Source organism: Hippocampus bargibanti, linkage group LG09, assembly GCF_051943395.1.
Source record: "Hippocampus bargibanti isolate YZ-2025 linkage group LG09, ASM5194339v1, whole genome shotgun sequence".
Taxonomy (NCBI): domain Eukaryota; kingdom Metazoa; phylum Chordata; class Actinopteri; order Syngnathiformes; family Syngnathidae; genus Hippocampus; species Hippocampus bargibanti.
The window spans coordinates 13,364,282-13,500,000 of NC_142742.1; the positions used below are offsets into that span (position 1 = coordinate 13,364,282).

Consider the following 135,719-nt stretch of genomic DNA (forward strand, 5'->3'; position numbering starts at 1 on the left):
CTTTGAGGATTGCAAAGTCCCAGGTGTGCGTCTGACAAGCACATGCAGTAAAAGATAGAGAACAGCGATTACGTTTCTTTCATGATGTTGTTTTTTAGAGAAGAACATTCTGGGTCCATTAAACAAAGGAGTTTATGTGATGATGAGCGGTCTGGATCTGGAGAGACTGGTACTTGCAGCTGGACCTGTCGGGTTGGTACTTGATTGGTTCAGCCTGAATGGTTTTAATGTTGTGCATTGAAATATGGGTGAAATCCAGATGCATTTAACAAAATTACTTCTGTTCAGCATCATGCAGTCCGTTTTGGACTCTGCATTTCCCTACCTACATGTCAGAGAAGCTTTTGGAGAGAAGATAGGACATTTCCAGGTCGATACATTTTTGTCTTTATACACATACAAAGAACACTTCAGTTGATCACATAATTTGTTTGGATATGTCTGAGCAAAATAAACTGTAAATTCTCTCAAACAGCTGATGCAAGGCAAGATGGCTGACATGTACACCAAGTTGAGCTCCTCTCGGCAATATTTGTATAACGTCGCCCGGGCCTGTGACAGAGGACACTTCAGTGCCATGGTCAGCCACTCCTACTTCTTTTGGAACATTTATACACTTATCCATAATATTCGTTACCCCTGGCAACAAGTAATAGAATCGAGAGTTTTACACCACTTCAAACTACAAATATTTAATAAATAATAACATTGACATATTGTAAAATTATTTGGCAACATAACATGAAACAACCTCCTGAATCATTTTTCTCTAATTATGCTCATCTGGGAAACAAATTGTCAAACATGATGTTAATGTGAGTAATCAGCAGATAGGAGAAACGTCTGTGACCCCCCTAACCCCCCAAAAAATAAAAAATAGTTCCACATATTTATGTACCGAGTTATTCGCAATGGAGTGAATTTCTGTAGCATCATCATTGATTCTTTCCTTTACTGAGCTATGGTCTCACAATTTTTTGAGCTCCCCATCTTTTGTCCAGCGAGGGTTGAAATCTTATTGTATCACATTTCAGGCCTTTGAGGTGTTTCCATCAACAAAAACAAATATTTGAGTCGTCTAATTTCTTTAGATGCTGTCTAGATATTTCAAAAATGTTTTGCACAACTAGTTCAGATAGAATGTTTTCATACCATCTTCTTCCAACAAAAACAATCACTTTTGTTGTTTTTATAAAATTCTGTCACAATACTGTTTGTTCACATATGTACACACTAGTCTAATGACAGTAATGCATATTATGTTGCATATAATTTTTAAATTACTCTTACTTAAATATTATTGAAAGTATATATTTTTATTACTCATTGGGCAACAACAGAAGTGACACTGATTGTTGCTTTGCATTGTCGCTGTAGGACTGTGCTGGAGTCATTCTTTACTGTGCTGAGAATGCCACCACTGTCGCACTAGATGGCATTCAGTGTTTAGGTGAGTAAGACCTTTGCTTTTAAGGTGTGAATTGTGACCAACTACTCAAGGATGACTTGGATCAAATGTTGGACAAATATTTCTCGTATGAACTTGAACTGAAGGACATAGGTGTTTTTCTTCACACAAAACGAGTGAAGAATGAACATGACATTTCACCGCTGACATTTTTAGGCTTCATCACAATTTAAAGGATAGTCCTGCACTTTGTATGTTAGTCGTACGTTGTGACATTTAAGGAACGTGCAGAGCGCTGACAACACTCCACATAATGCCACGTAAGTCCACAGCCAGCGGAGGGTGGAATCAATTCAAGACCCATCTATTGTTTCACTCTTTCATGAGTTAGTTTGTAGGCACAACTCAAAAACTGCTTTTCATCAAACTTTTTCCACTGAAGTTTTCCTGAAGTAACTGAAGTAACTTTTTCCACTGATTATGGTGTAGTTTGGAAAATCGCGTGTGTTCATAATACAGTGATTCCTCAGCTTACGAACTTAATTGGTACCAAGAAAGTGTGTGTAAGGCGAAAAGTTCGGCTTCCAAACATTTATTTCCCATAAGAAACCATTATAATGAGAATAATCCGTTCCCAGATCCCCATAAAATTCTCTACCAAATAAGCCTTAAAACTACACGAAATATACCTTATTTTCTGTACAATAAATGTGCTATTGCATTGTAATTAAAGAAATAAACTGTACTATATAATAAAGTCGTTTTATTTACCGTTGTGATGGTAGTTGTCAATGGTTGACGAATTTCCAGGTTACCTCTTGATGATATCCGAGTGCTGTGCTTTCTCAGTGATAATACCCTCACTCACACTGTCCCCTGCTAGCTGCTTTTCATTAATCCAAATCAACAGAAGTTTTTCAACCTTCTGTTGCCTGAGACCGTTGCTTAGACAACACAGAAACACCCTTAGCCACACACGCATCCTTAATACCTTTCTTGTTCTTATGGATGGTTCCAATGGTCGATTTAGCGTAATGGTACTGGGATGCTAAGTCACACAAACGCACACCTCGTTTGTGTTTTTCGATGATCTCCTTCTTCTGCTCGACCGTAATTTTCTTTTGTGTCCTCTTTGGCTTAACACTAGCCTGTGGAGGGGTCTTTTTCGGTCCCATAATAAGCAAACGTATCCGCGATAACAAACCACAACCGCACTCAGAAAGGGGGTGACGAAAACTAGTCCGCCAGCCACCGTGGTGCTGTTCGACCGTGTGGTTTGGTGTTCGTCCGCTGAAAACTAGTTTGTCAGCCAAAACTATATGCTCACGAATTTAATGTTCGTGAGGCGAAAAGTTCGTGAGCTGAAGCGTTCGTATGCGTAGGTATCACTGTATATTAAATCATCCAGGAAACAGCCATCACACTTTTCCACTACACAATGCGGTATGTCCTTAGCTCATCGTGGCTGTATCCTTGTACGTATTGAAGTTTTTCCATTGGAAAAAATTACATTCGTACAGCTTGGTCAGTTGTGTTTCCAAGCATCAAATATCATACGGATGACAAGACACCACTGGTGACTCGTTGATTGAGAAGATTCATTTTATTTGTGGGGAGACAGCTGGATAGATCAGCGGCATGACATCAGACTCTGACATTTTCCAAATCTGGATTATGTCACGGCCATTGACCGATACCTCCACTGTAAATAGAGGAACTCTTCCCAGTTTTCCCAAGAGATACATTAGATAGATAGGTCTGTGTAAGCTCTCAGTCGTACAGGAGTGGTCCATCGATGAGAAGGTTTCTTCAGCCGTCATCTGTACATCTGTATCTTTTGTACAGATGACGGCTGAAGAAACCTTCTCATCGATGGACCACTCCTGTACGACTGAGAGCTTACACAGACGTATTGCTGCCAACTTTGGGAGAGACATCCTTCTGCTGGTACGTACCTTAGAAAAGGCCACCTTTAAATTAGCTGATTTAAAGAACCACCTATATATAAATGGGGCCGATACGACCAGTCAGACTTTAGTTCGCTGACGAAGCCTCTTGGATAGGAGGCGAAACGTCCGAAACCTTCACTTTTGTACAGATGACGGCTGAAGAAACCTTCTCATCGATTAGATAGATAGGAAACTCGATATTTTATTCAATAGGATTATTCATATAGGAAGGGAAATTAACGTGTATCCCTCGGAATGTATTAATGTAGCTTAATTTTCGCTGACTGTATTTTGAAGTTGACCATCATGCTACCATATTTTCTGATGTATTAGGCATACCAAAAGCTTTCATTTTCTTCAAAAGATGACCTTGAGCCTTATACCCTTTATCATATATGCTTCTTTATACTTGCACTATGTACAGTTGTTTTTTGAAACATTTTTGCACAGCTATACATTTCAGTCTTCTGACATTTCTATTATACTTAAAATAATTTGTTTTTATCTTTTCACACAATCTCCCACCTCCGTCACCCCTTCCATTTTGCTGCGGTAGATTGCAAATTTCCCCATTGTGTGACTACTAAAGTCTTTCTGATTCTGATATGCAGGTGCACCTTATATGTGAAGTAATATGGAACCACAACAAATCTCGCGGCCACCGACTCCATTTCCCCCTGTAGTACTGTGTAACCCCAGCCTCACCTTATTATGTGGTGTGCCTTATATTTGGAAAACTTTTATAGATTTAAATATTATATTTGGAAAACCTTTTTCATTCATTGAAGGTGTGCCGTATCATTCGGTGCACGTTATACAGTGATACCTCAGCTTACGAACGTTAAATTCACGAGAATTTAATCTTGGCATACAAATTATTTTACACACGGAGTGCCACAACGAGTGATGTGTCGTTCGCGAACGAGCCCATTTTCCTAATAAGGAAATGGCAGCCGACTATTTTTTTGTCCTCTATTCCCCGCCCCCAGTCTTCGGTTAAAACCGCACGTGATTGGTCAAGAACGCAGCAGTGAGGGGGCGAGGGTTACAGAAGCACAGAGCTGCAAATAAAAATAGATTAAGGCCGCACGTGATTGGTCAAGAACGCAGCAGTGAGGGGGCGGGGGTTACAGAAACACAGTGCTGCAAATTAAAATAGATTGAAGCCGCACATGATTGGTCAATTATGCAGCAGAGAGGGTGGGGGGGTTACAGAAACACAGTGCTGCAAATAAAAATAGAGTAAAGCCGCACGTGATTGGGAAGAACACAGCAGTGAGGGGGGCGGGGGGTACAGAAACACAGAGCTGCAAATAAATAGATAGGCAGATGACAGAGAGAGAGTGAGAAAATGGATAGAAAACACCGTTAAATTTGGACTTGTTTCAACTTTGATCGTTCAAAGGCAAAGTGTAGACTGCGAGGTTAAAATATCCCATCAATGAGGCTCCACAAATAACCCGCACAAGCCATCTGTACACTTAATGCAAAAAGCTATCAACCCAGATAAACAGAGCACAAGTGATGAGGAACTAGGCAACATTATCGCAGAGAAAGCAACCTAGAAGTTCGTCATCCATTGATGATTTCAAGGTTAGCCACAGATGGTTCGAGAACTTTAAGCGTCGTACAGGGATTCATAGTGTCATTCGTCATGGTGAGGCAGCCAGTCCTGACGATAAAGCTGCCAAAGCTTACAAGGAATCATTCAGCAAGATGGCCACTCTATTCCTTCAAGCCATCAACGACCATCACAAAGGTAAATAAAATGACTTTCTTATACAGTACAGTTTATTTATTTAATTACAATACCATAGAACATTTATTATACATACAGTGAGGTATATTTTGTGTAGTTTTAAGGATTAGAAAATTACAAAGTAGAGAATTATGTTTTATGGGGACCTGGGAACGGATTATTCTTGTTTTGATGGTTTCCTATGGGAAACTAATGTTTGGGATACGCACTTTTCGCCATACACACTGTCTGGGAACCAGTTAAATTTGTAAACCAAGGTATCACTGTATATGTAAAACCTTTGAAAATCCACCATTCATTGGGGGTGCGCCTTATACTCCGTGTGCCTTGTACACCGGGAAATACGGTGCTTGGAGAACATTGTATCTTGGCAGCTATGGTAGTTCATGCAATGAAACAGGCCAATTTCAGCATTTTCCTGTTTGCGGTTGCTGTAACCCATCCTCTATTTTGGATTTAGAAACACATCTATTTGTTGTTTTCTGGATTAAGTCAAAGCAAATTCCAGCAAATAAAAATAGTTGTTTGGTGACAAGCAACTGTGTGGAATCGAGAGAAATTTAATAAATCCATTCATTTGCCTCACAGATAATTTACTTTGCTGCTACCTTGTAGCATCTATTTGTGATGATAATACTTTTTTGTTGGATGTTTTGTTTCCATGCGGATTTTTGACATTTATTTATAACAGTGCTTGACCCCTTTCCACCTAAGTAGTGGGGGGCGGGGGGAGTCAGGGATTGAAAAAAAAAAAAAGCATTTTAAAGTGGAAAACAGACTGCTCCATCCAGAGGCGATCTTAGTTACGCGAAGAAATGTGCAGTAGTATGTATGTAACTAACAAACAAGCTAATGCAGTCAATGCAAGGATTAAATTAACTTTGTTTCCAATGTGAAATGTGAGAAACACTCCATCCGAGGCTCTACTATTACACCCAATGTTTTTGAATTGCTGGTCTGCCTTGCAACATGGCCACATTTTTCAGCTGCATCAGCATCACTGTTTTGTCGGCAGGTGGTAACGGCTACATCAACGACTACCCCATGGGACGTTACCTGCGGGATGCAAAGCTGTATGAAATTGGCGCTGGCACGAGTGAAATCCGCCGCCTTATTATCGGACGATCCTTCAATGCCATGTTCAAGTAAAGGAGAGAAAAGGAAGGAAGCATTGGACTAAGTGAGCAAAAGTGCAATTTTGTCCGTGAGAAAGACTTCTTCACACCCCAAGGCCTTAGCTTGTTTGACTCATCACAGCCGACGACCCATATTACGTTTGGAGTCTCTGTTGTTGTTCTTTTTCCGTATGAAGCAATAACTTTCTTGACACAAATACCAATCAACAAATTACAACAAATCATTTGTGCAATTAAATTGAATTAGCATTTGAAAATCTTTTTCACTTCAGTGATTGTCTGGCTTCATTTCACTTTCAGAACTTCACGGCTAAACGAAACAGACATATTTGTAGTGTGTTCACTACTGCTTGGTGCATGGCAATAATGTATCAAATTAATCATGTTGTTCTTTTATGGTTACATTACTGTGTGGGTGTGTACAGGTGACTATCAAGTATGCGTATGTATCTGATTGAGCATTTGCCTAGTCCTGCCGGGGAAATCAAACCGAAATGATCAATATTGACTTTAGTCCAGTTTTCCATGTTTCTGTTGCAATTATAACCACTCCTGATTGTGCACTGTTGATCAAACAATTCAGTGCACACTCAAACTGCTAGTTGTTTTTCTTTTGTTAGTTAACATTATTGAAGTCATGTTTTCAAACAGGTAAAATTATTTTAAAGGACAAGTTGTGTCCATAATTTGTAAAATTGCTTCAAATGACTTCTACTGAGCGTATTTTACAAAGATTCCACCGCATATAGCTCTATTTTACCTTTTAAGACTCGCGCTGAATATTCCGGAAGTCTTGTTTTTGAGGTGGTGACGAGTCCTCATCCTACGTCACTGAAGGAACGCCTCTGAGCTAGAAAGGACACACCTTGCATCACCTCAATGCATTTTGCGATACTTTGTTTGGTCTGAAAACTTCGTGTTGATCCGTGTTGATTGCGAAATTAGAAAGAAAACACATAAATAACGCAATGGTGAATCGTTGTATGTTACACCGAGACAACTATTAGATATTTGCTGACAAAAATTCCAAGGTGAAGAATCAACCAATTTCCAACGGAGCTCTGGCGCCATCTTCTGCATTTTCTGTGACGCTGAACATCAGTCTTGATCACTCCAAATGACCCGAAAGACCTTCTTTAATCGATTGCAAACAATTATACTTTCCTCTTCAGAACTATTTGAATCATATTCATAACTGAATGTGTAACAAGAAAGCATATTCTCTGAATCTGAAGCCATTGTTTTGATTCTCGAGCAATGCAAGATGTCTTGGCGTGACGTCACGAACTGGGGGCGGGACTTTCTGAAAATGCCCAATTTGCAGCTCAATTTTTTGCAGATTTTGGACACTTTAAGTCATTTTTATTGGTGTTTTGAATTTGACTCAAAATATCAGGCTGCGGCGTTTTGGGTATTTTAGATGCTATAAAACGTTTTTCTGATGTCAGGAAACAAAAAAGTGACGTCGGTTGTCCTTTAATCTGGCATTTTCGCCATCAAGCTGCGTCAAATGTTTTGTCTTCTCTGCAATACTCTTGGATTTGAATGTATCGATTTACATAATGTGTGAGCAATTTTGTGTACAGTAAAGACATTTTTCATGTGTGTTAGTTATTTTGTACTGCTGACCCATGACAAACAGTTGTATGATGAATTTAACATGCAACAACATATTTCATGGTGTAAAAAGTTACTGCATGAGTATAATTATAGTACAATAAAAGCGTAATAAAAAGCAGTGGAATGTCGTTGAGGTGGTTCAACAAAAAAACTAAAGGATAAAAATTCTGAGGGACACCATGCATGACATTGCATGAGATGTTAGTTCAAACATGTTTTTCTTTATTTATTTTATTCCTTTTGGCTCTTTTTTTAGGATTTAATGTGATGGTAAAGAGGAAACGTGAAGCCAACGTGCAGTATGACCAACACAATTCAATTAAATACCAAATACACACATTTTCTTCCCAAATATTTATTATGTATATAATACCTCTGAAATGCAAACATGTTCCTGTTCCCCCGCCATAATGTGTCTGTCAGGATGAGTATTTTTACTTTATTTTAATTGAACTTGACTGAAATTCGCTCCTATATGCATTTATGACACTTAAGAATGTTTAAATGTAAATCTAAATATTGCAATACTAAAACATATTGCTCAGTTATAAAAGGATTTCTAATTTTGAAAATTCTAGCCTGGCAGATATTAATAAACTTGGAGGTCAACATAATCAAAGAACCTATGTTCCACACTAAAAACCTCTTCAAAATTACCCAATCGCTTCGGTACTTTTAATTATGCATTGTCTCAGATATGAAATGGAGACATTTGTTCAATTTTACACGAACTCATTCACTGCCAGGCCTGCAAAAATGTGCCCACTCCAGTGCCAGGGTCTGATGTAATATGAGGTGCGAGTGGGGGCAGCTGTACAGAGGGCAAATGCTGCCCACTCGTGGAAGGCAAATTTTATACACATTTAATCTGAATAAATTGTGTTGTCTTTTCATGTTCGTAAATTGTGTCCAGCAAGTACTTGTGTCCAGCACGTACGTTGTCCGATATGATTTGAATGTGATTCTTAAAAAACAACTTTAGAGAGGGTGTGGTCATATATCTATGTTCCGCAGCATGAAACCCCTTCCAATTCGATACTTTTTCCCCCACCAGTGAATTCCATTAAGTGCTGGTGAAAGCCAAGAAACTAAAGTAGCTTGCACACAAAATGGAATATGATGTGGCCATGAATAATGTAACTACACTTGTGCTTTATGCTGCTTTGCCTGACAGGTTGCAAATATGACAGGAGGCGAAACTGACATGAATGTCACATGACCACCACCTGTTAGGATGAGGTACTGTACCTTTCTCCAATCACCAAAAATATAACAAGATTGCAAATGGCCTTCCTCGACCCATTTTTCCACTCTGTGAACAGATGGACTGATGAAAGGAGCTTGAACTATGTTCACGGATCCATTTAAAAATGTTTTTTTCCTTCGTTAAAAAGAAGAACAGAGCTGTTAGTTCCTAATTGAAATGAGATTTTAGTGTTAAATAATGAAGCTCCTCAGAGAAAGTAATTATTTTTTCGCTTTGGCCAGTCATACAGGTATAGACCGATCATTGTCATTAATGAAATAAGTCTAAACAGTGAACATGAGTGACATTTGATGGATAGAGGTGGCTTATGTCAAAACATGATGTTTTTACAGTGAAATTAGTAAGTGCCATTTACCAGAACATCAACTTTTTTTCCTGCCTCTTTCTAGACCGAGCTGAACGAAAGAACAGATTAATCTGCTGAAGGCATTATGAAAATGACAATGTGACAAATGCATGAATTACTGTTTCAAAAGGCTTTTGAGAAAGGAGACGTTTTACTTCAGCAAGCAGCCGAAGATGAAAGAAGCTGGATTTAAGAATGCAACCAATTTGCTGGCCCAATTTCAAATCACTGTGCAGTTTAAGTTTGACACTTGTCCTAACCCTAAATGACTGGACAGGCACTTCTATTTGCTGACAAGTCCTGAAAAACATTTCAAACAATTCTAATCACACCCTCATTCGGTAGGTCATTGGGAAAAATTACCACTGTCATAGACAAAATAATATATCAAAATGTCCTCCTTGCTTGTTTTGACAGATACACAAGGAAAGCCTGACAACAAGCCTGACAAAGGTAATAGAAATGGCTGTCGTATCAACCACCCCAAACACCCGCTACACAATTGCATCTTGACAACAGTACAATACATATTGATTTATATCGCGCTTTAACAACAAAGTGCTTAAAATGGACAGGTATCATATACAGGAAATAAATCAGTCACCAAGTTTGTAGAAAGCATCAGGGAGTGAAACAAAGATAAATTCAGAGTAGTTTGAAGTGCTTTTGAATAATAATTGGCTTGATGGTGTTCCCAAATGTCATGTCTGTTTTTGCTACTAAGTTGATGTTGCTCATTCTCTGCAGATAGAAAACAAATACTGGGGGTTTGATCTGTTCATCTTGTATTTAAAAGAACACCTATTGTGAACAACTGTTCAATCCTGCTTTGTACAGTACAGTACACTTCACAATTTTTTGGGTCAAAATGGTCTGCCTTGCAAATGGTCACTCAGCACAGAGGAGTTTTAATTACTGAGCCTCTGGAACTGCTTCCCATCTAAAGTGTTAACTTTTACAGTACATTCTGTGAAATTAGGGTATGTGTCAATTTGTAAATATTTACAACATTAGTTTTAAAGTGAACCAAATGAGCTGTTTTCCGTGAGCACTTGTTGCCTCTGTCACTTCATTCCAAAGAAATCTTGCAAAGAATCTTTATTTATTAGTGCACACAACACATGGAAGCTTCCGGAACCCTTCCTGACAACGCAGCAGAAGCGAAGCAATGCTTCAAAAGCAGATGATGGCAATGAATTAGAAAACCATCATGTACAGACAGTTTCACAATTGAAGTTCCTCATCAAATTAAATTTCAAATGATCCATGCACGAAATGCAGAAAGATGCCACTGGCATTAGGTAGGAAGATCGTTTCTCCAAATGTAGTCAATTTCCTTTTTTTTTTTTTTTGCAAAAATTGACATTTTTACAAGTACATTATTAATGACCAATATAAAATGTTCAACATGACATGTTATTGGTTGGTCATCCATCCATTTTCTCTTCTGTGTAGCCTCACAAGGGTTGTGGGTGTGTTGGAGACTATCCCAGCTGTATTTGGGCAACAGGTTATGTACACGGCGAACTGATTACCAACCAATTGCAGGGCACTTACACACTAAACCATTCAGCGTCACATTCACACCTAGGGACAGTTCACAGTGTTCCATTTACCTTCCATGCATGTTTTTGGAATGTGGGAGGAAACCGAAGGACACAGAGAAAACGCACCCTGACATCGGGAGAACATAAACATTCTTCACAGCAACTCTCAACCCAGAATCAAACCCAAACTCTTATTTCTACTGTGAGGTGGATGTGTGATCCAGTCATTCACAGTGCTGCTAACACAATACAGTGAGACCTCGGTTTACGAAGCTCTTGGATTACGAACTTCTCGGCTTACGAACGTTACATTTATGAAAATTTTACCTTGGCAGACGAACTATTTTTGGGGATACACACGGAGCTGCCACAATGAGTGATGTGTCGTTTGAGAACGAGCCCGTTCTCCTAACAAGAAAATGGTGGGCACCGTGTTTGTCCTCTATTCCCCGCCCCTCGTCTTCGGTTAAAGCCATGTGATTGGCTGGTGTCAAGAACACAGCAGTGGGGGGGGGGGTTAAACATTAAAGACACAGGCAGACAGAGAGAGTGAGAAAACGCACACACACGAAAGGGAGATGACAGAGTTTGAAACAAAAAAACTAAAGTGTGAGAGTCTGAGAATAGTGAGAAAATGGATAGAAAACAGTTAAAATATATGGGATTGTCACATCTCGTCGCCGTCCTGGGCGCGCCCCGCCCCTCCTGTCATCTCCTCCGCTGCTCCCTGGAGACGGCCCCTCCCATCATCACGCACCTGGGTTCCCACAGCTGTTTGTCATTCCCGTGATTGTGCCTTCTGACTATATCTACCGATTGCGCTATCCAGTCTCCGTCGGAATATTTCGGAAGTCACCCCCATTACTACCTTGCTGTCGGGTTCGCTATTTCTTCCATTGCCTTTACGCACATTCCCCACTTTATGAGTTTGTTGTTTTTGCATGCGTGTTTCAGTAAAAGACTTTACCCTGATCTCTGTCTCGCCGTTGCATTTCGGATCCAAGCCTTCCCTCCTTCCCTCGCCACTCGAGCCCGGCGTCCTTGCCTCGAGTAGCGTAACATAATATTCCGACCACCCATGGATCCCGCCGGCGAAGACAGATTCCTCACCGCCCTCTCCATGCAAGCGGAGCGTTCGAGCCAGATGGCGCAAGTCATCACGGAACTCCGCCAGATCACCACCTCGCTGGCTCAACGATTCGAGACGGTCGAGGAACGTCTGGCAGCCCTCACAATTCGGTCCTCCCCGTCCGCGGGTGGGCACCCGCTCCCGCTACCCAACCCCTCTCGCTACGCAGGCGAAACCGGGCGTTGCGCGCAATTTCTCATGCAATGCGCGCTCGTGTTTGAACAACTGCCGCAAGCCTACGCTAGCGATGAGGCTAAGGTAGCTTTTATCACCAGCCTGCTCAGGGGAGACGCCGAGACGTGGGTGCTGGCCATCCGGGAGTCTCGACCGGAGCTGTGCACCTCCTACCCGGACTTCGTGGCAGAGATTCGCCGGGTATTCCACCATCCAGTCACGGAAGTTGAGGTAGAAGGAAGACTCCTCGACTGCGTCCAGGGGTCCCGCTCGGCTGCAGAGTACTCCGTCGCCTTCCGGATTCAGGCCGCTGGCAGCGGCTACGACGACCGAGCGTTGAGGGGGGTGTTTCGTCGCGGGCTTAACTCCGATCTCAAGGACGAACTGGCTACACGCGACGCTGGCACCACCTTCGACGACTTGGTCAACATAGTCATCGGCCTTGATCACCGCCTTCAGGAGCGACGGAGGGAGCAGAGCGGTCGGCGGCCCCACGAGCCACGAACCCGGTCGTTGAGAACCAACGCCGACAGCGAGCGCGTGCGACGTCGGGAGATTTCCCCCGAACCCATGCTGATTGGTGGGGGGAACGACCGCATCGAACCCGGGGCTCGCCGCACCCAAGGCCCCCAACCAAAGACCTCCGGCACATGCAAGTCCCTGTCGAAGAAACGACATAGGCGACCGCGGGAGGCAAAACCCCCTACCCCCGTAACGCGATTGGAGCTGGAAAGTGAATTGACTGGGCCTTCCAGCTCCCAAACAGTGCGGGCATTAGTGGACTCGGGGGCCGACGGGTGCATTATCGATCCCGAGTTGGCAGACTCATTGGGCTGCCAACTTATCGACCTCCTGCCCCCCAAGGAGTTCGTGGACCTAGACGGAGGACTATTAGCGCGAGTCACGCACATCACGGCCCCGCTCAAACTTCGGGTAGCGGGGAACCATGTGGAGCACCGCCAATTTTTAGTCATGCCCTCCCGGAATGCTCCATTGGTATTGGGTCTTCCCTGGCTCAATACCCACGACCCATCCATCTCCTGGGAGGGTCCCACCATTCAGGGCTGGAGCCCCTACTGCTACGCCAACTGCCTACGGTCGGCTACGGCAGGGCAAGATCCCTCCCGCGTTGGCCCGCCCGAGGCCATCTGCCTCAAGGGTGTGCCACAATGTTACCATGACCTGCGGGAGGTGTTCAGCAAGGACAGAGCCCAATCCCTGCCACCCCACCGACCGTATGACTGTGCCATTGACTTGCAGCCAGGGGCTCCATTACCGGACTCCAGACTTTACCACATTTCACAACCGGAACGGGAAGCCCTGAGCACTTACATAGACTCCTCTCTAGCGGCGGGACTCATTCGCCCGTCGCGTTCCCCGCTGGGCGCAAGGTTTTTCTTTATCGAGAAGAAGGACGGATCCCTGCGCCCATGCGTTGACTACCGGGGCCTGAACGACATCACCATCCGTAACAGATACCCTCTCCCCCTCATGGATTCGGCCTTCGCGCCCCTTCAGTCCGCCACCATGTTTTCTAAATTAGACCTTCGCAGCGCCTACCATTTGGTCCGTATCCGTGAGGGGGATGAATGGAAAACAGCATTCAAGACACCTTTAGGGCACTTCGAATACCTGGTGATGCCGTTCGGGCTCACGAACGCGCCCGCCGTTTTCCAAAATCTGATAAATGATGTGCTCAGGGACTTCCTCAATGTTTTCGTTTTTGTTTACCTAGATGACATTCTTATTTTTTCCCGCTCTGCAGAAGAACATCGGCAACACGTCCGACGGGTCCTGGCGCGGCTCCTGCAAAACCGGCTCTACGTGAAGGCAGAGAAGTGCGACTTCCATGTCCGCTCTCTGTCGTTCCTGGGGTTTGTCGTGGAGCAGGGGCAGCTCAGGGCCGACCCCGCCAAAACCAAAGCGGTGGTGGAATGGCCGACCCCTAAGACGCGCAAGCAGCTTCAGCGGTTTTTGGGGTTTGCCAACTTCTACCGCCGCTTCATTCGCGGGTATAGTCAGAAGGCACTTCCCCTCACTAACCTCACGTCCACCAAGCTCCCTTTCAGGTGGACTCCCGATGCTGAGGGGGCATTCAACCGCCTCCGTCGTGCCTTCACCAACCCCCCTGTCCTGCGTCATCCCGACCCCGAGCTTCCGTTCACGGTCGAGGTTGACGCATCCGAGTCCGGAGTAGGGGCCGTCCTTTCCCAGCGCTCTCCCACCGACCAGAAGCTACGCCCATGCGCCTTCTTCTCCCGCCGGCTCAGCCCCGCCGAGGCCAATTATGACGTCGGCAATCGGGAACTGCTGGCGGTCGTCCTGGCCCTGCAGGAATGGAGACACTGGCTTGAGGGAGCTAAACACCCCTTCACCGTCTACACGGATCACAAGAACCTGGCGGCCATCCGGTCTGCCAAGAGACTTAACTCGCGACAGGCCCGATGGTCACTCTTCCTCACCCGGTTTAACTTTTCTCTCACCTACTGCCCAGGGTCACAGAACACCAAGCCCGATGCCCTATCCCGCATCCATGAGCCGGCAGAAAGGGAGGAGACCACCACCAACATCCTGCCGGCCCAACGCATCCTGGGTGCCCTGAGGTGGGAGGTTGAGAGAAAAGTTCAGCAAGCCCTGGGGACGACCCCCATCCCCAGGGGCTGTCCTAAGGATCGCCTGTTCGTCCCCGCCCCCCTTCGCACGGAGGTGCTCGTCTGGGGGCACACCTCCAAGATTGCCTGTCACCCGGGGGTCAACAGGACGATCCAACTCATCGCCCAACGGTTCTGGTGGCCGGGGTTCCGAAGGGACATCACCAGCTTCGTGAAAGCCTGCCCGACCTGTGCTTGTGGGAAAGCTTCCCACCAGCCCCCGGCAGGACTCCTCCAACCGCTACCGGTGCCGTCCAGACCCTGGTCTCACATCTCCGTCGACTTCGTGACAGGCCTCCCCCCCTCCCGTGGCAAGACGGTCGTCCTCACCGTTGTGGACCGATTCTCCAAGTCGGCCCACTTCGTCCCGTTAACCAGGTTGCCGTCCGCCATCGAGACGGCTCAACTCCTGGTTAACCACGTCGTCCGTCTCCACGGGATTCCGACGGACATCGTGTCGGACCGGGGACCGCAGTTCGTGTCCAAGGTATGGAAGCGTTTCTGTCGGTCCCTAGGGGCGTCGGCGAGCCTGTCATCTGGATACCATCCCCAGACCAACGGACAGACGGAGAGGAAGAACCAGGACCTGGAGGCGGCCCTCCGGTGCGTGTGCCTCCACAACCCGGCGTCGTGGGCCCTGCACCTACCTTGGGTGGAGTACGCCCACAACTCCCTGGTCTCCGCAGCCACAGGTCGGTCCCCATTCATGTCCGCCTGTGGCTATCAGCCGCCCTTGTTCCCCACACAGGAGGGCCAGGTGGAGGTCCCGTCTATTGAACATCACCTCAGACGGGCCCACCGAGTCTGGAAGGAGACCAGGGACGCCCTGACACGCACCGCATCCCGGAACCAGCGGTTGGCGGACCGTCATCGGAGATCCTGACAACGCAGCAGAAGCGAAGCAATGCTTCAAAAGCAGATGATGGCAATGAATTAGAAAACCATCATGTACAGACAGTTTCACAATTGAAGTTCCTCATCAAATTAAATTTCAAATGATCCATGCACGAAATGCAGAAAGATGCCACTGGCATTAGGTAGGAAGATCGTTTCTCCAAATGTAGTCAATTTCCTTTTTTTTTTTTTTTGCAAAAATTGACATTTTTACAAGTACATTATTAATGACCAATATAAAATGTTCAACATGACATGTTATTGGTTGGTCATCCATCCATTTTCTCTTCTGTGTAGCCTCACAAGGGTTGTGGGTGTGTTGGAGACTATCCCAGCTGTATTTGGGCAACAGGTTATGTACACGGCGAACTGATTACCAACCAATTGCAGGGCACTTACACACTAAACCATTCAGCGTCACATTCACACCTAGGGACAGTTCACAGTGTTCCATTTACCTTCCATGCATGTTTTTGGAATGTGGGGGGGGGGGGGTTAAACATTAAAGACACAGGCAGACAGAGAGAGTGAGAAAACGCACACACACGAAAGGGAGATGACAGAGTTTGAAACAAAAAAACTAAAGTGTGAGAGTCTGAGAATAGTGAGAAAATGGATAGAAAACAGTTAAAAGCGTGTTTCAGTAAAAGACTTTACCCTGATCTCTGTCTCGCCGTTGCATTTCGGATCCAAGCCTTCCCTCCTTCCCTCGCCACTCGAGCCCGGCGTCCTTGCCTCGAGTAGCGTAACATAATATTCCGACCACCCATGGATCCCGCCGGCGAAGACAGATTCCTCACCGCCCTCTCCATGCAAGCGGAGCGTTCGAGCCAGATGGCGCAAGTCATCACGGAACTCCGCCAGATCACCACCTCGCTGGCTCAACGATTCGAGACGGTCGAGGAACGTCTGGCAGCCCTCACAATTCGGTCCTCCCCGTCCGCGGGTGGGCACCCGCTCCCGCTACCCAACCCCTCTCGCTACGCAGGCGAAACCGGGCGTTGCGCGCAATTTCTCATGCAATGCGCGCTCGTGTTTGAACAACTGCCGCAAGCCTACGCTAGCGATGAGGCTAAGGTAGCTTTTATCACCAGCCTGCTCAGGGGAGACGCCGAGACGTGGGTGCTGGCCATCCGGGAGTCTCGACCGGAGCTGTGCACCTCCTACCCGGACTTCGTGGCAGAGATTCGCCGGGTATTCCACCATCCAGTCACGGAAGTTGAGGTAGAAGGAAGACTCCTCGACTGCGTCCAGGGGTCCCGCTCGGCTGCAGAGTACTCCGTCGCCTTCCGGATTCAGGCCGCTGGCAGCGGCTACGACGACCGAGCGTTGAGGGGGGTGTTTCGTCGCGGGCTTAACTCCGATCTCAAGGACGAACTGGCTACACGCGACGCTGGCACCACCTTCGACGACTTGGTCAACATAGTCATCGGCCTTGATCACCGCCTTCAGGAGCGACGGAGGGAGCAGAGCGGTCGGCGGCCCCACGAGCCACGAACCCGGTCGTTGAGAACCAACGCCGACAGCGAGCGCGTGCGACGTCGGGAGATTTCCCCCGAACCCATGCTGATTGGTGGGGGGAACGACCGCATCGAACCCGGGGCTCGCCGCACCCAAGGCCCCCAACCAAAGACCTCCGGCACATGCAAGTCCCTGTCGAAGAAACGACATAGGCGACCGCGGGAGGCAAAACCCCCTACCCCCGTAACGCGATTGGAGCTGGAAAGTGAATTGACTGGGCCTTCCAGCTCCCAAACAGTGCGGGCATTAGTGGACTCGGGGGCCGACGGGTGCATTATCGATCCCGAGTTGGCAGACTCATTGGGCTGCCAACTTATCGACCTCCTGCCCCCCAAGGAGTTCGTGGACCTAGACGGAGGACTATTAGCGCGAGTCACGCACATCACGGCCCCGCTCAAACTTCGGGTAGCGGGGAACCATGTGGAGCACCGCCAATTTTTAGTCATGCCCTCCCGGAATGCTCCATTGGTATTGGGTCTTCCCTGGCTCAATACCCACGACCCATCCATCTCCTGGGAGGGTCCCACCATTCAGGGCTGGAGCCCCTACTGCTACGCCAACTGCCTACGGTCGGCTACGGCAGGGCAAGATCCCTCCCGCGTTGGCCCGCCCGAGGCCATCTGCCTCAAGGGTGTGCCACAATGTTACCATGACCTGCGGGAGGTGTTCAGCAAGGACAGAGCCCAATCCCTGCCACCCTACAATTATCACAGAGATAGCACCTACAAGGAATTATTCCTCAAGATGGTGAAAGAAGCCAATGTTCCTCATCAAGTGTTTAATGCTGAGGAAACCGGACACTCCATTCCATCAAGCCATTAACGACCATCACAAAGGTAAATAAAATGAAAGGTAAATAAAATAAAATAAAATGTACAGTTTATTTCTTTAATCATAATACTATAGCACATTCATTATACATAAAATAAGGTATATTTTGTGTAGTTTTAAGGCTTAGAAAATTATGTTTTATGGGGATCAGGGAACGGATTATTCCCATTTTAATGGTTTCCTATGGGAAATTCATTTTTCGGGATACACACTTTTCGCCTTACAATCGAGCCAAGCTATTTTTCAAGTACCATATTTTCCGGTGTATAAGGCCCCCTCAATCTTCTTTTCCTTTCGGCTTTTCCCCTCAGGGGTCGCCACAGCGAATCAATGCCCTCCATCTATCCCGGTTTTGTGCATCCTCTTCTCTCACACCAGCTACCTTCATGTCCTCTTTGACCACATCCATAAACCTCCTCTTCTTCAGTGGAGAAATTGAGTCCGCGGCTGCTGACAGTCGTTGCGAGACTTATTGTGGCTCAATATTACTTCACATATAAGGCGCACCTGCGTATAAGGCGCAGGGTCATCTTTTGAAGAAAATGAAGATTTTTGGGTGCGCCTCATGCATCTGAAAATATGCGGTACCTGTTTACCACAGTTCCCCAAGTCATATTTGAATACATATTTTAAGTCAAACGGACAAAGCACAACAAAATAAAAACAAAGAAATTATACAGTCGTCAAGATTCAACCTTTGCTCATCGCCAAGGCATGAATGGTTGAGAATTGACAGGGGAAAAAAGACAAACAGCCGGAACGTGGGTATTTTTGTGCATATCGTGAATGACTATGTTATTCATCTCACAAAACGTTGGAGCCTAAATTGTAATCCAATTGTGGAATGACGCATACAGTTATATTGTGCACCATTACTATTCACAGGTAAGTACGTACATGTGAATAAATGTATGATAGCCCGGGAAAGGTGTCCTCCGTCCGTGTGGCCCTTTAAGAAACTCCATGTTTTCTCTTCGTGATGCGTCAACATAAAAAGCGGATGATGCTGTTATGTAAAAACACGCACTAGTGAGCCGTACTTTTTCTCTTTTTCCCTTCACGCTGGAGACGACACATAGCGACGGCCCCACTCTAAGCCCCACGCCGCCACTGTGTGTGTGTGTGCGCCATCCATTCGGATTAGCTGTCGGAAGTGTAACGACCGGAGCTTTGGTAGTTCGGAGTTGTCTGAAAGGAGCTTTAAGTGAACATGAGCGGCCGCGCACGGGAAGCGTACACCTGACACATTCATCTCCTTGCCCCTATTGGAAGACTTTGCTTTCCACTAAGAGCTTTTGCTTCTGAGGTAAGACGCCGAGTCGTCAACGTCAAAGTGTCCGAATACGATGCGAGCAGCCCGGAGAGTGCAGCAAGCTACACGCCGATGTAGCGACCCGCATAGCTAGCAACTTGCTTTTTCTTACAAAACAGTTTGTTTCATTTTGTTGCATACCATGTGCTGTCTTGTTTGTTTATTTAATCAAAGCGCCCGGGTCAGTGTCCACGCTTTTCAAAATGTCACTCTTAGAAGTGTAAGTTTGACAGCTCTGTGTCAAGTTTGAGACTCCACTCAGGATGAGGGTTGATAGATTGTGCTGGTAAGGATGGTTTTAAATGGAGCCTCGATGCTGGTTTACTTTCTTTTTGAGTGCAAACACTTGCGGAACCTTTTAGTTAATTGTGCTTTGCGTTACTAATGTCACAATCCCCCATGGGAAGCCCTGAAACTTACATAAACTCCTCTCTAGCGGCGGCTCATGACCTCAAAGTAACCACTGGCACAAGGTTTATTCTTTATCGAAAGAAGGACGCATCCCTGCGCCCATGCGTTGTGTACCTGAGGACTGAACGACATCACCATCCGTAACCAGATACCCTACCCCCTTTGGATTCGGCCTTCGCGCCATTCAGCCCAATCATGTTTTCTAAACTTAGACATTCGCATGTTACCATTTGGTCCGTATCCGTGAGGGGGATGAATGGGAAAGGGCATTCAAGACACCTTTAGAGGCACTTCGAATACCGGCCATGCCGTTCGGGCTCACCAAAACCCACAGTTTTCCAAATCTGAGGAATGATGTGCTCAGGGAATTCTTCAATGTTTTCGTTTTTTGTTTACCTAGATACAGTTCTTAGTTTTACACTTCAGAAGAACATCTGTAACACGTCCGAGATCCTAGCATAGCTCCTTGAAAACTGGCTCTACGTGAAGGCTCAAAGTGCGACTTCCATATACCGCTCTCTGTCGGAAAAAAATATATCGGTCAGGGGAACTCAGGGCCGAGCACCCTAAAACAAAGGTGCAGGATGGCCGACCCCTAAGCGGCTATCAGCTTCAGCGGTTATTTGGGGTTTGCCAACTTCTACCGCCGCTTTCATTCCGTTAAAAACAGAAAAAATCCCCCTCCCCTTCCGTACCAAAGGGATTTTTCCCTTTCAGGTGGACCACCGACCTGAGGCGGTTAACCGCCTCTCGTTATTAAAAAAAACCCAAACTGTCAACCCGACCCCAGCTTCCGTTCACGGTGAGCTTGACACATCCGAGTCCGGAGTTTGAGGCCGCACTTCCAGCGCTAACCCACCAGAGCTACGCCCATGCCTCAAGTCACGCCGGCTCAGCCCCGCCGAGCCAATTATTGACGTCGGCAAACGGGAACTTGTGTATAGTGGCCCTGCAGGAATGGAGACACTGGCTTGAGGGAGCGAATGACCACCTTCACCGTGACATTGATCAAAGAACCTGGCGGACCATTGAGCCCGCCAAGAGACTTAAATTCGACAAGACGATGGTCACTCTTCCTCACACGGTCAGCTTTTCTCTCACCTACTTTCCAGGGTCACAGAACCTCAAGCCCGATGCCCTATTCACATCCATGGCCGGCCAATGTAGGTTCCACCACATGGGTTTTCTCCAGGCCCAACGCATCCTGGGTACCCTGAGGTGGGAGGTTTAAAAAAGTACAGCAAGCCCTGGGGACGAACCCCATCCCCAGGCGCTGTCCTAAGGATCGCCTGTTCGTCCCCGCCCCCCTTCCGGAGGTGCTCGTCCGGGTCACACCTCCAAGATTGCCTGCCCGGGGTCAAAGGGATAACGGTGCTCAGCCCAACAATTCTGGTCGGCCGGGGTTCCGAAAGGACATCACCAGCTTTTGAAAGCCTGCCCGAACTGCTTACGGAAAAATTCATCAGCCCGTAGGACTATCCAACCGCTTACCGGTGAGTAATACCCTTGTCTCATTAACTCGGTCACTTCTTCGTGTAAGTTGCAAAATAACACTACTTTAGTTGTCACCGCTATACCTATGATCGTTCCAGTCGGCCCACTTCGGCCCGTTAACCGGTGACCGTCCGCCATCGAGACGGCTAATCCTGGTTAAAAACGTCGTCCGTCTCCACGGGATTCCGACGCATGTCGTGTTAAATCGGGCCTCAGTTCGTTCTAGTATGGAAGGCGTTTCTGTCGGTCCCTAGGGGCGTTCGGAGAACCTAAATCTAAATCCATCCCCAGACCAAAGTACAGACCGAGGAGGAAGAACCAAGGACCTGCAGGCGGCCCTACGGTGCGTGCCGCACAACCCGGCGTCGTGGGCCATGCACCTAACCTTGGGTGGAAACGCCCACAACTCCCTGGTCTCAAAGCCAGGTGGTCCCCATTCATGTCCACAAAAGGCTATCAGCCCAGCTTTGTTCCCCACACAGGAGGGCCAGGCTGTGGCGGGCCGGGCTATTGAACATCGCCGCGGACGGTGCCTACCAAAGAAGGAGACCAGGGACGCCCTGACACGCACCGCATCCCGGAACCAGCGGTTGGCGGACCGTCATCGGAGACAGGCACCCAACTACCAGGTCGGGCAGGAGGTGTGGCTGTCCACGAGGGACCTTCGGCTGGCAGGGTCTTCAGCCAAGCTGGGCCCACGCTTTACGGGTCCCTTCCCCATCGAGGCCATCCTCAGCCCGGTCTCGGTGAGGCTCCGGCTGCCACCCACCATGAGGATCCACCCCGTCTTTCACGTTTCCCTCCTCAAGCCAGTGGAAACCAGCTCCTTAGCCCCCACGCCCACCCCCCCACCTCCCCCCCGGATGTTGGCCGACGGACCGGTCTACACCGTGCGGGAGATACTGGACTCCAGGCGCATGGGCAGAGGAGTGCAGTACCTGGTCGACTGGGAGGGCTATGGACCGGAGGAACGACAGTGGGTCCCACGGGCCTGGATCCTCGACCCATCTCTCATCCGGGCGTTCCATGCGGCTCACCCTTCCAAACCTGGTGGGCCGCCAATTTTTAACTGTTTTCTATCCATTTTCTCACTATTCTCAGACTCTCACACTTTTGTTCAGGCTCCACAAATAACCCGCACAAGTCATCTGTACACTTGATGCAAAAAACTATCAACCCAGCTAAGCAGATCACAATTGATGAAGAACTACATACAATTATCACAGAGATAGCACCTACAAGGAATTATTCCTCAAGATGGTGAAAGAAGCCAATGTTCCTCATCAAGTGTTTAATGCTGAGGAAACCGGACACTCCATTCCATCAAGCCATTAACGACCATTACAAAGGTAAATAAAATGAAAGGTAAATAAAATAAAATAAAATGTACAGTTTATTTCTTTAATCATAATACTATAGCACATTCATTATACATAAAATAAGGTATATTTTTTTGTAGTTTTAAGGCTTAGAAAATTATGTTTTATGGGGATCAGGGAACGGATTATTCCCATTTTAATGGTTTCCTATGGGAAATTCATTTTTCGGGATACACACTTTTCGCCTTACAATCGAGCCAAGCTATTTTTCAAGTACCATATTTTCCGGTGTATAAGGCCCCCTCAATCTTCTTTTCCTTTCGGCTTTTCCCCTCAGGGGTCGCCACAGCGAATCAATGTCCTCCATCTATCCCGGTTTTGTGCATCCTCTTCTCTCACACCAGCTACCTTCATGTCCTCTTTGACCACATCCATAAACCTCCTCTTCTACAGTGGAGAAATTGAGTCCGCGGCTGCTGACAGTCGTTGCGAGACTTAATGTGGCTCAATATTACTTCACATATAAGGCGCACCTGCGTATAAGGCGCAGGGTCATCTTTTGAAGAAAATGAAGATTTTTGTGTGCGCCTCATGCATCCGAAAATATGCGGTACCTGTTTACCACAGTTCCCCAAGTCATATTTGAACACGTATTTTAAGTCAAACGGACAAAGCACAACAAAATAAAAACAAAGAAATTATCCAGTCGTCAAGATTCAACCTTTGCTCATCGCCAAGGCATGAATGGTTGATAATTGACAGGGGAAAAAAGACAAACAGCCGGAACGTGGGTATTTTTGTTCATATCGTGAATGACTATGTTATTCATCTCACAAAACGTTGGAGCCTAAATTGTAATCCAATTGTGGAATGACGCATACAGTTATATTGTGCACCATTACTATTCACAGGTAAGTACGTACATGTGAATAAATGTATGATAGCCCGGGCAAGGTGTCCTCCGTCCGTGTGGCCCTTTAAGAAACTCCATGTTTTCTCTTCGTGATGCGTCAACATAAAAAGCGGATGATGCTGTTATGTAAAAACACGCACTAGTGAGCCGTACTTTTTCTCTTTTTCCCTTCACGCTGGAGACGACACATAGCGACGGCCCCACTCTAAACCCCACGCCGCCACTGTGTGTGTGTGTGCGCCATCCATTCGGATTAGCTGTCGGAAGTGTAACGACCGGAGCTTTGGTAGTTCGGAGTTGTCTGAAAGGAGCTTTAAGTGAACATGAGCGGCCGCGCACGGGAAGCGTACACCTGACACATTCATCTCCTTGCCCCTATTGGAAGACTTTGCTTTCTACTAAGAGCTTTTGCTTCTGAGGTAAGACGCCGAGTCGTCAACGTTAAAGTGTCCGAATACGATGCGAGCAGCCCGGGAGAGTGCAGCAAGCTACACGCCGATGTAGCGACCCGCATAGCTAGCAACTTGTTTTTCTTACAAAACAGTTTGTTTCATTTTGTTGCATACCATGTGCTGTCTTGTTTGTTTATTTAATCAAAGCGCCTCGGGTCAGTGTCCACGCTTTTCAAAATGTCACTCTTAGAAGTGTAAGTTTGACAGCTCTGTGTCAAGTTTGAGACTCCACTCAGGATGAGGGTTGATAGATTGTGCTGGTAAGGATGGTTTTAAATGGAGCCTCGATGCTGGTTTACTTTCTTTTTGAGTGCAAACACTTGCGGAACCTTTTAGTTAATTGTGCTTTGCGTTATAATGTACACATTGCCCCCTTTGACAGAATAGAAAATATTCTAAATGTCATATTTTTCATGCTATAGTGTGATGACTTGCAAAAGTAACACATCACAATGTAAATATTTAAATATATCCTTTGTGTGTGCAAGTGTGGCGTTGTTTGTGTACACTGAGACTGTTCCAAGTCAAATTTGACCGTGTCTACTAAAGTGGATTTTAGATTCACCAGTGTGTGGTAAATCAAGAGAAATAGAAGTCATCTTGAAACTATACATTCCATAAATGTTTGATTTTTTTTGATGCACAGTAGTAATAATGTTGGAAGGGGAGTTTGAAACAGCGACGAGAATTGTTTGTTCCGCCACATTTGCATAGATTCCACCAAAACATGCACAAGTTCATCTTAGCAGGATCATGGGTGAATAAAACTTAGAGATGCGTTGACTTTTCCTTGAACATTAAGGATGAATCACTACAGTCAGACAGGCTTTTAATACATTTTGAAAATATCTGTAATTCATAATTCAACATAGACATTATTTGGAAATGTTTGACCAAGCTCAAAATTCACCTGTAATATACGTCAGCATGGGAAATAAACATGATATCAGGCTTCAGGAAATGTCACTTTCTGATGCACATCTAAGTATTATTATCAGTTCATTATCAGCTGGAGTCTATTCCTTCCACGTGCGACACTAATTCATCATAAAACCTAAATTATTGGGTTTCACATTAAAAACACGTGAAAAAAAGTCCCCCTCCCATTCCGTATGAAAGGGATATTTTTTTCCTCTTACTTGGTCCAGCGCCCCCACTCGTTTTTATTCCCTACTTATTTTTAAGTGGAAAAAAAACAATCGAAAAATTAGGATGTAACTATGGCTAGCTTGTTGACTTTGCTACACTCTAGGCCATTGTTTGAGCACGCACAGTGTATCTATTAATGAGATGTCATCTGATTGGTTGACCGGTGTATCAGTCAAGTGAAGAGATGGCTGATAGGCTGACATCTAATTTTTATCCCAAACAACTCATATTTATTTGTATAGTGTCAGTTCATGACAATGTCACGTCACCTTTTCATGCGATTGACCAACAGTTCCTTGGAGATTGAATGGTCGATCGCGATCGACGTATTGAGCCCGCATGTTGTACATATTTGACAATAAAGCTGACTTGACTTGATGACTTGACACGGCAGCACAGTGACTGTCTCATTTCCACGTCAGCCTCACAGTGGAGAGGTGGCAGGTTTAAATCTGGCTCCGGCCTTCCTGCAGTTTGTATGTTCTCCTTGAGCCTACATGGGTTTTCTCCAGATACTCCGTTGTACACCTACATTCTAAAAATACATGCACGGCATGTTAATGGAACATTATAAATTGTCCCTTTGTGACTGCAGATGGTTGTTCGTCTTTGTGTGCCATGCGATTGGCTTGCAACCGGTTCAGGGTATCCCCCGCCGACTGCTCGAAGATAGCAGGGATAACGGTGCTCAGAGTGAAACAATAACTACTGTGTCGCCTGGACAAAAATTACTGTGACACCTGCTTTATTATATTAAGCTTGAACATAACCGGAAAAAAGTTAAATTGGTAAACGTTTTGTAATCTTGTTGAGAGAGTGTGGAGATAATTCAGATTTTCTGCAATTTGAACTGGTTAAATTATTTCGTGTAAAGTGTTGACAAATAATCAACATCTACTTTAGTTGTCACCGCTATATCACATGATCGATTCAGTTCTTGCTACAGGGCTGTGTTAACTGTGACTTCTGGATTTCATATTTATGGCGCTTAAAAAAATTGTGGTCACATTGGAGGCTCCATTGACAGCATGTCACTGTTAAATTTTAATGGCTCTTTCAGATATATTTTGATTTGGTGGGCCGCATTTTACAGGTTGTGCTTCAGAGAGAACAAAATTAAATTGTGGAGTAGAAATAAGTCTCAAGTTGCAAAGCAAATTGAAGAGCCTGCATTTGTTCCGTACAAGGATGTTCATCTGGACACAAACACAGTTTCATACATGACATATTAAACTTGCAAGCAGCCCGGCCAGTTCTGGTGTCTAAATGCTGTGTGTAAAGCCCATTGTGCACACAAAAGCCTGCCAATGGCACTTCAGCTTTGTGGTCCGTCCTTAACAGGCCTGTCATGGCGGGCCGGGCTGGCTCGCGGTGGCCACATGTGTGCTATAAAGATGGAGATCAATCCTTCTCGTAATCCCATTAATTCCCAATAGGCGTCCTGTTGTGGCCATTAGATGAGAGGGGGGGGAGGTGCTGCTGCTTCACGTGCCTCCTGTCACCAGAACGCGCTGTCCCGACGGAGCCGCACACACACTTCCTGCCCGCACACAAGCCACATGTGGTGGAAGACGAATAATAGAGAATGTAACTCAGATGATGCATGCACACAAGAGAGCCGTTTAAACATCAGTGGACCATTGTTGTCTCGCCTGAATGGCAAACAAACAGTTTAGAAAGTGAAAACAACATGCCAGCCTGCATGAATGAGCCATTGTTTATCAACTTGCCCGTAAAGTGCAGTGGCATAACCCCTTTGTTTGTCTTTAAATCTTCTCTGTATCAAATCACCCGTGTTGAAACTGAAAATTCTGTTTTACCCCCTGCAGCTGTTCCCCCTTTGAATTTGAATACTAGAAAACTATTTCAAGCTTCAAATCTTTAAATTAGCTGTTGACAAATACATTTGGATTACTGTACAGTCGGGGTTTATGCTGCCTATTTCGATACTGATGAAATTCATTAGCTGCACATTTTTTTATTATTAAAGCTGCTCAATAATAATTTGTTTAATCATTGATTAATCTGTTAGTTATTTTGATTAATTAATCATACTGATAAAAGGAAAATAACACAGTTTTCCATTTGGTTTTCAGACCTGAGCGGGACATTATTTTAAATTGACAGGGCAGAAATTAACTAACCATGTGTTATAATTAAGTTACTGGTTTGGTCGATAATGTGAGAAGATGTTGATGCATGCATGTTTTTTTGGTTTCCCACACGCCCGTGCGGTTCGAAGCAAAATACAAAGGGACGCTTCACGGCATACAGGCCTGTCTTGAGTTGGCCGTAGGCTGCAAAGAACAAGCTACAGGGGATTTTTTTTGAAAGCCATTGATCAACATATGCTAAAACACACAGTTAAAATTACATTCTGAAAATAAAATCACAGTGGACCAATGAAGCATACATTTGAATATTCATTAGCCATTTGCAGTAGTTTTGCACACAAGGGCTGCCTGAAATGTAAAATAAATATTCTCTGAGTTAATTATAATGGTTTTCAAATGAAGTTTGACGATTGTTGCTTGGAAAACATTCCAAATTCTATTGAGAGCAAGTTGATTTGGCTGACATGATAATAAACATGAATGTTTGATCAAAAATCTAGCTGTACCTCCTCAGTCATGCCCCGCGATCCAGACATTGCTCACATTGAGTATGTCAGCACTTGATTATGGTTGGTTAATTGGCGTCCAATCATTCACTGACACTGCTTACACCCCCCAAATTCTACATCTGTATTAGTTTTTTCAAATGCAAATGTCATGAGAGCCATCGGAGCGGGTGTCTCCCTGTAACACTGAAGCGACACAGTGTTACTTCTCATTTGTTGATTCTTGATATTGATCGTTTTTTATCAGCCGTACCTTGCATCACATCCCACTGTGCTTGGTGAATAAAATATTGTAAATTAGGTCCTTAACAAGTAGAGTGATCATACACTAAACACAGTAAATACATCCATCACTTCGTTTTAAAACATTAGTAATGTGATGAGGAATGAATATATCAGAGGGATAACTCGTATTAGAGGCCTTGGCGACAAAGTCAGAGAGGCCAGACTGAGATGGTTTGGACATGTCTAGGTGAGAGAGAGTGACTTTATCGGGAGAAGGAGGCTGAGCCTTGAACTGCCAGGCAGGAGACCAAGAGGAAGACTGTTACGCAGTGAGACATCAAGCAGGTGGAAAGATGATAAAAGTTCACTCAGCCAGATCCAGGAAGGATATTTTGAGTTTTCTTTATTTGAAGTTGCAATGGATGTCGGTTTTCGGCAGACCATTTCTTTTCGCATCATGACATCATTCACACCCTCTCCTCAGAGTTCAGACATCCTTGTCAAATAATCAGCAAAAACATTTTTCTTTTGTTTGTCAGGGCAGAGAATCTCATGTGACAGGTCCTATTCTCCTTGTTACAGTGTATTGGCCCTGCCACTTTTCCAGTAGCTTACTCGGTCCCGTAGGTAACAATATATATTAACACCTTCTGTCCAGGGTGCCAATCTCTCCCTGATAAATTCTTGCTGTTATTCTCGCTGGAGATCCTCTTCCAGCTTCTGACGTTCTGCATCTTCCGTTTCTTTCTGGAATTCTGGGTTCAGAAACCGTGGGAATTGCAGCTTGACTTGGACGAGGAAACTGGAGGTTGGGCATATGGTAGGTAACCCAACATGGGAGTTTCTTATGCCGGAGGAAGGTTTGTTGGCCTGGATGTTTGAGTGTTAGTGTTTTGGGGCTGTGGTTTTAGAGGAGGATAATGTTGACTCGATCGATTATAAAATGTCAATTCTTGCTTGTTGTGGTGCATCTGATCTCTTAATTGGTTGATCTGTTCAATCAACATCCCCTCTCTATGTTGAGAATATTGCATGAAATTTCTCTTTTCTTTCAGCAATTCCTCATCAAGTTGAGCTCTGCTTGTACTCACTGAGTCTTAGGCTTCACTACTGGTTCCTTCTCACTCTGCTCAGTTCCAGCCTTGGCTCGGCAACTGTCAGACACCTCATGGAAAAGAAGAACTGCATTTTCTTGGGGCACCTCAAGCTCCTGGTTTCCTTGATCCCCTTCAGAACACTTCAGTCCAGTTTGATTGGCCTGTTCTGCACGACTTCTTCCTCGTCCCACCTTCTTCATCTTGGCTTCCTCTTATCTTTTTCACTTTAGCAAGGCGTAACGATCCCACCTTCTTCATGCAGGGTGAAACTATCCCACCACTGCCACCAATTGTCATGCGGCGAGACAGCAAGCAGGTGGAAAGAATTATAAAAGTTCACTCAGCCAGATCCAGGAAGGATATCTTGAGGTTTCTTTATTTGAAGTTGCAATGGATGTCGGTTTTCGACAGACCACAGGTAACACTGCTCTCCAGGCTGTCCTTTCTCCCTCTTCTTCCTCTCGAAGTGACTTACTCAGTCTGGTTTTAAAGGTGGTTCACCTGAGCTTTTGGCCAATCATGTCCCAGCGGCAATTGGCCATTACCAGGTGGTTGCAATCACCTTCTCAGAGACAATTAGTGGTCGCCTCACTCTCCTGTTTTTGGATGGGGAGAAATGTGCACCTTTCTCTGAACCAAAATCCAGAAAATACGAAATTATTTAACATTTATTTACGCATCATGACAAAGACCAAAGAGGAGGTTTATGGATGTCGTCAAAGAGGACATGAAAGTAGCTGGTGAGAGAGAAGAGGATACACAAAACCGGGTTAGATGAAGGACACTGATTCGCTGTGGCGACCCCTGAAGGGGAAAGTCAAAAAGAAAAGAAGAAGTAACCTGATCACTTTAAATGAGTTGTATGTAATGGGACTGTGCCTGTGAAGGGTTGTAGCAATGGGGTGTATCCCTCCTCTTGCCAAAAGTTGGTCGGGATAGTATCTGCGACCCTCATTAAGTTAAAGTTCTGCTTCACTGAATAATGCAGCACATAAGTAGTTTCACCACTATTTCTGGAAAAAAAATGCTGTGTTTTATCTGTGTTTTACGGAGTCCACTTATTTCTGGCCCCCATGAACTGCTCTTCCAGCCAAGAAAAAAAATGAACTACATTTTGCACTTTCTCTGTTTGTATTGGTTTTACCGTAATAGCTTTTTTTGTCACTTCACAAATTTCCCATCGAATTAAGGTCTGGACATTGGGCAGGCCACACCATTCGTTTATCTTGGGCCTCAACCAAGAAGCTGCTCGCTTACTGCACTATAGTATTAGTTGCTTTCTCGTTTGCATGTACGCTTTTTATGAGACTGAGTTTGTGGTCCACCATCATTTGTGCACCATGGGCCACTGGGAAAATGTGTAGATGCAAGACACGCCCTCTAGGCTTTTTGAATAAGAGAGAGAAACAGGAAGTCAGTTTAAGGAAACGCTATGCTTGGTTGTAGACCACCACAATGCATCCCAGCGCTTCCTCCGTTTGTTTATGATGTACCGTAAAAGTCAGACTCCAATAATATGGGTGACACTGATAATTGAGTTATGTTGCATCAATCTAATTTAATATTACTACTTACCATAACTTGAGATCAAATTGAAGGAAGAGTTGTCTGGTGTCACCCGGGTTGACTCACTCAGTGTTACAATGCAAATAATAATAATAATAATAATAATAATAATAATAATAATAATAATGCAAAGGTGAAGTGTGTTCTTCATCCAAAAAACTTGCATGGACCTAAATTCATTTTTCAAAGGATATAATGAACAGCACATTAGGTTATAGGCCGATTTTTCCATCAGAATCGTTTACCACCTGTAGAAAAAAACGATGTCCCCTATTCTGGATTCCCTAAATAAAAAAAAAATATATTATCAATCCCTTATCACTGCAGCCCCCCAAAAAAACTACCACACACACAAAATGGTCCAAAATATTTTTTTGTTCATTTTATGATTCCTGAAGTTAGATTTCATAAAAGAACATCTTTTATAACCCACTTGCTCATTAATGAATGTCTTTTGCTGTAATAGCAATGCATCCCCCAATCTCAGCGTCTCCCGCCACTTGAATGAATTCAACACTCTGCATGACGTGACAATTTTAAGCCCTATAGGTTCCAACTAGCACAAAGATACACGATGAGCTAGTTTGTACTTGGTAAAGCGGGATTATTCTTTGTGGCTGTGCATATGCCAAGGCATTGTTCTTGTTTTAATGCCAGGTAGTTTTAGCACTTTTTCCACCATCAGATACATTCAGTTCTACCCCAGGAAAATAAGACGGTATACCTTTGTTGATGTAAAAGACAAAAACAACCAAAAAAAGTTTTGTAACTGATCCCTGCAGAACCAGTGTCTACAATAGTACATACAATCCCACCTTTTACTTGAGATATACGTTCCAGACTCACTTATGATAGTTGACAATTTGGAATTTATAGAGAGAGACATGGGAACAATGCTCCTGTCACCAGAACGCGCTGTCCCGACGGAGCCGCACACACACTTCCTGCCCGCACACAAGCCACATGTGGTGGAAGACGAATAATAGAGAATGTAACTCAGATGATGCATGCACACAAGAGAGCCGTTTAAACATCAGTGGACCATTGTTGTCTCGCCTGAATGGCAAACAAACAGTTTAGAAAGTGAAAACAACATGCCAGCCTGCATGAATGAGCCATTGTTTATCAACTTGCCCGTAAAGTGCAGTGGCATAACCCCTTTGTTTGTCTTTAAATCTTCTCTGTATCAAATCACCCGTGTTGAAACTGAAAATTCTGTTTTACCCCCTGCAGCTGTTCCCCCTTTGAATTTGAATACTAGAAAACTATTTCAAGCTTCAAATCTTTAAATTAGCTGTTGACAAATACATTTGGATTACTGTACAGTCGGGGTTTATGCTGCCTATTTCGATACTGATGAAATTCATTAGCTGCACATTTTTTTATTATTAAAGCTGCTCAATAATAATTTGTTTAATCATTGATTAATCTGTTAGTTATTTTGATTAATTAATCATACTGATAAAAGGAAAATAACACAGTTTTCCATTTGGTTTTCAGACCTGAGCGGGACATTATTTTAAATTGACAGGGCAGAAATTAACTAACCATGTGTTATAATTAAGTTACTGGTTTGGTCGATAATGTGAGAAGATGTTGATGCATGCATGTTTTTTTGGTTTCCCACACGCCCGTGCGGTTCGAAGCAAAATACAAAGGGACGCTTCACGGCATACAGGCCTGTCTTGAGTTGGCCGTAGGCTGCAAAGAACAAGCTACAGGGGATTTTTTTTGAAAGCCATTGATCAACATATGCTAAAACACACAGTTAAAATTACATTCTGAAAATAAAATCACAGTGGACCAATGAAGCATACATTTGAATATTCATTAGCCATTTGCAGTAGTTTTGCACACAAGGGCTGCCTGAAATGTAAAATAAATATTCTCTGAGTTAATTATAATGGTTTTCAAATGAAGTTTGACGATTGTTGCTTGGAAAACATTCCAAATTCTATTGAGAGCAAGTTGATTTGGCTGACATGATAATAAACATGAATGTTTGATCAAAAATCTAGCTGTACCTCCTCAGTCATGCCCCGCGATCCAGACATTGCTCACATTGAGTATGTCAGCACTTGATTATGGTTGGTTAATTGGCGTCCAATCATTCACTGACACTGCTTACACCCCCCAAATTCTACATCTGTATTAGTTTTTTCAAATGCAAATGTCATGAGAGCCATCGGAGCGGGTGTCTCCCTGTAACACTGAAGCGACACAGTGTTACTTCTCATTTGTTGATTCTTGATATTGATCGTTTTTTATCAGCCGTACCTTGCATCACATCCCACTGTGCTTGGTGAATAAAATATTGTAAATTAGGTCCTTAACAAGTAGAGTGATCATACACTAAACACAGTAAATACATCCATCACTTCGTTTTAAAACATTAGTAATGTGATGAGGAATGAATATATCAGAGGGATAACTCGTATTAGAGGCCTTGGCGACAAAGTCAGAGAGGCCAGACTGAGATGGTTTGGACATGTCTAGGTGAGAGAGAGTGACTTTATCGGGAGAAGGAGGCTGAGCCTTGAACTGCCAGGCAGGAGACCAAGAGGAAGACTGTTACGCAGTGAGACATCAAGCAGGTGGAAAGATGATAAAAGTTCACTCAGCCAGATCCAGGAAGGATATTTTGAGTTTTCTTTATTTGAAGTTGCAATGGATGTTGGTTTTCGGCAGACCATTTCTTTTCGCATCATGACATCATTCACACCCTCTCCTCAGAGTTCAGACATCCTTGTCAAATAATCAGCAAAAACATTTTTCTTTTGTTTGTCAGGGCAGAGAATCTCATGTGACAGGTCCTATTCTCCTTGTTACAGTGTATTGGCCCTGCCACTTTTCCAGTAGCTTACTCGGTCCCGTAGGTAACAATATATATTAACACCTTCTGTCCAGGGTGCCAATCTCTCCCTGATAAATTCTTGCTGTTATTCTCGCTGGAGATCCTCTTCCAGCTTCTGACGTTCTGCATCTTCCGTTTCTTTCTGGAATTCTGGGTTCAGAAACCGTGGCAAATTGCAGCTTGACTTGGACGAGGAAACTGGAGGTTGGGCATATGGTAGGTAACCCAACATGGGAGTTTCTTATGCCGGAGGAAGGTTTGTTGGCCTGGATGTTTGAGTGTTAGTGTTTTGGGGCTGTGGTTTTAGAGGAGGATAATGTTGACTCGATCGATTATAAAATGTCAATTCTTGCTTGTTGTGGTGCATATGATCTCTTAATTGGTTGATCTGTTCAATCAACATCCCCTCTCTATGTTGAGAATATTGCATGAAATTTCTCTTTTCTTTCAGCAATTCCTCATCAAGTTGAGTTCTGCTTGTACTCACTGAGTCTTAGGCTTCACTACTGGTTCCTTCTCACTCTGCTCAGTTCCAGCCTTGGCTCGGCAACTGTCAGACACCTCATGGAAAAGAAGAACTGCATTTTCTTGGGGCACCTCAAGCTCCTGGTTTCCTTGATCCCCTTCAGAACACTTCAGTCCAGTTTGATTGGCCTGTTCTGCACGACTTCTTCCTCGTCCCACCTTCTTCATCTTGGCTTCCTCTTATCTTTTTCACTTTAGCAAGGCGTAACGATCCCACCTTCTTCATGCAGGGTGAAACTATCCCACCACTGCCACCAATTGTCATGCGGCGAGACAGCAAGCAGGTGGAAAGAATTATAAAAGTTCACTCAGCCAGATCCAGGAAGGATATCTTGAGGTTTCTTCATTTGAAGTTGCAATGGATGTCGGTTTTCGACAGACCACAGGTAACACTGCTCTCCAGGCTGTCCTTTCTCCCTCTTCTTCCTCTCGAAGTGACTTACTCAGTCTGGTTTTAAAGGTGGTTCACCTGAGCTTTTGGCCAATCATGTCCCAGCGGCAATTGGCCATTACTAGGTGGTTGCAATCACCTTCTCAGAGACAATTAGTGGTCGCCTCACTCTCCTGTTTTTGGATGGGGAGAAATGTGCACCTTTCTCTGAACCAAAATCCAGAAAATACGAAATTATTTAACATTTATTTACGCATCATGACAAAGACCAAAGAGGAGGTTTATGGATGTCGTCAAAGAGGACATGAAAGTAGCTGGTGAGAGAGAAGAGGATACACAAAACCGGGTTAGATGAAGGACACTGATTCGCTGTGGCGACCCCTGAAGAGGAAAGTCAAATAGAAAAGAAGAAGTAACCTGATCACTTTAAATGAGTTGTATGTAATGGGACTGTGCCTGTGAAGGGTTGTAGCAATGGGGTGTATCCCTCCTCTTGCCAAAAGTTGGTCGGGATAGTATCTGCGACCCTCATTAAGTTAAAGTTCTGCTTCACTGAATAATGCAGCACATAAGTAGTTTCACCACTATTTCTGGAAAAAAATGCTGTGTTTTATCTGTGTTTTACGGAGTCCACTTAATTCTGGCCCCCATGAACTGCTCTTCCAGCCAAGAAAAAAAATGAACTACATTTTGCACTTTCTCTGTTTGTATTGGTTTTACCGTAATAGCTTTTTTTGTCACTTCACAAAATTCCCATCGAATTAAGGTCTGGACATTGGGCAGGCCACACCATTCGTTTATCTTGGGCCTCAACCAAGAAGCTGCTCGCTTACTGCACTATAGTATTAGTTGCTTTCTCGTTTGCATGTATGCTTTTTATGAGACTGAGTTTGTGGTCCACCATCATTTGTGCACCATGGGCCACTGGGAAAATGTGTAGATGCAAGACACGCCCTCTAGGCTTTTTGAATAAGAGAGAGAAACAGGAAGTCAGTTTAAGGAAACGCTATGCTTGGTTGTAGACCACCACAATGCATCCCAGCGCTTCCTCCGTTTGTTTATGATGTACCGTAAAAGTAAAATAATATGGGTGACACTGATAATTGAGTTATGTTGCATCAATCTAATTTAATATTACTACTTACCATAACTTGAGATCAAATTGAAGGAAGAGTTGTCTGGTGTCACCCGGGTTGACTCACTCATTGTTACAATGCAAATAATAATAATAATAATAATAATAATAATAATAATAATAATAATGCAAAGGTGAAGTGTGTTCTTCATCCAAAAAACTTGCATGGACCTAAGTTCATTTTTCAAAGGATATAATGAACAGCACATTAGGTTATAGGCCGATTTTTCCATCAGAATCGTTTACCACCTGTAGAAAAAAACGATGTCCCCTATTCTGGATTCCCTAAATAAAAAAAAATATTATCAATCCCTTATCACTGCAGCCCCCCAAAAAAACTACCACACACACAAAATGGTCCAAAATATTTTTTTGTTCATTTTATGATTCCTGAAGTTAGATTTCATAAAAGAACATCTTTTATAACCCACTTGCTCATTAATGAATGTCTTTTGCTGTAATAGCAATGCATCCCCCAATCTCAGCGTCTCCCGCCACTTGAATGAATTCAACACTCTGCATGACGTGACAATTTTAAGCCCTATAGGTTCCAACTAGCACAAAGATACACGATGAGCTAGTTTGTACTTGGTAAAGCGGGATTATTCTTTGTGGCTGTGCATATGCCAAGGCATTGTTCTTGTTTTAATGCCAGGTAGTTTTAGCACTTTTTCCACCATCAGATACATTCAGTTCTACCCCAGGAAAATAAGACGGTATACCTTTGTTGATGTAAAAGACAAAAACAACCAAAAAAAGTTTTGTAACTGATCCCTGCAGAACCAGTGTCTACAATAGTACATACAATCCCACCTTTTACTTGAGATATACGTTCCAGACTCACTTATGATAGTTGACAATTTGGAATTTATAGAGAGAGACATGGGAACAATGTTGTTTTAATTTTTATTCTTCCCATACATTATTTACTTGCATTTACTTATTCACTGCCGTTCCCGAATTTATTCGGGAATTGAAAGTATGACGTGGAGCGCCATTCCCGAATTTGTTCGGATATTGTTTTTCTTGCGGTAGGTGCCAATAAAGTGCTGGCCAGACCTTTGGCATTTTTTTTCCTTTCCACGAGGGGGCAGCATTTCTTTTTTTTCCATGTATATAAATCAATATACTGTACAGTGCGGTCTCGGCTTACGAACACCTTACCTGACAAACTTCTCGGTTTACGAATCTCAAATTTATGAAAATTAAACCTTGAATATCTTCGGATCTGGCGGAGTGATCTTCGGATCTTCGGCGGAAGCACACGACCGAACAGCGATCCAGCCGGCGCACCTTTCCATGCTCTCTGAAACTCTCTGAATTCACACGTTGATCACCTCCGAGGAGCTATTTGCAGATAATTTTGCTATTATGGGACCGAAAAGGACCACACCACAGGCTTGTGCTCAGCCGAAGAAGACACAAAACAAAATCACCGTTGAGGAGAAGAAGGAGATAATTGAAAAACACGAACGAGGTGTGCGTTTGTGTGATTTAGTGGCCCAGTACGGCTATGCTAAATCAACAATTGCTACCATTCTCCGCAACACAGAAGCCATCAAAGGTGCGTCTGTTGCAAAAGGTGTTTACGTGCTGTCAAAGCAACGGTCTCGGGCAATCGAAGAAGTTGAAAAACTTCTGTTAATTTAGCTTAACGAAAAGCAGCTATCCGGCGACAGCGGGAGTAAAGCAATTATATGCGAGAAAGCACGGCTAATTCACGGCGATATCGTCATGCGGCAACCTGGAAGTTCGGCGCTTATTGAGGATTTTAAAGCCAGCGGACGGATGGTTCGAGAACATCAGAGGGCAAGGAGGAGGAGATGACTGCAGCATCAAGTGAGCTCATCAAGGCAATGTTGGCAAAGTGGACTGATGTGCAGCCTTTTTTCGAACAGTTCCATCCAGAAAAGACTGTGGCTATGAGAATCATCAACATGATGAACGATAATGTGATGCCTCAGCTTCGTAAGATTGGATTAGATTGGATTGGATTGGATTGGATTTGCCTTCATTAGTCTCGCAGTGGAGAAATTTTCATCTTTCACATCTCATCCATTTAAATTTAGATCTTACAAGTCAGAAAGCAACAGGTGTCAATTAAGAGGTTTTTAATCAGCAAAAATGATGAGGAGTCTCCAAAGGAGCAAGGAAGAGAAGCCACACCAGAAGTTGAGTTACCAACAGTCCTTATGGAATATGACTCTCCTTCCATAAGCCATCAACTACCATCACAAAGGTAAATAAAACTTTATTTTACGGTACAGTTTATTTCTTTAATTACAGTCCTCATGTAATGTGACTCTCTTTCCAAACAGCAATTCCCTCTGACCTCCGACCTCCAACGCCATTCCATCAAGCCTTCAATGGCCATCACAAATCTAAATAAAGTGACTTTATTATACAGTGCAGTGTATTTCTTTCATTACAATACAATATCACATTTGTTATATATAGAATAAGGTATGTTGTCTGTAGTTTTAAGGTTTATTTAGTTGAAAATTATATTTTATGGAAACCTGGAAACGGATTATTCTCATTTTAATGGTTTCCTATGGGAATTTTTTTTGGGGGGATACACACTTTTCGCCTTACACACTCTGTCTGGAAACCAATTAAGTTCGTAAGCCAAGGTCTCACTGTATATGTATTGTATTGTATTGTATTGTATTGTATTGTATTGTATGTTAGCGCTTTGTTCCAGCTTCAGCGGTTGTTAAAGCGTATGTATTGCGTTGTATTTTGCACAGCCACCCTCATTTGAAGCTCAAATAACTCCAGACCCATATAATTTAGGAAGTAAGTTTTTTTCTGATGAAAGAAGATAGTCTAAGGTTTATTATGATGCATTGAATGTCTATCTAGTCCTCAAACTCAATATGCTGTGGGTCCTGAAATATGAGTAAAAATGACAAACACCCTGAGTGAAACACATTTCAAAAAACTTTCCAAGTACGATGATTTATTTGACTTATTTTGCTTGTTGATTCATTAGCAGGTGAAATAACTTGTCAGGAAGGGCATCTGACGTAAAAGCTTGGCCAAAACAAACATGCGGATCAAACCTCTCTAGATGGAGGACACTGATTTGCTGTGGCGACCCCTTGAAGGGAAAAGCTGAAAGGAAAAGAAGAATAAACCACAGTTGGATGTAATATTTGGTCAGTTTTTAACTAATTCACTGCCATCCCGAAGTTATTCGGTTATTGAAAATATGACGTGGAGCGCCATTCCCGAATTAGTTTGGGTTTTTCTTGCGAGGGGATATAGCGCTGGTCGACCTCTGGCAATGATTTTTCCCTTCCACGAAGGCGCAGCATTTGCCTTTTGTACAGCCGCCCCCACTTGCACCTCATATTACTCCAGACCCATATAATTTAGGAGTTAAATTATTTTCTTTCTGATTAAAGAAGAGTGTCCAGGTATATTATACTGAATTGAATGTTTAACTAGTCCTAAAAGTCAATATTCTGTGGGTCCTGGAATTTGAGTGAAAATGGCAAAAACCTTGGCACTGATGTGGACACATATTTGCACATTGTCTGAATGAGTTAAAATAAAATATTTTTCAGCCTAAAATGCCTAATAAATAAACTGGAAGTATTTTCAGGATTTTTTTTTCTTTCATGAAATGGCCCGCGATCCCGTCCGTGGTTAGGAACCAATCATTTCAACTAAATTCTCCCACTGCATATGTGCAGGACACGTTTTTACGTGGTTATATTTATTTTTATTGGCACATTTAGCTGTTGCGGCTTTAAATCAGGTGCGCTCTGTGGTTTGAAAGTTACAGTCGTTTGGTTAGTTAACAGGTTGCTTTAAAGGACAACCGACACCATTTATTTGTTTCCTAACTGACATCAGAAAAACGTTCTATAGCGTCTGAAATACCCAAAACATGCAGGCTTTTGTTTTTAGTCAAATGAAAAACACAAATAAAAATAAATTAAAGTGTCAAAAAACGACTTCAAAATGGAACCGGAAATGGCCAGTTTTTAGAAGGTCCCGCCCCTTTGTTCGTGATGTCACGCCAAGACGTCTTGCCTTGCTCGAGAATCAAAACAAATAGTTGTCTTGGTGCAACACACAATGATTCACCATCGTGTTATTATGTGTTTTCGCCATCAACACGGATCAACATGACGTTTTCAGACCAAACAAAGTACCACAAAATGCATTGTGTGTCACTTTCTCGGTCAGGGGCGTTCCAAACGTGACGTCACATGGCGATCGTCATCAACTCGAAAACAAGACTTCCTGAATATTCAGCACGAGTCTTAAAACGTAAAATATAGCTATATGCGGTGGAATCTTTGTAAAATACGCTCAGTAGAAGTCATTTGAAGTGATTTTACAAATTATGGACACAACTTGTCCGCAGGCGTCAGTTGTCCTTTAAGGTGGCACCCTACTCCTGCTCAGGTTCTGGATCTGAACTAATTGTTAACCTTCAGTGGTTCAGCATGTGGAAAGCTGTTCTGGAGCCTCTCAAAGCCATTAGCCATTACCCCTCCCGCTCTCCTCATCCTTTCTTTTCCTGCCTCTCTGTGGCGCGGCGCCGAAGACACAGCTGTGAAAATTACAGGTCTGCTTTGTGGAAAGCCAGAAGAAGTGAAGGCAAGCCCGGCGGGAAGGAAACGACAACCACGGCCCACTCTGCCTCAGCTGTTGGCTGCCTCACAGCTGCAGTGGATGAGGGGGGCCTTACGGAGCCTGGGTGTCTCTCAATTATCACACACAACTGCGATTGTTTATGCGCAAGCTCGTCTGTGTGTGTGCGTGTGCGTGTGCGTGTGTGTGTGTGTGTGTGTGTGTGTGTGTGTGTGTGTGTGTGTGTGTGTGTGTGTGTGTGTGTGTGTGTGTAAAAGAGTGCGGGCGTTCAACCCTGTTTAGCTGGGGGAATGCAACAGAAGCCCTCACTGTGACTGACAAATGTCAAACTGAAAAGCTCTTGGCACCAAAGCGTCCTTCAGTTTGGCAGACCCCAAAGACCATAAGTGAGGTCCTTGCCGGGTGGGCAACAGCTCCATATCTGCCCCTCATTCAATGGATGGGGAACATAGTGACTGGCCTCCTTTATCAGGAACTTATTGCTCACTGTGCCGATGATGACAATCTCTCGCCGTCTCCACTCACAGCGCTATCTCAATCCATCAATATCTTGTACTCTCCTCCCTCGGCTCCCGTAAACTAGGCTTACTTTTCTCTGAGGCTTGTTCTCGCCTGCCGTGCTCCCCATGTTTGCCTGTATCTCAGAGGGCCTGTCACGCAAAGAAATGCAGCAGGCCGAAGGTGAAAAATAGCCCCTGTGATTCACAATGAGCCTTCAGTTGCTTTTTTTTCTCCTGGAGAATGAGACGTGAGATTTCCTTTCCGTGCGTCCCTGGCGCTCTGCTGTCTGAATGCAGTCTTCATCTATTTCCGACTCGCTCACCGTCTCTCCTCCTCCTTCAGTCAGGCTGTGTGGCATGTCTTGTGAAGCATCTCCTGAAGCCTAGCACGAGAAATTATCATTGGTGATGAAACTTAGAAGTATCAGCAATGTTTGACTTCCAGCTTTATGTCTCAGTTTCAATCTTGAACACCCCTAAAAGCGATACACCAGCGCAGAATTGATTTCCAAAATAGGAGAGCCCTTGTAAATGACAAGGAAAAAAATGATAACTCTACAAATCTTGCTCCTGAAATGGTGTCATCAAAATAACCAATGCGTCAAATGACTCACATAATAGTGGTAGATCTCCTATTTTAAGCTAAATTTCTCTACTAAGCAGTGCTTGTCCAAGCAGTCTAGGTCACTCTAGACCAGGGGTGGGCAAACGTTTTGACTTGCGGGCCACAATGGGTTTTAAAATTTGACAAAGGGCCAGGAGCATTTGGAGGGAGTTTTTGGGCCGGATATACTAAAGCATTAAATGTAGTGTGTGCAAACATCATAGCACAGTAATAACACCCAAAAACCCAACAACAACCCAACAACCCAATTTATTAACTGTCTTTCAAATGTGAAAAATAGCCCTAATAAATTTGTCTCATTTGGAATATGCAAGATCTGGCATTTACATACTATTTCGCAGATACTGGGAGGAGGAAATGTAAATAGATTAAAATAACATACACACTGTCTGTTTTTAATAAGTTTCAGTCGAAGGTGCAAAGTTAAAGTAATCAACATTTATTGAAAAATGGAATCACTTTCAACATTCAAAACATAACGAAATACAGTAAAGTCTCATTATATCGATATTCTCGGGAGTCGGAAAAAATGTCGATATAACTACTATCGATATAACCGTCCTGCGCCAAACTGCATTAAAAAAAAGGGGGGGAGGGCAATACGTAAATGGGGGATCTTTGAGATGGCATGTAATTTTATCATTGGGTTCATGGATTGCGTATCTAGTATGCTTTTTTTTGTACAGTAGTGAAATGAAAAATACATTTATGCATGAAATAAAAACGTCTTTACACTTTTTTAATGTCTACAGTGAGACCTCAACTTACGAACTCAATTAGTTCCCAGACAGAGTGTGTAAGGCGAAAAGTGTGTATCGAAAAAAAAAAAAAAAACTTCCCATAGGAAAGCATTAAAATGGGAATAATCCGTTCCCGGGTTTCCATTAAATATAGTTTTTAACTAAATAAGCCTTAAAACTACACACAACATACCTTATTCTATGTATAATAAATGTGCTATTGTATTGTAATGAAAGAAATACACTGCATTGTGTCATAAAGTCACAAAGAGAGGCACATTACATGAGGCCTGTAATTAAAGAAATAAACTGTGCTGTAAAATAAAGTTTTATTTACCTTTTTGATGGTCGTGACTTGGTCACGTGACCAACGGCGCGACCGATACAGATTTCGATAATGGTGGTACTGTAAAGAAACCCATAAGCAAATATCGATTCACCTTAAAGGACAACCGACGTCTCCGGACAAGTTGTGTCCATAATTTGTAAAATGGCTTCAAATGACTTCTACTGAGTGTATTTTAAAAAGATTCCACCGCATATAGCTATATTTTACGTTTTAAGACTCGCACTGAATATTCAGGAAGTCTTGTTTTTGAGTTGGTGACGAGTCCGTACTCGTCACGAAAGGAACGCCCCACACCGAAAAAAAAACACATTGTAGCAGTCCTTCCATCACGTCAATGTATTTTGCTGTAATGTTTGGTCTGAAAACCTTGTGCTGCACCCAAAAGCCGCTAGAAGAGGGTGTCCAAGCTCCATATAAAGAATTTATCAGCCTGTGGAAACGCAATACACTGTCATGTCTACAAGAGGTCGCCATTTTCTGCTTCTTTTTTGTTGATCCATTTCCCCCCAATGTTGCCTCAAAATGGCACGGAATAAATTATTCAATCGATTGCAAACATGTATGCTTTCCTCTTCAGAACTAATTGAATCATATTCATAGCTGGATGTGTAACAAGAAAGCTTATTCTCCAAATCTGAAGCCATTGTTTTGATTCTCCAGCAATGCAAGACGTCTTGGAGTGACGTCACGAACTGGGGGTGGGACTTTCTGAAAAGGCCCAATTCGCAGCTCAATTTTTTTGCAGATTTTGGACACTTTAAGTCATTTTTATTGGTGTTTTGCATTTGAATAAAAATATCATACTGCATTTTTTGGGTATTTTAGATGCTATAAAACGTTTTTCTGATGTCAGTTAAGAAACAAAAAAGTGACATTGGTTGTCCTTTAAACTGCTTGATATAAACATAGCAAAATGGCCGGCGGGAGATGAAAAAGAGCACCATAGTAACCGGATTATCGTAATAGCCAGGAATCTTACTGAATGGAACTAATTATACATAAAAAGACTAGAAATTTTCAGGGGAAATGAAAATAGTATTGTAATAAACAGTATTATCAATATAACCGATATCGATATAACGAGACTTTTCTGTACTCAAACTCAATAATATGTACTTGTGTTAAACTCCGCGAAATCATGGATGGATTGTCCTGACCGCACGCTCTACAAACTCGCCAGGGATGCCCTCGCCTTCACGCGCAAACAGTACATGTGTATTGTTGCCAAGCATACAGACAGGCTGTATTAAATATCCTACCTGAAGCTGAAATTTGCATATTCGGCACGACAGCCAATCAGAAGCCTGCTTCTTACTTCCTGACTTTCCAGAGCGTTATAAGGTTGTGCATTTGCATCACATTTTCCAAAGTAGATGCACAGAACCTAGCCTGTGACTGTAAAGTGTCCTTAAGAGTTTTGAAAGCCGCTTCGTCTCCTTGTAGCAGACAACGCAACGCAAACATTGCATTGCGGACAAACGACAACTGGAGCAAAATCTTCAGCAAGGGATATTTACTGTAAATTAAGCAAGGGAGCATTTGCGGTAGGTACATCCTCAATAAAAAAATCTTACTTTGCAACAATGTTTTTTTGCGATTAGTCGTCTTATTGTGTTTCAAGTTGTGACAAATGGGGCAGGCAACTTTGTGGCCGGTTTAATTTTTGCGATTACTCATTTTATTGTGTTTCAAGTTGTGAAAAATGGGGCACACAACTTTTCAGAGTTGTCTGCCCTTATGTCCGCTAACTTTGTGTCATGAGTTTCAGACACTGTTTTTACTATAATTTTGACAAGTTTGGCGGGCCGGATCAAAAATCCTAACGGGCCGTAGTTTGCCCATATCTGGTTTGGACTGTTTGATTTATCGTTGTGTTCATGTTTCTGTTTAGTGGATTAAGAAACAATCATCACGCTTTTTGGAGGGGCCTCTTGTGGCATGGCCTCCAAGAATCTGTTTAGTTTGCTTATACCGCATGCCAAGTCTGACCTGTGCAGCATGTTGCCACACACACACACACACACACACACACACACACACACACACACACACACACACACACACACACACACACACACACACACACACACACACACACACACACACACACACACACACACACACACGCACACATGTTCAAAGCTACCAGCAAAATGTTATTTTGCGAACGAAGCCTCATGGATGAGAAGCGAAATGTCTGACACCTTCAAAGAAGTACAGAGGACGGCTGAAGAAACATTTTCATCGATGGTCATCTTATTTGGTAACTACCCAGTATGTCACAGTTTCAAACTCCTGATGGTGCTGTTTCTAGGGTCGTAATTGTCTTGTCACATATGTATACAAACGCTCAACACTACCGGGTGCCCCTCAATTTGTGTCATAAAACATCACAGGCTTCAGGTGGCTTCCTGATTTGCTATTATTCCATTTCCCATCGCAATAATGGCCAAACTCTCTGTTGACTGCACACATAGGGATTTTTGATCGTAACTATTAAACGGGTTTAACATTTACAATTGTCAGCCCAGGCTGTTTACAGAGAAGGTCAAGGAGAGATACATCACTATGAACACCCTGTACACCACAAGATTCTCACATCAAGTTTGTCTATTTTGTTCAGCCAACAATCTGTCCCTTGCTGATTTTGGTGGCAAGGAAAAATGCTAAGCGTCAGTTGGTGCCTCATTTTCAGCCTTTTAATTAGGATCAATTAATTTAAGCGCCTTTCAAAACTCTCAAGGTCAGTTGAAAATGATGTCATGTTGCCACATTTTATGATGTGCAACCAAAATTGAAGTACTTTTGTTTTTCAGTGTACTCACTACTCTTAGCAATATTTCCACAAAAGTTGCCAAACAGTTTTGGTACATGGAAAGAGAGAAATAATTTAAATGTGATGCATTTTGGATCTAGGCTATTCATAAGAGTGATGTCTGGCCTTGTCTGACACAGACATACCAAACATCGGTCCAATTTTCAGCCTGATTCCCATTAAATCAAATTTACGGCCCAATTCAGGGATGTCTCTTTACGATTATCATGTTGTGTGCAAATGGTAAGGGATGTGTTTGGTCAATTCTTCCTACTCAGACTGCAGATGGTCAGGCCAACTATCCTAAGCAGAAATTACCGACAGTTAAAACTTGTAAAAATGGACTTTTATGTTTGCACATTCTTTTGAGTGTGGTTAACAGAGAGCGTTGGAGCTGGGTTTGTGTCTGTGTGTGTTAGCGGGAATGGGGATTTCGCCAATTAGGAAGCGACATAAAGTTTGCGCTGCTACCAGATTTAAATAGAGGCCTATATATTGAGTGTTTGACTTGTGTCAAAAAGAAAGGAATCAACTTTACCACCAATCTGAGACCTTATTCTTCATGGTAGTCTGTGGTTCTTGGCTCTAATTTATTTGGCAAGTACCAACAACTTCGAAGTGGCTCAACAATGATAAGTCAATTGCTCGATTGTTGAGCCTAACTCTATGAGGCAGTATTGTTTGGCCTTGGTGCAGGTTTGTATGTTACTGTATGACATTCTTGATTGTTTGTTCGCAAAAATGTTTTCTTTCTTCCAAGCATTACTTCAAGAACGATTGTTTCAACAGTTAATGTGCGTTACGAATAGAGGTTAGGCAACATTCGTAATGCTGATGAGGTGATACCAGTGGGAGTGGGGCAAATAGGACAGTCGTTAGTCAGGAATGTAGGAACAATCAGTGGGGCCACGGGGAGTGGTCCTCTGCTCCCCCCAACCTGAGAGTAGGGACCTATCATAGCTGTGTCCGGCGCCGCCATGTCTGTACATTAGGGATATATAAATAGGGCCGATACGACCAGTCAGACTTTAGTTAGCTGGCGAAGCCTCCTGGATAAGAGGCGAAACGTCCGACACCTTCAAAAAGTACAGATGACGGCTGAAGAAACCTTCTCATCGATGGACCACTCCTGTACGACTGAGAGGTTACACAGACGTATATTGCAGATGGCAGGTCGATCTGGTACATATGTCCAGAATTGTTCACATTAGGTTCATGTACAGCTTTACTTCACACATTTATGCTTTTCTAAAGGGTACGACTTTGTGCATTGTCTGAATCAAAGTCTTCATAACACCAACAGTCCTCTCTGTCCTGTCCTGAAGAGAGCTTCAGTGTTGCAGAGTCAAGTTTAGCTTTTATTGATTTGGAGCGCAAGGTTCTTCTTGTACAACTCCGCCCCTTCATTTCCTCTCCCTGGATGTCAAGTGGGACAGAAGGCCTCCTGTTCCTCTCCACCCCGTGCGCCCTGCTTTTCTCAGACAGTGAGCTTGTCTCAATGCACTTGTTTCAGTCCTCTGTTTGTCTCACTGGGCGCTTTCTCATTAGAACCATTTACAATGAGACCTCAGCTTACGAACTTAATTAGTTCCCAGACAGAGTGTGTAAGCCAAAAAGTGTGTATCACACAAAAAAAAAAAATCCTATAGGAAACCATTAAAATGGGAATAATCCGTTGCCAGGTTTCCATAAAATATACTTTTCAACTAAATAAGCCTAAAGACTACACACAACATACCTTATTCTATGTATAATAAATTTGCTATTGTATTGTGATGAAAGAAATACACTGCACTGTATAATAAAGTCACTTTATTTACATTTGTGATAGTCATCGATGGCTCTTAATTGACACCTGTTGCTTTCTGACTTGTAAGGTCTTATGAAACTGAGGTATCGCATTATCATTCATCATGTTGATGATTCTCATAGCCTTTTCTGGATGGAACTGTTCAATAAAAGCCTGCACATCAACTCCTGAATGGCCTGCTTCTGCTTGTCCTCTTGAAGACAAATCAAATTCTCTGTGTTGATGACCTCATTATGGTCAGCAACAAGCTCCTTGATGTCATCTGCATCCACTTCGAGTCCCGTAGGTGCTGGCAGAGATTTGATTACAAGAAAAGGCGCGAGTCCGATGATTCCACGGACACGGAATAAAACGCGACAAAAGAAGGTGGGCGGGGCGAATAAAATGGCACACTCGCGATCGGAAACCGGAAGAAAACAAACTTACGCGATCGCGTCTAACAATCACCTCCTGCAAAGCAAACAGTTGGACTTGCCAGCACAAGACACAGCGAGGCACTTTCGTTGTAATCATGTCACTGGTGAGGTGACAGCGACTCGTTGAAATGAAATGAAATTGATGTGTCGCAAGCAGCTGTCAACTCGCACGTGACAATTTAGCGTGACTAATGACACGCTGTTCCGGTGTGTTTGAAAACACTAGCTCTGATTGGCTTACCATGACACATGACTCTACCCTTTAGTCCAGGGGTCGGGAACCTATGGCTCGCGAGCCATATATGGCTCTTTTGATGATTGCATATGGCTCGCCGATAAAACTAAAATATGTATTTACTTTTTCGTTTCGTCGTTTTTTTTCGCCGTTCATTTCCCGTTGGCGCTGCAGTTGGCGGAAAGCGCAATTTTGATTGGATGACACTGACCTAGAATGGCCGAAAGCGCCATGTTGATTGGATGATAGTGGCCGTCATGTTGAAACAGGTAAACGGCCCTTTAAATGAGCCCAACGAGTGCACTTCAGCGTGGAACCGCATCGGGTGGGAGTGAGCTGGGGGGTGACGCAGCCTCCCTGGAAGTGTGACAGCGGGCGTCTGCGGAAGTCTTCAAGCCGGCTTTCGATCACTGAATGCGGGCGTGCACGGGGGAATCTCGGCCTGTTCCTTTTGAAATATTTTCAAAGTGTTTGAGCTCCAGCAAGACGGCGAGGAGAGAAAATGTTCTGATTCTAATTTGCAATGAAACAATACCATCGATGAAACAGTCGAATGTCAGTGACATTTTAACAAGCCCCATGTTAACGTTAGCATCGACATACTTCTGCGAGAAGTATGCAGATAGCAAATGTGGAAGCTTATGAGCCGTGTCCAGGCTAACTAGCAGTAACTTCTCCTCTGGACCGGCAAATTGAATTTCATTCTGATCGTTTTCCTGGAATTTTACCAAACACGAGGAACGGAAAACCATTCATGTTAACGGTGAATACCGTTATATCACAAAGTTATTTTAAATAATGCATTCTGATATTTTGTTGAAAAGTGTCCGCGCGTGTGCGCGCGCACGCGAGCCTTTTCATGAGCGCGCGCACGCGAGCGTTTGTATGTGCGCGTGCGCACGTGCGTGTGGCTCTCGCTGAAAAACATTTCTAAATATTTTACTTTTATGGCTCTCTTAGTCAAAAAGGTTCCCGACCCCTGCTTTAGCCAATCACAATCACTTCTATCGCATCTTGCCAGGGGGTGCGTTCAAGTGTAGCAACACAGAAACGTTGGCAAGTGTTTGTCCCTCCTCATTCAGTTAGACAATGCTTTTCAAACAGCCTAAAGTCATAAGAAGTCGTGCGCTATTCGCGAACCTGAACGCACCCCAAGTCTTGGATGACAAATAAACAGAGCAAAGTAGACGAGTGCAGCTGGTAGTTTCTTCAATGTATTCATAGTAACGCACCACATTTGACTGTCGGTATACGCAATGCCGACCGAAAAATAAGTGGGTATACTCGACTACACCTCTGGGTCGTAGAAAGTTACTCTCAGGGAAGTGACACACAGTGTGAGAGATGTGTCAGGCTGAGATTCACATGACAGCCGCGGTGTGCACATGTGACGCCACAAACGCACACCTCGTTCGTGTTTCTGAATGATCTCCTTCTTCTCCTTGGCTGAACACGAGCCTGTGGTGTTTTTTTCGGTCCCATAATAGTAAAATTATCTGCAAAAAGCTCCTCGGAGACGATGGACGTGTGAATTCAGAGAGAGGGGTTGTGGAAAGCTGGGCCGGCTGGAGCGCTGGTCGATCGTGTGCTTCCGCCGAAGATCCGAAGATCACTCCGCCAGCCGTGGTGGGTGTGTATCGTGAAAAGTAGTGCGTATTTCAAGGTTTCATTTTCATAAATTTGACGTTCGTAAGACGAAAAGTTCGTAAAATAAGGTGTTCGTAAACTGAGGTCTCATTGTAATTTGTTCTAATCTGACTCTTGTTCATAACCCTACTCAGTCTTGTCCAGTTTGACTCGTGTCAACACCACATACAAAATGAATTGCAGACCAAATTGAGAACTTCTTTCTGATATGCTAATGAGGGTGACATGCTTGAGTGTAAGTGAGCATGGTTGTTCATCTATTTGTGCTTTGGAATCGACTGGCAACCGTTTCAGGGTGACCCTTGCCTACTGCCCAAAGACGGATGGGATTGGTTTCAGACTTGTGATGATGGACAGATCAGAAAATCGATGGATGAACCCAATCATAGGGTTATGCTAACACAAAGTGGCACCATGTTACAGGCACCTTAACTATGATGTGAAATGCTGATTAAGAAGCGACCTCAAGCCATACAGTGAATACCTTGTAGTGTTTCCAGAGGGACTTTTCCCTCCCTGAAATGCTCAAAAGATTTTGGTGAATGTTAAATTTGTTCATTGATTTCAGTTATGGTATGGTATATATGTGTCACGGAAGTGCTCTACATAATAAAGGTCAAACATAAACTTAAATCACAATATTTCTTAATAATAATATGCGAATAATAATAAATTGATAAATGGATGAAAGTCTTTATTTTGATTTGATACTTATCCTTTAGAGATGTTGACGAATGCTGCCAACGCTTGTTGGTGAAGCCCTTTTGAAAGGAAATGAGCATTGGCATAACAGGCCATGTTTGCCTTCCGCCAACTCAATTAACCCTGAGCAAAGTCAACTTTTCGGCATGTCAAGAGATGCATTCTTCGAGCAAAGATGTGTAATTCCAAGGCAAAGAGGGACATGTCCCCCCACGCTGTTATCTCTTCGATTATTTATATCACATTACAAGCCCAGGTGTTTGCTACTCCAGGATGAGGCCATGAGACTTTGTTGCCACCGTGCACGTTTGGCACAGCCAGGAGATATTTCCTTGATTCAACTAAGTGTTTTGGAATAAGAATTGCGGACTCCAGTCCAATTCATCCCGATTGCTTCAATTCATCTCGAGGGCGCAAGCTGATGTTGCACAAACACTCCAGATCACATAGCGAGCGGCACTTACAAGTTGTACAAGTGGCAATTACAGGCAGGTTGCTCAAATGTTAAAAAGGGATAAATGACTCAACTGCCTCAGTGATGACTGAATGATCAGACCTGTGTTTAATGTCATGCTGCATACGTCGTTTCCGCTCCCACTGTTTGCCCGTACTGACATTAAACAGCAGCGTTCGCCTTCATTAGTGCTGCCAGTCCATTTTCAGCATTGAAGATGATGACGACGATGGCAATTATGTTTGCGCATAGTAAAGTCTTGATTTCCTTTGTTTCCGGATTGTTGCTCAATATTTTAATTCACAGTTTACCACTATTTGAGGGGTGAGTGTAAGGGGGTTCTTAAATCCAACACTCCTGCGTAAATTCAGAAGAGTAGAAGTTAGCTGGTGTGTGTATGCATGAGAAAACAGCTCAGGGGAACAACAAGATCCAAACATGAGTCACATTAAAAAATGTCAGCAGCTTCTCTATGCATGATGTCAGAGTTTGAATAAAAAGGGAAAGGGAATATACCGAGCAATCTTATTAGATGTTAAAACACAAAAAATAATGTTTTTCCGATGTAGGAACCACAATTTAAATGCCCCTGCAGGTGTGTTTTGGTTTTGTCTATGATGTCATTCTCATTTACTGCACCGGGCTGATGCCTGTCGTTGGATCTCTGTCCAGGCAGTTCAGTAAAATTGGATTAGTTGAGTAATAACTTCATAATAAGAAAGGAATGGAATGCACAATTGAATGTGAACTCTGTTTATGTTCATGTCAAATTGAAGTAAAAAATATGAGCAAAAAAATCCCTCAACAAGCAGGTAAAGATAAAGCCCATTAATCTGTATTGTTGCTTCAGGTAGAACACTATGCCAAAAATCCTGGCTTTGGTATGTAGTTTATTTTGGTTTTAAGGCCATGAAGTAATATTCTGTAACATTTAAAATGAAACAAGGACTGAAATATTTCCTTTTTAGTCACTACCAATTTTGTTTTATTTTCAGAAAACAAAGAATTCCGACATTCTGTGAATTATTGTGCTATAAAAAGCAAATATAAACAGATGTTGTGTTTACTTTTCCCCCCTCTTTGCTGCACCAATATTTACAGTCACCTAACGTCGTTTAAAATGTTAAAATGTTTCACAAGCATGTCGCTCGCCATGGCATCTTCTTGCCAGAAGCTGAATTCTACTGTGTTTGTTTACAGACTGAGTGTGAGGCAAAATGCGGGAACTCTTCTCCTATGATCATAAATATTTTCCCCATGAATTTCACATTCATTTTTTTTGCAATGAATAACTGGTTTTGAACAGTCGGGTCAATGAATTATTTTTTTTGACAAGTTGGTTTCTTTAAACGATGTAAAGGGCCAAATCTGGCCTGCAAGCCTCGGGATTGACACTTGATCTTGCACTGCATTGTGAGCAACTTAATAAGACCTTCTAGTTGTGCTCCCCGTAATTGTCCTGGTTGGTGTGTTATTACAGTGCAGATCAGCACTCAGCAGTCAGTCGCCCACGCCTCATTAACCTTCGACACACTCAGCCGCTTTACAGCCACTCACTGTGCACTGTAAAGCTCATATTGACGAGAGTGTCCAGCTTTATCACAATTAACTTTGATTTTTTTACGACATGCTGACCTATTCACATTGTGGCTTTTTTGTCTTTTCAATTCCACATATCCAATTCATCTAAATATGTGACTAATTATTAGGTATCGTGTACCAATTACAGGATCTAAATTCAATGAGACCAATAACGAGCACTGAGCTATGTTTATTATGGGCTGTCATCGTCCGACAATTGCTGTATGGTTATTAATTAGAGAGCTGGCATCACTCATATTTTCTTATTTTATCACTGGGACATGGTTTATGATGCTGTGTTACATAATCATGATTTACAATGTTTACTCACAGCCTGGAGGTAATTATTGACATTATTGATTACACTTCTTGTCTGATTCTTTTACTCTACTGCGCACCTGGAAATGCTGTGTGGAGGAAAAGACACCACTGTGGTGTCGTAAAATATCGTATTTTTGCAAGTGGCTGAATATGACAAATCGTTTTTTGTATGTAAAAGAAAATGTGAAAATCTCACATACATTTTACCTCATTTTATGTCCCGTCATTTCCATACTGCTTGTTGGCCAAGAGCCACACTTTAAAGCGCAAGTCCTTTAAGAGGAAAATACCATTGTTTCCATGAATGATGAAGCTTGCTTTGCATGTGTTGAGTCATCTCTTCCATCCTGGACTCAGTGAAGGTGAAATGGATGACAAAATATTCAGTTGCAGCATTATAAAAAATGTCTTGTGAATCTTGTTATGCTGGTGGTGTCTGAACTAACAACCCAAAACAAGATGCCAAATTGTAAGAAGTGCATTGGCGGGAGCAAGGGAGGTGTCAAAGCGTTGGAGTTGCATAATCCAAAAAATATCTAAAACAATGATAAAATCTGATAGAAAATAGAAAAAGAATGTTTTGAGGTTTGAATGAAACCCGTTCAACCCAAACTGTATGGAACAGTTTGGGCTGAACTGTATTTTCTGGTGTATAACGTGCACCAGAGTATAAGGCGCACCCCCAATGTATTTTCAAACGTTTTCCAAGTATTAAACGCCTCCGGACTATAAGGCACAACTTCAATGAATGAAAAATGAATGAAAAATTCAAAATATAAGATATAAAAATGTAAAAGTTTTCCAAATATAAGGCACACCACATTATAAGGCGCAACAGTAGAAGCTGGGGTTACGCACAACTTCTTCTACAGGGGAAATGGAGCTGGTGGCTGCTGACAGTAGTTGCGAGACCTGTCGTTGCTCAATATTACTTCACACATAAGGCGCACCTGCGTATAAGTCTCAGGGTCATCTTTTGAAGAAAATCAAGGCTTTTGGGTGCGCCTTGTACAGACACTCTCCAGCTTACGAGCATTCATGTTACATACAATGTAACATATAAACATCTTTGCGTGTATGTTGAAAATGTTCGGACGGAGACGCTGTAAATTAGATTTTTTATTGCGCGCCTTTTTCCAGGGTTGTTCATTGTGCATCACGCACACCCACAGACACATTGGAGGTTTCAAGGGCTGGATGTTTACGAGACGGACACTAAGGCTGACCAATCAGCACCTGGCTATGCTTAAGTGTTGTCAACGAGTTCAGGCCCCGATCTGCCGAGCTCGCTTACGATTGGCGGCATAGAGTATGTGGGCGGGGAAGAAATCCCTCTTACCAGTTGACGGTCCAGGAAGACGCAATGCATAACAAAAACTAATGGCTGCAGGCACGTAATGGACTAATTACGTGCCAGTAGCTTCAGTAATGACTTACAGAAGACCCAAGGATATATGTTGTTTTACTACAGTAGGTGTGAATTCATTTTACCACTGTTTGAGTGTCTGTGTTTTATATTTCCCCGTTCATTGTTTGACCTAAAGAGACATTCCATACAAAATACAGTAAAGTCTCGTTATATCGATATTCAAGGGAGGCCGAAAAAATATCGATATAACCGGGACTATCGATATATCCGACCCTGTTTGCATGTAATTTTCTCCATGCGTGCATAGAAATAGTAGCGATATAACTGGGACTATCGATATATCCGATATCGATATAACGAGACTTTACTGTATAGCACTGAAGCAACTTATGAACAAATTCACCTTACGAAGGACCGCTGGAACGTAGCTTGTTTGTAAGGTGGGGAGCGTCTGTATTTCAATGCACCAAAGCACATTGTGAGACAAATGCTGAGATAGAATGGCTGTGTGTGAACGCATTCAAACAAACAGATCTTGTAGAACTCCCGAGTGAGCTATTATTGATTAGGTGACATGCCTTAATGCACTTGTCCACGTTGTGTCGTGCGATGAGCTTGTTATGAATCCACAGCACCACTTTTCTAATCATGTGACAATGTGATTGTGGAAAAGTTGGGATTTGTACTTGCCTACATGTGGTTCTTGTTTTTCCACCTGTTGCGACGCGACAGACTCGAAACGACTTTTGTCTTTGATTTTGAATGATTGACTCTGCATTCAAATATCGTTGATGCACTGAAGTGACTATAATTCCTTTCAAAGGTTGACAATTGGCATTTGAGTCATGTATTTGAGAAAAGACTGCAGTGGGGATGTGTTGCTCTCAGAATTTGCATTATATTTTTGCAACTGGTGGTCTTACCTTAAGATACTGTGGACTGACTCTCAGCATTCACATATTTTAGGTTATTTTTTTAATATGTCCACAACACTCTTGAGAATTTGTGGTTCGGAGAATGACTGCATCTTTTTGTGTCAATGTTTGAATTTGTGGTGCAAATACTTGGCATCAGCATTCAGATCATATGTTTGATACCCGTTATTATTTGAGTCAGTCAGCATTCGGCACAGTAAATATGTTGCATTTTTTAAATACTTTGAATCGTTGACTCAGCATTCACGTCACATTCTTTGCACAAAATTATCTTGCTCAATGATGGTTATTATCACCGCCTGTCTTTGTTACACAAGTTCCTCCTTGACTCTGCATTTACTTGATTGACAAAACTGTACAAACAGTTTTGTCATACCTCTCTGCATTATTACTTTTAATTTAAAGCAGATTCTTTACTTACAGTGTTGGTGTTCAAATACCTGACATGTTTACTTGTAATTCTTGACTTTGTTATATTCTGAGAGGAAGCATCATTCTGAATATCATCACCTAATAGCATACATAACCGACTCCTTTATCCATTTACATCTGTTGATGTGCAAAGCTAATGCTTAGACAGTCTTTGCATATTTTTCACGAAACGGTTAATGTGCTTGACTTTCAGCATTTAAACGCATTTCCTTCTCCCAAGCATTTGGTGGCGAATGCTTGAATCTGAGCTTTCACATGATGGATTCCCACGGGGAATAGTGTGCATGCACGGCCCCACGACTAAACTGGTGTTCTCTGGGCATGAGTGTGGAAGTGTGGTTGGTGGTGAGTGCGTAGTGGGAGTGATTAGGCGTTGGAAAGACGGGGAGAGATGTCCCAGCGCATGCACGCAGCCGGGAGCGCATGAATATCATCTCCACTGTGCCACTTCGGAAGTAGGTCACCACCGCACGCCGATTTGTTCGCCGCGTTTCCTGCTTCTCGCTCCGCCGATCGACGCGAGAAGTGTACAGAATCTAAAGCAGCAGCGACGAAAATCCGATTATTATTTTGCGCGCGTGTGCGCGCTCGCGTGAACGTGTGCGTGCGCGTGCCCAGGGTCTATTTGGAAATCGCGACGGGACACGGAAGCTAGACGATGAACAGCGGCGGTGATTCCAGGCGGAGATGATCGCATCGGAGCTTCTCTGAAAACACCCGCCCGTGATTTGTCGCTCCATGCGCGGACTCCGAGCCTTCGTGATGGATTGATCGACGATCTGCCTCTTTTGCGCTCGCCTTTTTTTCCTCTCTCTCTTTCTCTCTCCCCCCCCTAGCCCGCCCACCCCTCCCCACATCTCAGCACTCCTGCCCCGGCATGCTGTCACACTGACCGCGGCCAAGTAAGTAGGCGAGTCTTTTTCCACGTCCTCATGACAATACACGATTATTCCCGTCTTTGATTGTAATAATTTCACGCGTGAGGAAAAATGATGAGTTGTTTGCTTGTTGCGTCGACCTACAAGGTAGTGAGGGTGTGTGATGATAATGATGATGATGATGACGATGATGATGATGGGGGTTGTAGCGGTAATGTTGATGGTGCTGGTGGTTGCGTGGAGCACTGTTTCTCAACCTTTATTGCGCCAGTGTATATACTATTTTACACAAGTAAAACTGTATTATGGCACACCAGTAAATCAATATATCATAAAAAGTAAATACACGTTTATTTTGGACATCAACATCATCCAGTGGAGAGTATATAACTGTTCTTCTGCCTGTCACGATAAGTTGACATAGATGGGGTGTGGGGGGATGAACTATTTGATGCAAATGAACTATTTGTGGAGCAAGGATATGATAGTGAGCATTTTTTGCTGCACGCCTGATCGGTCCAGTTGTGGTCTCCCAACCACACGACATTCATTACATTTACATTCAAACACTTTCAAGCTACACCACCAAACAAGAATGTTACAAAAAGTATATCGACTGAAATCTATTCTTGTTTTTTTTCTGACTTGCACTGACTCAATATGAGTTATACGAAACGGATTTGAGGAAAGACCCGATGATATAAAAAAAATCAGACAAATTGGCTGAACATGTATATCGATTTTTCATACAGTGCAGTGGTTGAGAATTACTGGTGTGGAGAACCTTGGGTTGCTCAGGCAAATCTATTATCATACAAATAATCGAGTATTTTGCATCTTCTTATCTCTCGAAAGCTGTTTATTTTGGCACCTACGTGGATGGCACAGTACGATTTCATTGCGAACAGGAAACATGTTACCCCAACTGTTCATATGACAATAAACACTTTGAATCATCGATGTTGAAAAGTGGACATAAGCTGCACACCAGCTGTGATGTTCCACAGCTCTGTAGGGGTTTGACCCCCCTCCCTTTTCCCCCAACCAGGCAAGTTGCCTGTCTCCTCCCCTTGGTGGCAGTCACCCGTGTGGTGTGCTTTGACTTCACGGGTAAATAGAAACATACATGGCAGGTCCACTTCGAAGACGGGTATTGTTTTGTTTGTCTCCCTGAGCAGAGGATTTTTATTATCAGCATTTAAATAATCCCAGTGCCCCCGCAGTGATAATTCTGACAGGTGTTACAATTTAAAATGCGGATGTTACCCCCCCCCCCCCACACACACACACACCTACACACACAGCTTACCCCATACATCCCAAATATAACTGATATCAATACACTCCCCAACATTTAATGTAACGTTAATAAAATGCCGTAAGTGGAGAAATTTAAGTAATTGCTTAAAATATATCATGGTGGTCAGGCATAATGTTTAACTCATTCACTGCCGGATGTGCAAAAAAAATGTCCACTCCAGTGCCAGGGTTTTTGTCATTTTCACTCAAATTCCAGGACCCACAGAATATTGAGTTTTCGGACTACATAAACGTCCTAACAAGAGCTGAAGCTAACAAAGCGCTAACATGAAAAAAAGGGAAATGCTGCCTCCTTGTGGAAGGGAAAAACATTACCAGAGGTCTGGCCAGCGATTTATCAGCCCCGGTAAGAAAAAAACAAAATCCAAACAAATTCGAGAATGGCGCTCTATGTCATATTTTCAATACAGAATAAATTGGTCGTGTCGGGAATGTTGGAATGGTCGTGAATGAGTTAACAAGTACAATTTTTATGTAATAGAACAGCGGCGTGTACTCAAATGCATTATTATGATCATTATTACTCATATGGAACTTCTGCTTGGTGAGTTAAATATTGGCGTTATTTTTTAAATGGGAAGAGACGTAATACAGAGGAGAGTCCGGTCAAAATAAAAGAAGTTTCAAAATAAAAGACCGCTTGACTCATTTAATAAATACAACAGATAAATAATTAATTATTGTTTCATTGATCCATGGCCCGGTATTGATTATTCCACGGACCTTTACCGGTCCACGGCCTGGGGGTTTGGAACCACTGTAACTGTATTGCCACAATTCCAATAAAACATCATATGCTTTATATTAATACTTAAATCCAATTGATTCTGTAAAGGGGGTATTTCAATGTTAAGGACATGCCCCAAATTTGTTCACAAGTCAGAATGTGCCACATCACTAATTACGCAGTAGCACAGTACTGAGGTCATTGAGCCAAGGAGAGTCTATGATTTTCGGGTCTATGGTCATGATCACCACCAAAAAGCAAATTTCATTTTGGAGTTAATCCTGGTAGTCGATTGGTTAGCACACCAGCTTCACAGTGCAGAGGTCGCCGGTTCACGTCCCGGTCCGGCCTCCCTATGTGGAGTTTGCATGTTCTCCCCGAGCCCGCCTGGGTTTTCTCCGGGTCCTCCGGTTTCCTCCCACACTCCAAAAACATGCATGGAAGGCAGATTGACCACTCCAAATTGTCCCTAGGTGTGAGTGTGAGAGTGACTGTTGTACGCCGTTGTGTGCCCTGCGATTGGCTGGCAACCAGTTCAGGGTGTCCCCCGCCTTGTGGCCGAAGACAGCTGAGATCGGCTTCAGCAGCCCCCGCGACCCTAATGAGGAATAAGCGGTACGGAAAATGGATGGATGGATGGAGTTAATCCTTTTAGATTACGTCCTGTGAGAATTGATTAAATCTAAGCGCTGTACACGACCACTTTGAAGATTTATATGAAGATTTACATGTTCTTTACTTAGTTATAAAAATAGAAAATGACATATTTTGGGGGAGAAAAAAAAACACCTCCGTTTAAAGGACAACCAACACCATTTTTTTATTTCCTAACTGACATCAGAAAAACATTTTATAGCATATAAAATACCCAAAACACGCTGGCTGATATTTTTAGTCAAATGAAAAACACCAATAAAAACTACTTCAAAATGACCTCAGAAAGTTTCAGTTTCAGAAGGTCCCGCCCCCTGGTCCGTGACGTCACGTTGTACGTCATGTCTTGCTCTAGAATCAAAACAATGGCTTCATATTCGGAGAAGGTGCTTTCTTGTTACTCATCCAGTTATGAATATGATTCAAATAGTAGAGGTAAGCATAAATGTTTGCAATCGATGAAAGAGGTACTTCCATATCAATTGAGCCGTTAGGACTCCAATGTAGCGTCCCGGAAAATGCACAAGAAGGCGCCCAAGCTCCGTTGGAAATGGGCTGATGTGTCTGCTGGGAGTTTGTGTCAACTCGTATTAAATCGTTGTCTTGGAGCAACACACAACGATTCACCATCGCGTTATTTATGTTTTCCTTCTAATTTCGCCAACAACACGGATCAACACGAAGTTTTCAGACCAAACAAAGTACCCATAATGCATTGTGTGTCACTTTCTATGTCAGGGGCGTTCCAGACGTGACGGCAGGTCAGGCATCGTCATCAACTCGAAAACAAGACTCATATGGAAAACAAGACTCAATATTCAGCGTGAGTCTTAAAACGTAAAATATAGCTATATGCAGTGGAATCTTTGTAAAATACGCTCAGTAGAAGTCATTTGAAGTGATTTTACAAATTATGGACACAACTTGTCCGGAGGCGTCGGTTGTCCTTTAAGTTGATTTTATTTGTCCATGTATTTTTACAGTAGATCTAAAACGTCAAACACCCCTTTCAAAATGCCATGTTGTTGTGATGTATGACAGTGAAATGTGAAGTCTGATGAGAACAAGATAAATCATGTCAAACCTTTTCACTTTCTGGTGAAACCTTGCTGGATTTGGCGTAGTACACAATAAATTTCTAGGGTGTCTTTGAGTGAGGTATCAATCCTGAATTTTTCAGGCTTGCGCACCCCACTCAACGTGACATGTCTCCGTTGCCTGCCTGCCTCTGGAATTTCTGTGCGTGTCCGTAACGGGGGTGTGACTGTCAGATTCCAGGAATAGCATTTAGACTGATTAACCCCAAATAAGGTGGAATTCTGTCATTTTCCTGACATTTACTCGCCCACGGCCCTCCATAAACACAGCCACACAAAAGCCACGAAAGCGACCTAATAGATCAAATTAGGAACATTGTCTGCAAGTAGATAGAATGTGTCATAACAGTAATTGGACATCACTGCAGAATGTATGAAAGGTCGAGAGGAAAAATTGTCAGGGAGGATGCCGAAAGAAGACCTCCAGCAATATTAAAGGAAGTGCAGGAATTTCTGGTCAGTACTGGTTAAGTGCAACGTGCATTTCTTGTATGTGCCATGTTTGTTATTTTGGGGTCTAATCGTGATCATGGGATAGCATAAGCCTGTTGAAATTTTGCGCGAACATAATTGTGCTTGCCAAATTTACGAGGCCCCCTGTCATTAAAAAGGAGAAGAGACCAACCAGTACAGTGCAGTGCTTTGATTCAGAGTCATTTGATTTCGGTGAGGTCTCCACATTTTATCATTTTGAACAGGAGGAATCTCGAGGCGCATTCACGATTTATGGCCATATTTGAGCCGGCTCACTGGCCTTCTCTATGAAGTCACAACTATATTGAGCGTAGCATATTTTCATACACAAATGCATATTATACATACAACTATAATTTGACATCTTGATCAAGAATAATAAATGCTTTACATCACAGGTGTCAAAGTCAAGGCCCGCGGGCCAAATCTGGCCCGCCACATCATTTTTTTCAGCCCGCGAAAGCAAATCAAACTTGTTAAATTCCATGATGATTGCTAAAATCTGAGCCAAAATTTCATATTTTTGGATGTCAACCACAATAAAAGTCATTATTCTTGACTTCAGATTTGAAAACGAGTTATTCATTAATTTGCTGTGTGCTCTATATGTAATATTTGAAGGGATTTAAACATTCTAATGGGTTCCCCAAATTCATAACGGCCCTCGAGAGGAAACCATAACTACAATGTGGCCCGCGGCAAAAAATGACTTTGACACCCCTGCTTTACATCGTTGAGAAGGTTTCTTCAGCCGTCATCTGTAAAAATTTGAAGGTTTCGGACGTTTCGCCTCCTATCCAAGAGGCTTCGTCAGCGAACTAAAGTCTGACTGGTCGTATCGGCCCTATTTATATATCCCTAATGTCCAGCCATGGCGGCGCCGGACACAGCTATGATAGGTCACTACTCTCTGGTTGGGGGGAGCAGAGGACCCCTCCCTGTGGCCCCACTGATTGTTCATACATTCCTGACTAACGACTGGCCCATTTCCCCCACTCCCACCGGTATCACCTCATCAGCATTAAGAACGTTGCCTAACCTGTTTTGCCTAAGCAGGCTATTGTATGAACGATCCAAATTGAACCTCACCCCACCAGACCGGTTTAATGAAGGATTTTGTTGTTTTATAAGAATCTCTTCTTTTACCCCCCTTTCACACCATCTATTATTGTTTTATAAGAAGCGATTCTTATAAAACAACAAAATCCTTCATTAAACCGGTCTGGTGGGGTAAGGTTCAAGTTTGATTGATTTTAAACCTTGTTTAGCATGTTTTGTGTGTTTGGCAATTTGGCAGCTGGCGCTGTGCTATGCTGGGTGTTCCAGCGGACCGAGGGCAGTTCTTTTACATGCCTGTGGTTTAACATGACAATTTGGTGGCTAAAAGTAAATAAAACGTTAGACCTGTTGGAAGCGGATCTCACTTGTGATGTGGTATTATGATATATGTATTCGTGAATTTGATCAAAGAATGTGTCGGCCTCATTTTGTGCCACAGTGGTATGTATGGTAGACGCCATCGTATTTCTTTCATAAATATAACAGCACACTCAGAACTCAGAATCATTGCTGATGTGGTAATTTAACACATAATAATAATAATCATTATTATTATTATTATTATTGTAAATGTTATCAGTAGCGGCCCGGTAGTCGAGTGGTTAGCACGCCAGCTTCACAGTGCAGAGGTCGCCGGTTCGTGTGCCGGTCCGGCCTCCCTGTGTGGAGTTTGCATGTTCTACCCGTGTGGTTGGCAGATTGAACACTCCAAATTGTCCCTTGGTGTGAGTGTACGAGTGACTGTTGTACGTCTTTGTGTGCCCTGCGATTGGCTGGCAACCAATTCAGGCTGTCCCCCGCCTCATGCCCGAAGACAGCTGGGATAGGCTCCAGCACCCACCGCGACCCTAATGAGGAATAAGCGATATGGAAAATGGATGGATGGATGGATGTTATCGTATTTTTAAAATCACCCGAGGCAAGGCCCATGAAGTGTCTGGGTTGAAGGTGGTCGCCAACTTTCTTCTGAGACACTTCATATTCCAAAAATATTACAACAATTCCACTTTTATTATATACAAACATTGCACCAAAACAACTGAACGAACATCAAGACCATAATGATGTGTAGTGGTGCCACTAAAAAGGATTTAAGGTTATTGTCATTTTTTTGGCATTAAATCCTTAAAGGACAACCGACACCACTTTTTTGTTTCCTAACTGACATCAGAAAAACGTTTTATAGCATCTAAAATACCCAAAACACACAGGCTGATATATTTAGTCAAATGCTGAACTCCAATAAAAAAATGACTTTAAGTGGCCAGTTTCAGAAGGTCTCGCCCCCTTGTTCGTGGTGTCACGCCAAGACGTCTTGCCTTGCTTGAGAATCAAAACAATGGCTTCAGATTCGAAGAAGATGATTTCTTGTTACACATCCAGTTTTGAATATGATTCAAATAGTTCTGAAGAGGAAAGCCTACAGCCTACATGTTTGCTTATCGATTAAAGAATGTATTCTGTGTCATTTTTAGGTATCTGAAGAGAAATGTTGCACCCAAAAAAATGGGCAGATTTTTTTTGTCAGCGATTATCAAATAGTTTTAGGTGCAACACACAAGGATTCACCATCGCGTTATTTATGTGTTTTCCTTCTAATTTCGCCATCAACACGGATCAACACGAAGTTTTCAGACCAAACAAAGTACCGCAAAATGCATTGACGTGATGAAAGGACTGCGACAGTCTGTCCTTTCTCGGTCAAGGGGGTTTCTTCCGTGACGTGACGTCAGGACTCGTCACCAACTCAAATACAAGACTTCCGGAATATTCAGAATCTTTGTAAAATACGCTCAGTAGAAGTCATTTGAAGCGATTTTACAAATTATGGACACAACTTGTCCAGGGGCGCCGGTTGTCCTTTAAGGATCTGCGACAAAGTGGAAAGTCACAGGAGTTTTAATTGAAAAAAAAGGCTTTACCAGGAAACGATGAAGGTTACTTCAAAACTATTAGAGCCTGAGTTTCAAGAATAAAACCATAACGTTGCAAGAATAAACAGCTTTGGTCTCACGATGACTGCAAATCTATTCGCACAGTGTAATGTTAAGGTAATCTCTTTCCATATGTATGTGATGAAGAGGCTCTGATCTCGCGATAAAGGAACAATTGTATGGAGCAAATGTATAGAGTGAAGTACGGAGGGTCTTCTGACAAACAGCCTATTAATGCTTTCCGCATCCACGTGTTCCCATGCAATGTAAATATCTCCCTCCACCCGTGTGTGCAAGGGTCCGTCTAGACACGTGGTGGGTGACCACGTGCAAATATTATTTCGCAACCACACGGACTGAACAGCGTCCACACATTAGCAAAGATACGAATAACTGTGTTGCCTCATGCTTGTGTGAGGAAATACATTACAATACAATACTATTCCGCTCTTAATCATTCACATTGAACCCTGTTGCAGACAGAAGTTGCAATTAGTTGTTGAAGTGATAGAAAGTCAATGAGCCCCCCCCCCCCCCCCCCACACACACACACACACACGCTCACACACAAACGTCCAGGGCCACCGTTTGAGTGCTGCCTCTCTCCGTCTTATAATCTTGCATGAATGCATGTGTGAGTGCTTTGCTTGCCTTGGTGGTGATCATCAAAATGCACCTCTGAATGTAGATAACTTTTTCCTATTTTGTCTGAGTTATCATTAACCATATAATTCAAAGAAATAAGTAGTATATCTAGTGATATAAAGTCAAAGTTCTCTCACAAACATCAACAGGAAGACCAGTCCTTTTAGATATTATTTACTGCTTCTTCTTCTTTTCCTTTCGGCTTTTCCCTTCAGGGGTCGCCACAACGAATCAGTGTCCTCCATCTAACCCTTTTTTGTGCATCCTCTTGTCTGACACTAGCTACCATCATGTCCTGTTTGACAACATCTATATACCTCCTCTGAGGCCTTCCTTTCCGTCTCCTGCCTGGCAGTTCAAGACTCAGCATGCTTCTCCCGATATATTTGGACATGTCCAAACCATCTCAGTCTGGCCTCTCTGACTTTCTCTAATATGAGTTGTCCCTCTGATGTGCTCATTCCTGATCCTATGCAACCTGGTCATTACCAAAGAAAAGCTCAATATCTTCGTCTCTGCAGCGTGCAGAGTGCAACGTGCAGCTCGGCTTCCTGTCTTTTTTTCAGTGGCACTGTCCAAACATCATGGCTGGTCTAGATATTATTATTCTTCTTTTCCTTTGGGCTTTTCCCATCAAGGGGTCGCCACAGCAAATCCTCCATCTTTAGAGGTTTGATCCGCATGTTTGCTTTGGCCAAGCTTTTACGTCGGATGCCCTTCCTGACACAACCCTCTGTATTTATCCGGGCTTGGGACCGGCACTAGATATTATTGTACTTCTTTAATCACAAAACTGTATTTTTCTCATGATATTTACGCTTGATGAATATGGTTTTCTTTTTAGGATTATCAGATACAAGTCTAAAATGTAAACGAAAATCTGTGAGGTGATTGATCTCAGGGGGTTTGTGCAATGCCCTCATCATAGGACACATTTAGAATGCAAAAGTAAGAGAATGCTGATAGACTCCTACCCAAAAAGACTGAATACTGTAATTACGCCAATAGAGGCTTTCACCAAGTATTCATTTCAGCGTGTTTCTTTTTTTAGGTTTCTGAATTGAATAGTAGTACTTGTACTTTTGTGGCAGCATGCAGAACCATGGGGTTGCATGCTTGCCTTACAGTCAGAAGATCTGGGTTCAAATCTCCTTTGGAATGTCACTCCTTCAGGTTGAAGACAAGCCAGCCGTGGAAGCGTTTTACGTCCACTGTCTGTACAAGCAAGTGTTAGAAGTTGACGAATGTTACTGGTCAATGAGCCCCTGTCCTTCTGCTGTGCACGTCTGCCCTTTTTAAATGGAGCGGCTTGATTTGATACACGCTGAGAAACTTGACGTGTGTCTCCCCGCGTCCTCTTGTTATCTTCAAATTTCATTTCTCTCTGATGAATTACATTTCACGCTTCACTGAGTCGTGCGACAATAAGGGGAATCTCAGCTATTAATTCGAGAGATGCCAATCTTATTGCAACATTTTTGAAGATGATTTTATGGAGGGCCATCTGCCTTTTTTGGAGGGAATTTTGGATTACTTCAGAAATCCTTTGACTGTTGCATGGGAGAAAATCCTTCATCTCATACGGTAGCGTCTCCTAACTGAGCTGACTATGCGCAATGTTGACGCATGGTATGTTCTCCTCGGCCTGGTCAGTTCTATCCACTCTTTTTTAACGTGATATACCCAATGAGCCACTCTTTGAGAAGCCACTTAAGTCATTCAGCTACAGGCTGTGTCCATGTGATGTCAATTACATCAGTGTGGCATTGAAGCACAGATCCAAACTCATCTCTAAAGGCATCCGTCAGATAGAACAGTAATACATCATTGATGTGTGTTGTTGTGTGTGAATCGTGTTCCTCGTGGGCTTCTTGAGTCATCAATCTGTGCTGGGAATGGTGATAAAAAGGCAATGGCTTTTGGCAGCAATGTCATCACATCATGTGGGCAAATTTGCACGTTAACCAGTGCAGTCGTGGCATATGACGACTGTTAGAGGAGCGCAATATGGCCTGAGGCATTAATCTATACCAGGGGTGGGAAAACATTTTGACTCGCGGGCCGCAATGGGTTCTAAAATTTGACAGAGGGGCCGGGCCAGGAGCATTTGGAGGGAGTGTTTATGCCGGAAATACTAAATCTAAAACATTAAAGGACAACCGACGCCTCCGGGCAAGTTATGTCCATAATTTGTAGTTATTGTATAATTTGTAGATTCCACAGCATATAGCTATAGTTTACGTTTTAAGACTCCCGCTCAATATTCATGAAGTCTTGTTTTCGAGTTGGTGACGATTCCTGATGTGATGTCATGTCAGGAACGCCCCTGACTGAGAAAGGACACACAATGCATTTTGTGGTACTTTGTTTGGTCTGAAAACTTGGTGTTGATCCGTGTTGATGGCGAAATTAGAAGGAAAACACATAACGCAATGGTGAATCGTTGTGTGTTTCACCAAGACAACTATTTGATATTCGCTGACACAAATTCCCAGCTGACAAATCAGCCCATTTCCAACGGAGCTGGGGCGCCATCTTCTGCATTTTCTGGGTACTACATTGCTGTCATTGACGGCTCGAATTGATATGGGAGGACTCCTTTAATCAATTGCAAACATTTATGCTCTCCTCTTCAGAACTATTTGAATCATATTCATAACTAGATGAGTAACAAGAAAACATCTTCTCAGAATCTGAAGCCATTGTTTTGATTCTCGAGCAAGGCCAGACGTCTTGGCGTGACGTCAAGAACAAGGGGGCGGGACCTTCTGAAACTGGCCATTTCCTGATTCATTTTGAAGTCATTTTTATTGGTGTTTTTCATTTGACTAAAAATATCAGCCTGTGTGTTTTGGGTATTTTAGATGCTATAAAACGTTTTTCTGATGTCAGTAGGAAACAAAAACAAAAAGGTGCCGGTTGTCCTTTAAATGTAGTGTATACAAACCTCAAAGCACAGTAAGAACACTACAACCCAATTTATTAACTGTCTTTCAAATGTGAAAAATATCCCTGGTCAGTTAATAAATTTGTCTCAAGGAATATGCAAGATATGGCGTTTACATACTATTTCGCAGATACCGAGAGGAGGAAATGGAAATAGATTAAAATAACATATGCACTGTGAAGTTTCAATCGAAGGTGCAAAGTTAAAGAAATCAACATTTATTGAAAAATGGAATCGCTTTCAACATTCAAAACATATTACACAACGAAATATTCAAGCTCAATAATACCTACTTGTGTTAAATTCCGCAAAATCATGGATGTATTGTCCTGACCGCGCGCTCGACAAACTCGCCACGGACGCCCTCGCCCTCACGAGCAAACAGTACACGTGTACCGTCGCCAAGCACACAGACATAGGCTACCTGCAGTTGAAATTTGCATACTTGGCACGGCAGCCAATCAGAAGCCTGCTTCTTTCTTCCGGACTTTTGCAAGCGTTATAAAGTCATGCATTTGCATGTCATTTTCCAAAATAGATGCACAGAACCTCAGCCCAGAAGAAAGATTCAAAAGAAGCTAATAACATATGTGACGCTACAAACGTAAATTTACATTAAACCGTGACTGTAAAGTGTACTTGAGAGTTATGAAAGGGGCTTAGTGGTTTGTAGCAAGCAATGCAAACATTGCATTTCTTTCATAACTTTGCTGCTGTGAAATGTAAATTTCTCCACTGCAAGACTAATAAAGGCAAATCCGATCCAATCCAATTGTGCACCATGATGACAAATGACTACTGCAGGAAAATCTTCAGCCATGGACATTTACCATAAATTAAGCAAGGTAGCGTTTGTGGTAGGTACATCCTTAATTAAAAGAAATTTGTGTCTGTGTAAGCTTTGTGTCTGTGTAAGCTCTCAGTCGTACAGGAGTGGTCCATCGATGAGAAGGTTTCTTCAGCCGTCATCTGTACTTTTTTGAAGGTGTCAGACGTTTCGCCTCCTATCCAAGAAGCTTCGTCCGCGAACTAAAGTCTTACTGGTCGTATCGGCCCTATTTATATATCCCTTATGTCCAGTAATTTGTGATAATGTTTTTTTTAATGTGATTAGGCATCTTATTGTGTTTCAAGTTGAGAAAAATGGGGCAGGCAATTTTTCAGAGTTGTCTGCCCTGTTGTCTGCTAACTTTTTGTCATGAGTTTCAGACACTGTTTTTACTATAATTTGGACAAGTTCGGCGGGCCGGATTAAAAAGCCTAACGGGTCGTATGTGGCCCGCAGGCCGTAGCTTGCCCATGTATGATCTATACGCTAATGGAGTTATAATACCTTTTGCACATTACATTTATATGTAAAGCCACCTGGCCTAATCCTCTTGGGAAGTATCTTAAAATTAGTTGAAAATGAAGGAAAATCTGTTGCGAAATCATATTTGTCTGTTACGTTCACGTCACGGAATACTCTGAAAGCAACTCCTTCCGTCTCTCCCCAGAGAGCGTGCGCGTGGCCCCACTTGACGTTCCATGATGATTGGCGCTGACGGCCCACTCTGAGTTCCACCTGCCATCGTAGAATCCTGTGGATGAAGAGGAGGGGCGTATTTTCCGCTCCAGGACGAGATCATGGTGAAAACCCAGAGACGCCAGGCGGCAAAAGATGGAAAGCAAGGCAAAGAAAAGGGAGGTGGGCTGAGAAAAGGTAAAGATGGGACAAAGAAATTGAGGAGAAAGAAGCAGAAGAAGAAAGAGTCAAACACATTTCAGAAAAAGACTTTGGCTGGTCAAATTCACAATGCGCTGGATTGTTGTGTTCTGCTCACCCGTCTGGAGGAGAAATGTGTCGTGGGTAAACCGAAGGATGTTCAGAAACCATGCAAGCAAGCGAGTGTTAAGACCAGTAAGAAACCGCAGTCTTCTCAAAACAGGACCAAAACTCAAAAGGCTCATACAAAGTTAAAGAAATCTACTTGTCAACAAGCACTGGAACCAAAAAGTAGCAACTCTGACACCGTACTGATGTGGCCCCCGCTTGTTGCAGAGCCTCGCAGGAGAAGAATGGCTTCTCTCAACGCAGAGGCTGTCAACAGCCTGCTGCTCTACAGGGCCGATCCCTTAGCATCCAGTCTCATTAAGAAAGAGCAGTCTTTGAATCAAGCGCCGTCGAAGGATGAATGCAGACCTCATAAAGCCACAAAGGTTCATCGGGGAAGGAAAACAGACTTGAAGGAAAGTCGTAAAAAACAAAAATGGCCCACAGCGGAGACGCCACCGGTCGACTGGTTGACTTTGTTTGCTCCGACGCCTCGGCGACAGGCGGGCCTCACTGCTGCTACGCTGCTCAAACTCACCGGTTCGCTCTATGGAAACAAGCGGCAAAAGAAGCAGGAGTCCAAGCCTGCCAGCGAAAGTAAAGCGAAGGCTTTAACTCAGGCTGAGATTACTGGTAAGCCTTTAAGTGGAGCAACACTGCAGACCAAAAGAAGAACAAATCCAAAACACAATGAGCAGCTAAAGCACATTAAACAGGGTAAAGAGGATCCAGGCTTTCCGGCCCAGGGATTCTGTAGTCTTTGTAAGACGGAAGCTGTGGATCCCGACTGGAGGTCGAGTGGACAGGATTGTTTAAAAACTCCGCTCCACCGCAGCTCTGTGCTTGGATTCTCCTTAAAAACAATCAAAGAGGAACAGGAGGAGACGTCTGTCTCCTCTTCCTCCTGCTACTGCTGCAGCCAGGAGAGATGTGTGCAGTACTGTCACAGACTGGCTCTGTTCCTCAAGGACAAGGCCGTCAAGGAACCCGACGACGAAGGTTCACTCTCCGAGGTGTTCCACCACCATCACCACCATCATCACCATCACCACCTCCACCACCCGGCAGCCATAACCATCACGCCACATGCGTACGCCTGCTTCCCCAGCTACTGCGTTCATTTCAGTCACCCGGACACCCCGCCGTCCTCCATGACGCCCCTCGCTCTGTGTCCAAAGAGCAGCAAGAGACCCAAACTGCTGCCCAGCTCTGGCCCGCAGCCCTCAGGCATTTCCCATCCAGTCTACTGCTGTACCTCCGTGGAAGCGTGCTACGGAGAGCCCTGCAGGATCAATGGATATTCCACCTACAGCAGTGTGATTCCGGCTATTACCAGAGGAGATTGCGCCAAATGCACCCGTGGCACCGATAGAGGTGAGTGCCCACTTCAGTCAATGTTTTCTTGCCGCTATCTGAAATGTTACACTTTTGTCGTCTTGGAGCAAAATAAACATCAAGTTTGAGGGGCCGTGCAGATAAGGAAGTGTAATTCTTCAGTACACAGTCCCACTGGAGGCATTTCCTGCTTTTCCATGCGGGAATTTAGTCACCTAGATGCTCCCATTTGGAGATGCAAAATTCCATTTCATTTCAAGGAGTTCAGATTGACAATATTTAATTCAAGACAATTAAAAATGTTCTGACCAATTTAGTATGAATTTACCCTGATGGTCATTTGCAAATGAAGTGCAATGGAAGCTCTGAAAGAGAAAACAAAATGCTCAATAACGTTGGCTGATATCCAACCATTTTTCTTCTTTCCCCAATGGGAAATAATAATTGCAAAGACAACCGACGTCTCTGGACAAGTTGTGTCCATAATTTGTAAAATGGCTTCAAATGACTTCTACTGAGCATATTTTAATAAGATTCCACCGCCTATAGCTATATTTTACGTTTTAAGACTTGCGCTGAATATTCAGGAAGTCTCGTTTTTGAGTTGGTGACGAGTTCGTACGTGACGTCACTAAAGGAACGCCCCTGACCGAAAAAAGACACATTGTGGCAATCCTTCCTTCACGTCAATGCATTTTGCTGTACTTGTTTGGTCAGAAAACCACGTGTTGCACCCAAAAGCCGCCAGAAGAGGGGGTCCAAGCCCCATGGAAGGAATTTATCAGCCTGTGGATACGGGCTGATTCATTAATCACAGGAGCTGGTCGCCATTTTTTCTGCCTCTTTTCTGAGACACTACATTGCAGCCAGATGCCTCAAAATGACACGGAATAAACATGTATGCTTTCCTCTTCAGAACTATTTGAATCATATTCATAACTGGATGTGTAACAAGAAAGCATATTCTCCGAATCTGAAGACATTGTTTTGATTCTCCAGCAATGCAAGACGTCTTGGCGTAACGTCACGAACTGGGGGCGAGACTTTCTGAAAATGCCCAATTCGCAGCTCAATTTTTTGCAGATTTTGGACACTAAGTCAATTTTAGTGGTGTTTTGCATTTGAATAAAAATATCATACTGCATGTTTTTGGGGAGGGGCGCGCTCAGGACGGCAATGACGATGTGACAGTTTTGGGTATTTTAGATGCTATAAAACGTTTTTCGGATATCAGTTAAGAAACAAAAAAATGACGTCGGTTGTCCTTTAAGCGTTCACTATCGTAAAACCCAAATTTTGTTTTTAGACCTAATCCACTTGAGAATTTTTTTTCACATTACCCTTGAATATAACTAGCAGAAGTAGAGATAATTTTATTTTGAAACTGCAAATATTGCGATGATGCGCCAATAACATCCGTGGACAACCCAGACCAAACTTAGCTCCTCCCTGACACACAAAGTTTATGTTTCAATTCAGCAACACAGCAATGACTATTAACCCTTTGTTGTGGGATCTGGGACATTAAAGCACAAAAAAGGGTTTTCAGCAAACACCTGAAAATAGTTTCCATAGTCGAGCTGAGAATTATTCGCCAAGTATCACACGCACGACACAAGTGAGGATAAACATTACAGAGAATGACTGCATTAATTGTGCGTTCATACAGAAGTTGTAGCTTGTCCCTTTGAGATAATCAGATGTGTGGGGACAATGCCGACAGCTTTGATCACAATGTTGTGTACACAGAGTCTCTGCTGGTCAATTTATATGCTGGTCGCGCCTGCTGGGGTTCCACTTCTGTTTAGTCTCTGATGCGATGTCATAGGCCAGCAAAATAGCACTTCAACGTCTCATCGTTTGTGTCCTCATCACGATTAAAAAAGAACATCAAGAAATATATACTTCACGGTGCTCGAGTCCTGGCGACGCTCCAATTTGTACAATTGCTGGAGGTTCCACTGCAGTACTTTTGTAAAGTGTGCAAGAATTTATAACCAAAAAAACTTATACATTACAAGAATAGGGTAGTACGAAATGGCATGCTCATTATTTTCTAAACCACAATAACTTGACCTTGAGTATTGAACTGGAACAATCCTCCTACACCTTGCCAATGCAAATAAAAACGGGCCCTGAGTTGCAGTCAGTTCCAGTCATCTTAGATGCACTTGATAGTCACAGTGTGAAATCGGTTCAGAAAAATGTGTTTATTACCAGTACTTAGAGTAAAAAGTGTTTAAAAAAGGAACTTGTTTAGCAAATCCCCTACAGTGGTGACTGCATAAAAGTGTCACAAGTTGTGAACAACTCCAGTATGAACTCAATTCTAGCCCAAAATTCAAGAACACACTCCAACACTGAAACCTCATTCTGATGATAAACTGTGCTGAGAATACCCCACCATCATTTAGCAAGAGGTAGATTTGTGGTTTTCAGCCAATAGTGAAGAATAAGAGGTTGGTGAGGTTTGTGTTGACATAGAGCCTATTGACAAAGTGCGCTATTGAGTGAAAAGTGACTTATCCTCTGTTACTGGTGTTCGAAAAGTCACATGCCCCACATAAATACGCAGTTTTAATGTTTAAGGCATTGAACTCTAGAGGAGGCAATGCAAAAGGTAGCGGACGCTCTGCATTGTGTTCACAGGTGGTGGCAGAAACAGCGAGCGACTGAACATTTTTGTCTATAGCTTGACGATTTCTCATGTGCCTTCCACCATAACAGCAGGGCGATGATGTCTCAGTCATGCTGACATTATCACCAATAAAAAGTGCCTTAAAAATCTGTTGTGTCACAGTCCACCCACTCGGGCCACTCCAGAGAGAAGCAACATGAAATAATGGGGGCAAAGAGAGGTTATGAGGAATAAAATAGATAAAGGGCTAAAGTAGAGTTGTAGTGGAAGAGAGCACTGGTGAAATCTATCTGACTTCTCGGTGCAGCCATTCGCTGTCCTGGACCAACAACAGCTAACTGTGCACTGTGTCATCCCTGCCTTTGAAAGTCACACACATTTAAAGCCATAGATAATACAGTGTAGAATGTGAAAGTGGTGGACTAATTTAAAATGAGGATACGTCCGCTGTGTGTTTTCTCGAGTGTGCGACAAATGATTGTGCGCTCTTCGTGTCCTTTATTGGTAGTAATGTTTCTGCACAAGATGGGGCTCGAGACAGCAGATTTTGTATTGCAAATTATATTTATTATGCACCACCAAGTTATATTGTTAGTTTGGATAAATCTTTTTTTGCCAAGTCTTGTTTTTGCCCCCAATAATTACAAGCTACAAGCAATGTCTTCAGAGCTTGATTTTCCATATTTCTTGCCGCGAAAATGTGCCTGGGCCAATGATGAGTACTGTATTTTCTGGTGTATAAGGCACACCCAAAACCCTTGATTTTATTCAAAAGATGACCCTGAGCCTTATACGCAGCTGCGCTTTATATGTGAAGTAATATTGAGCCACAACAGCTCTTGCAACTACTGTCAACAGCCACCGACTCCATTTCCCCAGTAGAAGAAGTAGTGCATAACTCCAGCCTCTACTGTAGCGCCTTATAATGTGGTGTGCCTTACATTTGGAAAACTTTGATATATTCATTCGTTATATTTGGAAAATCTCTTTCATTCAATACAGTTGTGCCTTATATTCCAGTGCGCCTTATACATGGAAAATGTTTGAAAATACACCAGTCATTGGGGGTGCGCCTTATACTCCGGTGCGCCTTATACACTAGAAACTACGGGACATATTTTGTTATCACAATGCCCTGGATTAACAAAGAGATACAGACATTTTTACTGATAGAGGTCTTCCCCATGAACACACACACACAGCACACACACACACATGCACACACCCACGCATGCACACACACACACACACAATTCACAGTTGTCTGTTTTTTAAATTTATTTATTTTATTTTAATTGTTGTTATGCAAATTCATCGTCAGACGTATAACATAGTATCAGCTGGTCTACATCTTTTTTTTTTATTAGGAACATGTTTATGAGTTATGATAGGCCAAAAAAGTCTTCATTCTGTGTATGCAAGTTCCAAGAAAATCATGTCACCGAGGAGAAAAGGCTTCAATACAATATCCATCTATCCATATTCCAAACCGCTTGTCCTCTTGTGAATAACAAAGCACTTCAATGATTCATGAAGCTTTGTGTCGCCAAATTAGGACACTCAACATAATTTCAATATTTCATATCCCGGGTTTTCTATTGTACAACAAGAGTCAGTAGAAAGCTAATGTGAATGAAGCATTGAGTAACGATTCTTCAGCTGAAGCAATTCCCTTGGTTGTTCAAAATGCTTATTTTTTACCCATCACTAGTTATGGGCAATTTCTGGCTGTTTATTTTTGGCTCCATCCATATATTAATGCTGGTTTTGGAACTGCAGTGAACCAGCTGCTCATATGCCGCGGGTGCCACTATGCCAAAATTACATTACATTCCAGTGAAAGTGATCAGCAAGTCGAGCGGGATGACGTATGTCTACTGACAAGAATGCAACTGCCAATCAATGCCTGGCAAAACAGAGAAATGTTCCAATATATTGTGCTACACGGCAATTAAAAATGTAAAAATGAATAACGCTTTTATTTCTCAATGCATACATTATCTCATTCAGGTTTTTGTAGTCAATCTAATTGGATTGTGCGAGTGTACCTAACAGAGTGCCCCATTGTATTTCTTCCTGTCTTGTTACCTCCTCTGTTCTTCCCTTAGACGACTACTCATCAACCCTCACAGACCACCGCAGCCCATCCTCCATCCCCATCTGTCCCAGGCCAAGAATCCTCAATGGCTGCCCCATTACAGCAGTGCCTCCAGCCAGCCAATCAATGCCCCTTGTTCAGACGCCTTTGTCCGACCCCATCCAACTACAGCCCCCGCTGCAGGTGGCCAAAGAGTGTCCGCAGAGCGCCAAGCCTCCCAGCGTGTCTCGGTCTGGCGCCTGCAGCACGGGAATCATTGGCTCGCTTGTGTTCCCGCTCAAAAAGGAAAAGAAGCAGAAGTTGGGCTATGCCGGAGCCAGAGGGCAAGCGCTTGCCAAGCAGCCCAAGAACGGACGTCAAAAAAGCACCAACGGCTGGCGCCCCGTCGGCCTCCCTTTTGAAAAAGAGGTTTTCTCTTTGGTACGTTGACTTTATGACACTGACAACATGTATTGTGGTACCTTATCATCATGATACATTGTCAGATTTGATTTATTTGGATTTTATATTTATTTTCACCTTAACTCATTTATTCACTACCAGACTTGCAAAAATGTGTCCACCACAGTGCCAGGGTTTTTGTCATTTTCACTCAAATTGCAGGACGGACAGAAATGATTGGTTCCCAACTATGGGGTTGCAGGCCATGTCATGAAAGAAAAAAAGACTGCTTCAAGCATTTCCTGTTTATTTCTTATCAAAGCCTGAAAAATATTTTATTTTAACTCATTTAGACGATGTGCAACACCACAGTACCATGGTGTTTGCCATTTTCACTCAAATTCCAGGACCCACAGAATATTGAGTTTTAGGACTACATAAACATTCAATACAGCATATAAGAATTTAATTACTAAATTATATGGGTCTGGAGTAACATGAGGTGCAAGTGGGGGCGGCTGTACAAAAGGCAAATGCAGCCCCTTCGTGGAGCGGAAAAAACATTGCACGCAAATTCGGGAATTTCGCTCCACGTCATATTTTCAGTTCCCGAATAAATTCGAGAATGGCCGTGAATTAATTAAAAAAAACAGTTATTTATATTGACATTTAATTTCTTTGTAAAACATCCACTGCAAATGTTGTATTGGTCATATTTTAAGTCACATCATTTGAGCATACGTGAATTTTAAGTGTTTACTCCAGTATTTACTGTATTTATGTCTTTGCTAATTTGCTCACTAAACGTGTACTGTGCATTCAGCACAATGTATCAGTTGCTGGTTGCTAGACAACGTGACTCAATGCTTCCTGCCACTTGTACAATCCCAGGGAGAGGAAGCTGTGGTGTCGAGGAAGTGTTTCCACGGAGTCGAACGAGACGGAGAACTGATCCGGCTCAGGGACACAGTTCTACTGAAGTCCGGGCCGAGGAAAAAGTCTCTTCCTTATGTGGCAAAGATCTCAGCATTGTGGGAGGAGCCTGAGACAGGTAATAGAAACACTGTGTTGTGAATTTTTACTTGACATGATGATCGAACAAAGGCCCCAGTTCATTTAGGCTTGTAAATTTATCACATGCATATTTTTGTTGCCTTTCTTACCCAGGGGAATTGATGATGAGTTTGTTTTGGTACTACCGTCCAGAACACACACAAGGAGGACGCAGCCTTAACGTACATTGTCAGGTGACCATCTTATTTTGCTCATTTCCCAATGAAGTCAAAGACTGATAAATGAATGTCAATGCACAGCCCACAGATTATAGCTCAGTGGTGGTTTTAAAAGATTCAATCACTAATCTATTGGATCTGATACTCATTTGCATTTCTCTGCAGAATGAGATCTTTGCGTCCCGTCACCAAGATGTGAACAGCGTGGCCTGTATTGAAGACAAATGCTATGTTCTGACACTGGCACAGTATTGCCGGTAAGAAACACATCAAGTTAAATGTCTCCTGTTAGGCTATTTATCATATGAACACGTACACATTACGTGTCTGTGCATCCACCACAGAAATTACATTTAAACATTGTCCTTTCAGATGTAAATACGTATGTCAATTTTTGTTCACATAAAAAAAATTGACATTTGTTCCTCGCGGTGTAACAAAACACTGAATCGTAAAAGCGTTTTTTGATTTCAAAGATGCAGGTATGTGGAATCGAACCGAATCGAACTCTTCCTCTTAACTAATTCACTGCCATACGTGCAAAAAAGTGTCCACTCCAGTGCCAGGGTTTTTGTCATTGTCACTCAAATTCCAGCACCCACAGAAAATTGAGTTTTAGAACTACATAAACATTCAATACAGTGTTATAAACCTTGGACTCTCTTCATTCATCAGAAATAAAGAGTTAATTCCTAAATTACATATATGGGTCTGGAGTTATATGAGTTTGAAATGAGGGCGACTGTCCAAAATACAATGCAAAACATACATATCAGTTTATATAGCGTTTTAACGATAGCTGAATCTGGAACAAAGCGTTAACATAGAAAAAAGGGAAATGATGTCCCCTTGTGGAAAAGAAAAACATTGCCAGAGGCCATGGCCAGCACTTTATCGGCACCCAAGCATGAAAAAACAAAACCCGAACAAATTCGGGAATGGCGCTCCTCATCATATTTTCAATTCCCAAATAAATTCGTGAAAAGCAGTGAATGAGTTAAAAATATATTGTCTTTTATTGGACCATTATTATATCTTAGATAGAAAAGACACATTTACAGTCCTGATAAGTTCATTCATATGCATTTAAAATAACAATAAAAGAGTTTTCACATCATACCCTCGTGGAATTAGTACCACTTTTGAACCGACTCATCCGTGAATCATTTCGCACGACTCGGATTGAAAACTATCCAAAATCGTCTTTTGTGGAGAGATACGCAACACGACTTGTTTCCCATTTCCAGATTTTGTGCCTTGGTAAAACGGCGGGGGGAGGGCGTACCCGACAGCGCCGCGTCCCACCTCGTCCCCCCTGCCATCGGTCACGCCGCTCCCAGCCACCGCTGCGTGCCAGACGACGTGGACCCGGAGCTTGTATTTTTCTGTCGCCACGTCTACGACTTTCGCTACGGGCGCCTCCTCAAGAACCTGCAGTAGTGCCGGACAAGCAAGGGAACAACACAGAGACATGAGATGAGGTGGTTTCATCCGCCTCGATTGAAATGAGCTCTCAGCCCCACTGCCTGCGAAAAGAGGACCTGGGCGTTTGAGGATGAAGAAACGTGAGATTACTTTCTTTGAAATTTCACAATGATATGACACACACACCTGTGAAGTCAACGTTAAGGTCTGACGCGTTGCATCGAAGCGATTATGGCTGTCCAAGTGGTTTTAATCTCACACGGCTTCCTGTTTTGAGTGCGATCTGTGTGGAATGTTCTCCTGTAGGTCTCAGAAATGTGCCAGTTGATGGATTTGAAGGAGCTTATACGTGACTAATGGAAGTATCTGCCTATCACTCGCGCACAGGAGCAACATCAGAGGCCTTTACTTCCATCATTGCTTACCATGAATGTAGGACTTTTCCCTCATGCCATCATTCAAAGATCACACTTTAAAATGTACAGAGAGAGGATTGCTGCCATTCAGATATCTCTCTGTCATCGTCTATAAGAAGTTAAAAAAAGCATGCAGTGTCACATCTGCATTTTGAAAAATAGAAGGAGAAAATGTCTAAATCATAACAAAACCAGACAAGTATTTATCTTAAAAAACACATCATAACACATTTCTTACTTTGTCTTTGGTGGACATATCTGGCAGCCGATGGAGAAACTCTGAGAAATTATGAATGATGTTCCGAAACGTAAAATTTGAACAATGCATGTGACAATTCGAATTAATAATTTGTTGACTCCTGTGGTGTTCATGGCTTGTTAAAAATTCTAATTTCTCCAAAAGTAGGCTTTTGGGCTTATCGTAGCAGATAGCAAATGCTAATTTAGTTTAGCATAAAAAAATCAGTTTCATACAAAATTATCCAAAATGGACTCGTCGGTTTTCACAGACAATATGCTAACTTCATTTAGGACCTGAAACACACCAGTTCATTTTTCCTGAACATGCAAAACAACAGCTTTGAAGAGATTTCGTGACACAGTCTCGCGACCAAGGAGGATTCTCTGAAAAAATATCAATACACAGGGTTCTCACAGCACAGCAACCAAATGCGAGCTTGGCACTGGAGAAAAGTAAACAAGACCAAAAACATTTTTAATACTAAATGAAAGTGGACTTGCAGGGTTTTTACAATAAACATGGTAATCGAATTTACATTCTTGAACCCAATCCAAATCTAACAGCATAGTGATCTCTTCTTGTCAATTGCATACAGAACATAATTCTTTATAATAATCCTTCATAATTCTTTGTATTGGGCGGACACATCAGGTTAGCAATGGAGGTGCTTGGTAAAATCACAGCCCAACAAATAACATATTCATTAACTTTATTTAAAACTTCATTTAAAGGACCACCGACGTCACTTTTTTGTTTCTTAACTGACATCAGAAAAACGTTTCATAGCATCTAAAATACCCAAAACACGCAGTATGATATTTTTATTCAAAGGCAAAACACCAATAAAAATGACTTAAAGTGTCCAAAATCTGCAAAAAAATTGAGCTGCGAATTGGGCATGTTCAGAAAGTCCCGCCCCCAGTTCGTGACGTCACGGCAAGACGCCTTACATTGCTGCAGAATCAAAACAATGGCTTCAGATTCGGAGAATATGCTTTCTTGTTACACATCCAGTTATGAATATGATTCAAATAGTTCTGAAGAGGAAAGCATACACGTTTGCAATCGATTAAATAATTTATTCCATGCCATTTTGAGGAACCATTGGGGGGAAACGGACCACCAGAAAAAAGGCATAAAATGGCGACCTCCTGTGGCCACCTCTGTTTCCACAGGCTGATAAATTCCTTATATGGAGCTTGGACACCCTCTTCTGGCGGCTTTTGGGTGCAACACAAGGTTTTCAGACCAAACAATACAGCAAAATACATTGACGTGATGGAAGGACTGCTACAATGTGTCTTTTTTTTCGGTGTGGGGCGTTCCTTTAGTGACGTCACGTACAGACTCGTCACCAACTCAAAAACAAGACTTTAACAACAACAAGACGTAAAATATAGCTATATGCGGTGGAATCTTTGTAAAATACGCTCAGTAGAAGTCATTTGAAGCCATTTTACAAATTATGGACACAACTTGTCCAGAGACGTCGGTTGTTCTTTAAAACTGAAAACTCCCCTAAAAATGGCAAATTGATGACCTTCCTCTTATAAAAATGTAAGAACGTAAATATTTTGGGACCAAATAAAAGCAACACAAATAGATAGAATCGATAGATGGACACTTGACTGATACTATAATTGATAATAAATTAATAAATGTTTATATTGAAAAAGAAAAATGAGGTAGAATGTGCACGTATATGGTTATAATAAAAGAGTGATGAGATGTAAACTTCACGTCTGAGGTTAAAATTCAACTTCAAATTGCTGAATAATGGTCGACCTTTAAAATATTTTCTGTCAGAATTTATGAGCCCAGTGAGTAAAGACCAAGTTTTAAGACTTGTGTAGATTCTCGCTGAAATGATAACAAATCTGAATTAACTTTTCAGACACAGCAACAAGACACTAAAGTAAACCCAACAAAGTACTTTCAAAGAAGCCATTAATGTTAGTGTTTTCATGTGCAGGAAGTTGCCCTAAAAAGAAATCTTAAAGATTTCATCTTGCATTTTTAAGTCACCTCAGTCTGACCTCAGAAGAGATTTTCCACTCGTACACTCCAAAACAAAAAAACAAAAAAACAGTCTTACTACGTTTATTTGCTGTAATGGGAAAAGCAAATGTAGCTTGTGTAAAGGCGGACTGTGTATTTTATTTGCATCTTATCTGGGTTGACGTCTGACTGCAGACGGTGTTAGTTGGACACTCGCAACAGTATATTCTTATTCTCCGTGCGCTAAGTCAACATGTAGACCCTTGCTGGCGTTTAGTTGATGTGGCGGATTGTGTTCCTCTATGTTTGAGAGAAGATGAACTATTTATTTATTAGAGAGAGAATAAAGTCTAATGTATTTTCTAAATATCATTTTAAAATAAGAGGTTTTTTTTGTAGATGAGAAGAAATATCAAGTCGCCTCCCCTTTTTAGCTCCACTGTCCCATCTGCATTTGCAATATGTGCGCTACCAAAAAGAAGTTTGGTATACTCAGCTTTGGGGTGAAAATTCAGCATGAACCTAAAATGACCTTGACAGGTGAACTCAGATTGACCTTCTTTTGTCTTTTCAACGTGTTCAGCACTTTTTGAGAAGGTTGTTCTCTCACAAAAAAAAAAAAAAACGAATGGCAAAATTTGGCAGCAAATTCTCAGTCAATTATAAATGACCCATATCTTTATTTTCTCCTTTCTGTGACTCTTCTATATTTTTGTCATGTGTAATTTGTTCGTAAATTCACACTTCTGTGATATTTAACACAGTGATGACTTAATCAAACATTTCTAGCCACATTTTTTGCTTGAATTCAAAGGACATTATACTACTATTTATTTATGGTGTATGTGCATGCGTGCCTGCATTATTAGTAACACATTCATCAATGTGTTATTATAATAATACAAACCAAACACGGGGAGACTTGAGGATATGTAATCATGTGAGCACATTAATATGGTTTTCGTCAAAAGTGGCCATCTGAGTGAAATCAAACAGAAAAACACATTTGATGCTCCCCAAGTGGCATCAACAGGCAGTGGAAGAGTCTCAGAAAACTATTAACTCAGTCACTGCCATTCAGCACTTTTTTCGAGAATTGAAACTATGACGTAGAGCGCCTTTCCCGAATGTGTTCTTTTTTTATGCTTGGGTGCCGATAAAGCGCTGGCCATGGCATCTGGAAAATGCCTCTGGCAATGTTTTTCCTTTCCACAAAGGAGCATCATTTCCCTTTCCATTTTATCACTTTGTTCCAGCTTCAGCTATTGTTCAAGCCCTATATAAACTAATACGTATTGCATTGTATTTTGGACAGTCACCCTCATTTCAAGCTCATATAACTCCAGACCCATATATGTAATTTAGGAATTAACTCTTTATTTCTGATGAATGAAGAGGCCAAAACAAACCTCTAAAGATGGAGGCCACTGATTTGCTGTGGCGACCCCTTGAAGGGAAAACCGAAAGGAAATGAAGAAGAAGAATGAAGAGAGTCCAAGGTTTATAACACTGTACTGAATGTTTATGTAGTCCTAAAACTCAATATTCTGTGGGTCCTGGAATTCAAGCGACAATGACAGAAACCCTGGCACTTGAGTGGACACATTTTTGCACGACAGGCAGTGAATGGGTTAAAGATGGAATGACTTGGAAGATCGTGGTCCGTTCATGTATGGAAAAACTTGTCGATGAATTTTGCCATCATTGGGTAAAAAATGCTGAAACATTTAACACTTGTCAAAATGCATTCCAATGTTTACAGAAGGTGGATTTGATTTTCAGCTGAAAGGCTACAGCACATTTGAGCTTTGCCTTGTTTCGCCCGAAAGCTGAATATTCCAACCATTTGTGAGGAGGGTGTATGCTGTGCACATGATTACTTAGTAATACCTGTTTGCCTGATCTGAGCAGTTTCAATACAATGTTGTGGTGATTTACTGATTGCAGTTTGAAGTCCGTCTTCCGTGGTCGCTCCCCATTCTTATTCGTTGCTGACAGAAAAGCTTTCACCTCCTCTTTGATTTGATCTTAAGGCCCCGCCCGTCAACTTGCTGCCTTGTGGAGCATTGCCAGACATTTACAGTATTTGGAAAGGTGAAGAAGCTCCGCCCAGCTCATCTGTTAGCAAAATGGGTTTGACATTTGGGATAAGGGGCAGACTAAATGTGAAAATTAACAGACTGTAAGATAATTGAGTTTGACGCAAGGACTGTAAGATCAAACCAGAAATGATTCAGCTCAAAAGATAAAAATCCCACCAAACTATTGAACCCTTTCCTTCCTTGGTGCACTTTTTGAAAGGCAAATATTTCAAAATCACAATTTTGCTTGCAGCTAGCTCAAATATTGAAGTTTTTCTCATCTTTGCTGGTGAACAGACACACTTGCACACACCAGACAGGCAAAGAAATTACAATTAAAAATAATGTTTGCTTTTTCTTCATGATGGACAGCTGTGAACACAGATTCCAACATGTAATCGCCAAGCATATTTTGTCAGATTTTGCATATATTGCCATGTTGTTTTGTTTAATTATTTTTTCAACAAGTGTAGATCTTGGAGATGCATGCTTTTTATTGGGTAGATATGAAGCAGCCTTTGAAATATTACAGTATTGAATCCAAATTTCGGAGCAAAGCGCTAACACTCATGGCAGTTCTGTGTTTTATTTTTTATTTCTAATTGAAAATCTGTCTTTTTAAATGTAGTTTTTTTAAGAATCAACCCATTCCAGAAAATATGATGAGATTTTGTTTCTTGTACAAGAATGCAACGTTTTACCACTTATTTTAAAGGCCTGCACAAAGCCTGTTTGTATGTTGAGGAAAGTGGCACATATATTGGATATGATACAGCGCTTAACTTTTTGTATGATTTCCTATGAAATTCAGATGACAACATTCGATCGGTGTGATTTGACATGAATGAATAGAAATGGATGGTTGAAGTATGACCGCTTTGCTAAAGCGCCATTAAATTTAGTAAAATCCCACTCAGTGTTCTTACAGTACAGTAGAGTGCAGTATACATGCAGTATGGCCTTAGAAGTCGCTCAGCTCTCCTGATGAATCAATGCGTGATACTAGATGTCTTAATTGGTCCTCTGTGCCTGTTCCTGTAAACCCTAATTTAATTACAAAAATAACATATATGTACATATTTAAATATATATATTCAGAGTGTTTTTTCCAAGAGAAATGTGAGCAGTTACAGTTTATTTTTTGATGTCACTTCCAAATGCCTTCTCTGTCATACAAGTCAGACGACACTGGTTTCGTGTTGAATTGCACCAATTATAAGAGAGGGAGACAAGAGGGGACGTATGGAAAAGAAGAATTGATGAAGATCATTCCTGTGGTTGTAGAAGAACCTTCAAAATCAAATTGCAACATTGTTTCTGATGTGAGCTGTTTATCTTTGTGTTCTCTTGCATGGCATTTTGGAAGTATCTTGGAAATATTAATCACAGCACAGTTTATTTGTATTGATTGAAATGGACCTCTGTAAAATAAGACAAATATTTAATTGTAATAAATAATATATGAGTTCAAAGTGTCTGTGTGTGTGTCCGTGCGTGCGGAGCGCCATGTTAACCAATTCACTGCTATTCCCGAATTAATTTGGGAATTGAAAATAGGACGTGGACTGCCATTCCCGAATTTGTTTGGAGTGTTCTTTTTTTTGGGGGGGTGGGGGGGGAACGCTGGTCAGACCTTTGGCAATGTGTTTTCCATTCCATGAGGGGGCAGCATTTGCCTTTTGTACAGGCGCCCCACCTTGCACCTCATATCACCCCATATAACTTAGGAATTAACTTTTTTTTCTGATGAAAGAAGAGAGTGTTGGGTTTCTTGCGCTGCATTGAATGTTTATGTAGTCCTAAAACTCAATATTCTGTGGGTCCTGCAATTTGAGTGACAATGACAAAAAACCTGGCACTGGAGTGGACACATTTTGCACATCTGGCAGTGAAAGAGTGAAGTACATTGAAGAGCCAAAAGTGTCATTGTGAGTGTTTTGCTCTGCGTGGGCCCTGTGATTGACTGGCAACAAATGCAGTAGCATGGCTTTGGCTCAAAGGTAGCTGGAATGTGCTCCAGCTCACCCTGACATCCTCCGTAGAAATTCGATGGATGCCTTTGTAGGGGGCGGCCCAGTGATTCAGTGCTTCGTGCGTTGACCTCCCAGTGCGGAGGTGCAGGGTTTAAATCCGGTCTCTGACCTCCCTCTGTGGAGCTTGCGTGTTCTCCCCGTGCCTTCATGTGTCACGGTTTGCAAGGTGGTGATGGTGGTGGATCCCAAAAAGCAGGCAGGAGGGAGCAGCAGGGTGTAATTGACAAATTGTATTAAAATAAAGTCAGCAGGAACAAAATGTCAAACAGAAGTACAAAGTAACAAAGAAAACCACGAGTAAAAATCTGCCTAATTGACAAATTGTATTAAAATAAAGTCAGCAGGAACAAAATGTCAAACAGAAGTACAAAGTAACAAAGAAAACCATGAGTAAAAATCTGCCAAGATGAAACCAACCTGACATGGTGAAGCAAACACATACAATGACCCGAAAACAAATGGTCGTGCCGGGAGTCCTTTTAACTGCCACTGATTGGAACGAACAACACCTGTGCAGGTGCAGGCGGGGCCGACAGCGCCACCCGTTGGTCGCCAACCGTGGGACTTCACATTCATGCCGAGTTAATGGAACATCTACAATTATCCTTAGGCTGGGGTGCTCAATAAAATATATTTGCACAATATATATTTCTCAATAAATATAATGGGTAGATCATTTAGACTTGGTCATTTCAACAGTAGCTACCATGCTGAAAAAGTGTGAACACTCCTGTCCTTCGGTGTCACCGTGAGCGAGAATGGTGGTTGGTTTGTGTGTGCCCTGCCATTGGCTGGCAAACACTTCAGGGTGTCTCCTGCCCAAAAACAGCTGGGATATGCTCCAGCACCCCTCTCCGACCCCTGTGAGTCCAAAGCGGACCGGGATTCGGATGAATGGACGGCTGGTTTATCACTTCACTCGGTCAAGTTGATTGCTGTCAGAATAGTTGTAGTCCACAAGAGGGCTCTGTAGCTAAAAGCATCACTTTTGAGGAGATCGAGAAACAAATCATTGCATCAATAAAGACAGCAAACTATTTTTTAAAAAAAGCTTTGTTTCGCTGGGGTTGATGTGGAGATGGTTCCGCATGCACCACCCTACAAAGTCCTCAGTCCCCTGTGATCCCGATCATCTCCGTACATTATGAGGCTGATACTTGCTGAGTCATCAGAGAACTTCTGAAGCTGGCAGGTTGGAGTGACATCGCTGAAGTCCGAGGTGTAGAGTGAACAGGGATGGAGCCAGGACAGTCATCCCCTGCAGTGCCTCAGTGCTGCAGAGAAGCCTGTAAGACTCACCGCCCTTGTGAGATAATCTGTCGTCCATATGAGGTTCTGGTCCACTCATCTTGTCCCCTAGCAGGTTGGGCTGGATGGTGTTGAAGTCATTGGAGAAATCCAAGAACGTGGTCCTCACAGCGCAGAAAGTAGATGATGGCATCCTCCACGCCGATGCCAAGCTGGGTGGAAAACTGCAGTGGGTCAACGGACGAGCTCACAAGTGGTGGATGGTTGGGCGTGGAGGGTTTGTTGAGGGGGCAGTGGTTTGGTGTTGGAAGCTGGTCGTGAGAGGAGGTGGTATGGGGTGGGGAATACTGGTTGACAGATGTCTGGTCAAACCGATTGGGGGAAAAAAAAAAAACGGTTTTGCTCATCTGCCTAAACCGATTCCTTTGTCCAGTTCTTGTCCCTCAGTCTCTAGAATTGAGTCAATCAACCAGTGCCACATAATGTACTGAGGTGATTGTTGAAATCATTTTCACACACCACAAATTGAAAGCCATTCCAACGTTTTCAAAGAGTAAACATACTAAAATTAAAATGTATGCATATCACTACAAGAATACTGATAAAGACGTGTATCTTTTTTTATTGAAAACATTGGTCAAACATCATTGTGATGCGGGGTAAACGTGAACGTACACCTTCATATGGATCCTCATTGCATCATTTTTACATTTTCATTCTGCAGGTGTTCCTTCATTAGCATTCTTGAAGGCGGAGCATTCTAAGAGACACAAATGGCATCAAAAATAACTCCTGGAGATAAAAAATACAATTAGCACAGACAAAATCAACAAGGACTATAGAACAGAAAGAGCAGCCGATGACCCACGAAAGCCGTTTTTGGCATACTGTATTTGACTGTTTTTGTTTTGAGTGTCATTTCTCAGGACTGTGAGCGTCTTCTTCCACAGTGTTGTGACGCTCTTCCTCCGCATCCCCGTGTCCCACTTGCTGGTCCACTTGGGCGGGTCCCTTGCTCTCAGCTGGCCGAAGTAGATATTCCAGTTCCTCAGCACTGATGGCCACTTTCTCTGGAACCAGCCATCTCTTAAAGTGTTCGACGGCACTGCACAAAGTGGCACACAAGTCAACTGTATATGTATGTGTATTTAATCTAAACACTTAAATGATGATTCATTTCGAAGGACAAATAGCATGTTCTTGCTCAATTGTGACACAGACCAAAATATCATTCTAATCATGATCAATATCAAATTATTATCAACAGACCCAGTCCAAGCGATGTGCCCGTATGACTGACTGGATCAGCCCTTAAAGTGGAAGGCTCAAATGTTCTTCGCAAAAATATATCTCTGTGCGGCGCCTGGCTTAAAAGCAGTGTTCTGATTAATATTTTATTGGGGAATAAAAAATAAGATCAATCCATTCATTTTTATCCTTCTCATGGCAAAGCCAATTTGACACCACCCTGCCATCAGCTGTCTACTGGAATTGACATCACATAATATTGTCATGTTATTGCAATGAGAATACTGAATGCCTGCCAACTTCTGAAACCAGAAAAGCCTCGTAAAACACTCTGGTATCAATCATGAAAAGATCATGTTTGCTACTATTTTAAGAAAACAAAACAGAAATATTTTACAATCAACCAAACATTTAATAATCAATCTTGTTTGGAAAGTGCAATGAATTGTAAGAAATTGTTAGTAACTTCAAATATATAACACGGGGTGACAAAAAATAGCTATCAACATACTCAAATTTGAAAGATATCCACATTAACATTATACGCGTTCACCTTTTCATGACCAAAGTATAACTCCTGGAAATGATTGGGAGTATTCCTCACAAAACGACTGTAGTTTCCTTTTAGATTTCACACTTTGTGTTGCTTTTTCTTCGGCAGATGCCATTATGTACATGATAAAAACGATGCTAACTCTTGACTCTTGATTACAGGAATGACCCATAGCGTGCACGTGCGCAATTCATTTTAAGGATGCTAATAGCTGTGCCGGTCGCCTGTTCTAAATTTAGATAGGATCCTTCGCGATCTCGTGTTTTGAATGAACGTTGGGTATTTACTATTTTGACGATTTTTGACTTATTCTCATCTCATCTCATTTTCCGTACCGCTTATTCCTCATTAGGGTCGCGGGGGTTGCTGGAGCCTATCTCAGCTGTCTTCGGGCACGAGGCGGGGGACACCCTGAATTGGTTGCCAGCCAATCGCAGGGCACACAAAGACATACAACAGTCACTCTCACACCTAGGGACAATTTGGAGTGGTCAATCTGCCTGCCATGCATGTTTTTGGAGTGTGGGAGGAAACCGGAGAACCTGGAGAACATGCAAACTCCACACAGGGAGGTAGGACCGGGACGCGAACCGGCGACCTCTGCACTGTGAAGCCAATGTGCTAACCACTCGACTACCGGGCCGCCCCTTTTGACTTATTGTTTTTATTGGAAACCATAATTTTCATTAATAAACCATAACCCGGAATGGGATAATGAAAACCGTAGTCATTATGACAAAACTGGAGAAGTTGGCAGGTAGGATTCTGTATCTGACTTTAACCTTTATACCTTTCATCCATGTTGTTGCTCTGGAAGATCTCAGACGCTTCAGAGTCATGCAGGAATCTATCCCAGCATTCCTTCTTGGCTTGAGACAAGGAGCGTAGCATGTCCTTGGAGGTGACGTCACTGGACTGACCTTTGAGCTTTTTCAGGCGATTTTCTGAGACAAAAAAGGGAAAAAAATGTTTTCACAACTTACAAATAGTATTAAATATACTTTTAATTTACTTATACTTTTAATTTTAAAGACCATTGAAGTCAATACTAGTTGGGGAACTCGACAGTTTTAGTAGTGGTACTTAAAGTAAAACGTTGGAGCCTGATCAGACATTTTTCAAAGTGCTAGAAATACTGAACCACTGTGTAAACTGCGCGTTTGTTTTCTTGGTAAAATCATGTGATCGTTTCGTAATGTCCATCAATTGTAGCACGACACATTGGTTTGCCATGAGAGACCTTGCGGTGTACCGCGAGAAATTATCCACTTCTCTGGTTCGGTATGGGTTTTCGAATTCCGTCTTTAGCTGACGTGCTTTATATCAATGGGGTTGGGGGTTAAGGGGTGAGTAAGCGACGCAATCAAACCTAAACTGGCAATGTATGTCTCTGAATCCTCCATGGGTTCCCATCGACCACTGGCGAAAGCGTTGGCGTGTATCCTATCAGACTGGCCATTGCCGTGCCCTCCCACCGGATGGAAAGAGTCGTGGAAGTCAGTTCTGTTGTCCTGGGTGGTCTGGGCTTGGATCTCCGGTAGGCTGGGGCCACAAATTTGGGACCAGAGCTCCCCACTGCTGCGAATCTCCCTTTTCTCGAAATCGTCGATCATTATGTTGCAATCTGTCATGTTGACAATGCATACGTTATAATGTGGTAATAATCGGATAGATTGAGTAGCGTGAAAGAAAAAAATGCATACGCGGCTAAAATGGATGAGACGATGTCAGAAGTGAGAACAAGTTATAATTTAGCTCGTTGTAATATGAACACATGGTACCTTTTTGAAAATCTTTACCGTTTCCTCTGCTTATGTTTTTGTGAAATAAAAAAATATTGAGCTTTAATCGCTTACTGTCTCCATGATCGCCTCGCTTCAACGAACGACAGAGGCTCGTTTCCGTATTTTTTATATGCGATTGGACAACATTTCCATCAGTCAAATTTTTGGCAATGCGATTGGACATTACCACCATCAATCAAATCTATGGCGATGCAATTGGATCACTGGTATTTCCGGTGAAAAGCGAGCCAGGTGATTGGCGAGATTTTGCTTCACCCAGAAGTCAGGTCGCGGTGCTTGTTGTGACAGCTCAGGTAAACCAAAAGAAATTAAACGCTACTTTGCAATTAAGGGAGCGCTTGTGTTAATTGATACAAGCCCATCTTTAATCATATCATCTGCTGAAGTCTGGGGTGACTGTCAAACTTTGCCGTAGGATATAAACTGGCAGAATTTGCATACGTCCCCGTATCTGTCCATCAGTCAGTCAATGTATTAAACTGTCCCATATCTTGCATGTCCTCTTTATAGGTCCGCTATGTTAGCTCAGCGAGATTCGTTGTAGAAGATGCGAGCAGCGTTGCGGCTGGCAATCGTGGCGATTCCGATGGGCGTGCTGCTGTCCCGTACCATGGCGTGGATGTCCAGTGGCAAAACGCACCAGGAACTCATAACCAGACTCAGGGGTAAATTCAGTCACTTTTATACGCTTTTGTTTAATTGTTGTTGTCGGAATTAGATTCAGTTTATTATTGCTTTGGCATGTTTGTGTGGTTGGTTGGAGGGCAGGAGGTGTTGTCGCGTCGCCGGAAGAAGGTGTGTTCGCGTGCGTTCGGAATTTACGGAACGAGACTGGAAATAAAACAATAAAGAAAAGCTGCGTTCAATCGAAGTCCATCTCTCCTTTCTCGGCAATCCTGAATGTGGAGCCATCCATACACAAATACGAACCCATCAATTTACACTATGATGGATGTTTACAAATTTTGAAAGTACAGTACTGTGTCAGAGCTACCATCAGTGCACCACACAATACACATGGTAAGAGTTTGAATGAAGTCACACAGATGCTCACCAGAAAAACACAATCAAATAAACGAAAATAATAAGGACTGCAGTAGTGTGCTTACGTGGTGAATGTACATATCTCATCACGAAACACCGCATATCAGCAAACATTACTCATTCGTTTAATAGAAGCCAATGCTAATTTGTTCAATCAGCAGAACCCAATGCAGCACTGCTTACCTTTAGGCTTTGATATGACAACAGAGACGCCGAACCCGTCAAAAAGTGGGTGTTTATACGTGATAGTGCATCTGCATTAAAAATGAAAAATTAATGAAATCGACATGACACTTTTCAAATCAACAAAGGATGCAAGTTACATCTTTTCTTAATTGGCTCTTGGTGAAAAGCAAGGATTGCCCGTGTTGTGTAAATATTATGGTTGGTAGTACGTTCAAGTGTGTGTGCAAATGCTCATCTACCAGTACACACCTCATGAAATAATAGGAGGGGGAACATGATCATAATAATTCAAAGAAAAATATGAATATACAGGACAATGATTAGTTGTTACAATTTTCAAATGCAATGGGCCAAATGCTTAAACAAAACAACGTTTTACTTTTGTATTTTTAGCCTATCTATATGTTTTAACGTACTTGCAATTTGGTTTGAATGTCCTTTCATTGTACACGTTTGTCCAGCCAACATCTCTACACAAAACATGAAAATAAAACGGTAAATATTTTCCATCATCGTATGAAAGGCAGCCTGTTTGTCTGTTTCTTCTATGGGCAGCTCAAAAGTCACGCATTTCCATAATGTTATCCTGTCATCAATTTGCTTCTTCAGATCATGGCGTCATCCAAAGCAACAGAGTGTTCAGTGCCATGCTGGCCACAGACAGAGCAATTTACTCCAGGGATTATCCATATGCAGACTCTCCTCAGTCCATAGGTCTCCGTTTGCTGGCGCTCTTTTTTTACAAACCCACCAACGCGCATCATTTTGCCATACACATTTGTGTGATGAAAGTGACCGTATGTTTCCTGTCACAGGGTTCAGAGCCACCATCAGTGCACCACACATGGTAAGAGTTTGAATGAAATCATATTTATTTGTGTGTAGCATCATCAGATATACCAACAAGTTTTTCAAACAACAAAAAGAGATACTTTTTGGATTATGGGGACATTATCTACAAACATGCCTCTTTTTCCACACACTAAAACCATTTGATTCAGAGTTCATCCTCCACTTTCACATTACTGAATTTTATATTAGGTATTGTTGTAATGGCGGATAAAGATGCCCCATCTTTATCTGTACAGTGAGATATTCACTGACTCTTCATTTCCAAATTGTTAAACGGGAACATGCCACCTGTAAACCTGTTCGTGGTCTCTGGAGCTGGAATTCATTCCAGCTTGCATTCATTGGATTTCATTGAAAATTGGACAACATTTGGTACTGGTTACTTTTTTTGTAATCTGTTCTAATTATGTTGTGACAGTTTTGTTTTCTGTAAATGAAAGACAGTATTGTAGAGAGTTATTATTGCTGTAAAACATGTGACAAGAAAAACATTTGTGTATTTGTCACTGAAATATATTAATAAGTAATTAAACTCATAAGTCAAGCCACGCAGGCATTTTCCTTTGGAGTTTTATTCTTTTTGATTCATGTTTGCAAAGCCGAAACGAAAAGAAGAAGAAGATTCATGTTTGCTTTTGTTTCTTTTTTTGCTCTGTCCCCCTGACAACATTGGTTTTTCAAGATTTAAATCAAGGTTTACAATTGAATGAAATCCCCCCCACCCCCCAATGTCCTGTCATCCTAACAGCATGCCCACGCTCTGGAGCTATTGAGTGACAAACTCACGGAAGGGGCATCTGCCCTGGACGTGGGCTCGGGAAGTGGCTATCTCACCGCCTGCTTTGCAAGAATGGTAATTGTCTTCGTCAGGTCAGATTGTTCTTTCATAATGCGGACGCTTCACTTATTTCGTTCCCTCGGCAACTGCCTTACTCTCTCCTATGCGCAGACAGGAAGCAATGGGCGAGTCGTGGGAGTTGACCACATCGATGAATTGGTTCAAAGTTCAATCAGAAACATCCAAGCCGACGACCCGGAACTTATTGCCTCAGGACGCATCAGACTTGTGGGTGAGTTAGACACAAACACATTTTTAATATCGTAATTGGGGTACCGACAGCAATGTAGCCACAAGGGGTCACAAGCCAGTGTCTTATTGTGCCGGTCCCAAGCCCGGATAAATACACAGGGTTGTGTCAGGAAGGGCATCCGACGTAAAAAAAAATGTCAAAACAAATATGCGAATCAAACCTCTGCAAGGTGGAGGTGGGACTCCACCAGGGGTCAGCTCTGAAGAGATAAAGAAGGTGGAGGATTTTAAGTACTTGGGGTCAACTGTCCGGAGCAATGGAGAGTGTGGAAAAGAGGTGAAGAAGCGTGTCCAGGCAGGCTGGAACGGCTGGAGAAAAATGTCAGGTGTGATGTGTGATAGAAGGGTTTCAGCAAAGATGAAAGGAAAAGTGTATAAAACAGTGGTGAGACCAGCCATGATGTTTGGACTGGAGACAGTGCCACTGAAGAAAAGACAGGAAGCAGAGCTGGAGGTAGCAGAGCTGAAGATGTTGAGGTTTTCTTTGGGAGTGACCAGGTTGGATAGGAGCAGGAATGAGTACATTAGAGGGACAACTCATATTAGCGGCTTTGGAGACAAAGTCATAGATGCCAGACTGAGGTGGTTTGGACATGTCCAGAGGCGATACAGTGACTATATCGGGAGAAGGATGCTGAGCCTTGAACTGCCAGGCAGGAGACAGAGAGGAAGACCGAAGAGGAGGTTTACGGATGTGGTCAAAGAGGACATGAAGGTAGCTGGTGTGAGAGAAGAGGATGCACAAAACCGGGATAGATGGAGGACATTGATTCGTTGTGGCGACCCCTGAAGGGAAAAGCCAAAAGGAAAAGAAGAAAGAAGAAAAAGAATTGGGGTACCGACAGCAAGGTCGATTTTTGACATCTGTCCACCGTTCTCAATCAAGAGAATTAAAAAATATTTGTAGGAATTATCCTGTGATGTCTGACCAGGCACAAGGTTTTAAGAGTGGAAATGTTGTAGAGACTCAACAACTGTCAATTAACTCATTCACTGCCAGACGTGCAAAAATGTGTCCACTCCAATGCCAGGGTTTTTGTCATTGTCACTTGAATTCCAGGACCCGCAGAATATTAGTTTTAGGACTACATCAACATTCAATACAGCATTAGAAATGTTAGACTCTCTTCTTTCATCAGAAAAAAAAAGTTACTGTAATATCTAAATTATATGGGTCTGGAGTTATATGAGCTTGAAATGAGGGTGGCTGTCCAAAACACAATGCAAGACATACATATTGGTTTATATAGCGCATTACCAACATTGGAAGCTGGAACAAAGTGCTAACATGGAAAAAAGGGAAATGGTGGAAAAGAAAAAAAAACTTTATCAGCACCCGAGCATGAAAAAACAAAGCCCAAAATAATTCAGGGATGGCGCTCATCGTCATATTCTTTTCCTGAATAAATTTCTGAATTGCAGTGAATGTGTTAAATGCAAGATACAACACAGGAAAGGATCATAACTTCATTTGAATTATAAAAAAGCGGCATTCATTTGAAGAGAATATGCAAATACTGGTGAGGGAGGACTGCTTTTTAAACCAGGTGTGAAAGAAGCCATTTTTTATATCTGTGTCCACAGTGAGAGATGGGAGGCTCGGGTACCCAGAGGGTGCCCCTTATGATGCCATTCATGTCGGTGCAGCTGCGGCTACCGTTCCTCAGGCCGTACGTATCCATCTTGGCAGCCCTTCAATGAATGAAAGTACCATCTTTTCCGGTGTATAAAGCGCACCCCCAATGAATGGTGTGTTTCCATATATAAGTGCTACAGTAGAGGCTGGGGTTACGAATTACTTCCCCTACGAGGGCGAAATGGAGTCGGTGACTGCTGGCAGTAGTTGCGAGACCTGTTGTGGCTCAATCTTATTTCACATGTAAGGCACAACTGCATATAAGGCGCAGGGTCATCTTTTGAAGAAAATCAAGGCTTTTGGGTACACCTTATACACCAGAAAATAATGGACTTTTTATTCTTCTTCCTGATGCATTTTTTTCACTGCTACAACTCATACTCTGTAACGACTTATTGTGCAGAAAATACTGTAATACCTGATAAACTTTCAGGTCAAATTAATTTTGAGTTGTACAATTTTAGAATTTCAACCAAATTTTCTGGGAAAAATGCCTCAAAAGATGAAAAAAAAGTACAAAATGATGAAATCTCTAAACTTTATTTTTGTAGCTTTTCCTCAATGACTTACGTGATGTCAGAATCTCATTAGCATTGCTTATATCAGCTCCATTCAGTGTGCTTCCTGCATCAGAAACTGTTTTCCATCTATATTTTGCAACACTTATTCCAAAATACAGAGAGAAAATTCACACACACACACACACACACACACACACACACACACACACACACACACACACACACACACACACACACACACACACACACACACACACAATGAAAGACGTGCACTGTAATTTGCTAGCAACTCACCCGCAGAAAAAATATCATGTAACTATAACATGTCCTTGAGAGTTTTGAAAGGCGCTTATCAATAAAATGTATTATTATTATTATTATTATTATTATTATTATTATTATTATTATTATTATTATTATTATTATTATTCAAGATTTAACTCACCTCTTGCTCAAAGTCAGCTGGATTGGGCTGAAACTCACTTGTTACTCTACTGAAAAAAAATGTGATTTAAAATTAATAATCGTGGAACCACTTTGATTTATAGCCATTGGAAAAAAATCTAACATATTGTGTATACTTTCAGAAATTCAGCTGTACAATACAATAAAACCCAAAATAGGCTTGAATTGAACTGAATGTGAGTCTTGATTCCCTCCCCACCCCCTTGCTGTAAAAGCTCCTGGAGCAGCTGAAGCCAGGTGGGCGCTTGGTGTTGCCAGTGGGCCCCAGTGGTGGCAGCCAAGTGCTGGAACAGTACGATCGTCAGATTAACGGCACCTTCCTCAAAAGAGCATTAATGGGAGTGATTTACGTCCCCCTGACAGACAAGAGACGACAGTGGCCTGGGTATGTCGCAACACAATGTTCACCTACACAAGTTTAATGATGTTCAGTGGACATGGACACACCCAAATACCAAAATACCTTTGCTAGTTTTGCATTTAGTATTTTCACAATTCTATGTCGTCATCAGCATTGGGCCAGGAATTGGCAGGATTTTACGTAACAATCCCCATGAGAGAGATCACATACCCAAAATACTGGCCTCTGCTTGGTCAATTGCCATTAATTGGTATAGCACAATGCTTGTTCAGAGTCGACGGAGGCACACTGTGACTCAACTTGCAGTGCCAGTTCAGGTTTCTATCCTGAAAGTAAAAGCCTTCGCCCACAGTGAACTTCCATAGCATCAGATCTGTATAGGGTTTGTTCTTTGTTTTATTTTTTTCCTTCAATTGAGTTGTACAGTTCATAAGTCACATACATGGCGAAAAAAGTTTAAATGATTTGCCCTGACCTAAATATTTTTTTATGTCACAAAAACTTGCCATTTCAACAAGGGTGTGAAAACATTTATTACCCACTGTATGTGTATGATATTAATGAGTAAAACTATATCACATTGCTTTATTTCTCTTCGCAGAGGTGAGCTCTGACAGCAGTGTGGTTGGCCCGGCAGAAGGTGAAATTGGTGCTGTACGGCTTCAATTCTTTGCTGGTTTCCCCAGGAAGTTTTTTCAATTTTTCTTGTGGAACTGTCACCTAACCCAACATTGAAAGGAGTATCTTGTGTTGTTTTCCTCACCATATTGTCTTGCTAGAGCATAACACCAAATTTAATCTGTGAACTTGAAAAAGGTGTCAAAGTAGATTGGAAAATGAATTTGTCCTAACCAGTGTGAATTTTCAACTTTGCACTTCAAAGTGTGTTTTGTATGAATGCCAGTGGGAAAGTCAAAGGTTTGGTCTGAATGAAGTATTACAAGCATAGCAAAATACTCATTGTGTTGTCACTGAACTTTAGTTTTATAGGTAGGTTACATGGGCTATGAATATATAATAAATTAAATAAGGGAAAACCTCTTTGTTGTATTTTTTTCTCCCAACCTTTGGTATGACTGAGTACTTTAGTTCCAGGAGTTGCAAATACATTTTGATAATTAAATATCATTACTCAATTTGTGGCTTTGAGTTTAATATGTGTACTGTGAAACTTTCAAGGTTAAACTTGATTGCAAATTTTGTAAGATAGATTTTAAGTATGATAAAACAGCAATATAATTACACGTATCAAAATTAAACTGTGCATACACCGGTTTCTTTTTTGACCGTACACTTCTGTTAGTGAGAAGCATAATGTTGTCACAATGATGGACACCTATTCCTCACAGTACAGTAGAGTACAGCATGTACAACATTTTGATGTTGTCATTTTGGTGGCGTTTAGGCAATTTTATTTTTGAAGTGGTCCTTGAATTTTTTTTTTGCACCAAATTCTAAACTGTATATAGAAACAACACGGGGAAAACAGCAAAATAACAAATCCTGCGGTCTTTAATTGAAAACATTACAATTGTAACACAAGTTAAAAGCTTTGTAAGACAACTTGTTTTTCTCCCCAGCATTATAACGTAAAACAAAATCGTAACTCTTTCAAATTGTAACCGGCATGTTTATTTATTCGGACTGTATGGTGACGTCATATACGTGCGCCTGCTGTTGGGAAGAATATCTTAGAGATGCACGCGGCTTGGACAGTCGCAGGATTTGGAAAATTAACTCCAGGTTTCTCAATTTTACATTGCGGAGAAACGACAAGACATTTAGTGAACAAAACGATATATGCTACGTACAGTTCTGTATCATATATTTTCCACAGAAGAGCTCATTGCAGTCGTATTAGCCTCACACCTTGGCCAATTTCTACACAAGGAAACGTTACACTTGGTTGTGAGTGTCCCATGGAACTGGACGCTACCACACCGGTGGAAGAAAGCAGCCCGGTGTCCGCTGAGGGAACCGCGGTGGAAGAGGCTAAAGTAACCGGCAAACGTAAAAGCGACGAGGTGAGCGCCAGGGGCAAAAAGCGCAGGGGAGCCCGAGGAAAGAAGCTCAATCCCGGGGAGAGATATGTCCCTCCTCCGCAGAAACGCAACCCTGGTGTCAGTTTCAGCCAGGAACATTTCGACGAGACCTCGTACTATTTCGAGGACGGCCTCCGGAAAGTACACCCGTATTACTTTGACTTTAAGACCTACTGTAAAGGTCGCTGGATTGGGAAGACCCTCTCGGAAGTTTTTGAGAGTGAGTTCCGAGCAGAGTCCATTGAATACTACCAGAATGCTCTCAAAGAGGGTCGCATCCGCTTAAATGCGACCCCCGTGGAAGACCTGTCAGTGGTCCTCAAGGTCAGTGCCATGATAATTCTAAATACAGTACAGCACTTAATTGCATGCTTTTATTATCATACCAAAACATGTAATCTGCTTTTCAGGAAGGCATCAAGGTGTATTTGTCTCACGATTTCTTAATACTAAAAATTAACAACAATGCTTGAAGTACCACCATAATGACCAACATTAAAATGCTGCAGTCGAGTAATAGCAAGGCTTCTTCTTTTCCTTTCGGCTTTTCCCTTCAAGGGGTCGCCACAGCGAATCAGTGTCCTCCATCTTCAGAGGTTTGATTTGCATGTTTGTTTTGGCCGAGCTTTTATGTCGGATGCCCTTCCTGACACAACCTTCTGTATTTATCCGGGCTTGGGACTGGCACAAGAAGACTAATGTCCTGTTGTGGCTACAGAACCAGAAACTCGCTCAGTAAAAGGCTTCCAAGTGCAAAATGGTCATCGGCACAGCAACATTCAAAAACCAAAATTATACTCACCATTTGATGACAATGCTCTGATCTTACCGTGAAATGGGAATCTCTTTCCGTTTGACATCCCAAGTATTAGCAAGGCTAGTGTTAAAATAAACCCATTTTTATTGATAGACCACTTAAAAAAAAACAACCCTTGCTGCCTACAAAGCACTGTCCATGCAATCCAAGTCAGACATTAAAACAATAAAATCACGAATATACATAAACAAGACAAATGTTTTATTCTTAAAATATTTTTCCATGATCGTAATTTTATGAAGCCATTGTATTAAAATGTAGTGCACAATAGTTTCATAAAGCATTGCAAAGCATTAAATGTTCAAAAACGAGCAGTTTAAAAACAATTGATTGCAAAGTTAAGTACAACTGACCTGTTCTTGACAAATACACTGAACATGATTAAAAAACAAAACTGGAAATATAGGCCAGTGCACAATTAATTATTTTATCTCTCACAGCTCAGGGCAGCCCATTTACAATACTGTACCCTGGATTCGCTTTGACAATAGGTGAATATTGAGTCTATTTGCTTTGACTGTGAGTCTGCTCAAAATACAATACATATTGATGTATATAGCACTTTAACCACAGCTGAAGTCAGGTGTTTATCCTATGATGCTTTTTCATGCAATTTGCTTCAGTGCAAGTGGTCTGTTGTTTACCACACAGTTTGATGAAACCCAAGTTAAATAATAATAATAATACATGTCATCTATAAGCGCCTTTCAAAACTCTAAGACACTTTACAATCACAAGATAGGTTTTTCTGCGGCTGCGTAGCGGTATTCACATGCGCCAGCGTTCACTGAACTCGGAAGTAACACACACTTATCAAATGGTCATCAGCACAATAACATTCAAATTAAGTACAACTACTCAGCATTTGATGACAATGCTCAGATCTAAACATGAATTGGGCATATCTTTCCAAAAATGACCGGCGTCCTCTGTAAACGTAGCAGAATGTCACCTTGTTTATTGCATGGACCGCTGTTTTATTGTATTTTTTTTATGCATGAGTCTGTGGTAAAATTTAATATTACCCTGGTGGATGTTGCACTTTTCAAATCTTAATTATCACAATATTATATGAAAAAAAAACTTTTTTGCGAAATGTAATCCAATGAACTAAGCACTAAAATGGTAACTGAGTGTTTCCTTCCTGTGCCATATGAGGCTTAATGTCCTTCCACAAATTATTTCATTTTGCTCACTTTGTTTGCTTGGAATCAGAATCAGAATCATCTTTATTGCCAAGTATGTAGAACACACAAGGAATTTGTTTCCGGTAGAACACGCTGCACTAGTATCGTTGTCAAAAAAACTGCTAAGTGGCACTATACAGTTCCATTTTGGCTACTGTTGAATCGTGTCCAGAAACTACCAGTACATTGTTTTTTTTTTTCCAACTATCGAGGCATATCCTAACGCCAGTTTTGCTGGAATGACCTAAGGGGTGATTGACATCCCAAGTTCCACTTGAATATTGCCGTTAAAAAAAGTCCTTTTTTTCCACATTGATGCACAAACACTCAGGCTCCCTTTTTGTCCTTGATGCAGGACAATGACCACATGGAGAATACAGTCCATCGTCACGAGCCCCCCGTCATAGGAAAGCCTCTGGAGGTCCTGGTGGACGATGGAAAAGTCATTGTGATTGACAAGCCCGCTTCCATCCCCGTCCACCCTTGTGGCCGTTTTCGACACAACACGGTGATTTTCATCCTGGGTAAAGAGCGGGGGATCTCGGAGCTGCACACGGTCCACAGACTGGACCGACTTACCTCGGGGGTGCTTCTGTTTGCCAGGACTTTGGAGATCTCACAGAAACTGGACCAGCTGGTGAGAGAGCGACAGGTAGGTTCTTTCTTCCAGACTCATTTCCGCCGCGTGTGCCTGGAGAGTATTTCAAGCCTTGCGCTTTTCCTTCGCAGCTTGAAAAGGAATATGTGTGCCGAGTGGAAGGTGAGTTTCCGGAGGGCGAGTTGGTGTGCGAGGAGCCCATCCTGGTGGTGTCCTTTAAAATTGGGCTGTGCCGCGTGGACCCGAAAGGAAAGGACTGTCGGACGGTGTTCCAAAGACTTAGTTTTAATGGCAAGACCAGCGTGGTGCGTTGTTTGCCCCTGACTGGCCGCACTCATCAAATCAGGGTGCATCTTCAATATCTGGGATTCCCCATCCTCAACGATCCCATTTACGGTGCCTCCGCTTGGGGTCCTCACAGGGGAAAAGGGGGATTGGTGGGAAAGACGGATGATGAGATCTACAAAGCTCTGCTTGCGGAGCATCAGGGCCAAGAGAGCATCCACGTGCTGGATGCAACTGACAATGGCGCCGTGTTGTCTCAAGAGGGACAGAAGGTAAATAATCTGGGAGATGGTTCGAGTGGAGAAACGCAACCGTCTCAGTCTGGTCAAGAAATACCACGGGGCGCCGTGAAGGAGACGGCATGTTCTTCAGATGTTGTCGGTGACAACAACGTTCTGAAAAAATCTCAGGACCCTCTTCCAGATACATTCCATGAAGGCCAAAGGCGGACAGGAACAGACCCCCTGTGTAGTGAGTGCAAGCTCGTACGAGCTGACCCCACCCAAAAAGAACTCATCATGTACTTACACGCTTTGCGCTACAAAGGACCCGACTTTGAATATTCTACACGGTTACCCGACTGGGCCAAAGATGACTGGTTGGAAGTGGACTGATCCAAGAACGCCACTGAAGAGGAATTGCTTTCCACATGAGATTAATTTTCCTGTGAGGTTTTTATTTCCTTTTTTAGTCTGACTGGAAAAAAATCCAAAATATGGCATGTTTTTTGTGCCTTCTGTTCTTCCAATCATTCACTTTCCCATCTGGTACCAACTGCATTCGTTGGCCATGCTACAAATCACCAAGCATCCAATGAAAATGATGGCATCTGATTAAAAAAAAAACACATTAAAATGTTCTTTTTATTGTACTGCGATGTGAAAAGGATTGGCCACTTATGATTGGGCTTTTGAGTTTCATTATTCTGCCACATTTGCATAATGACAGAGTAATTCAGATGAGGACACAAAGGACACTTTATAGTGATAATGTTTCAGCTCCAGACACGTTTCAGACCACCTACAATGTATGGAGTGTCTCTTATTGTGAATAAAAATCAAATAATTTCCCATGACAGATTAATCCAGTGACTTTCAAGGTGTTTTTATACGCCGGGAGAGGGGCTGCCTTTACAGCAGCTTCTGTATTTTGTTTTTCTACTTCTTTCTTTCCTCGTACTTTCATCACTTTGCTGCTGTGAAATGTAAATGCCACTGCGAGACTAATAAAATCTAATCCAATCCAATACTAAATTTGTAACAATGTGTATCGAGATTAGATTAATTTTCCCTCGACATTTTACATAGCCTTATTCTTCAGCCACCTGAGTTTCTCGCAAATATAAGCTTCCCAACATTGCCACATTAAAAAAAATGTAATTTTCCAATGTTGCGGACAGTCAAAGAAAGTCTGAGCAATCCATGCCTATTTTGGATTGGATTTACCTTTATTAGTCTCGCAATGGAGAAATTTACATTTCACAGCAGCAAAGTGATAAAACGAATTAAAGTAGAAAAACAAAATACATGAAAATACATTTTAGAATACATTTTACATTTCAAAATACATTTTATAAGTGTATATGAAGGTGAGGTCTGAAGTGGAAGTACTGCATGTGCTTGAAGCACATGTATGACATGAGTCAATGGAGAGGCTCATCATTTTATTATGCTTAGCCACTCAATAATGTAGTGCGTCCATTCAGCAGAATTTCAGAAATCCCGAGAAAGTGGATGTGTGAGGCGATCGGACAGTGAGGAGGACTTTGTTTTCTCTTTATTTAGTTTTACTTTAAACGTAGTAAATTGGAAATGAGCTGTGAAAAAAGCAAATAAAACTCACTTCAGGAAAATGTTTCATTTCATTTGAATGGAAAGTGTAACCGTTTCATGACCTGTGAAAGCAGGATCCTCTATTTCTTTTTTTTTTGAAAAGCCTGATATAGATAAATATGTTCAACATGTCCAATAAAGTTGTGACTTGCGAAGGCTCATTGAATTGTCACAAATAGGAACGTCCCGATCCAATCACATGATTGGAAATAATAAGAAAACCTTGAATAGTCCCCCAATGGGAACGTTTGTAAATAGAGGGTGGTGACGGCATTTTCACCTGACATGGTTTCTCGTGAACAAGATCGTTTTTTTTATTGTCTAAAAATGTGTACGATCAAATTCGCTGAAATAATCCAAACATGCAAATACCACGTTATGCAATGTCATGTTTGTTGTTTTTATGTTTGAAAATATGGAAGTTAGTGACGCAAGTGCAGCAAGTTTCAGTTTATTTTGGAAGTGAAACACAAAGCATTTGGCACTGATTTGTTGCAAGGTACCATCTAATGTAAATTTATATCAAACAACATACACCAACATACAAAGTGATATGTATACATCTCTGAATATTTCTCTTTTAATTCTACTCAATCTGATTTACATTTTTTTTCCTTAACGCATTGCTTTATTAAGTATCGGGCTTGCTCTCTGCGAACACTTAAAACCAAAGACTTGGATTCGGACTAGTGTGGAAAAAAATGTTATTGGGACATCCCGGTTAACAATGCAATCGGCTTCTGAGACAACTTTTTGAGCTTCAAGACGCCTACTTAAATTTTACACTCACTGTTGTAGTGTATGGACGTATACATGCTGCTTGCTACACGATGGAAGCAGTTGAGTGAACGCGAAAAACAGTTAAGGCAGTTGCAATAAAAAACGTTGTCCACACAAGTCGTCGTCACATTCTCAGACACAACTATGACATTAAAATACCAACACTTAGCTTGCGCACATCAACAGGTATTTTTGCATGTACAATTCAATATGTTTGGCACGTTTTGTTCATTTGTTTTGTAATAAAACACAAAATACAATGATACTTCGCGGTTCACTTATCGTGGTTCAGAGCATCACAGAATTTTTTTCAGGGAAAAAAAAAGTTCCGAATTAAAAAAAAAGCCGAATTTTGTACATGGCTGTAGCCCGATTGGTTCCCAGGGCTGACGTCACCCAATGACAGCACGATATCCCATAGTTTACAGACACGTAGTTTGGCTGAGCATTTTCTCAACCCCGCCCAGCTCTGTCTTATAACGTGGGTTATTATAAAATTCTACTTCACTGGTTTTTGTCTCGCTTTTGGTCCTGGTCCTCATTGACCGCGAAAAACGAGGGATTACTGCATCCATTTGTGAAGTTTAGGTACGGATAAAACCTGGTGTTCCAAAGAAAATAATGACCCCTCGCTCACTCTTTTTTTTTCAACAAAGATCAAAAAATCAAGTCAGCAATTACTTTTCAATTGTTATTGTAATGTAAACACACTTCCTGGATTCTTATTTTACTCAATACTGAAACCTAGACATACTTAAATGTTTACTTAACACCACAAGCATACACTGCATCATTTTCACCTTGTGAAGCACTAATGCCAGCAACTCTTGACAATTGATAATCATTGAAGTCATGACATCCCAAGAAAGACAACCATTGTGGTCCAGCCAACTCAAACTACTGCATTAAAACCACCATACTTGCTCGCCGTTTTAAATCCATTATGATTGCAGTTGAGACCACTTTGTCTGATTTTTGGCAGACAACGCAGGTATTTAAACCTTAAATATAAGTCCGATGCAAAAATCCCGATGTGAATACCTTTGTCGTTTTTGATGGACAAAAATACTCCCTATTGACCAATGTTGTAACTACAATTGTTTTATTCCGTGTTTCTTTTCACCAACCGGCCTTTCAGTTGATACTACATCTGTAGGACAGTGGTGCTCACACCTTTCAGCATGGGAGCTACTTTTGAAATGACCAAGTCAAAATGATCTAGCCATTAGATTTATTGAGAACTATTTTGAGAATTCTTGCAACTTGTGTTGATTTATAATCTCATGTTGGACAACATAATTATGTAATTTTTTTGCCACTACCTGAGTTCACTCTGATAACTGGCAGACGAGACAAACACACTTTGTAAATGTCATTGTGAAAAAAGTCCTCCTCCCATTCCGTATGAAAGGGATACTTTTTTCTTCTTACTGTGTCCAGCTAATTTTTATACCGTATCTTACGTTTAGGGGGGGAACAAACGAAAAATCAGGATGTAACTAACGACTAGTTTGTTACCTTTGCAACGTTCAGGGGCGTTGTTTGAGCATGCAGTGTACCTAATAATGAGATGTCATCTGATTGCTTGTCCGGCATATCAATCAAGTGAAGTGATGGCTGACAGGCTGTCAGTTCATGACAATGTCACATGATCTTGTATGCGATTTATCAAATCGTACCTAGGAGATCACTAATTAATCGTGATCAAGGTATTGAGCATCCCTGCTTTAGGGTGAAGGTCTATGACGGTTTTGAATGATGTCTTACTGTTCCTTCTGACTGATTTATTGGCAGTCTCGCAAGGTTTTGACAGTGACTTGACCCAAATTTACCCAAAGTTTCACAAACATTAATTTTGGAAGGAAGTCAATATTGTTTTTTTTTAATTACTGCCACTGCCATTCCCGAATGTATTCAGAAATTGAAGATATGACGTCAAGCGCCATTCCCGAATTTGTTAGTCTTTTATTTTTTCTTGCTGGAGTGCTGATAAAGCGCTGACCAGACCTCTGGCAATGTTTTGTCCCTTCAATGAGGGAGCAGCATTTGCCTCCACTTGCAACTCATATTACTCCAGACCCACATAATTTAGCTTTTTTGGAATTTGAGTGACAATGACAAAAACCCGGGCACTGGAGTGGACACATTTTTGCACGTGTCTGGCAGTAAATGAGTTAAATGTAATCTTAGGTCTAATCTTTACACCCCCCCCCCCCCCTATTTTTAGATGACTGTTGATAGATATAAAAGGCCAGTGATGCATGTGCAGACACAAGCTTTTGCAGTATCTGATCATACTGTAGTGGAAGGTTGGCTTTCGTTTTTTTTCCCACATACTTGCATAAAGACAACAATTAAGTCGATACATGCACAGACTTTTGCTTATAGCGTATCATCCCGTTGTCCATCTCTCTTTATCCAAACATCCGGGAGGTCTGGCTTACTGTTGGGTAAAATAACAATTTCCTCAGTCTGACTGCTCCGACCTTTACCACACATCTCATAAACGGTCTCTTTGAGTGAAAGGCGCAGGGTGTCTCTCTTTCCATTTAGGTGTCCCGGTTGTAACTGAGCTTCCCCATCACTTTGCTGAGCAGCGGAGGAACCCGGCTCAATGTCACTCAAACATGTTTCGTTTGAGTCATCCAGAAACTCGCAGGAGCTCAGAGACTGCGAGGAGGGCGGAAAGATTCTTTCTTCAGTGATTTGATCTTCTCCACACAGAAATGGCTGGTCAGTGGTCTCGAGTGTGTGGCTAACTACCGTTTCATCCATGCTGGAGGAGGATAAACATGTCTTATTGGTCCATTGCTGCAGCGGATTAGAACGATCGTGGCAAGTTTTACACAGCCTCTTGCCAGTGGTCATGTGTTCTTTTGCCAGGCCTGTAGATCGTGTTGGGTTCTCTTTGTATGGTGATGAAGTCTGCAGAGCTGGAGGTGCATGGTCATGACACGCGTCCTCATTTTCTCCATCTAAGGGTGCCTCCCTGCCACAGTAATCAATCTCATCAGAGAGCACGGACGGCCTATTGGACAGTTTACTTGTGCAAGTGCTGTTCTCAAAGCTGTCACTCAGTCGATAGGCCAAAGGCTGCAGCTCGTACTGCTCTGGCCCCCTGATCCCGCCTCCTGGCCCCGTCTGTTTCCGCCTCTGTTGATTTGGATAGAGGTAACAACCTCTGTCTTTGTCATAAGTTTGCTTTGCGCTTGCTCTATCTAAAGTCCCGTGCGTAGATAAAGGGCCCGGTTCTGTTCCTGAACAATATGACAGCATTCCCCCAGATGGGTCTGACGAACACGGGACTGGAATTCTGCCACATCCTTTCTGAGGGCCGAAAAAGCAGCACAGTGACTGGAAAAAGAAGGTTGCAAATCCACAGGCTACGCATTTCACCAAAAACAAAAAAATGCCCAATTTCCTGAAGAGCAACACGGTGGAGGGCAGCATGATGATCCCAGTGCAGAAAAATGCACCAGAGACTATTGCTACAGGGCAGCCCATCCTTTTAGTCGAATGCGCTACTTTCCCAATTTTGTCCGAGTGCGGCGCAAAACAATACGACATACAATAATTGGCCACAAAGTCAACAGATAACCCGGCTGCAGATGAGATGAGAAGAGCCTCGATGCCGCTCAATTGCCACTCCAGTAGAATCAGGAGTCCGATAGTGACGAAAACGCTGCCGCCTACTGCCGCCGTTCCAAACAGGCTTAAGGGAACATTGCAGGTGGTTAAGAGCAGCAAAACAAACGTAAGAGACACTGAAGCGCCAGTTACCAGCAGCATCTCTGAGCTCAGCGCTTGTTGGAGGTCAAAAAGAGACAACTGACTGATGAACCAGCCGTTTTCCAAGCCTGCTGGCGCCCCCGATATTTCTTTGGTAAACCATGCCAAGGTTTCTGTGTAGAAAACTTTCGTTTGACTGAAGTTGAAGCTGTAGCGGTATGTGGTTTTGAACGCCAGCACGAGGGCGGCGATCCGGCCATCTGGCTGGAAGTAAACCCCGCCGCCATGTGTCGAATGGCCCCCGGCATGCCTCTCTGCCAACATCATGCTCAGGCAGTTTTCAAAAACGCCAGGAGGGAAAGGGAACGTGATATTATTACAGCAAATATGGAGTGTGACGTCACTCCCCGCGCACCTCCTGAGAGAGATCCAAAGCAGGAGCTGCTCCACAAAACAGATATTATCTACCGTGGCTTCTTTGTCCCCAGGGGAAGGTGCAAAGTAAAAACTTTGGTTTTTCACATGTCCGCACAGGTCCCTCAACCAAAGCTGAGATTGAGGTTGACTCATCGTAAAGTCGGGATCAAGCACCAAAGAGCCGTTACTTTTTGGGTTAAAGTGATTGCCGTTATCGGTTGCTTTGATGCCCCAAACAAGCGTCAGCGTCACGGGCCGATCTTCTCCGTTCATCTGTCGGTCAAACATAAACAAGTGACGATATTCCGCATCGTATCGCTCAAACGGGTGGCTGGAGCGGAAAAGTTGCGTGATTGTGCCTTCGAGTGTCGGCAGCTTCATTCCCGGATCAAAGCAGGACATGTAGGTGCCGCCCGCAGCCAGCACGGCAAACCAGCACACCCAGATGTATCGGAACTTGACCACTCCGCAAGGCAGGATTTTGAGAAACACTAAATTGGACGTGTCGGCGAGACCTCGTTTGAGTTCTCTCAGCTTCTGCCCAAATGTGAAAAGGAAGCGCTTGCGTGAGCCCACATGCCAGAAGCCTCCCGGGTTTTTGACGCAACAGGGCTTCCACCCCGGCGGTCGAGCGGATGCTTCCGTGTAACGTTCGCGCAAGATAAAAGAGCACGGCAGCCACACGAGTGCCAAGAGGGAACTAACAAACGAGGCGGTCCCGAGATAAACCGCAAAGCATCTGATAGCCGTGATGCTGCTGAGATAACCGGAGCAAAACGCCGCGCTGGAAGTCAACCCCGAAGCTAATATCAAATAGCCCATTTCCTGCAAAACCCTGCGTACTCTCTTGTCCAGGGGCGCCGAGGGCTTCTGGGAGAGTTGCGTATTCCAGAAGTCTGCAAAGATAAAAACTTGATTGGAGCAAGTTCCCAGGAGCATAAGTGCCGCTGAGAGGTTAACCAGTGGGAAAAAAGTCAGGCGAAATGCAACTTTATAGAGGAAATAGGAAGTGAGGAGGGACCCGCTGATTGCCGCCACAGATAATGCCACCATGAAGAGCGAGTGAAGATAGAGAGCCATTGTGATCAGAAGGGAAATGATTGCGAGGATGGGGAACACCGCGTCCGTCGCTAGATAATATTTGAACAGCGTTTGCTTGATTCCGAGGTCCATGCCAGTGATTGTCGTGTTCTTATACGTCAGATCGCTTCCCTTCAGACTCCTCATATAGATCTCCATCAGGTGCTCCCCTTTATCCACTGGTAGGAAGAGAAGGCTGTATTTGAGGGTGGGTATCTGATACTCTGCCGTCTGCGGTCCCAGGAAATCTTTATCCACCAGGAAGTGCAAGATTTGGAACACCATGCGCGACTCTTTGCAGTGTGGCGGGACAGAAGAGCAGCTGCCACGTTTGGGTCTCTGAAAACAGACGTCCGTTAGGTGTCCGGCATGGTAGTAAGGCGCACACTTGCGGAGAAGGTGAAGCGCCTCCGAAACCTAAAGGGAAAAAATTCGTTGGACATGAAATGGCTTTCGAACATGTTAAAAAGGAATCGCCGGAGCGTTTGGAGCCCCGGTGTGTCAGCAGGTCTGTGGTTGCTACCTGTTGTGTGGTCAGGTCAAGGCAGAAGGAGGCATTCGTCAGGGCCGCCAAGTAATTTCCCAGGGACCAGCTGGGACAGCAGCCGCTCCTTGATGCCATCTCAGCTTCGCTTCTCACATGTTGCTGGCACACATCCCGGAACTGAGCCTTGGAGCGTATCTGAGACAAACAAGGGAGCCGTTTTTGAAAGCGTTCTGTGACTAATTATCCGATTCAGTTTCATGGGAGTCCATGTTCCCTAGGATTTTAAAATGGCCTGTCCAAATGGGATGATGATGCTCATCAACAGCAAATTTGAATCACAGATGGATTCATTTGTCCTCAAATATATTCTTGACACAATTTTTTTAAAAACTGCCTTCATTTTTTTTTCTTTGAACACAGTGGCATTTTGAAATATTTTCTTTTTTTCCATTCACCAAACTCTTGCGCAATATTATATATATATATTTTTGCCAGGTTCATGGCTTTGACTTTTCAGGGAAAAAACCAAGTCAACCTGTTGTATGTAAATACACAGTAAATATAAGATAAATATTACTGAAGTGCTAACCATGAAAATTTTGACATTTATTATTATTATCCATCCATCCTCCGTACCGCTTATTCCTCATTAGGGTCGCGAGGGGTGCTGGAGCCAATCTCAGCTAGCTGTCTTCGGGCACGAGGCGGGGGACAGCCTGAAGTGGTTGCCAGCAATCGCAGGGCACACAAAGACCAACAACAGTCACTCTCACACCACACGCACACCTAGGGACAATTTGGAGCCTTCTATCTGCCTGCCATGCATGTTTTTGGAATGTGGGAGGAAACCGCAGGACCCGGAGAAAACCCACGCGGGCCTGGGGAGAACATGCAAACTCCACACAGGGAGGCCGGACCGGGACGCGAACCGGCGACCTCTTCACTGTGAAGCTGGTGTGCTAAACACTAGACTAATGGCCCTGGCCTTTTTATTATTATTATTATTATTATTATTATTATTATTATTATTATTATTATTATTATTATTATTATTATCGGAAGTAAGAGTGATTGTAATTATGAAACCTGATGTGAAAAAATGAGCAGTTTCTATATTGATGGACAATAAACAAATAGAGATAGAGAGAGACAGACAGAAAGAAAGAAAGAAAGAAAGAAAGAAACAAAAGCAAATTCGTATACATTTGTTGGCATGTGCGATTGAGGAGCTAAAGAGGCAAGCAGATTGCTGCAGACTACACCTGAAATGGATGCACGAGTTCGAAATCCGAACATACTTTGGATTGCTCCATCTCGCACATGGCATGGATGGCCTTCAGGCTCCAGAGACTGGCAGAGGATTCTGAGCGGAACACCAGCTGCGCCAAGTGCTCGCCTGTGAGTAGGAAACAGATTGACTCAACATATCATATGACAACTGGTGAGTCATCATTTTTCCCTGGCATTTAAAACAATTAAATGGTTTCAGGGATTCTATCAAACCAAACTAGCTGTGCCTTCTTTCAACTCCCAGTTTTTGCCACATGAGCAATTAATCTGAATATGTATTAATAATAATAATACATTTCATTTGTAAGCGCCATGCAAACAACCCCGCTCCCACCCAAAAAACAAAACACACAATAATAAACATATTATGACATGTGCAAAAATAAAAATGGGGCAGACTTCTGGTCAAGACTAACTTACCTGGTGCATCACAGAGGAATGATTCTGAGCTCGAGTCTCTGGCCAGCATCCTCTTGAATCGAAACCCAGTGGTGTTGTGGATGCCATCTCCATAGCTGCAAGTCACACAAGACTGCCCTCACGTTCACTGCTTTCCCATCTCAAAATGATTACCGCGAAGAACATCATGAAACTAATAAGACTTGTGACTTTCACAGTACTGAGAGGGAATTGTTGCCATGTCATCTGTCCAATCTGCACGTGCGGAATGGCGCTTGTTGTCTCGAGAAGCGTGCCTGCCACCCAAACTCTCTGCTGACCTTTGACTGAGCTGCTGTGGCAAAAGAGACAATGGTTTCCCCGGGCCAGCGTTCTCCTGCAACTTGGACAAGCTGGATTGGCGAACTGCGATGTTTGTTCCTCGTGGCTCAAAACCCTGAAGAAACGCACAAAAAAATCCCACAACAAATCAAAACAAAACAGCAGTGGATGCTCAACATTGGTTTCTTCGCAGCAGTCACACAGCTGTTTTCGGTTAGACTTTGGCTGCATGTGGATTGTCCTCGACTGACACCACGAAAAGGACATTTCATTTTCCTTATTAATTTATCCCCAGCGACAATGCCTCGCTTCTTTCTTTAATTAACATTCAGCAAGATTACAGAGTGTGTCTCGACATTTGATTTAGTGTCGACTTGCGAAGAATTATCATGATGTTACTAAAGTCATTCTGGAAAAAGTTAATAAGAATCGACCTGAGGTAGTCCGGAATTGGTCGTATTTCTATTTCAAGTGGATGGTTCCCAACGTGGGTTCAATTTTATGGGCTGTATGCTTTGGCGAGTTTACCAAAGAAATGCACACATGATACTTGTGTTTGAAAAGAACGCCACTGTTTTATGTCGAAATTTGAAAATTTCTGGTTGCAGTGAAACCTGTTAATTTGAACAACCCAAAAGTCCTCCGATTTCAAGTTTCTGGTAAAAAATAGTCTTGCTTGCACAGAATTGACCAAATCTCCATACTTCAGATTCAAAAGTTTTTTATGTTTTCTGTCAGATTTTGTTGTTGTTTTTGTTTTTCAGATGCCACCACAGATGGTACTGTGATAGTTCAGTCACTGCGAACATTAGGGTAAAAGGGCAATTTGTTGTTTTAAAATTGTAGGAAAAACATTTATCTTCTTTTTACACTTGTGTTACAGTGAAAAATGCGGAACTTTGAACCAAACCAGCGACAAAGACTTGGAGGATGATGACAGTTTAAAGCTTTCAGAGATCGATGAGATCGATTGCGGATACTACATTGGACAGCCGATCAGGTTACAGATCATCATTGCTGGTGTATGAAAGGGTTAATGCAGCTAATTCTGTTATTTCTGCTGGAAAAATTGTGATTTTACATTGACGGCATGAGAGCTGAAGAAGCGCTCTGACTTTTCCCCCTTCATTTCAATTTGTCCCACGATGATCACCCTCACCCTGACCTTTTGGTCTCATTTGAACATGCAACTAACTGATCGTCTTGTTGTACATCAGACTAATATTCTTATGAGGGGCTAAATTTTCAAGCACTCACCAGGAGAGGCTCAGTGAAGTCCGGGAGCGGTCCAATTAGGAGGCCAGCCAGTGAACATCCGAGTAGCAGCAAGGCACATCCCAGGAGAACCTCCAACGGATAGTTCACAAGCATCTGGGAATAACTGTCAAGTGGAGGCAGAAATGAAGATCTCAAACGATGAAACTGACAGTCAGTCAGTGTTTTTTTTTTTTAACTCATGCCCTGCCATTCACAAATTTATTCGGAAATTGAAAATATGATGTAAAGCGCCATTCCCGATATTTTTTTTCATGCTTTGGCTGCTGATAAAGCGCTGGCCATGGCCTCTGGCAATGTTTTTTTTCTTTTCCACAAGGAGGCAGTATTTCCCCTTTTTTCCATGTTAGCCCTTTGTTCCAGCTTCAGCTGTTGTTATAGCGCTATATAAACCAATATGTATGTATGTCTTGCATTGGATTTTGGACAGACGCCCTATTTTTCAAGCTCAGATAACTCCAGACCCATATAACTCTTTTTTTCTGACGAAAGAAGAGGGTCAAAGCTTTCTAACGCTGTATTGTTTATGTAGTCCTAGAACTCAATATTCTGTGGGTCCTTGAATTCAAGTGACAATGACAAAAACCCTGGCACTGGAGTGGGCACATATTTGCACATATCCGGCAGTGAATGAGTTCATATGAACATCGGCACAGTTCAATCATGCCTTCAGAGTCACGGGCGCAATTCAAAATTGATATAGATGGTGGATGTCTGCAAATATTTGCGATGTGTCTGTATTTACCCATCTGCAAATGGGTAAAAACTTCAGTGGCATGACATCGACATGAGGAAATATTTTGAAGACGGTCACTTCACAAATTATATGTGTGACTGTTGCAATTGAGTTGGCATTGAAAGTGGTACATCCAATATCCCCCTTCCCCCCCCCCAAAAAAGCAGTATTTTCTTACTTTCTCACAAGGCAGTCTAGTCCTCCATCCCTGTTAAAAACAACCAGACACTTTTATTCATATACCACATCTTAAATGTTATTATAAATAGCAGTGGTGGGCTGTACATGTCACTCGTAGGCCTTCAGTAGTGCTACTTCTGAATCTGCAAGTGTGGTGCGATTTATTACACATCCACTAGAGCAGGGGTCGGGAACATATGGCTCTTTTGGTGATTGCATATGGCTCGCCGATAAAACTAAATACATATTCTTGTTTTTTTCGCCGTTCATTTTCTGATGGGGCTGCAGTTGGCGGAAAGCGCAATTTGGATTGGATGACACTGACCTAGGTTGGCCGAAAGCGCCATTTTGATTGGATGACATTGGCCGTCATGTTGAAACAGGTAAACGCCCCTTTAAATGATCCCAACGAGTGCACTTCAGCTTGAATGCACCGGAGCATTCGCCTTTGAGGAGAGAAAAGGTTCGTATTCTAATTTCTAATTTTCGTTCGTATTCCAATGAAACAATTTCATCGATGAAACAGTCGAATGTCAGTGACATTTTAACAAGCCCCATGTTAACGTTAGCATAAATATACTTCTGCGAGAAGATATTTCAGATAGCAAGTGTGGATGCTTATGAGCCGTGTGCAGGCTAGCTAGCAGTAACTTAACTCTGGACCGGCAAGTTGAATTTCATTCCGATCGTTTGCCTGGGTTTTTACCAATCACGAGGAACGGAAAACCATTCATGTTAACGGTGAGTACTATCACAAAGCTATTTTAAATAATACATTCTGACATTTTGTTGAAAATTGGCCGCGCGTGCGTATTTGCGTGCAGTTTGCGTGTGTGTGTGCGCGCATGCGCGCGTTTGTATGTGCGCGCACCCCCGTGTGTGTGTGTGCGCGCGCATGTCCCGCATGTGGCTCTCATTGAAAAAAATTTCTAAATATTTTACTTCTATGGTTCTCTTAGTCAAAAAGGTTCCCGACCCCTGCACTAGAGGATGTTGTTGGCCAGGAAATAAGTTGTGACATGAAGAAACTTAAGAAATACTGTCATTAAACTGTTCGATATTTACTGAGTGTGTGTGGATTCATGATAACCTCATAAAATTATTTGCTATTTTTGCTAGCTTGAGAGCTGTCCAACCTTTCTTCATGATAACCATGTATTCTTGAAAATTACGTATTGAAAACAGTATACCTGCAACCAAATCCATTTCTTCTCCTCCTTCAGCCATTGCGGGTTGACAAATCAACACAAAAATGAATTTGCTTTTGCAGCTCGCTACAGGTACAGTGTGCAAGCTCTGGCCAGTATGCTCTAATCACTAGCGGCTAGTGATACTATGATTGGCTAGTGACTCGCCAATCTTGTGACTAGCCAATCATAATTTGCGAAAACTGATGTTGCCAGCGCCTTCGAGCAGGCCTTGGGTTGCCAACGTGAACTCTGTTTGGTTAAAGCAACTGTTTCATCAACACTGATTTTTTTTTGCTCCAGGGCCTGCAGAACTAATTGTGAAGGTGTCCAGGTAGATTTCTGACCCTGGTCACAAATGATGGCTGTAATGTGATTGGTTAAATGCTTGAATACAAAAACAGAGATCTGGAAGCAGCACAACAGGGGAAAAGCAATGAAAATTTGGAATTATTTAATCAAACTTCATGGACAAAATATAATTCCCATTAGTCTGTGATTCAGATATATTCAGGCCAGCAGAGAAGGCCTTGCAGGCCGTAACGTCCCACCACTGATAAATAGACATAAAATCTGAAAACGTACCCAAGTGTGACCACATGCTGCTGCGTCGGTCTTTGTGTGCTGCCTTCACCAGATCCATGCAGCCAGTGGCAGGCCACCGCAGTGTTCTGATGAGACCGCTGATGGCTGTGGCCCACTCGCACCGTCGCATCTGCCCCCGTGTGAGCGCCGCTCGTGCTGTTTGCTTCGCAGCGCGCGCCTGCGTCAAGTGCGTGGTAGGGGGTGGAATGGGGGCATTTGCTTAGCTCAGCTTGACCTTGAGGAACCTACATCCGGGCGACAGAGGAGGAAAAATGCTTCCAGGCTATGGAAAAAGGACATCGGGAGAGATGTCTATCTGGTAAAACCAGCGTTTCCGATTTTTTTTTTTCCTGCGCAAGTGCAGCTTTCAAAAATGATTCTGGACCTTTCACCGTAGTTTCAATAGATTCTGATGCTATTATTCGATGGAGAAGTTCATAAGGTGATAGGCGAGCCATCTCACTCCATGAAGTGGTCTGACTTGAAATACGAGTCCCGTTCAGTTCACAGACTTAGACAGGTCATAATCAGAAAGCCTTTAATAGTCCCGCATTGGGGTAATCTGCAATCTACAGGGGAAATTTTGAAAAGGGGGGGTGTTGAAACAATAAAAACAAAGTATTGTAGATCAAGCTGGATTGAGTCGAAATGTCTCACTCCAGTCCAGCCCATTTTTCATCATCAAGTAATTTCACTTGATGGTGGCAACGTTAGTAGACAAGATAATTCATTCCTTTCATCACTTTGCTGCTGTGAAATGTAAATTTCTCCACTGTGAGACTAATAAAGGCATATGCAATCCAATCCAATCCAAAATGTCCCACGCCAAGCCCCCAACTCCACGATTAAGCCAGACTTGAAATTTCCCATACAAACCCATTTTATAGTCAGTTTCCCACTCGGCACACTCACATCACGCCTAATGCGTGGCTCTTATGTACAGCATATCATAAAACGCAACACATTTCATACATACTTGGTTATAAAGCTGGCAGGATGAAGAGGGTCCGTCAAGGTTGCTGTAGCTGTCACATAACTCCCCATCGGCTTGGATGGCATTCAGATTGGTCAATTCTGGAAACACGCTGTCGGCAGGGCACAGCGACAGCACCGGGATCCCGCTGTGGAGGACGAGTCACAGGAGCAATGACAACATTTGCACGTCATGGCTATTATTTTCCCGGTTTGCCATTAACACCCCCTCTACCCCCACCCCTGTCATCGTGATGTGCTCGACTGTGCCGAGGCTCCGAGTCGTGTGCCGATTAAACAGGTGAAACAATTTGCGAAGCGCGGTTCGAGGCGTGTGTTCCGCTATTGGCCACGCCCAATGCCTCGGAACGCGCAATTGCCGCACCCAAAGCCCCGTGTGATGCAATTTCTACGTTATCACCCACTCGAAGATTCGAAATAAAATGGTTCACTGGGGCGGCAATGAGCTCTCACATTTGGCACTGGCGCACCCAACTCGCATCTTCACTCGGATTTCTTCGCATTCTCCACAACAATGAAGAAGACAACACCCCCTGTCCAGCAACACCCCCTGAAGTAACACACGCACATTCATTCACATCACAACTCACAAGAGGATTAGGGCTAGCAAAGAAAAAATAAAGTTGGCATGATTCTCAGTTTTATCTCAGAAGTCTGACTTTATTCTCAGAATTCTGACTTTAATATCAAAATTCTGAATTTAAATTCAGAATTCTCACAAAAAAAATCACTGCCATCTTTATTTTATTTTCATGGTTGGCCCTAATCCTCTGCCATATATTTTGAGCATATCAAATCCATGGTTGCAATATTATCACTCTCTCTGTCATTTATTTTCCACAAGATGGCGCAGTGTAACAAATAAGGCCTCATGATGCATTGTCCAAAAATCAAATCATTTCAATGGAAAACCGCATTGCTTCATGATGCCTCATTTTGCCATCACTACCCTGTAGTTGTCAGCAGAGCTGGTGAGGCAAAGAACAGAGCTCTGAGTGTCACCTGGATGCAGGTAATTAAAAAAAGAAAGCAGGATATGGGAAAGTAAGACAGTGAGTGGATGTGACTCATGTGGTGTCTCCTCAAATGATATGCCGATACGCCACATATGGTATCCATGGATCTTGAGCTTTTATGGATGTCAACTGGTTTTGCCACTAATCTTGTAAACTAACCAGTGAACACAACACCACCAGCCAGCAGGACTCGATTTCTTCTTGGTCACGTCAAACCAGTGGCAGGCCATGTATTTCATCGCGAGGCCTTCAGTAGTGCTACGACTCAGACATGGCACGATTCAGACATTCTGCATCAATCCAGACTGAAAAAGTTGGATCTGATTTATTACAAGTCCACTAGAGGGTATCATTAGCCAGGAAATAACTGACCAACTTTTCTTAACGATGTCTATTTTTTTAAGTTCTTCTTGAAAATGGCTTTAACAGTAAATCTGCAACCAAATCCTGCAGAACCTATTGTGAAGGTGTCCAGGTAGATTTCTGATCCTGATAACAAATGTAACACATGATGGCTGAAATGTGATTGGTTAAATGCTTAAATACGAAAACACACATCTGGAAGCAGCACAACAGGGTAAAAGTAATTAAAGAAAGCTGAAAGACAATTTGGAATTATTTAATAAGAATTCATGGACAAAATATAATTCACATTAGTCTGTGATTCAGATATTTTTAGGCTAGCAGAGAAGGCCTTGCAGGCCCTGACGGCCCACCACTGCGTCAAACCGAAAAAACACATTGTGATGTAAGACTGCATGCCGGCTTCATTTTAATATAATACAAAACACATCAATAACAATGATAAGAACCAGCTTTAAAAAAAAGTCCCTTAAAGGACAACCGACGTCTTCGGACAAGTTGTGTCCATAATTTGTAAAATGGCTTCAAATGACTTCTACTGAGCGTATTTTAATAAGATTCCACCGCATGTAGCTATATTTTACGTTTTAAGACTGTGCCGAAAAAAAGACACATTGTAGCAGTCCTTCCATCACGTCAATGTATTTTGCTGTATTGTTTGGTCTGAAAACCTTGTGTTGCACCCAAAAGCCGCCAGAAGAGGGTGTCCAAGCTCCATATAAGGAATTTATCAGCCTGTGGAAACGGAGGTGGCCACAGGAGGTCGCCATTTTTGTGCCTCTTTTCTGGTGATCGTTTCTCCCCAATGTTGCCTCAAAATGGCATGGAATAAATTATTTAATCGATTGCAAGCACGTATACTTTCATCTACAGAACTATTTGAATCCTATTCATAACTGCAACAAGAAAGCATATTCTCCGAATCTGTAGCCATTGTTTTGATTCTCAAGCAATGCAAGACGTCTTGCCGTGACGTCACAAACTGGGGGCGGGACTTTCTGAAAATGCCCAATTCGCAGCTAAATTTTTTTGCAGATTTTGGACACTTTAAGTCATTTTTATTGGTGTTTTGCATTTGAATAAAAATATCATACTGCGTGTTTTGGGTATTTTAGATGCTATAAAACGTTTTTCTGATGTCAGTTAAGAAACAAAAAAGTGACGTCGGTGGTCCTTTAAATTAAAATTGTTCCCAAGTCCAAACCCAATTCAAGCTCGGGGTAGTACTTTGCCTCTCGTGGCACTTGCTTTTTTTTTCCAGTGTACAAGATGCGACCAGACTTCCTGCCGTCACGTCGCCATGGCGATACGCTAAATCAACACAGGCACGTGACCTCACAGTCTTTAATGTGCACAGTGATGGAGAAGAACACCTAAGCGGTGGTCTGGGTTGTTTCTCACACAACCAGTAACAAAGACTCCTCAAATTTTAAACAATTTAATGTCTGATCCTGTTAAGCGGATTACTAAAACATTATTAGATGCTCCTAACAGGCACCTTATTTTGTGTTTCATGTGGAGAGGTGGCAGTAATGAGCACAGTAGCGTACAACACACGCAATGTGAGCAAGTCATCAATATTTCAGCCAATGAGTACAAAAATAATCCACGTCACACTGTGATCCGAATGTAAAATGGTATTGCGCCCTGACAGCAGACCAAACCAATTCCCCTTGACAACATGCAAAAATACACAAAACAAAAGGTTATAATTTATTACGTACACCATTTCCACAAGTAGTCGACTTGTGTGCTTTTTAATGACAAAGGAATTGTTTTATATTGACTGCTGCTGCCCTACAGTTATGAAAGCTTCCGGACCTGGAGAAAGCGAGCTTGATGGAATATTCAATTGTATTTAAAGTTCTTCCATTATTCTATCTGTTCAGATTTGGGATAGGCTTCAGCACCCTTCCGCAACCCTTTACAGGATGTACAATGCTGAGGATGGATGGATGGATGGATGGGTAGTGAGATTTTTGTCATGTAAACAAAAAAAGATACACCTGTGCTATCTTTCATCACCTACAGTTTAGCTTCGGTTGAATTAGTCATACTGAGAAGTGAGTTATTTTACTATCATAAGCATACCCAAGAGCAGCACGGTTCATAACAGTTAGCATATAAGGGGTTTTGAATGTCAGGGTCAGGCCTACCTGCTCAAAGTTTACTTGTGTGTATGTGTGTGCGTGTTTCATCTGTGTAGTCCAGCTTTGATGAGTGATCTTTATTGGGTCTGATTGAACTGCATGACAAGGATTAATTTACGTTGTGTTTTTTTCTATTATTTTAGTGCCAAGTGTCAAAATACTGTAAAATTGTCCAAAACTGGATAATTAAATAAAGCCAGAAATAACCACGGCTCACTAAATTCATTTTGGCAATGCACCAATCAGTTGAACAGCATTGTTTTCGTCAAGGCACAACAGTATTTGGATCTGATGAGGTGTCGTCGTACCCAATTAAGTGTCCAGCGTCGTAAAAAATAGAGGCTGTCAGCGCGTGGACTTAATTGTTGACAGCGACGTGGTTTCTTGAATCACGATAATAATACAGTGACTCCACAGAAACTCACCTGTGATAAGCCTCTTGGGTGTCCCTTTCTTCTGTAGAAGAATCATCCATCATTATCGCATCCGTGCTGTCCCCGGTGTTCAAGCCAGCATGCATCTCTTCCCCGTTTGTTTACATTTGCCAGGGACAACAAAATTGGGTCAATTTGATGAAGGTTCGAGCGAATGACGAACACTCCCCGTCCGCTCTGAACGCGAGTCTTGTTTCTGGGGCGACTACGGTGCACCGCCGGGGCTGTGGGGGTTAATCTGCCCGGCGCTCAGCTCCGATTGGCGGATCCACTGTGATGCTCAGGACGCCGTCTGGTTCTGTCCAACCCGCCCGAGTTGGCTCGCCAATGACGGATACAAGTGGTTCTCCGTTGTTCGGAAGCAACCCGCTGCTTGAGACGCATTCCACAATCGGTGATGTTAGATTAACCTAATTAATAGACGATGACGTCATTCGAGTAAAGAGCTCGCTCAGCGATGGCCTTTGGGACATTTGCTCAAGTGTCAATAAGTGTGTCTTTATAGAAATAGTCATGCACATTTTTGATGATTAGTCATTGGTAGCGGGCACTAGGACCAAGCATCTCACCCAGCAGGTGCACAGCGTGTTTTGTTATATTTGGCCACTCTCGCGGCGCCATCTTGAAGTCATAACAAAGAAAAGCCTAAATACCAAATAATATCACACAACACAAAAACGCAGACAGTAAACGTCCTTTTCACCAGTGGATGAGAGACTTCAAGGTGAAATCTGCATATCAGAATCAGAATCAGAATCATCTTTATTGCCAAGTATGTAGAACACACAAGGAATTTGTTTCCGGTAGAACACGCTGCACTAGTATCGTCGTCAAAAAAAAAAACTGCTAAGTGGCACTATACAGTTCCATTTTGGCTACTGTTGAAAGAGTTCAAAGAGTTAATGGCTTGGGGGAAGAAGCTGTTTAAATGTCTGCTGGATTTGGTGCGCATGGATCGGTAGCGCCTGCCTGAGGGGAGTAGCTGGAAAAGTTGGTGGGAAGGGTGCGGAGGGTCCAGTAGGATTTTCCGCGCCCTAGTTTGGATTCTTGCAGTGTGCAAGTCCTCGAGAGTGGGTAGGGCGGTGCCAATGATTTTTTCCGCCGTCCTAACTGTCCGTTGAAGTCTGATTTTGTCCATTTTTGTGGCGGCCCCGAACCAAACGGTGATGGAAGAACACAGGATGGATTCGATGACAGCCGTGTAGAAATGTTGCAGCACCTCCTGTGGCAGGCCATGCTCTTTAGCAGCCTCAGGAAGTACATTCTCTGTTGGGCCTTTTTCAGGATAGAGTTGGTGTTGACCTCCCACTTCATGTCCTGGGAGACTGTGATTCCCAGGAACTTGAAGGTCTCAACGGTTGACACCAAGCAGTTGGATAGTGTGAGGGGTAGCTGTGGTGATGGATGTTTCCTGAAGTCCACAATCATCTCAACTGTCTTGAGCGTGTTCAGCTCCAGGTTGTGACGGCTGCACCAGAGCTCCAGCTGCTCCACTTGTTGTCAGTACGCAGACTCGTCGCCGTCTTTGATGAGACCGATGACCGTGGTGTCGTCTGCGAACTTTATGAATTTGACAGCTGGGTGCGTTGAGGTGCAGTCGTTCGTGTAGAGAGAGAAGAGCAATGGAGAGAGGACGCATCCCTGCGGGGCTCCAGTGCTCGTACAAGCTTAATGTTGAAAGCAAACACACAGCTGTGTGTGTGTGTTGACGAAAAGAGTTGGTCTCATATCTCCAGTCCCACCTACAGGTAAATACGCTTAAATTCCATGCCACTACAACAGCACTGGCCACTCCACTGAACAAATCAGGGCTGTGAAAATGCTGTCCATTACAGGTGCAAAAAAACCACAATCACCCAGGAGCTGTCCAGCGATGAGGGTCAAATGTCACTGACATTCCTCCCAAATCAAAAACAGTGCAGGCATATTCGTGCTGCCGAAAGGGCACAACCGCTCAGCAGTCTCCTCCTTGATGTGTCCAAAAATGCTGAAGAACAATCCATATCCATTCATAGCCCCCAAAATATTATTCGTTACCATGTACGGTTGCTTTATTGTCCAGACATGTATTCATTTAACAACGTGTTTGACATTGTGTGAGTTGCATCAGGGGGAGGGGTAAGTGTGAACCAAAATATATGAAATAAACATAGACTCGACAAACTAAACTGGTTCACATGGGTGACAAAATGATGTAGCAGGAGAGCTCTGTCCCCCTGAATTTTGAATTTGACCCATGATGTGCAGCTTGTAATACAGGAAAAATCAAAGGAAAAGTACAATGCAATACAGAAGTTATTTAGCAAAAAACTACAGGATTAACACCAAGAGTTATAAAAAGGATGTGTTTTTGTATTGTTGACCTACAGAATATATAGTTATGATCATCCATCCATCCATTTTCCGTACCGCTTATTCCTCATTAGGGTCCCCCGCTTCGTGCCCGAAGACAGTTATGATCATATCCCAACAAATATTGTATATTAGTTCTGAAGTGATTGAAACGTCTTGTTGAGTAGCTGATCATCAGAACTACAAGGAGTTTTCACCAGGTTTTGGTCCTGAACGGTCCTATTTTGCTTGCTTGTGTGAGGCCCTGTGTGAAACCCCCTTTCGTACTCCTGACATAACCTTGCTGTTCCCTGATATTGCTCCTTATCGAGTGCAGCTAACTGTTCTGTTGGCATACCCATCATTCCCTCAATAACTCATAAGCTAGAGGTACTCAAACAACGAAGTTGTCAAACTGATTTGACTTTGATAATGTTGATTAGGGCAACACGCTAATCGACTAAAAAGTACGTCAAATGGAAATCAAAATTAATGGTATTATTTTTAAACTATAACTATCATTTCAATTACTTTGTGATTCCCCCCAGCAATATATAGCGATTTATTGAAAGACTCTGCATTTTGTGAGTACATTCACATTAGATCATTTAAAAGGTGCAGGGTTCAATTCTGGCTCTGACCTTCCTCTGTAAAGTTTATTTGTGTTCCCCGTGCCTGCATGGGTTTTCTCCGGGGACTCCAGTTTCCTCCCACATTCCAAAAACATGCATGGCAGGCTTGTAGACCGCAAATGGACTGCAGTTACTTGGCAACCAGTTCAGTGTGTAACTTGACAAATGCCCAAAGAAAACAGGGGTAGTAGGCTCCAGCATATATGTGGTCCTTGTTAGGATTAACCTATTACAAAAATGGATGGATGGATGGATTAATGGATAGATGTTGTTGATTAACAAAATACTTGACAGCCCATTATTTCTCCACAAGGGGGTGCGGATTCTCCATACGAAGACTATTTTTGGTGCCAGTTAAAAAAAAACAGTTCAAATATGCTGCCCTGTGCAAGGTATACAACAAAAATGGCCAGGCAAGACAGCCTGTTGTTCAAATAAATAAGTTATTTTACATTGTTTTTTTTCATCTGATTGAGTGAATGGAGTATAATGCGCACCCAAAAGCTTTCATTTTCTGAAAAAAATGACCGTACGCCTTATATGCCTTGTATGTAAAGTAATATTGAGCCAGAACAGGTCTCGCAACTACTGACAGCAGCCACGAATTAATTTCCCCCATAGAAGAAGTAGTGCGTAACCAGAGTCTCGACTGTAACTCCTGATAATGTGGTGTGCCTTATATTTGGAAAACGTTTAAAACTTTGGAAAACGCACCTTATATATGGAAAATGTGTGAAAATACAACATTCCTTGTGTGTGTGCGCCTTATACTACGGTTGCACCTTATACACCAGAAAATACAGTACTTAAAAATCAAGATAATATGTTTTTCAGCTGCACTGGCTTGAAAGATAAGCGCGAGTGTGACAAGCAAGTGGCCATTAATGAGACGGCTGGCAGGATGGATGCTGGTCTGGCTCTGCTTCCTAATAGGAATCACGACACCCGACCCTGGCGGTCTCACGGCGGCCACTTGAAAAGGCCATGCGAACCAGTAAAAGGAGAGATCAAAGTCAATCTAGCGGTTTTAAATGAGAACCATAGCAGGGATGAAGGCTTTTTTTAATCTCGGTAATGTGACCTGATTTCTATTTATTAGTGCCCATCACTGAATCACCATAAGGAACGGACTGGTGAATGAGCTTAGGTCAAAGGAGACAAAGGCAATTTGATTGGGTAAATTAATCACTTCGTACCATGTTTATCATCAGTGACATGGTAGTTTGTGTAATATATCCAGTTAGGAAGTGCGTGTTTGTGTGTGTGCACGCACGTCGCCTTATGAGACCCCCCAGTAGCACTGATGATAACTTGTGGCGCCTGTGTATGTATGGATACGGCATAGATGGTTGTTTGGAAGTGCTCTATAAATACAGTCGAGTTGAGTTGAGATTGCTCATTGCCTCATCATGTAGCGTGTGGCAAGTCGCCAGACAATGTATGTTGCAATGGCGAGCCGTTCATGTCAACCCTCGGCTTTCAGTAGTGCTACGTCTGAATCAATCCACCGCTGCGTGTGGTGTGAATCACTACACGTCCACTAGAGGGTGCCGCTAGCCAGGAAATAACTTCTGACTTCAAGAAAATTAAGAAATACTTTCATTAAACTGTTTTATTTTTTTACTAGGAACATGTGGATTCATGATAACATCATAAAATTGCAATATTATTTGCTATTTTTGCTAGCTTCAAAGCTGTCCAACTTGCATGATGTCCATCTATTCTTGAACAGTTCATCTTGAAAATGGTTTTAACAGTATACAGGTAACATCCGACTTACGGCCGGCACGACTTACGACCACCCATACTTACGACCATGACCGCTAGACCCTATTTTCTTCTTTAATTCTACGCCTGACACCAAAGCGTGCGAGCAGCCCAGCAACGCGTATGACAATTTTGGCCAGCCAGCATCTCACTCTCACACAGTGATTGCACCAGAGTGGCGAGTGTCCACCGACGCCACCCGCGGCTCGGCCAGGACTAGAGCCGAGGCGAGTCGGGCAATTCCGTGCCCGGGTGCGCGGGATTTGCCGCGACGAGAACACCCGCCCGAGTGGCATCCGAATCAGATCGTTTGCAAGTCATTTAGCATCCAGTCTCTATTCTCTATTGGATTTTGACTTACAACCATTTTGACTTACGACTGTTTGGTCAGAACGGAACCCGCTCGTAAATTGGATGTTACCTGTACGTATGCAAACAAATCAATTTCTTCTCCTCTTTCAGGCATTGTGGGTTGGCAAAAATGCTATTAAATCAACACAATGAAACAGGGTTGAAATGTTGTCATTTAGAAACCGTAACAACTGACGTTTACTCTTTGCTGAAGCCTCACTGCTATGGAAAGTGAACTAACACAAACAAAACAGGAAAACAAAACTGTACTTTCGGTTTATGCCGTAAATTGCACACATAAACCATATATGGTCATACGGAATAAGGTGAATACACTCCAATAGCAGTTGGATCAAAATGAACTCACTGATTGGTCCAAGAGCGACCGGCTGCTTCAGGCGTCAATTTAACCCAACGTTGTGCGTACAAATGGCACTTTTGAAACAAAAAAATGTAATCAACGAGTCATTTTTCGACCCATTGTTGGATTATTTTTGATGCAACTGTTTCAACACAGGCCGACGGAGAGATCAACGACGCTTACCGGCATATATTCTTTATCTTCTGTCAATAAGTCATATTACTGCAGTTGATCTGCACCACACTTCTGTTTCATCATTAAATTGGTGTCATATGTCTCACCCAGTGTTTGCATTGAAACATACCGCAGACGATGGGGTGCCGACGAGAACTCCTGCTGGCAGGCTTGCCGGGTGTAAAGTTACGCGCGCAGGACACACCTCCGGTGGGAGTTTCCACGAGGAGGAGGAGAAGGAGGGAAGGAGCTGATCAATTTTCGTTTCCACGCGGGAGTCACCACAACCTAATCTCATTCTCGCACTGTCAGTTGAACATGCCCTCCGCCGTGGGCAAGTCGTTACGCGCGGCCGCCGTGCTGTCAGTCGCGGTGCTGTCTTTTCTGGTTTGCTTGCTCCTCGGCAGCGTGCGTCGCCTCGGAAGCGGCCGTGGGGATCCGGATGAAGAGTTGACCTCTCTCCGATCAGCGTTGAGCCGCCAACTCGCGCAAAGACACCAAGAAATCCTCCCTCTGCTTTCTCCCGGCCGAGACAAGGAACCCTTCTCCACCTGGGATTCGAATCTGTGGGCCGAGTTGACGCGTGGCTCCTCCGGCAACGGGACCCCGCTGGGTTGCGGCGCTCTGCGGCACATGCGGCCGCTGGAAGTACTCGGCTCCGGGTACACCAAGCTGGTGTTGAAGGTGACGCTGGCCGGAGGGGAGCCGGTGGCCCTCAAAATGGTCAACGAGCAAGGCATCGACATGGGCAAGTGCGTGGAGGGCTTCAAGGACCCCCACGGATGCCGTCAGCTGGTCTCCTACAAGCTCAGCAAAGAAGTTGTTCTTCTGCACAGGCTGCGGCATCCCAACATCATCAAGGTCTACCTTAATTGGATATTATTGTGATCTCCTTTGGAAGGCGTTATTCTTCGCTTTAATTCACTTTACAGTCTTTTTTTATTTAAGAACTACAGTTTAAGGCGGCATTTGTATTATTGCGTCTCCTGCAGGCTGCTTTGTAAAACCATATCAAGCAGTATATTGTGAATAGTCGTGAATTAGATTTGCATACGCTCACAGGCCCATGATCTCAAAAGAAAGGAAAACCATAGTAAAATGTCCAATTTAATAAATAATGCAGCCGTGCTAGATCTCACAAAAGTTTTGTAATCAAGCATTTCTACAGTACTTTTCCATTTCTAAAGTGCATGAAACGAAAGTTGCAGAAGGCACAAAGTCGAATGAATTTGATTCAAAACAGTGCTTTATTATAAAATGAGCCAGAGGCACTCAATTAATATCCTGCAGCAAAACTTTTATTACCATTGTCGGTGTAAAAATAAAAACAAAAAAAAATCTGTTGAAACTGAGGGCCCTTTTTATGCCTCTCTTTTAAGTTAAATATATATAAAGTGCACAATTCATACAGCCAAGTGCCTCACTGGACAAGTACACAGAGCGCAAAATGGCAAAAAATATATAAGCAATTTATAATGTTCAGGTGACATGACGAGAAGGCACATAACTTGAGTTGTTTTTTTGCATAAGGCCTTTGGATTCAACCTCAACTTGAAATGACCCACAACCAAACAACAACACATCTATTATATAAATCCAAATGTTGATGTGTTTGAAGAGAAAGTTAGTGAATGCCAAACCAACAGAAAACACATGAGAGTAAAGTTGTATTTTCACCTCTTTTTGGATGAGTGTGAATGAATGGAGAAATGGAATGAATGGATAAATGCTCATTGACAAAGTGTTTTAAATATTGTATTTGTATATGTATATGTATACCTATACGTATATGTATCTCTCTCTCTCTCTCTCTCTCTCTCTCTCTCTCTCTCTCTCTCTCTCTCTCTCTCTCTCTCTCTCTCTCTCTCTCTCTCTCTCTCTCTCTCTCTCTCTCTCTCTCTCTCTATATATATATATACACTGCAATAAATCCCACGAACGAGTAGAATGTAAAATGCACACGTGAGTACATAGAAGCCACGAAATCTGTTTAAATTACATGTATCTGAGAAATATTTAACACTGACTTATGTACACTTGATTTGTATCTCTCAGGTGGCTCTTCTAGGGTTTAAATCGTATGCCAATTGGTCTTTTTTCCAGCTGTGATCAACCTTTTTAGTTCCCAATTTGATAAATGCATTGGATAATTTTTTTTCAGCTTTGTTTCAGCATGCACAACAAAGTAGAGTAGAGTGCTTGGTTGAGTTTGCTGTCTTCGCAAATTCCCAACAAATGACCAAAAAAAGCCAGCAGGCACACTCATCGTATTATTCACCCACAACAAAATTTTGTCTTGGGCCGGCCATCTGACAATCCCTGTTTCTGTGCAGGACCCTACCGTCTAATTAAATTAAATCCATTGACCCCTCCTGGCCTTTAGGGTGACATGTTTCCATGGTCAGACAATGTGGCTCTGTTCTCTCTTTCCATCCACTCATTCCCGTCCGTCCCAACCCACTTTTAGTTTTCCCAAATCCCCAAAATATGACAAAGTGCAGTGTCGTTCCCTAACATTTGAATGTGGTTTCAACAGTTGCGCGGTCATTGTGCCGCAGACGAGGGAGGCCTCGTGACCGTCATCCTGGAGCAAGGGAACCCTCTCCAGATGCTCCACCTCCTCCAGAGCCCCTGGGAGGACCGCTTCAGGGTAAGATCTAGATGCTATTTGCATACTTCTCGCTGCCCTTATTTGCATGAACGCGTGCCCAGCCCGCTGAATGAAGGCTGAAATTTTAGGAGCGCTGACATCTGTCAGTGTATTTGATGAGGTTTGAAATGGAGATGAGTTAAATTAATCCACTGCAGGCCAGGAATGTCATCTCACCGCGCGCGCATGTACACGCACACCCGCACCCGCACACATCTTTAGCTCAACCCCCACACAGGTATTCTCACAGTGCGATTCAACAGACACCAACTTTATGAGGCAGGGATCCAAGTGTTGGAGTGTGTATTGCTATTTTTAAAAAATAAAAAGAGAGATTGAGGGGGAGAAAACACCCAGAGTGAGCACTCATATTGATTTTGGTATATAAAACATAATTATAAATAAGACCAAATAAATGCCCCATTTCCAGAAAACCAATTTGAATGGAAAACACACGAATGTGGTGCTCTTGCCAATAGGTTTTCGTAAATGTTGAAAATGCGAACTTTTTTTTAAACATTATCATTGTTTGACTGATTATATAAAATCAAAGATCTGTGAAAATAAATGTCTTCTAAAATGGATTTGCTTGGGATTTTTTTTAATTATCACGAAAATCACCTACTATACAAAACTGTCATTCTCTGCATGCACTCACAGGGAAGAACAAGACACTCAAAGGATTCCGCGCCACTCGGAAACCCTTGTCCACACACGACTCAGTCAGACTTTTTTGTTTGCCCGTTTTCTATATTTGCTTTTCTCTGGGTGACGTGCGCACACGCATGGCCGAGAGTGAGGCACTCTAAAGCTGGATTATCAGAAAGGAAGATGCATTTTCGTAGGCATAGCGACCAAGAAAGCCAACTCCATGTGTGCAGTTGCATCACATAACCGCATAGTCGAATTAAGAAAGGCTCTCGAGTTCATTTATAATGAAGAGATGACTCATGCTGCGGCCCCCTTGAATCACAGCACAGTTTTAGCCATGCCCCAAAGAAGTCTGGAAAATGGTGGCAAACTGTTTCATGCTCTATCTTTGCAATCTTGGTCCTACAGTCTCGCTTTTTGCACAATTTGATACATGTAAAATCTCTGGCTTCACTTTTCAGACTGTTAAAAAAAACAATCATTCATTTAATATGTATGAATGACTTTTTGTCAGTCAGGATTGCATTCAATGTTTTGTTACTCAGTGACCAATCGAACTACTGGCCTAATTTAAGCAGAAAAACATTTTCAGTTGTGATGTTATTCTGACAAAGTTGTCGATTCAGTATATATTCTGCTTGGAATTGTAGCGGATTTACATGGGACAGGAGATAGACAATCTTTTTTTGGTCAATGGATGCTACAGCTTCGTGTTTGCTTTCAAAACTTAGCTTGTAGCAGACGTGCATATTCCACCATGACCTTTCTGGTCCACAGGTGAAAAGGACGCTTTGATCCTGTCCTCTTTCATTTAGAACTGCTTAATGTAACAAAGAGGTTACCGAAAATGCCTTTGTGTTTTGTCACATTTTTTTTTTTTTTACTTCAAGATGGCGTCACGTTCGTGGCTGCCTTTACAGCAGCTCCTCTATTATTATTTTTTTGCTGCTGTGAAATGTAAATTTCTCCACTGTGAGACCAATATAAACTCATCTAATCTAAATCTAATAGAAAAAGAGTCCCAGCGCCATGTCAGGAAACAACTGTGACTACATACACACATTTGTTTTGTTGTTCAGATATAACGAAAAATGAAACTACAGTACATTGGCTCATTCATGAATTCACCTCTTCCCATTTGTTGCTGCAACCCCACCTAATCATGTTTTTCGTGTTCTCTTGATAACACCCAAAAAATGCCACAAGATGGCTCCAAACCCCCAGTTGAAAAGGAGAGTAGTAATTGGTGTAAAGGAAGTTTGTGTGTAGTTATACACAACATCTCAACAGTTTTGTATGTCACTTGTGTTTAGCTGGGCTCTCAGTGGAAGTTACAGCGAGTCTTAGCCACAAGTGTTTATATGCACATTTCTGGTGCGTTATTCACATTTTCGAGAAGCCTTAATTATGCTTTTTATAAATTTTTGGTTATGTTCACGTTGTTTTGGTAGCACGGTCATCTGTTGTTCAAAGACCTTGCGGTTCAACCAAGTCAATGTTACGTACATGTAGCCCCCAGAACTTCGAAAAATGAGTGTTTCGATGCTTTAGTCTGGTTGTGCTTTATACTTGACAACAACAGCATCAATAACAATCTCAATAATCAATAAAATATAAAATCTCAACCATTGTCCTGTGTAGCCCGCCCGGTGTCAGCTTCATGTGTATGGCCGTCACTAATCCAAGCGGTGTCTGGTTGCACCCACTGCCGTTTTTACTGTGCCAGTGACGTCCAACTTGGCGCTTTACAGTACACTCAGTATACAGTACTTGGACTAACACACGCACGCACTTTTTTCTTTTCGCCGTTTGCAGCCGTCTTGTTTTTCAGCCTTGAGCGAACATACTGAAGATCCTGAAACTTGATTACACGATTCTGTGTATGAAACCTAAGTAGCTTGGCTGAGTCACAAAAGCAAATGATCATGTTTTCCTGGTAATCACTGACTATATGAAGTAACTAATGTTTTGATAAAGGATTTTCCCCCTGGAATAAATTAAGAAGATTTGAGAATTACAGTGATACCTTGGCTTCCGAACGCTTTAGCTAACGAACTTTTCGCCCTACGAACGTTAAATTTGCAAGAATATAATCTTGGCATACAAAGTATTTTTCGGGAAACACACGGAGCGCCACAATGAGTGATGTGTCGTTCGCGAACGAGCCGGTTCTTGTTGCTCCTAACAAGGTGTTGAAAATGGCAGCCAACTTTGTTTTCCCTCTATTTCACGCTCCCAGTCTTCGGTTAAAGCTGCACGTGATAGGTCAAGATCCGTGGAAGAGGAGGGCGGGGACACACGTAGCAGGATACACGCAGCAGTGAGCGGGGGAGGGATTAGAGTGCTCACAGCGTGCACGACACAGGAAAGGCAGACACCAGAGCTTGAAAAAAAAACAAAAGTGAAAAAAACTCAAAAGTGAAAGGTGAGAAAATGAATAGAAAACACAGTGAAATTTGGGCTTGTTTCTACTTTATTGATCGTTCAAAGGCATAGTCTAGACTGCAAGGTTAAAATATCCCATCAATTAGGCACCACAAATAACCCGCACAAGCCATCTGTACAATTTGAAAAGAAAGACAAGCAAGGGAACCAGCTATTAATGGAGTTTCGAGTGTGTCTGCCTGCATATGTTGCTGTTGCAATCTCGCAACTTCCAAGATGTACAACCCAGAGCTCCTTGAGACACTTTATGCAAAAAGCTATTCATTCCATCAAGCCATCGACCATAACAAAGGTAAATCAAATGACTTCATTATACCGTGCTGTTCATTTCTTTCATTACAATACAATAGCAATAATTTATAGCAATAATAATAGCAATGATTTATTATACAAGCAATAAGGTATCTTTTGTGTAGTTTTAAGTCTTATTTAGTTAAATTATGTTTTATGGGGACCTGGGAACGGATTATTCTGATTTTAATGGTGTCCTATGAGAAATTAATGTTAGGAATACACACTTTTTGCCTTACACACACTGGGAAGTTCGTAAGCTATGGTATCACTGTATAATCAAAACCGTATTGTTATTTTGTATGGTTCCTTTCTCCATCCAATTGACTTCATTAATCTCATTAAAAAGGAAATAGTGTGTGTACATTGTTGTGCAAAATGTAATTATCCGGTTCCAGTTATATGATCTAAATTGACGACAAGTCAAAAAAATTATTTGGAACCAAATATTTTTATCTTGCGAAACCAGCAAATGAACCGAAAATCAGTTCTCGACCAAACCGAGTGCACATGAATGCACCACTTGACTCCCTCGCTTCCTTATACGTCACTTTCTTGTGTCGCGTCTCATTGTGACTGGCACATAATTCTCGTGCAGCGTTCCATTGTGAGCAGGCGTTTTTGTATTGTTCAATCACGATTAAAAAAAAACAGACATTGATTATAATGGGAAATGTTTCGGTTTTCGACCCAATCCATTTTCAAATAGGTTTCTAGAACGGATTATGGTTGAAAACCGAGGTTTGACAGTATTGCCTTTTTTTCTTGTTTTATTCTTGTGTATATATTTTCTCCATGTAGAACACTGTATACAGTGATGGTGCTTTCAAAGTGCCTACAAATACGGTAGAGTTAAGAATTGCGTTTAGTTTGAAAAGCTGGCAAATTGGGCACTCACAGAGAGAACATTTACCGTCATACTGATACTTTGCTATTCGATTTTCTGGAGAACTGATCTTTGTTTTTTTTTTCCTGAAAAACATATTTAATCACAACTTTTCACGCAGGGGTAAATTTAATAACACCGATGCTTTGTCATCTGGTGACACCTTGGTGCACTGAGATACGTATATCGAAGTGAGTTGAGGAGTTTCATTTCGGCATTTGTAGTGCTTTTCTGACATCTGACACCCAAAGGGAATTCTAAAAAAAATGTAGGGGTGTCAGTTTGCCCTATAGGTGAATACCAAGGGTTTACAGTCAATACGGTGCCAGAGCGACTTGTGAAGTAAATACAGAATAGGGGTTTCAAGAAAAAGACAAGATGTGATCTATAAAGGGGGAAGAAAGTAGATTACAGTAAATTGCCTTTTAACGTCAATAAACAACAGTCTGATTAATCCCATCTGATTATCTTAACGGGATTACCTCTATGCAGCTGAACCAACAGTGAAGCAGATAATGAGAAGGCTTTTGTCTTGTGTCCCTGCAGGTTTGTCTGGACCTGGTTCGCCTCCTCCATTTCCTCTCGCGCTCTCCACTGGGATCGGTGGCTCTGCTGGACTTTCAGCCCCGCCAGTTTGTCATGGTGTCGGGCGAGCTCAAGCTCACAGACCTGGACGATGCCAGCGCGGCCGACACGCCCTGCGACCGTCACGCCGACTGCTCCTTGCAGTTTCCGCACCGAAATTTCACCCTGACCTGTTCAGCCAGCGGAGTGTGTGAGGGCCTCAACGAGAAGATGAACATTTATAATGCCTATAGGTAAGCGGAATTCCTCTCACGCTAAATTGTACAACTGTTAAAGCGTACACTTCTAAATTTCAACTTTGACTCTAAAAATAAATCAACACACTAAAAATCACAATCACAGTCAAATAGTGCCAACATTCATCTCAATCAAAATCAGTGCTCGTATATGCCTGCAGATGAGAAGGCGTAACCTTCCAGCACAGAGACGTTTCCTTTGACGAATATCGTGGCCGAAACTCTGATAACAGCCCACAATGGGTCCACACAAAAGGCAACAAACGCCACAATGACAAAACCAAAAACTAAATTATCAACATTAACCCTTTCATGCACAAATAATGCTCTCCTGTAACTCGATAACATGCTTAGCTGTCCGCTGTAACCACTGCTCCTCAAAGGGTTACATTAGCTCAAGTTATTTAGTGCATCCACCACATGCTTTTGTCTTCCGACAAAAGCATCCAATGTTTCTCTTAAATAAGGTCTTGCTTCTTCATATCTGTGACATCATTCGCAGAAATGCAACCCAGTTTACATTACTTGTGTGGCAGCTGTCTCTGTTCCATCCAGCGCCTAATTAAGATCCCCAAAATCAATCAGTCAATCGTGCTTGACTTCACTCCTCTGGGTTTAGTCTTATTTGACTCTTTCCTTCAATACACAGTGTGAAAGTAAAAACAAATATGTATTTTCCAGTGTATAAGGCGCAACAGAGTATAAGGCACAACCCCAATGAATGGTGCATTTTCAAACTTGAAGGTGCAGTGTGATCTTTTGAAGAAAGTCAAGGCTTTTGGGTGCGCCTCATACACTGGAAAATTTGGTCTTTTCCAGTGTGTAAGGCGCATCGGAGTATAAGGCACACTCCCAGTGAATAGTGTATTTTGAAACTTTTCCTTATATAAGGCGCACCTTCAATGAATGAAAAAACGTTTCCAAATATAATATATAAATACATAAAAGTTTTCTAAATATAAGGTGCGCCATATTATAAGGCGCTGCAGTAGAGGCTGGGGATACGCAGTACTTCTCCTACAGAGGGCAAAGGAGTCAGTGGCTGCCGACAGTAGTTGCGAGACCTGTTGTGGCTCATTGACTTCACATATAAGGCGCAGGGTCATCTTTTGAAGAAAATCAAGACTCATGGGTGCGCCTTATACACCAGAAAATACGGAACGCAAGTTCTAGTTTCCTGAAAAATCTTCTTAAGTATCATCATAAAGTATTTGTACTTTTTTTCGACCAACCACTGTGTTGACACAATGTTGCTCGTGAAGGTGTCCAGGAGCTGCAGGCCTGTGGTTTATGGGTATGATTCATAAAGCGGCAAAAAGCGAGTCCTGTCACGTTTGATCAGCCCTTCAGATCTTTGACAGCATTATGGTGTCAAGTCAAGTTCCATCATGGATGTCCTCTTTTCTTTTTTTCTTCTTCTCATGCCTCCCAGGTATTTTTTCACCTACCTGCTGCCTCACCAAGCTCCGCCCGGCCTCACACACCTGGTGGCACACATCATGAATGATACAGGTGAGCAAAAGAGCAGCACTTTAATGCAACATAGCTACAGTATAACTTGACAAGATCCACATCACTGTGTTCTTGTGGTCTTGCCGTGACAGGCCCCTTATGTGCTTTATTTAACACGCTCCACAGCCAGTTGACAGGTGACAAGATAATGAACACAAGTTATGAGCAATAGTTGTACAAAAAGAGTCCGACACGCCTTTCATTTGAGGACAGAATATGCCACAGGGGAATACATTGGATTCATAATTGCCATTTTGGGGTACAAAACACATTTTTTTGTGTTTGGAACAGTACTGTGGACTTGTTAGCTCATCAATCTCAGTTTTGAATCCTTTTGCGTGTTACGCATTTTTAACTCATTCACTAATTGAAAATATGACGTGGAACACCATTCCCGAATGTTTTCAGGTTTTGATTTTTCTTGCGGAGGGTGCAGATAAAGCGCTGTTCAGACCTCTGGCAATGTTTTTCCCTCCCGTGAGGGGGCAGTATTTGCCTTTTGTACAGCCGCCCCCACTTGAACCTCATATTACTCCAGACCCATATCACTTAGGAATTAACTATTTTTTTCTTATGAAAGAAGAGAGTCTAAGGTTTCTTATTGGATATTTATGTAGTCCTATAACTCAATTTTCTGTAGGTCTTTCAATTTGAGTGAAAATGACAAACACCCTGGCACTGGAGTGGACTCATTTTTGCACGTCTAGCAGTGAATGAGTTAAAGTAGAAGTTGTAGGGCATCAACTGATAAAATAGTAGCCTACTTTTGTGACTAAATACAGTAAAGTCTCGTTATATCGATATTCAAGGGATTCCGAAAAAATATCGATATAACCGGGACTATCGATATATCCGACCCTGTTTGCATGTAATTTTCTCCGTGCGTGCATAGAAATAGTATCGATATAACCGGGACTATCGATATATCCGATATCGATATAACGAGACTTTACTGTAATACTAAATCTAAATATACTGAATCTAAACATTAT

General features: G+C 42.6%; 7 protein-coding genes across 14 annotated transcripts in view; 5 read left to right on the forward strand and 2 right to left on the reverse strand.

The window, feature by feature from the left end:
- ivd (isovaleryl-CoA dehydrogenase) overlaps positions 1-7,857 on the forward strand; it is an 11,182-nt gene extending 3,325 nt beyond the window's left edge. The window contains exons 7-12 of the mRNA XM_089003874.1: positions 1-23; positions 99-192; positions 289-370; positions 476-580; positions 1,378-1,450; positions 6,132-7,857. The exon at positions 1-23 is cut by the window's left edge and continues 74 nt beyond it. Of these exons, the coding sequence (XP_088860000.1) occupies positions 1-23; positions 99-192; positions 289-370; positions 476-580; positions 1,378-1,450; positions 6,132-6,265 (511 nt within the window). The 3' untranslated portion in view covers positions 6,266-7,857. The remainder of the gene's footprint in view (positions 24-98; positions 193-288; positions 371-475; positions 581-1,377; positions 1,451-6,131) is intronic.
- A 60,741-nt stretch (positions 7,858-68,598) lies between these two features.
- bahd1 (bromo adjacent homology domain containing 1) lies at positions 68,599-82,728 on the forward strand. Its single transcript, XM_089003873.1, has 6 exons — positions 68,599-70,159; positions 74,867-75,276; positions 76,129-76,288; positions 76,405-76,484; positions 76,635-76,726; positions 77,717-82,728. Exons 1-6 carry the CDS (start codon positions 68,599-68,601, stop codon positions 77,907-77,909), a joined length of 2,496 nt encoding a protein of 831 aa, XP_088859999.1. The 3' UTR covers positions 77,910-82,728.
- Positions 82,729-86,513: 3,785 nt separating this feature from the next.
- ccdc32 (coiled-coil domain containing 32) lies at positions 86,514-89,650 on the reverse strand. 4 transcript variants are annotated; one of them, XM_089004877.1, is made up of 4 exons: positions 89,569-89,650; positions 89,082-89,336; positions 88,503-88,656; positions 86,514-87,016 (listed from the first exon to the last, which is right to left on the reverse strand). In XM_089004877.1, the coding sequence occupies exons 2-4, from the start codon at positions 89,323-89,325 to the stop codon at positions 86,827-86,829; spliced, it is 588 nt and encodes a 195-aa protein (XP_088861003.1). In that variant the 5' UTR covers positions 89,326-89,336; positions 89,569-89,650; the 3' UTR covers positions 86,514-86,826. The 4 variants fall into 4 exon arrangements, with proteins under 4 accessions (XP_088861003.1, XP_088861002.1, XP_088861005.1 ...); XM_089004876.1 differs by having other exon boundaries at positions 89,494-89,621; XM_089004879.1 differs by lacking the exon at positions 89,569-89,650 and adding an exon at positions 89,416-89,434.
- A 95-nt stretch (positions 89,651-89,745) lies between these two features.
- On the forward strand, positions 89,746-96,724 carry pcmtl (l-isoaspartyl protein carboxyl methyltransferase, like). Of its 3 annotated transcripts, XM_089004874.1 has the most exons (9): positions 89,752-89,810; positions 90,028-90,182; positions 91,357-91,461; positions 91,563-91,594; positions 92,348-92,452; positions 92,549-92,669; positions 94,274-94,359; positions 95,527-95,696; positions 96,274-96,722. In XM_089004874.1, exons 2-9 carry the CDS (start codon positions 90,065-90,067, stop codon positions 96,284-96,286), a joined length of 750 nt encoding a protein of 249 aa, XP_088861000.1. In that variant the 5' UTR covers positions 89,752-89,810; positions 90,028-90,064; the 3' UTR covers positions 96,287-96,722. The 3 variants fall into 3 exon arrangements, with proteins under 3 accessions (XP_088860999.1, XP_088861001.1, XP_088861000.1); XM_089004873.1 differs by having other exon boundaries at positions 89,746-89,810; positions 92,348-92,669; positions 96,274-96,724; XM_089004875.1 differs by lacking the exon at positions 91,357-91,461 and having other exon boundaries at positions 89,748-89,810; positions 96,274-96,723.
- A 624-nt stretch (positions 96,725-97,348) lies between these two features.
- Positions 97,349-102,497, forward strand: rpusd2 (RNA pseudouridine synthase domain containing 2). The gene is made up of 3 exons (XM_089004816.1): positions 97,349-98,038; positions 100,074-100,370; positions 100,448-102,497. The coding sequence occupies exons 1-3, from the start codon at positions 97,370-97,372 to the stop codon at positions 101,213-101,215; spliced, it is 1,734 nt and encodes a 577-aa protein (XP_088860942.1). The 5' UTR covers positions 97,349-97,369; the 3' UTR covers positions 101,216-102,497.
- A 315-nt stretch (positions 102,498-102,812) lies between these two features.
- disp2 (dispatched RND transporter family member 2) lies at positions 102,813-120,042 on the reverse strand. 2 transcript variants are annotated; one of them, XM_089004814.1, is made up of 10 exons: positions 119,847-120,042; positions 115,876-116,020; positions 114,900-115,144; positions 113,126-113,155; positions 112,194-112,317; positions 110,936-111,051; positions 110,637-110,731; positions 110,225-110,322; positions 108,963-109,121; positions 102,813-108,856 (listed from the first exon to the last, which is right to left on the reverse strand). In XM_089004814.1, exons 1-10 carry the CDS (start codon positions 119,939-119,941, stop codon positions 105,596-105,598), a joined length of 4,368 nt encoding a protein of 1,455 aa, XP_088860940.1. In that variant the 5' UTR covers positions 119,942-120,042; the 3' UTR covers positions 102,813-105,595. The 2 variants fall into 2 exon arrangements, with proteins under 2 accessions (XP_088860940.1, XP_088860941.1); XM_089004815.1 differs by lacking the exon at positions 119,847-120,042 and having other exon boundaries at positions 102,815-108,856; positions 114,900-115,077; positions 115,876-116,008.
- Positions 120,043-125,747: 5,705 nt separating this feature from the next.
- Positions 125,748-135,719, forward strand: part of pkdccb (protein kinase domain containing, cytoplasmic b) — a 20,548-nt gene continuing 10,576 nt past the window's right edge. For both annotated transcript variants that reach the window (XM_089005010.1, XM_089005009.1), the window contains exons 1-4: positions 125,748-126,332; positions 128,008-128,121; positions 132,941-133,212; positions 134,648-134,727. In XM_089005010.1, the coding sequence (XP_088861136.1) occupies positions 125,790-126,332; positions 128,008-128,121; positions 132,941-133,212; positions 134,648-134,727 (1,009 nt within the window). In that variant the 5' untranslated portion in view covers positions 125,748-125,789. The remainder of the gene's footprint in view (positions 126,333-128,007; positions 128,122-132,940; positions 133,213-134,647; positions 134,728-135,719) is intronic.

What these genes read in the sequence shown, in the direction of transcription:
- bahd1 (XM_089003873.1), top strand. Translation starts at nt 68,599, where the DNA reads ATGGTGAAAACCCAGAGACGCCAGGCGGCAAAAGATGGAAAGCAAGGC. An exon ending in CACCCGTGGCACCGATAGAG is followed by an intron (nt 70,160 to 74,866) that starts GTGAGTGCCCAC and finishes TTCTTCCCTTAG; the next exon opens with ACGACTACTCATCAACCCTC. An exon ending in GCCTTAACGTACATTGTCAG is followed by an intron (nt 76,485 to 76,634) that starts GTGACCATCTTA and finishes ATTTCTCTGCAG; the next exon opens with AATGAGATCTTTGCGTCCCG.
- pcmtl (XM_089004873.1), top strand. Translation starts at nt 90,065, where the DNA reads ATGCGAGCAGCGTTGCGGCTGGCAATCGTGGCGATTCCGATGGGCGTG. An exon ending in AGACTCTCCTCAGTCCATAG is followed by an intron (nt 91,462 to 91,562) that starts GTCTCCGTTTGC and finishes TTCCTGTCACAG; the next exon opens with GGTTCAGAGCCACCATCAGT. An exon ending in CGGCTACCGTTCCTCAGGCC is followed by an intron (nt 94,360 to 95,526) that starts GTACGTATCCAT and finishes TTGCTGTAAAAG; the next exon opens with CTCCTGGAGCAGCTGAAGCC.
- disp2 (XM_089004814.1), bottom strand. Translation starts at nt 119,941, where the DNA reads ATGCATGCTGGCTTGAACACCGGGGACAGCACGGATGCGATAATGATG. An exon ending in CTAGACTGCCTTGTGAGAAA is followed by an intron (nt 112,318 to 113,125) that starts GTAAGAAAATAC and finishes TCCACTTGACAG; the next exon opens with TTATTCCCAGATGCTTGTGA. An exon ending in GCGAGATGGAGCAATCCAAA is followed by an intron (nt 109,122 to 110,224) that starts GTATGTTCGGAT and finishes TGTTTGTCTCAG; the next exon opens with ATACGCTCCAAGGCTCAGTT.
- ccdc32 (XM_089004878.1), bottom strand. Translation starts at nt 89,343, where the DNA reads ATGACAGATTGCAACATAATGATCGACGATTTCGAGAAAAGGGAGATT. An exon ending in GACATACATTGCCAGTTTAG is followed by an intron (nt 88,657 to 89,081) that starts GTTTGATTGCGT and finishes TTTTTGTCTCAG; the next exon opens with AAAATCGCCTGAAAAAGCTC. An exon ending in AGCAACAACATGGATGAAAG is followed by an intron (nt 87,017 to 88,502) that starts GTATAAAGGTTA and finishes CACTTTGTGCAG; the next exon opens with TGCCGTCGAACACTTTAAGA.
- rpusd2 (XM_089004816.1), top strand. Translation starts at nt 97,370, where the DNA reads ATGCACGCGGCTTGGACAGTCGCAGGATTTGGAAAATTAACTCCAGGT. An exon ending in ACCTGTCAGTGGTCCTCAAG is followed by an intron (nt 98,039 to 100,073) that starts GTCAGTGCCATG and finishes TCCTTGATGCAG; the next exon opens with GACAATGACCACATGGAGAA. An exon ending in AGCTGGTGAGAGAGCGACAG is followed by an intron (nt 100,371 to 100,447) that starts GTAGGTTCTTTC and finishes TTTCCTTCGCAG; the next exon opens with CTTGAAAAGGAATATGTGTG.